This window comes from Barbus barbus, assembly GCF_936440315.1.
Source record: "Barbus barbus genome assembly, chromosome: 41".
NCBI lineage: Eukaryota > Metazoa > Chordata > Actinopteri > Cypriniformes > Cyprinidae > Barbus > Barbus barbus.
The window spans coordinates 960,131-1,104,309 of record NC_136719.1 but is presented as its reverse complement, the minus strand read 5'-3'; the positions used below and the strand labels follow the sequence as shown (position 1 = coordinate 1,104,309).

General features: G+C 38.9%; 4 protein-coding genes across 9 annotated transcripts; 1 reads left to right on the top strand and 3 right to left on the bottom strand.

The window, feature by feature from the left end:
* Positions 1 to 7,966: 7,966 nt before the first annotated feature.
* Positions 7,967 to 25,965, bottom strand: LOC306860443 (tafazzin). 4 transcript variants are annotated; one of them, XM_079402164.1, is made up of 11 exons: positions 25,912 to 25,949; positions 24,979 to 25,102; positions 24,766 to 24,894; positions 20,993 to 21,038; positions 20,821 to 20,906; positions 10,713 to 10,793; positions 10,582 to 10,623; positions 10,439 to 10,501; positions 10,283 to 10,335; positions 10,104 to 10,181; positions 7,967 to 9,343 (listed from the first exon to the last, which is right to left on the bottom strand). In XM_079402164.1, exons 2-11 carry the CDS (start codon positions 25,085 to 25,087, stop codon positions 9,242 to 9,244), a joined length of 789 nt encoding a protein of 262 aa, XP_079258290.1. In that variant the 5' UTR covers positions 25,088 to 25,102; positions 25,912 to 25,949; the 3' UTR covers positions 7,967 to 9,241. The 4 variants fall into 4 exon arrangements, with proteins under 4 accessions (XP_079258290.1, XP_079258291.1, XP_079258292.1 ...); XM_079402165.1 differs by having other exon boundaries at positions 8,186 to 9,343; positions 24,979 to 25,107; XM_079402166.1 differs by lacking the exon at positions 10,283 to 10,335 and having other exon boundaries at positions 8,186 to 9,343; positions 10,443 to 10,501; positions 25,912 to 25,965.
* Positions 25,966 to 39,349: 13,384 nt separating this feature from the next.
* Positions 39,350 to 47,952, top strand: LOC306860272 (non-structural maintenance of chromosomes element 3 homolog). The gene is made up of 11 exons (XM_079401887.1): positions 39,350 to 39,449; positions 39,670 to 39,731; positions 40,843 to 40,956; positions 45,242 to 45,305; positions 45,465 to 45,544; positions 45,629 to 45,723; positions 46,077 to 46,156; positions 46,236 to 46,278; positions 46,370 to 46,432; positions 46,787 to 46,901; positions 47,678 to 47,952. Exons 2-11 carry the CDS (start codon positions 39,681 to 39,683, stop codon positions 47,756 to 47,758), a joined length of 786 nt encoding a protein of 261 aa, XP_079258013.1. The 5' UTR covers positions 39,350 to 39,449; positions 39,670 to 39,680; the 3' UTR covers positions 47,759 to 47,952.
* Positions 47,953 to 49,400: 1,448 nt separating this feature from the next.
* On the bottom strand, positions 49,401 to 72,619 carry LOC306860971 (6-phosphofructo-2-kinase/fructose-2,6-bisphosphatase-like; the record flags this gene model as incomplete). 2 transcript variants are annotated; one of them, XM_079402998.1, is made up of 14 exons in its annotated part: positions 49,401 to 50,310; positions 53,139 to 53,203; positions 53,295 to 53,357; positions 56,196 to 56,325; positions 58,855 to 58,959; positions 59,112 to 59,258; positions 66,838 to 67,045; positions 67,147 to 67,268; positions 67,479 to 67,535; positions 68,157 to 68,231; positions 68,380 to 68,446; positions 68,909 to 69,005; positions 70,373 to 70,498; positions 72,377 to 72,431. In XM_079402998.1, the coding sequence occupies 14 exons, from the start codon at positions 72,429 to 72,431 to the stop codon at positions 50,251 to 50,253; spliced, it is 1,377 nt and encodes a 458-aa protein (XP_079259124.1). In that variant the 3' UTR covers positions 49,401 to 50,250. The 2 variants fall into 2 exon arrangements, with proteins under 2 accessions (XP_079259124.1, XP_079259123.1); XM_079402997.1 differs by having other exon boundaries at positions 49,402 to 50,310; positions 71,476 to 72,619.
* A 1,689-nt stretch (positions 72,620 to 74,308) lies between these two features.
* On the bottom strand, positions 74,309 to 131,524 carry LOC306860968 (structural maintenance of chromosomes protein 1A). 2 transcript variants are annotated; one of them, XM_079402991.1, is made up of 26 exons: positions 131,108 to 131,524; positions 107,307 to 107,495; positions 106,866 to 106,978; positions 99,423 to 99,626; positions 99,042 to 99,280; positions 92,699 to 92,957; positions 91,779 to 91,919; positions 91,607 to 91,689; positions 91,421 to 91,520; positions 90,614 to 90,721; positions 89,910 to 90,095; positions 89,653 to 89,832; positions 89,239 to 89,385; positions 89,006 to 89,143; positions 88,500 to 88,616; positions 88,302 to 88,408; positions 87,919 to 88,060; positions 87,679 to 87,824; positions 86,906 to 87,059; positions 85,792 to 85,905; positions 85,532 to 85,688; positions 84,458 to 84,612; positions 80,269 to 80,420; positions 80,129 to 80,198; positions 78,680 to 78,790; positions 74,309 to 76,823 (listed from the first exon to the last, which is right to left on the bottom strand). In XM_079402991.1, exons 1-26 carry the CDS (start codon positions 131,214 to 131,216, stop codon positions 76,743 to 76,745), a joined length of 3,702 nt encoding a protein of 1,233 aa, XP_079259117.1. In that variant the 5' UTR covers positions 131,217 to 131,524; the 3' UTR covers positions 74,309 to 76,742. The 2 variants fall into 2 exon arrangements, with proteins under 2 accessions (XP_079259117.1, XP_079259118.1); XM_079402992.1 differs by lacking the exon at positions 131,108 to 131,524 and adding an exon at positions 108,225 to 108,328.
* Between the last annotated feature and the right edge of the window lie 12,655 nt (positions 131,525 to 144,179).

The window sequence follows — 144,179 nt, the reverse complement described above, 5'->3', positions numbered from 1 at the left end:
ACTTTCAAACAAACGCAAAGTGATTTTCAAATACAAAACTTTTTGAGAGAAAATGCAGAGGTATGGACAAATATATGTATTGTGTGTTACTGTGAGACTCATTTGCCTTTTTATGAGGAAACTTGGCTTGATTTTCTCACAAATGCGTGCGGGCTGATTTTCTCACAAATGCAATTGAGCAACTTTCTTTTCTAAAAAAACAGCAGATGGCGCTGTCGGTCAATTTACGCCAGTCTCCTGAGACCTGAAACACCTCTTTACCTTTTCAGACCAATATGAGTGGGGAACAGGTGAGTTTCTGTCTTACTGTCTCTATAATTAACCATTTAGATGTTTTCACAAAGCGACCCTACTACAGAGTCAGGGAAATTCACAACAAGTGCTGTAAAGTTGTTAACATGACTGATTAGTTCAAAAATCAGAGGTGACCTGGATAAACATTTAACTAGGCAGGCTTTCCCTATAAAAACTGATCCATTCTCCATACCTCTTATCTCTGTTGGATCGCGGGATATAGAATATACATATATATTGATACAATTGTTCAACATTTAAAACAATGCAGGGGTATAACAATATATCGTGTCACAATATATTGTAATACTAAAATGCAAATGTATAGTGGATAGCGACAATATTGTGTACCAAAAATGAAAGCATTTTGAATTTTATTTTTACGTTAGGTCAAGTAAGATTTATTTTCTTTCTTCTACAGTATATATGTTGAAACATAGCCTACAGTGGAGAGAAATGCTGTAGCTACCTCTGCAGTAAAAGTTTAAACAAGTATAAAACTACACATAGACAACCTACTGAAAGGAGTAGGCTAATCTAATTATACAAATAGGCTACTATAATCAAACTAGTTTAAGTTCAGGTGAGCTTTATTGTGATTCTGCTATGTAAATGTACCAAAATATAATCTAAACATTAATATCCCTTATGAAAATTAGCCATGGTTTTACTAAATAAATACCATGGTATTTGTAGTAAAGCTGCCTATATTGAAATGGTAACCTGCAAAAAAAACATGGTTACCACACTTTTACTATAGTAAAAACTATTTTAATGTTCATAAGGGATATCATAGTTTATCATATTTATGTTTATATATAGTAATATACATGCCTTGTACAACATTTAAAACTAAAAGTGGCCTGTAAGGAGATATTTCCCATTTCAACCAATATACCAGCAGATTTTATTCTGACAATAGCCTATATAGCCAATAGTTTGGAAAAATTCAACTAAAATTATGTAGCTTTTTATATATGGCCGAGCAACATTTTAACTCGTGAAGTTATGAATAAAAGGCTACCGTCAGGAATTATATTAGTGGCTCTTTAAAATGCAAACATTGGTCATCTGAGTCACTCCTAGAAGAGTCCTCGCTGTCCAGAGTGTGTCTTCACCCGTGTAGCACGCTGTTTATTAAACCACTGGTTATTAAATACTGAATTTAGTATTATATCAGCGTGATCCTATCACTTGATCCTTCTCCCCAGTTGACAGGACAAGAGTGACACCAGAAAATAAATATTCATTATTTTGCTAAGCTAAAAAATACGTAATTATTTTAGACAAATGATTGCACAGTTACATCATTTAAAAAAAAAAGTTTTAGATATTGCACTAAATAATGTGATTTGTTTTCATTTTTTTATTAATAATTTAAATAAATAAGTTGTGAATTTCACTGACACTGTAGTAGGGTTGCTTTGTGAAAACATCTAAATGGTTAATTATAGATCTAGTTAGACAGAAACTCATCTGTTCCCCACTCATATTGGTCTGAAAAGGTAAACATTTACATTTACATTTATCAGACGCTTTTATCCAAAGCGACTTACATTGCATTCAAGTTACAGTTTTTACATTTTATCAGCTCTTGCTTTCCCTGGGAATCGAACCCATGACCTTGGCGTTGCTAGCGCCATGCTCTACTATTTGAGCTACAGGAAAGCCAGTGTAAAGAGGTGTTTCAGGTCTCGGGAGACTAGCGTAAATTGACTGACAGCACCATCTGCTGTTTTTGAAAAGAAAGTTGCTCAATTGCACATGTGAGAAAATCTGCCCGCACTCGTGTGAGAAAATCAGCCTGTCGCATTTGTGAGAAAATCAAGCCAAGTTTCCTCATAAAAAGGCAAATGAGTCTCACAGTTGTAACACACAATACATATATTTGTCCATACCTCTGCATTTTCTCTCAAAGAGTTTTGTATTTGAAAATCACTTTGCGTTTGTTTGAAAGTCGAGTTTTTCTTTGCAACGCAGATTGTGTTTATTTGCAAAACACTGGATTTGTTTGATAAATATTGGCACAAAAATCGCTCCATACTTTTGTACTGAATTATACTTCTGAAATAAAAAATAAAGAAAAGAAAATGACGTATATAAAGCTGTTCTGTACTATTTGTTGTGCTTTCGTTCTATAATGTCTTTATCGATTGGTTTACAGCAAAAATATATATTCCTTAAACAGCCTAAAACTGATTTTCATTTCTTTCAGGAATCTGTTATGTTCTATATCTGATTACTATGGGAAATTTTAAAGGTCACAAAGGTGTAGCTCTGACAGGTTTGCAGAGGTTCACCACAATTTTATTTTTGCATTGCTTTTTTTTTTATTTGTCCTATACAATAAAGCTTTAGCAAAATATTTCAGGTTTTATTAGGGCTAACATTGTATATTATAATATATTTTATTGTATAGTGTGCATTGTGCAAGAAGGATGTATGCTAAGCCTTTTAGATTGATCAGTTCCCTTTCAGTCGCTCACGTTCGACGTAACTTCGAGTATCTACAGAACAAGCCAATGAACGTTGGCGTGCGTGAACGCGTCATGCGCCCCCGCCCCGCCGCGCGGGTATAAACAGGAAGCGGGCTCACGCACACATTGTCTTTCACTTCGGAGCCGAGCTTTTGCTTTCACTTCCGAACTCTACAGGAAAAGACTGTTTCCGATTCAGTTCGCCCGGCGCCCCCCGGCTTTCAAGGGCATTCTGTTCACCCGTGTTCTGGCGGACAATGCCCCTGTGCTCAGGGCAGAGATCGCAGTCCTACTGGCGAAGAACGCGATCGAGCCTGTCCCTCCAGCCGATATGAAGACCGGCTTCTACAGCCCGTACTTCATTGTACCCAAGAAAGGTGGTGAGTTACGGCCAATCTTGGACCTGCGCGTCCTGAACCGGTCCCTTCACAGGCTACCGTTCAAGATGCTTACGCAGAAACGCATTTTCAAATGCATCCGTCCCCAAGATTGGTTTGCAGCGATCGACCTGAAGGACGCGTACTTTCATGTCTCGATTCTCCTTCGACACAGACCGTTTCTTCGCTTTGCGTTCGAGGGACGGGTATATCAGTACAAGGTCTTACCCTTCGGGCTGGCCCTGTCGCCCCGCGTCTTCACGAAAGTCGCAGAGGCGGCCATTGCTCCCATGTGCGAGCATGGTGTTCGCATCCTCAACTACCTCGACGACTGGCTTATTCTAGCCCAGTCGAGAGAGCAGTTGTGCGAACACAGGGACATGGTGCTCAGTCACCTCAGCCACCTAGGGCTTCGGGTCAACTGGGAAAAGAGCAAACTCACCCCCGGGCAGAGGATCTCTTTTCTCGGTATGGATTTGGACCCGATCAACATGACAGCGCGCCTCACAGAGGCCCGTGTCCAGTCGGTGTTGAACTGCGTGAGCACGCTCAGACGCAGAACAGCGGCACCACTGAAACTTTTTCAGAGGCTCCTGAGGCATATGGCATCTGTAGCCGCGGTTACGCCGCTCGGATTGCTTCATATGAGGCCGCTCCAACACTGGCTCCACAATCGAGTCCCGAGATGGGCGTGGCAGAGCGGCTCGTGCCAGGATCAAGTGACTCCGCACTGTCGCCAAACTCTCAGCTTGTGGTCGGACCCTTCGTTCCTGCGGGCAGGTGTTCCCCTGGAACAAGTGTCCAGGCACTCTGTGTCTCCACGGATGCCTCTGCCACCGGCTGGGGGGCCACGTTCGACAGGCATGCAGCTTCAGGTCTGTGGACGGGACCTCAACTGCATTGGCACATCAACTGCCTCGAGTTGTTAGCAGTACGTCTTGCGCTGAGCCGCTTCAAACCGCTGCTACTAGGCAAGCACGTACTGGTCCGTTCGGACAGCACTGCAACCGTTGCGTACATCAACCGCCAAGGTGGTCTACGCTCCCGCCGCATGTCACAACTCGCCCGCCAACTCCTCCTCTGGAGTCAGAAGCATCTGAGGTCGCTTCGTGCCGTTTTTATTCCGGGCTTGCTCAACCGTGCAGCCAACGAGCTCTCACGGCAGCAGGTGCTACCGGGAGAATGGCGACTCCATCCCCAGGTGGTCCAGCTGATTTTCAGGCACTTCGGGACCGCACAGGTAGATCTGTTTGCCGCCCCGGACACGTCTCATTGCCAGTTGTTCTATTCTCTGACCAAGGGGACCCTCGGCACGGATGCTCTGGCACACAGCTTGTCCCGGGGCCTACGCAAGTATGCGCTTCCCCCAGGATGTATGGATTTTCTCGGTCCCGTTCGCGCTCTGCGTCTGTACGTGGACAGAACGCAAAGCCTCAGGACCTCAGATCAGCTCTTCGTCTGTTACGAAGGCCAGCATAAAGGGAAGGCTGTCTCCAAGCAGAGGATGGCCCACTGGATAGTGGATGCCATCGCCTTGGCTTACGAAGTCCAAGGCGTGCCCTGCCCGCCTGGGTTGAAAGCCCACTCCACTAAAGTAAAGTAAAGTCGTGACGTATTGTCAAGTATGGTGACCCATACTCAAAATTGGTGCTCTGCGTTTAACCCATCCAAGTGCACACACACACAGCAGTGAGTAGTGAACAAATGCACACACACACACACACACACACACACCGTGAACACACACCCGGAGCAGTGGGCAGCCATGCTGCGGCGCCCGGGGAGCAGTTGGGGGTTCGGTGCCTTGCTCAAGGGCACCTCAGTCGTGGTATTGAGGGTGGAGAGAGCGCTGTACATTCACTCCCCCCACCTACAATCCCTGCCGGCCAGGGACTCGAACCCGCAACCTTTCGATTACGAGTCCGACTCTCTCGTTTGCCATGGGATCCCAATTACGTCGTCACGTCGACGTTACGTCGAACGTGAGCGACTGAAAGGGAAAGGGAAACTGATGTTACTGATGTAACGCTCGTTCCCTGAAGGAGGGAACGGGAGACGTAACGTCCCGTTGCCACTGTTGCTGACCATCGCTGCATGGCCGTCACAAATCTCTGCTCCTCAGCGAAAAACAATGTGTGCGTGCGCCCGCTTCCTGTTTATACCCGCGCGGTGGGGCGGGGGCGCGTGACGCGTTCACGCACGCCAACGTTCATTGGCTTGTTCTGTAGATACTCGAAGTTGATAGGGCTCTCTGAAGTGATCCCAATTACGTCGTCACGTCGACGTTACGTCTCCCGTTCCCTCCTTCAGGGAACGAGGGTTACATTAGTAACCGAGACGTTTTATCTAATAAATCTGATTCTGTTGCTTGCTAAATTCCACAATCACAGATCCAAATATTCAAATCTTAGACTTTTTTTTTTTTTTTTTTAAGAACTTGAGTAAAACTTAAAAAAAAAAAAAAAAAAAAAAAAAAATGAAAACAGTTTTATTTATATAAATTATATAAATCAAATAAATTTTCACCCCTGGCTCTTAATGCATGGTTTTTTCTTCTGGAGCATCAGTGAGTGTTTGAATCTTCTGTAATAGCTGCATATGAGTCCCTCAGTTGTCCTCAGTGTGAAAAGATGGATCTCAAAATCATACAGTCATTGTTGGAAAGGGTTCAAATACATGTGTAAATACAAAATGCTGGAAAACCAAAGAATTTGTGGGACCTGAAGGATTTTTCTGAAGAACAGCAGGCAGTTTAACTGTTCAGGACACACAAGGGACTCATGAACAACTATCACTAAATAAACAAACACAGCTGTGGATCATTCAGGCAACAACACAGTATTAAGAATCATGGGGATGTAAACTTTTGAACGGGCTCATTTTTATTAATTCAGCTATTATTTTGTCTTGTGGACTATATGTAAACATCTTTTATGTGAAATATCTTATTCAGGTCAGTACTAAATAAACAATAACATGCATTTTGTATGATCCCTCTTTATTTTGTAGATTCTGCAAGGTGTATGCAAACTTTTGACTTTTACTGTATTTGCAATAAATACTTTAAATACATATATAATGCAATAAATATATTTGCAATAAATACAGTGATTGGAAAATTACAATTCATTCTTATCAGATTCAAATAACTGTTGTCATGTTTTCTGTCTGTGCCTTATACAGAGCACAGCACAAATGAGTACACCCCCTCTGAATAAATATACAAATGTATTTTCTTATTGATCACTAATATCAATTAGAGTTGGCTGCCCACTGCTCCGGGTGTGTGTGTGTGTGTGTGTGTGTGTGTGTGTGTGTGTGTGTGTGTGTGTGTGTGTGTGTGTGTGTGTGTGTGTGTGTGTGTGTGTGTGTGTGTGTGTGTGTGTGTGTGTGTGTGTGTGTGTGTGTGTGTGTGTGTGTGTGTGTGTGTGTGTGTGTGTGTGTGTGTGTGCATTTGTTCACTACTCACTGCTGTGTGTGTGCACTTGGATGGGTTAAACGCAGAGCACCAATTTCGAGTATGGGTCACCATACTTGACAATACGTCACAACTTAACTTAACTTAATATAATTCATGGAAAGATGGCAAAATTGAAATGTATTAAACATATACTTAATAAAAACAACAAAATATGCCAATATGTTCTGTAAGATAAGTAAATTAGACAATTTTGTTTAAATTAAGGATTGCAGAAATGAGTACACCCAAGATTTAATTCAGCAAATGTATAATATTCTTGTACTTAGTATGTCCTCCAGAACTTTAGGTATACTGCTCTGACCCTCTTGGCACTAAGTGTACAAGTTCATGACAAATTTTCACATCTGTCCTGTTTAAATCCTGGAGGACGACCTCCTTAAATGCTCTGGTCTTTAATGGGGAGTTTTGCTCAGCTCGTCTCTACAGAATCCCCCACAGCTGCTCAAGAGTGTTAAGATTGAGTGAAATACATGTCCACTGAAGGATTTTCACCTTGGGAGAATGAATATCTTCATTGTCATGCTGTGTCAGTGAATGAGGGGAGGGTAGCATCTTCTGTTTTAAGTTTTTGTATTCCATCACACAGTAGTGTGTGAATTCATGACAGCATTGATAAAGCACAACTCCCTCACACCTTTAGCACTCATTCATCTCTATAGAAGAGCTTTACTACCACTGAACGTCACTGTGGGTGCCAAACACTTCTCAATGTACTCCTCCTCAAGCAACACCTAGGATGCTTTTGGATCTGAAATGATTGACTTGGTCTCTTATGGATTCCCAGAAGTCTCTATTTTGTAAATATATGGGCCTCAGAAGAGGTTAAATGATTTATTTAGCTTTGGCTTCAGTAGGTAATTCTAGTGGTGACAGCAACCATGCATGTCACTTCTGCAGGCTGCGTCACACTCTGTGAGATAAAGTCTCACTCTTTTCATAGCTTTTGCCGATTCTGAGACACTTGCATGTTATTACTCCTGCTCTTTTTCTAGCAAAAATTCACTCATAACTAAATGAAAACAAAGTGAAGACCCGATTATTTCAGGAGCCTTGTCACCAGTCCATTGTTTTTGAATGTCGGTGCTACTTCTGCTATATTTTCACACTTAAATCAATAATTTGGTATTCCTCTTGTAACATTGTCCTCTTTTATGCTAAGAAATAAGTCAGCTGGCAGTTCTCTCCCAAGTGCTTCCACTGCTGCCAGCATTACGTCTGAGTATGATTCAGCGCACATTTAATTGTCAGGAAATTACTGGTCTTTAAAAGTTTTGATTCAATATACTTACCTGTTGATCAAAAATAGGCTTAAACCTATACACATTTTATTTTTATTTAATAACTTTCAGGAGGGTGTACTAATTTTTGCAACACAACATTTTATCACTTTGATAAGAAAATCTAATTTTGCTGAATAATTTTGACATTCTTCTTTGCTAATTGATCAAGCAGGCTCATCTAAGTAAAGAGTAATTGCTGAATTTGTTCAGTTTTAGAGGGGTTGTACTCTTTTATGCTGTGCACTGTAGGTCACACAAGAGAGAGATCTTTTGTTTAAATCTTTAATATGTCCACTCGGATTTATCACTTTTCATTGTTTAAAATGTAGAAGTTGTTGTATGAAAATGCCTTCTAACAGATATCATGTTTTATAAAAATAACAGTTTAGCAAAAACTTTATGGATTTTTATATTGAACAGATCAAATTTCTATCTACCTCTAAAATGTATTTCATAAACATGTTCAACTTTCTTTCCATCATGTTGAGGATTTTGTTTAAAGATCAGCAGACTTTAAAATATTCTGTCTGTTTCATCAGTTGACATGGCAAACGAGAATAATTATATTCCGCAATAGGCACAAATGATCCATTTTGAAATAATTCTGTATTTACAGAATTTCTGTATTAATTATTTTGTATTTACCGTGTATTTACAGTCAAATACTGCATCAAATATAAAAAAATCTAACAGCTAGTATCTTCCATTAAAAATGTCCCAAACTGTAATTAAAAAAAATTACAAAACGCTTCAGCAGTCCCACTTTAAATCAAGAATTTGTCTATAATCGATAATCACTGAAGCTATGACAAGTGCGTATACAAATTTAACATGTTCATATGTTTAGGAAATTTCATACAAAGAACAAAAGGTAATGACTCACTGACACACTAGGATGTAAAAGAGTTACTTTCATAAATGCTAATGCTATTTTTGTTGTGTGAAGTATTCTGTACAATTACAATGAAAAAAAAAAGACTGTGGAACAGATTGTGTGTCACAGTCAACAAGGCATTTCCAGTCACTGATATGCACATAACATGTCTCCTGAGGTCCTACACATTGCTCAAAATTAATTTACTTTCTCTATAGAGGTGTAACTCCATTACAAAAACAAAAGATCTGTTCTGCTTAGCCCATGTCTGACTGTCCACACATAAATGAACAGACACCCATGGATATAATTTTACTTCAAAGGATGCCGTAAAGCTCTTTGGGTGCAGTCATCTATGATTGTTTCTCCTCGGTGTCTGTGCTGAGTTGTAAGGCCCGGGTTAGCTAATGGGTAACGTCCTGTATAGCCCTTAATCCTGTAATGCGTCCCTTCATGGGTCACGAGTGTTTCCGTATCCTGTGATGAAGCGCCTCCGCCTGGGCTTTCAAACTGCGAAACTCCCCTTGAATAAAGTCTGTCAGTGTTTTCCGCATCTCCATCTGTAGAGAAAAATAATGTCATACTCAGCTGTAAGGCTACTACTACTACAGTATTGAGTGTAACTAGTTACTAAGTAATTAGCTACTGTAGTTTAATTACTTTTCCCTTGAAAAAGTAAGGGATTACAGCTACTTCTTATGTAATTGAAACTAATACTGTGTATAGACTGTAGAACATTTATATACAATTCAATAGTCGATTTAACAAACATTTAAAATCTAACCTTAAAATGCATGCTTTTATGTTCCCTTCTCACTTTAAATACTGGGGTGAGTTAATAAGACTATTGGTTACACTTTAGTGTCCAATTCTCACTATTAACTAGTTGGTTATTAGCATGAATATTACTGGGATATTGGCTGTTTTTTATAACTTAAAACACATATTAAAGTCTTATTCTGCAAGACCTTATTCTAAATCCTTAACTCTACCCAATTCTTAAACTTAACAACTACTTTACTAAGCATTAATAAGCAGTAATTAGGAATATATTGAGGCAAAAGTCATAGTTAATAGCGAGACTTGAACTCTAATCTAAAGTGTGAGCAGAATAATTGATGTAGTTATCTGTTATTTATTTGAAAGAATTAAAAGAACCGTTTCATGTATATCCTTGTATAATTAATTAAATTCTTTTTGGAGAGAGTAATTTTTACAGTAATCTAATTACACTGTTGAAGATGTAATTAGTAACACTGTACTTACCCAACACTGTACTACTATTAATATTATTATCTTTATAAACACTTTATCACCTACCGGACTTGAGTTGTCAGCTCTCAGTGCATTTACCAGATGTCTGACAGTGAACGGCTTTCCAACTAAAACGGTTATTCGCTGCAAAAAAGACAAGTACACTCAGAATCAACACTGTTCTGTAGGTGTGACACTGAAAAAGATCAGGTATGACACATCACGCAAGCAAAATATGTATTAACCTGTCCTACTCGAGGAACGTATGGAGTTTGATTTGGTAAAACATCACTCATACCTGAAACAATACGGTACATAAACATGTGCTCAAATATGAATTCATAAAGTTATGCGCTACGATAACAGCTTATGTCATTTGAACGTGTGCGTGCATAACTTACCTACATGCCACATGGGTAAAATGATTGGGTGAAGAGAGCACTCCGCAATCAAACGCCCGATTCCTGTCACGGAAAAGAAGGATTTACTTGATTAACAAACAAACATATCAAGGTAAAACAAACTATTTGTTCATAAATCTTACCCCATTTTATCCTCATGAACTCTTCAGTCATGTTAACTTTACCTGGGAGGAGAAAAGTACCATATTTCCTTTAACTTGTACCACAAACAAATGTCAAGGTTAAAAATAAGAGTGTCGTCTGCTGTCTGTACCTTCTGGAAATATGTGCACCCATTCCCCTTGATTCAGCCTTTCCAAGAGGAAATCCATTCCTTTCTGATATACTCCATCTCCTAAAAACACAGGACAATTTAATGCATTCAATGGATTGTAACTTTAAAAAAGTATTTAAAAAACAACTTAAAAACCTTATCAACTCCAGTGTCTCCTCTTAAGTTTTTCATTCTTGTTTAATATATAAATTATATTTAAAAAAAAATGTATGCAATGTTTATGGTCTTTTTGGGCAGGATAAGCTATATATTTAAATCGTTACGGTGGGTGTGTCAGCGTTATTCCTCTGAATAACTTATGATGTGTATATTTTTAATGTCCTGATTGAACAACATCTATTTCAGACTCTCCAAAATCGTTCAAATATGGCGTTTTACTAGCATTACCGTTTCCATGTAAAATGTTATATATAGCTATATGTTAAATTAATAATTAATTTAACAAACATTTCAATTATTACCTGCTTCAAAATGAATGCCATTAACGAAATCACTGTTGAAACATTTACAGTTAGCCTACTGTACGAATTAAAACACTATAACAATAATAACGCCATAAACAATGAATAACTGTTAAAAGGCAAATGAAGGTATGTGTATACAAAGCTTAAATCTTTATTCAGATTTCAGAATGAGCATTTTGTCATTTGTAATACATATGTTGAGGATCTTGTCCATCTGATGTTTATCATGCTCGCTACTGCAATGTATATGATTATGAACGCAACTTTTTACAGTTTTTCTCGATTGCTAAAACACTATAACCAGGCTTCTGCACTAAAATTTCAAAACCATAACGCCATTTTTAAAAAAGCACACCCATTTTCCTAAACTATAAACACTATTCCCCTGCTATGACACGAGTCAGATTTGGTGAACTGTTACTGCAAAAGTAAGTATATTTTATTTATATAGCACATTTAAACATAGCAAAGCTATCCAAAGTGCTTAACAGTGTCAAATAAATTTAAAAGAGAAAAGAAAAACAGAAAAGAAGCAAACAAGACAGCCAATAAAATTTACTTTAAAGTAAATTACTTTAAATCACAAATAAAGAAATTACTTAAACAACAAAGTGAGATTAAAATGCTAAGGAAAAAATAGACATTTTCAATCTCATTTTAAAAGGTGCAAGGCGGCAGTCTAGAGGCAACTGGTTCCACAGATTGGTTCAGCATTGACTGAAAAGGCTCTGTCACCCTTGGTTTTCAAACGGGAACGAGGGACAGATAAAAGAGCCCTGTCAGTGGATCTTAAATGTCTGGTAGATGACAAACAGACGGAGATAAGATAAAAGATAAGACGGAGCTTGATTGTTAAGAGCTTTAAAGACAAACAACAGATTATAGTCCTTCACGTCTGCTGCGATCTCAAAATCCTTTTCCTATTTAGCGCCCAAACTCTGGAACAATCTACCTAACACTGTTCGGGAAGCAGACACACTCTGTCAGTTTAAATCTAGATTAGAGACCCATCTCTTTAACCTGGTTTACACATAATACACTATCACATTTCTATAATTCAGATCCGTTAAAGGATTGTTAGGCTGCATTAATTAGATCAACCGGAACCGGGAACACTTCCCAAAACACCTGATGTACTTGTTACATCGTTAGAAGAATGGCATCTACGCTAATATTAGTCTGTTTCTTTCTTATTCCGAGGTCACTGTAGCCACCCAGATCCAGACTGTATCCAGATCAGATGGTGGATCAGCACCTAGAGATGACCTCTACAGCCAGGACACCTAGATGAGCCCCAGAGACTGATCCCCAGTGAAGACCCTGTCTCCAAGACCACAGGAACCAGATGAGTCCTTTGCACAATCTGACTCTGCTTTAGTCTAGATTTAAACTGCTGATAAGCAGTGAAACCAGATTGAAAAGGTTCTAATAAATTAGCTGTATTTAAGAATGTGATTGTAGAAGATTTTTATTAGTCAAAATATGAATTAATCAAGTATAATTAATGTGAATCTAACCACTTGTGTATTAAGTTATATTTCCAATATAAGCATATGCCTGTGTGTTAAGGGCTCGCATGGAGGGCATGTTCTGACCCTTATGATGGAAAACATATGTGGAAATACAAAGGTAGGGCTGGGTATCGAGTTCGATACTTTTTAGGCACCGACCGAATTGCCTCGATACCACCGAGTATCGAAAAACGTCTTGTCGTTCGGTACCAAATTTCGATACCTAAGGGGTTAATCTCATCACCGTCAGTGAGCCAATAATCCTGCAGCACCAGGTGTGTTTGACTAGAAGCTGTGCTGATAGATCAGTGTTTGACCTCCGCAAGAGCGTTTCGAAAGCGCACGGAGCAGTCCGCTCTTTATATCGCGCAGTTTGTTTATTATACACAGACTGAAGCTTGCGTGACGCTCGCGGTGATTTCAGCGTCTGCCGCCTCACTAAATGAGGACATGAACAACATCTCCAGACCTGCTCTGAGAGTCACTTCATGAGCATTTTACCGTTTGATTCGACGAAAACTAGCGTCATATCATATACACACAGAACTGTAAAGGTATTTCAGACAACCCGTCAAAATAAAAGTTCGGTTTAACTTGGAAGACACTGCGGCAGAAATATATTAATATTGTTCAGCAGACAGTACATACTGCTACTACTTGGCTACTATTAAAATTATAATTTTTTTTTTTTTTTTTTTAGTAAAGATCACAAAACAGTTATTCCATGTTTTAATTTTAATAGTAACCCCCCTTTGTTTGCCAAAATAAATAAACTTTGATTTTCAATAATTTAAAGACAAATTAAATTAATGTTTTGTCTTCATTTGAAAACCAGATACAGAACACAGAATTTCTGAGGAAAAATAAAACATTTCATAAGGCTATTTTAAGAATAAATTTAAATAAACTTAGTTGTTTTTATGCATTCAAATAATTAGACATACTACACCAGAATTTAATAACAATAAAACATATGGTGAAAGAAAATAAAACACCCACTTATGAAAGTGGATGAAGATTTAAAATTTCTTGAAGTCTTTAACAACCTAGAAATGATGATTCTGTCTGAGCTATGCGTTTTAAAATGAACACGCACTAATGTAAACGTAGCCTAACAGATGTGTAAACCGAAAACAATTTGAACTTTATTAAAATTATTTATTTATTTATTGTGTTGGATATATTTTGTTCCTTTGTGCAGTGGCTCAGGAGATGAGGCTTTGAGTCTGTATAAATATCAACAAGCTAAAAAAAAATAGTTTTTTAAGATAATGTAATCTTATTAATGGTATCGAAAAAAGTATCGTTCAGGAACCGGTATCGAACTCAAGGTATCGGTATCGAAATTTTTTTGAACGATACCCAGCCCTATACAAAGGAGGCTTCTTTCCTTAAACACGTCTAGGAGCCCCTTCTCTCTAGGGAATCTCCAATATTTGGAATATTGCCAAAAAAGGAAAAATGCACATGTATGAAATGTTCTGAACACGCCTAGAAGAAAGACTATATAAAGAGAATCTCAGAGAACGTTTAGGAGGACTTTTCTGCAGAAAACTTCTCGGCTTCATTTTCTTGTTATAATAAAGTCTATTTTCTGGCATCAAAACCCCACAAGGCTCTGAGAGTGATTCTTCACAGAGAAGGGAAACCACCACATGATCAACTGTAATTGCACAAATTTTTCTAAAAGCTTTGACAAAAAGGATAACTTTGAGAAAGGCCGAAAATTGTTAACCGCATGCTTAAAGCAATTTGGAACAACACCAGTGTCCAAGGATGAGTTAATCAACACTTGGATACTGGGTCCAGTTACTGGAAAGGCTGCTTTTATGATCTCAGGGGGAACAATCAAAGAGAAACAAAGAGAAATCAAATCGTAAGGCCCATAGTACGTCTTTGCAGCATGCAAGATAGATTCTTCAACAGCATTAGCTAGATCAGGGATGGGCAACTTCGGTCCTGGAGGGCCACTGTCCTGCAGAGTTTAGCTCCAACCCTAATCAAACACACCTGAACCAGCTAATCAAGGTCTTCAAGATCACTAGAAAGCTACAAGCAGGTGTGTTTGATTAGGGTTGGAGCTAAACTCTGCAGGACAGTGGCCCTCCAGGACCGAAGTTGCCCATCCCTGAGCTAGATAATGTTCACTGAACTGAGAAACCGTCAGTGAGTTTATAAACCAAGAATAAAAACCAACAGGCCTATTCACAGTAGCAGAGCTCACAACAGAAACCTTAAAAACAATGGGTTTGTGATCGGAGAAGGAAGCATCATCAATGAAAACATCAACTACAGAAGAACCATATGACATAATAAGGTCAAGTGTGTGACCAAGGACATGAGTTGCTTGATTTATATGTTGAGAAAAACCAAACAAGTCCAAGATATTACAAAACTCAGCAAACAAAGGACACCCCAGGCAGCAAAGATGTATATTAAAATCACCCAGTAGCAACATACGATCATACAACGGAGCAACAGAAGTTAAAAATTCAGAAAACTCACTTCTAAAAGTACTTCCAAAATTAGGAGGCTTATAGATGAGAGCACAGAGCAGCACGGCTGAAGTAGACTGTAATGCCACACACTGCACTTTCACACTTTTCACACACTGAAAAAGTCCGAGCAGAAACTGATTGAATTTTAAGTGATTGCTTAAAAACCTTTGCAACCCCACCACCCCTACCAGCAGATCTTGGGGTACTTATAAAACGACAGTTCGATGTACAAAGTTCTTCAAAAACTGACAACTCACCAGCACCGGCCCAAATCTCAGTCAAAAACTAAATTTGAAAGTTTTATTGCATACAGACCAGGCGTCCACTAAGGCCATATTCAAAGGATTCTGTGATGACAAGTCCAGATCCAGATGTTGAACAAGGTCCAGTTGGCGAAGATTTGAACAGTTCACTCCTCTTTGACAAATCCGTAAAGGAGGAGCAGAGAAAATAGATGAGTGAAAATCCGGGAGATGAAAAATATATCTGTAATCCCACGAACGTCGCGACAATTGAAGACCCTCCAACCTCCTACTATCCAGAGGAAACTTCATTAAAGACTGTATGGAAGAAGCAGTTGCCCTTCTGATTCTCACACGAACACGATCACGATTACCTCTCTTCCTGCAGCGCTTTCTTAAGGTAGGGACACAGCACAGTAACCTGCGAGCGCATTCCAGTGTGGGTTGGCTGAACGAGGATTGAGAACGAGAATACCATCCACGGTAAACTCCCATACAACTTCTGATATTAAGTAAAGCTTGGCGATCGAAGGTGAGCACTGAAACTGCATGGAAGGAACCAGTGCAAAATCATGCATAAAACGAACAGCACAGATGTCAGTCGAACAGACACCACAGGTACACCAAACTGAGACAATCGAGAAACAGAGAGACGGCAAGCTGGGTACACTGGTGCCATCTTGGATCTATGTATGTCAATACGAAAGGGTATTCCATAGTCTTTAACTCGAATGCCCTGAGCATATCACACAAAACTCTACACACAAATCCCTACATTACTCAGTGCTTACACCATGTGGTCATTTAGAAAGCACTAGAATTCAATATTATTCACTCAAGTCTGCAGAGTTTGAGCTCAATTAGCGCACAATTACCAAAGTGGAAACACTAGGAGTCAAAACACTAGGGCTGATAGATAAAAGGGCCAAAGTCAGCTTACAGTTATTTAGTGTTTTTTACAGTCACTTTGGTGCAATTCTCAGATCAGTAATTAAATTCTGAAAACTACTTGTTCAAACTCCACCTCATCTAGTCACTTCATAAAAAGTTTCTCATTCTTTTGAACAAGTTGTGATTGCTTTGATACATTCATGCAACTGATTATGTACATTTGTCTACGGTTTCCTACATTATCAGTTGCTAATGTCATGTTGCTAAAAATGTATTATATAGTTCTCTGTGCAATAGTCTTACCCCTCAAAACATCTTGTCATTAATTCATCGTATAAGCAATTAAATGCAAAATGGTTGATCTAGCTGTCATAACATTTTCTACACATTTATATTACACTTTTTGTAAATTTGCCACGAATTGTGCAGGTGAATCTTGACTTTCACTAATGAAGAGTATGTAGATCAATGATAAACCAGTTCTCTGAAATAGCTCAAAGGTGCATCTCATGAACCTTCAATTGGAAAGCATATATAGACATATATAGACAACCTGAGGCAGGTTGAAGGGTGCCGCCAATTATTAGGAGATCGACGAATATCCTCAATAATTCAAACATTATGAAACAGTGTCTTTCAATCAATATCCCACATACAGTGCCTTGCGAAAGTATTCATACCCCTTAATTTTTTTCATGTTTTGTTATGTTGCTGCCTTATGCAAAACTGCTTTAAAATGATTTTTTTCCCACATAAATCTATACTCCATACACCATAATGGTAAGGAAAAAAACAGGTTTTTAACATCTTCGCAAATTTATTAAAAGTACAAAAATGGCAAGACTCAATCCTCTCTTCAGTGTAGACACATGAAAACACACTTAGAATTTACAAAAAGCGCACCTAAAAGACCCTCAGACTGTGAGAAATAATATTATCTGGTCTGATGAACCTCAATTCCAAGCATCATGTTTGAAGGAAAGCAGGCACTGCTCATCACATGCAGAGTACCATCCCAACAGTAAAGTGTGCTGGTAGCAGCCTCATGCTGTGGGGCTGTTTTTCAGCGGCAGGGACTGAGGAACTCGTCAGAGTAGAAGAAAAGCTCAATGCACCAAAATATTGAGATAGCCTTAAAGAAAACCCAGTCCAGAGCATTCAGAACCTCAGACTGTCAGGGAACTGTTGTGTGTCTGTCATGTGTTCCTGCCCCTTGTGCCCATATTTGGTTTGTTTCCTGTCCTTGTCATCTGTAATCATCAGTTAATTCTTGTCTAGCCGTGTTCGTCTCATTAGCGTGTGTATTTAAGTTCCTGCCTGTTGAGTTTCGTGCGGTCTGGTCGACTCGTTAACCCCGGTGTGTGATGTCCTTGTCTGCCTTGCCTTGTCCTGCCATGTCCTGTCCTGATCTTCAGTAAAGACTATTATTTGAGTTTATATCCTCGTCTGCGTGTTCCTGGTTCCTCCCTCGTGTGTGCACCGTGACAGAAGACCAGACCACAACAGTAAGCGGCGCCCCTTCACCTCGTTTTGTTTTCCGTTTTTTAAAAAGTCTTTTGTTTGTTCCTGTTTTTGGTCTGTCTCTCGTGGCATGGAAGTCGCCACTCGACATCCCGCCTTAGCCCACTGCAAGTCGGCGTGGGAGTTCGGCGGGATCGCCGCGAGTGTCGCGAGTCCGCTGGCCGCGAGCCCCAAGTCACGCCGCCGTTCGCGGGAGATCACGCCGCTTTCCGCGGCTCACCGACCCCGCCGTTCGCGGGAGATCACGCCGCTTTCCGCGGCTCACCGACCCCGCCGTTCGCGGGAGATCACGCCGCTTTCCGCGGCTCACCGACCCCGCCGTTCGCGGGAGATCACGTCGCCGTCCGTGGGGAAAGCCCACCCACCGTCGGCGGCTCCCCTGTTCACGCCGCCGTCCGCGGCTCCCCTGTGCACGCCGCCGGTCCGCCGCTGACTCAATGCCCGCCGGTCCGCCGCTGACTCAATGCCCGCCGGTCCGCCGCTGACTCAATGCCCGCCGGATTGCCGCTGACTCAAGCCCACCGGATTGCCGCTGACTCAAGCCTGCCGGCCGCCGCCTCTAACCCTCTCCGTGGATCAAGTCCACATGTCTCGGCCAGGAGAGCCGTGTTTGTTTGTTGTGCCCACAGGAACATTTTTAAAAAACCATGTCATGTCTTGTCCATGGAGACTCGTCTGGGGCAGGCGGCTTCTTGAGTTGTGGCCATGGAGGCCAGTCGCAGCCGCTTGCCCCCCCTGTCGCAGAAGTGGAGGAGGTTGCTGAGGGACCCTGTGAGGGCCCCTGACTCCTCGTCATGCCCAGAGGAAGCCTCAGCTTCCTAGCCAGCCCAGGAGGGCTTCTGGTTCCTGTGGGATGTCTTGTTGTGTTTGTCTGACCCTGGAGGGTTTCATGTCGTGTCTTGTACTGTTTTGTTTGTCTAGCCCCGGAGGGCTCCTGATACCCCCTGGATTCCCCATGGAAATTTTGGGGGGGGGTAGTAGAGCTCTGGGTGGAGTGGGTGGGCCGAAGAAGGATGTCATGGCCACAGTTACCACCTGCCATGGCCTCCTGAGCTCCCTGCTCCACCATGGGTCCTGTCTGTCTGTTCCGCTCTGGAGGTCCCCGTCCTGTGGTCCGTGTCTGTCCTGAGAGGCCTCCAGAGCGCCCACCCCCCCTCCCCGATGGAACTGTTAAGGCTCGGGACGAGCCTTTCGGGAGGGGGGAGTTATGTCAGGGAACTGTTGTGTGTCTGTCATGTGTTCCTGCCCCTTGTGCCCATATTTGGTTTGTTTCCTGTCCTTGTCATATGTAATCATCAGTTAATTCTTGTCTAGCCGTGTTCGTCTCATTAGCGTGTGTATTTAAGTTCCTGCCTGTTGAGTTTCGTGCGGTCTGGTCGACTCGTTAACCCCGGTGTGTGATGTCCTTGTCTGCCTTGCCTTGTCCTGCCATGTCCTGTCCTGATCTTCAGTAAAGACTATTATTTGAGTTTATATCCTCGTCTGCGTGTTCCTGGTTCCTCCCTCGTGTGTGCACCGTGACACAGACGGGAAAAAGGTTTACCTTCCAACAGGACAATGGACCTAAACACACAGCAAGAGTGGCTTATAGACAACTCTGTGAATGTCCTTGAGTGGCCCAGCCACAGCCTGAGCTTGAACCCAATCATATATTTCTGGAATAACCTGAAAATGTGAATCTGCCCCATCCAACCTGACAGAGCTTGAGAGGTGAAGCAGTGAGGAGAAGAATAGCAGATAATTGCCAAATGCTGATGAGGAAAGCTTGTCGCATCAAACAAAAAAGACTTGAGGCTGTAAAGGTGATTCACCTAAATATTTAGTTAAGGGTATGAATACTTATGCAATGTACTTATTTCAGTTTTTTTTTTTTATTTGTAATTCATTTACAAAGTTGTGACAATTCTGTTTTTGCTTTGTTAATATGGTGTATGGAGTGTAGACTGATGTAGAAAAAAAATAATAATTTTTAAAGCAGTTAGCATAAGGCAGCAACATAAAACGTGAAAAAAAAATGAAGGGGTATGAATACTTTCGCAAGGCACTGTACAATAATGTGTAAATTTGTACTTTTGAAAAGGATATATGGCATACATAAGAAGCACTGCCTTCTGCGTTTCAGTACAGTAAAACTGTTGGCATAGTTTACATCAGGTAACACTAACAGAGTGCACGGTTATATTGACAACATGACTAAGCATTTGGACTATCTTGTTTGTGAACAATGACACGTACGTTTCATTCTGATTGAACTGATATGTTCATTAACATAAATACTTACTTTTGAGAGATGAACTAAAGATTTTGAGTAAGTTACAGGCTTTTGCAGGTAACCTATTGTGTGGTGCTGTATTGTACTGTACTCTGCAGTACATTAAATTAAGGAATAAAACACTTGGGGAGTACCACAAGCAACACTTATTACCTGTTTTTGTAGTACTGTTTTTGTAGTACTTGAGTTTATCTCATCAGTGTGTAAGACTGTGTTGTAGTGTGTGTTTTTGACTGTTTGTGTGTCATGTCTGAGAGCAAAGTTTGGTTTTTCAGCAAGATTGAGTTGTTTTGAGTGGAGAGCTTCGTTTTGACCTGAATATAGGAAGTCTGGGGAATTGAGCTAGAAGTTATGGATTTGTGTTTAGAGTTTCGCAAAAACGAGGCATAATTTCAAGAAATGTGTTTAAGCAATCGTGATAAACTGTAATAAGCAGGGTCAATTCCTGGTATTAAACAAATAACCGTTTACATGCATAGGATGTTGTAAGAATGTACAGGGATACTTCAGATATAAAAACGCTGACTTGGTAGGTGATGTTTTCTCATTAGAATTGTATGATTTCCTATTAATTCAATAGAATGCATGGGAATAGGCAATACCAACATGGTGGCGCGGCGGCTTCACCTTCATGACGTCATGAGCGATCCAGTTCTCTATTCTAGATCAGTGGATTAGAGGAGTTTACCTCTAACAACAGGCACACATTTCCCTCTGCTGAAGAAGCTGGAGTGTAGTTCTCTTGTGAAACAGATGTCAGAGGCAGCAGGTGTCCTGAGCACACACAGATAACAAATTATATGATTTAAGCAACAAAACACTTTTACACGAGTCTCCAGATTCTGCTTTCATTCACTCACCATCTCATCCTGTTAAAGCTCCACAGATGCCGGAGCTTCAGGACTCCTGAGATCAGAACGTGCAAAAACACTTTAACGCATTTACATTTTCTACTGACAAATCTACTCTAAAATGTGTCACCTCAGTTATATTAAAAGGGTGGTTGATTGCAATTTCACTTTTTTAACGTTAGCGTGTAATGTTGCTGTTTGAGCATAAACAATATCTGCAAAGTTACGACACTAAAAGTTCAATGCAAACAGAGATATCGTATTTTAAAATTATGGCAGTTTAATTCCTACAAAAATGGCTCGTAGGGACTACAACAAGCTACTTCCTGGGTTTGTGACATCACAAACCCTGATAAACCCCGCCCCCGGGAACATGCAGCAAAGGGGGCTGAGCTGCTTTAGAGAAGAGGAAGAGTTGCTGCCATGCCGTCAAAACTAGGGGTGCACGAAAAAATCTATTCATACAGTGCCCTCCAAAAGTATTGAAACAGGAAAGACAAAATTCCTCTGTTGGCTGTGGAGTCAAGACATTTACAAATATGATTAAAATATGAATATGAGACAAAACTACAGAATGTCACATTTTATTATTAGCCGTTTCAACACATACATGTTTTACCAGCTAAGAAGTTCAGCACTTTTAGAGTTCATCCCTCTATCTGATGTGAGCATAAGTATTGGAGCAGTTGCCTCACAGGTCTTTCTAAGTGATCAGCTGTGTCCTGCTGCATTAATTCTTCAGATATTAAAAGCAGGGAATGTGTCGTATCAGTTATATCCATTACTTCTGTATTCTGAATCTTGCATTCGATGATGACACACACAAACCAGGATGAAGATGAGGGAGCTGACTTTGAGAGAAAAGCAAGTAATTTGGATGCTAAAAGAAAAGAGGAAGTCAGTTAGAGCTCTAGCAAAAACAAAGGGCATGGAGAAATCAAGAGTTTGGAAACCACCAGCGACACCAGCAACCAACAACGACCTGATCGGCTGAGAAACCAACAGTAGTTGATGACAGACAAATCATAAAAGCTGTGAAAATGAATCCTAAAAGACGTGTCTGTAAAATCAGCAACAGCTTCCAGAAAGCTGGGGTGATGCTCTGACAATCTACTGTCCTCAGGAGACTTTGACACAGAATTACAGATGCTACACAGCAAGATGCAAACCTCTGACCAGCACCAACAATAGAAAGACAAGAGTAGAGTTTGCAAAAAAGCACAAAGGTGAGCCAGAAGAGTTTTGGAACTGTGTTTATGGTCCGATGAGACAAAGATGAACCTTTATCTAAGTGATGGGAAAGCACTAATGTGGAGAAAAAAAGTGGAACTGCAATGATCCCAAGCATACAGCCTCATCTGTAAAGCATGGTGGAGGTGGTGTCATGGCATGGGGATGCATGGCTGTCTCTGGAACAGGCCCTCTCAACTTTACTGATAACTTAATGTATGATGACAGGAGCAGAATGAATTTGGAATGAGTCTGGTGATGTCTATGGGTCACAGACTCACTGCTGTGATTGTGCTCAAGGGATCTGCAACTAAATAATAGCTTTTAATCTTTTATATCTGCCTTATGTTCAACTGTCCCAATACTTATGCTCACATCAATGAGTGGGATGAACTCTAAAAGTGCTGTTCTTTTTATTTGGTAAAACATATATGAGTTGAAACGGCTAATAATAAAATGTGACATTCTGTAGTTTTGTCTCATATTCATATTTTAATCATATTTGCAAATGTTGTGACTCCACAGCCAACAGAGAAATGTAGTCTTTACTGTTCCAATACTTTTGGAGGCCGCTGTATATGAATCACGTTTCTGTCTAGCGATTTTAATGGATTCACAAGTTTCAAAATCAATGTTATAAAGCAGCGGTTCAGCGCATCTCTCTCTCTCTCTCATATTCAGATCATCAGCTCCATCAATAAACTGTGTTCCAATTATACACTTTATGTGTATAGTAGGGCTGTCAACTTTAGTCGTTTAGTCGACTAATCGGTCGATGCCGTCTTGGTCGACTGACATTCTCATTGGTCGACCAGTTGCATAATTTTTTTTTTTTTTTTTTTCCACCAATAAAGAAATTTTCATTGATTTACTCCTTGATATTTATTCCTTTTATTAGCAGTTATATATTACTGTATTCTAAATATAATTAGCCTATGTTTTATCCCCAACTTTAAATGGTTTAATTTAGGCTATTTTCTAACAGCGCCACAGTTTAGCGCACCACGAACACTCGGGAACCGCACCTGTGGCTGGCTGCACTGCTGCTTCGCGCTCAGTAAGGAATATAGGTAGTTTTGCTGTATTCATTCAGTTAGAACACTACTTGTTTTGGCTTTAGTCGACAAAATGTCCAAGAAATCTAAATATTTTGTCTGGCTGCATTTTACAAAATATTTGACCCGTTGGCAAAAAAACAGAAAACGGCAAAAGAGAAGGAGATAGCAATGCTTCTTTGTGGACATGGTGCAGAGGATGACCCTGCTGAGCCAAGCGCACAAAGATCCTCTTGCGATTTAATGAAAGATTATCTTCAGGACAGAAGTAAAGTGGACACTGCTGGGCCACTTGCGTGGTGGAAAAATAATGAGGAGAGATATCCACGACTTGCTCGGGCAGCCAAACGCCTGCTCTGCATCTCTGCAAACGCCTATAGATCGGCTGGACAAAAGTTAACCCATAGCTTTGAAAGTAAAGAAGAATATACAGCCTGTACAAACGAGAGCTTTTGTTAGGATTTTTCATTATTTGGCAGTTTTAGCAGTTATATTTTTTGTAGCGTGTGGTGTGGTCAGGTGCGTGATTATGACTGTCACTATAGACCTAGGACAGAGCTCCTCACTTTGCAGTTAAAAAAAAATCACTTAATTTTCAAAGAATTATATTATTATTATAGTTTTATGTATTGATGTTTTTTAGTTGTTGTTTTATAAATGCTCTATGAAAATTGTTTAAATGTTCAATCAAAATGCAAAACATCGCATCTTTTTTTTTTTTTTTTTTTTTTAGTCGACCGATCGTTGCGCAGGACAGGACTTTGGTCGACTAAGCATTTCTTTGGTTGACTACAGCCCTAGTGTATAGACACAGATATTTTTCACATAGCTATGAGAAGCGTTATACATGGACGATCGTGCGGTTGCCGTGCTGTATTAAGGCTTTAATTAGGATAAAACCGCATATTAAAAGCTAACAGAAGCCGTAGCATCTACAAATAACTGGCAACGTATCTAAAAGTACGAGACAACAACAAAAACAAAAACATACTATTAACAGCCGTGTGCTTGCACAGATTCAGCGCGATCCTCTTCACTAATATTCTCTGTGTCTCAATCAGGCTCAAATTGATAAGCAATATAGACAACGCCATTGTTTACAATACAACCAGAGCACATGCTGCTGAGCTGAGGGGCGGGACGTTTAGAGGCTCTAGAGGCGGTTCAGCCAATCACAACACACTGGACCAGCTAACCAATCAGAGCCCATCACGTATTTCTGAGGGAGGGGCTTCATAAAACCAGGAACTCATCAGAGCGTTTATCAGAGAAGGGACAGAGCGGTGTAGAATAAAGGTAAATTATGTGAAAAATAATGGGGTTTTTTTTACGAAGCATTAAGACATGTTAGACTGCACCTCATAAACACAATCAAGCCTAGAAACAAAACAAACAAAAAAAAGAGTCAACCACCCCTTTAAATGTTTTTTTTTTTTTTTTTTTTTGTTAAAGCCATGATTTTATTATTGAAAACCAGGTATCCGATGCTCCGCCTACCCCAGATGTGTGGATCATCCATACAGGACTGATGATTGCACACTGTGATAAGAGGCGTGTCCTGAGGACGCTCATCAACCAGGTCCAACAAAACATCCTGGTTGTGCACCACCACCGAGTTAAAATAATCTGCAGAACCAGATAAAGTAGGTGAATGTTACATCTTTCACAGTTCATGGTACACATCAGGATATGGAGAAACATCAGACTCACTGGTCCAAAGGTAACTGTAGGAGCCCACCATTCCCATGACCACTCTGCTGGATATTCTCCAGCCCAGCCGGGGGCATTGTGGGAAGGGCCATCTCACCTCCAAGGGCATCGCCACAGCGTTCACCTGCACTGAGATAACATTCATGAATGCAAGTTTACAAAGGGCAAACCTGTTTTTATAGTGCTTGAAAAAGATAGATGTGATGTCAAAATCTAAAAAGAGTAAAGCAATTAAAACGGTTACTATATGCTCCTCTTTTAACATTTAAACATAAAAAATTACTTTATGGTGCTTACTTACAAAGTACATTTTCTGTATTAAAACTGCTTTGTAACATCCTATGGAAATATGTGTAGTTTATATTTGTTTGTAAACTGATGCTTATGTGCCCACTCTCCCTTTCTCTCGCTCGCTCTTTCTTGTTCTGTCTCGTTGATGCATGTGAAAGGTTGTTATACTGTGGGATATGACATTATACATGCTATTTGTTGACAGTAACGCATTAAAAACGCACTGAGATATTAGAGCAGAGAATAAACGGATCTGTTAATAAGGCACATATCTACTGGCAGTGCTGCTCAGCTGCGGAGGATATATTTGCTCCAGATGAATCAGATTTAGCATGTAATCACTTTGGGATAGATCTGTTAAACATAAGCAAGAGCTTTATGTCCAAATAGAAACACTGCGAAAAACAAACATGACATATAAAATCTGCTGAATGCTCAAGAAGTCAAACAGTAAGAAACTTCCTCTTTTTAAACTTAAACTTATGTAAACACTAACAGCGTAATTGTACATGACTGAATTTACTAATGGATGTAGTTAATTGTTCTCTGCTTTTCTGTAATAGCACCGCTAAATTGTAATGTGAGTTTGATTCATTGAAAAAAAAAAAAAAATGTATAATTAAGAAAATGTAACCCTCCCACCTTCCGTCCCGTCAGCCGATGGCCGCAGAAATGCAGCGTGACCGGAAGTACTTTACCGCCGCGAGCGGTCATGGGAGATGTAGTTTTATAGTCGTCATTAGTTCCTTCGACCTTGACGTTTTCGCTTTAATATTAAAACCACATCAATCTTAAAACATAAAACAGTACTGATGATATAGCCTACTATTAGAAAGACGAAAAGTAGCGTGGAACTGCTGAAGCACATGCTGTTTATTTCACATTTTACATCACACGCGGAAGTGGCGAAAATTAACCATGGTTTTACTACAAATAAAACCCAAAAAACCATGGTTACTTCACTTTTACTATAATAAAACCATGGTTAATTTTCGTACGGGGGATACTAAGAAGTCACACTGAAGTCTGGCGAGAAGCATAAACAGTGTATTACAATGTGCTGTCATAACTGCAGAAACCATTTGTTATTTGTATTTTTGGTTTTGTTGTAGTAAAAGTGTTGTAAGCATGTTTTCTGGTATTGATTACCATTTGTAAAATCACATTTTTACTACAAATACCATGGTTAAACTGTGGTGAGTGTATCAAAACCTTGGTTAATTTGTGGCTATCAAGGCTGCCAACTCTCACGCATTCAGCCATGACGATTTTTTTTTTCTCACTGCTGCACGAGTCTGCGTGAGAAAAGGGGGGTGTGGCGTGAGAGCGTGAGAATTGGGTCAATTCTCACGCTCTCACGCCACACCCCCCTTTTCTCACGCAGACTCGTGCAGCAGTGAGAAAAAAAAAATCGCGTCGCATGATCTCGCAAAGCAAGGCGCAGAGAGACCAGACAGACAGTGTAGTGAGTTTTTTGTGACAATTGTGAGGGAAATACACAATTTATTCCCATAAACTGTGTAGTCAGCCGTTCTCCCTCCCATCTGCACCGTGTGAATTGTGAACGCACATAGGGCTGCCCCCGACTAAAGATATTCCTAGTCGACTAACACTCCTACATTTTAGCGATTAGTCGAATAATCGTTCATTTATGATATTAATATAATAACTTGCTTATATACAAGGAAAGGTACAGTCCAAGTTGAAGTTTAACACTTCCATATGACAGAAAATGCTAAAGCATGATATTAGCGCGTTCAAAATGAAAATTAAGCGCTTAAAACAGAATAGTAAAGGGTTTAAAGTATACAGCGCTTACAGACACAAAAATCAGTGGCCGGAATGTTATAGGCTAATTATAACATAAAAACAGCAATCAGACTGCCTGTGCATTTTAATAATGTATTATCAAAAATACAAACTGTAACAGATGTAAAAAAAAAAACAGTTTTGAATAAAATAAACTAAAATTCGTTCTTTAAAATAAATCAAATAAACTTATTAGTAACTTAGGCCTAGTACAAAACAAGGCAAAAAACAAAAACAAATAAATACTGTAGCAAAAACGCTGTTTGGTATAAAAATACAGTGGAAAATGTATATAATTTTTATATTGTTCAAAAGGAAAATTAACAAAAACGAACAATTTAATAAATGCACATGGCACATCGCACAACGCCAAAACTTAGAATAAAAATGAAGGCAAACAAATTAACAGCCTAAGTATTTGATTAAATTGTTTAGAACAACTATATTTAAGACAAAATGTGGAACAAATAATTTAAAGAACACTAATACAAATCAAAAATATCAGAGCAAAGCCGCAAACTGTCATTAAGACGACGGATGAGTCTTGACCTGAAACAACAAATTGCAAACATCAGACTAATTTTTCTAACAGAATAAAAAACAACTTCTGCATTATATAAAAACGAATAAATAAAAATATGTATTTATTTATTTGTATAGCCTACCCGTTATAAAAATACCCGTTTTTTTTTTTGGTTTTTTTTTTATAGCCTAACGGATAGCAAACAGAAACACTACAAAAAGGAAATTAAGCCTTTTTAGGGTCGTCCTTCGACTTGATCCCACACTTTGGACTTTTTTCCTGACATAATTATTAGCATCAGCCAGACACCTCTCCCACAAGTGCGCTTTGGTATACCGCGAGGCACGAGATCGCGTTGATCTCTCGTTGCTTTGATGTCATACACCAACTGCGCAGCCCCTGAATGCGTAATTTCACGTGATTTTTTTTGCGACTAACCGACTAATGAAAATGTATTCGACCAAGCCCTCTTCATATCGACTAACGTTTAGTCGACTATTTGGGGGCAGTCCTAGAACGCAGGCAGGTCAGTGAGTTACAGGGCGCCCTGTGTCTCCGTCCAGTTTAGGCTAGTAGCTAACGGGGGAAGTCGTGGCCTAATGGTTAGAGAGTCGGACTCGTAATCGAAAGGTTGCGAGTTCGAGCCCCCGGCCGGCAGGAATTGTAGGTGGGGGGAGTGAATGTCCAGCGCTCTCTCCACCCTCAATACTGAGGTGCCCTTGAGCAAGGCACCGAACCCCCAATTGCTCCCCGGGCGCTGCAGCATGGCTGCCCACTGCTCCGGGTGTGTGTTCACGGTGTGTGTGTGTGTGTGTGTGTGTGTGCATTTGTTCACTACTCACTGCTGTGTGTGTGCACTTGGATGGGTTAAACGCAGAGCACCAATTTCGAGTATGGGTCACCATACTTGACAATACGTCACGACTTATGACTTACTTACTTATAATATGCTGTTATAGTTTATATAGAATTAAGTTAGCATTAGCAGAGTTGTTTGTTTTGCAGCACTGGGCAGTTATTTTACATAACTTTATCATAAAAAAACATGACAAATATCTGGATATGCCTAGTAGTTAATGTTAATTATTGTTTTCTAAGAACAGAATGTCAAGTCAATGACAGCCCATATTTAAATGATTTTATTTATATATCAATCACAACTCATCAATCATGTCCAGATATTTGACTGGTGGTGGTGTCAGTATGGATAAATTAGAATTTTCTGTTATAGGATGTTATCTAAAGTGTCAGGGACAGGCAAGAAAAGAACGCTTGTATCAATGTGGGCAGCTTATCAGCCCTCCAAGAAGTCCTGTGACCCTGAGAAGCAGCAGGAAAAGACACAGGAGGAACATGAAAGTCTATCTGAGACTTTAGAGCAGGAGACAGTTGAGCCCTCAGAGAAAGAAGAGAGACCAGGCCAAAAGATTAAAGCCCAGAGATGATTAAGCCACCAGCATTTACAATAGAGCACATGTTAATCTGTGAACATGTTAATCACATGTAAATCCTATTTCTGTAAAATGTTTGTGAAAATTAAATGTAATGTAAATCTCCCAAGAAATTCTGTACAGATACCAAATACTTTGACAATCAATATATACCTAATACACTTCTGCTACTGCAATGATTGTTTGTATTTTTTCCACACCAAGCCACGCCCCTCCATAAGCCCCTCCCCCATAACCAAGCCCCGCCCCCAAAATCTCACTCTAAGATGAACTCAAAAGTTGGCAGCCCTGGTGGCTATCATGATTTAATAATGGTTTTTTTTTTCAGTTTTTTCTTTCTTTTTTGTAGTAAAACCATGGTTAATTTTCGTAAGGGTGTGTGTGTGTGTTTGTACTTGGTATTCCCTACATAGGGACCAAATGTCCTCACAAGGATAGTCCAATGAATTCTGACCTTGTGGGAACATTTTTAGTCCTTGTGAGGAAACAAGCTTATAATTCATAAAGAATTATCTTTTTTGAAAATCTATAAATGCAGAGTGTTTTGTGTTAGGTTTAAGTGTAGGGTTAGGGTAAAGGGATAGATTGGACAGTAGAAAAAACATTACGCCTAAGAAATGTCCCCATAAATCATAGAAACTAGTGTTTTCAAGAAGTCAGGTATATTCACCAAACAGTATATATTTTAACATATTGTTATTACAATGGACATTTCAAAACTGTTTTCTATTTCAAAGCATTTAAAAAAAAAAATTAATATAACTGTGATGGCAAAACTAAATTTTCAGCCTTCATTACATTCGCACAATCCTTCAGAAATGTTTGTTGTTTGTTTATTTGTTGGGGTGAAATTCATAAATGAAAAAATGCCAAAATATTAATTGCCACAGATTAATATTTACTGGGTCATCCGGTCAGTGGTTTTCCCCAGTAGACAGTGTATTGAAAAATAATGGCTTGTCAAGGCCTGGTATACTGATTTAAAAATTTAAACATGATTAAAAAAAAAAAAAAGTACAACAAATACTCCCTGTGTTCAATCACTAATTGCGATAACTAGGATCATATGTAGGTTTTTTATATTTGACAGTTGTGTTGTGTGCAGATACTGGCACTCCTGTCCAGGGCCGCTTTTTGACCATTTTGGCGCTATTGGTGGCCTCCATGCCTCACAACTTAAACACATAACATTGCAGAGCCATTGTTTTTGATTCAGAACTCCAGGTATGCAAAGCTTGACGCATCGCACCTAAAATAACAAAGAGTCTGAATACTTACATGGCCACAGCCATATCACCCTGCAGCCCAAGACTGGTTGCCCACTGAAGCTAAGCAGGGTTGAGCTGGTCAGTACCTGGATGGGAGACCTCCGGTCAAAACTAGGTTGTTGTTGGAAGAGGTGTTAGTGAGGCCAGCAGGGGGTGCTCACCCTGTGGTCTGTGTGGGTCCTAACGCCCCAGTATAGTGACGGGGACACTATACTGTAAAAAAGCACCGTCTTCCGGATGAGACGTTAAACCGAGGTCCTGACTCTCTGTGGTCATTAAAAATCCCAAGATGTCTTTCGAAAAGAGTAGAGGTGTGACCTCGGCATCCTGGCCAAATTTCCCCATTAGCCTCTGACCATCATGGCCTCCTAATCATCCCCATACACTGATTGGCTTCATCACTCTGTCTCCTCTCCACACATAGTAATTGGTCTACAATTACTATAATTATTTTTATACACAGAAGTAGAAGAAAATAATCTCACAATGCATGATTTTCAATGCATTATTTTTTTTCTTCTACCTTTTCATGACAGCTCCATTAATGCATTCAAAGCTATTTTAAAGATATGGTTTTAATGCAAAACCAATACATTTCAAACATCCAGAAATAAAAAATTACATATTATGAATTTTTATATTTGCTTTTATAATTTTATTATTATAATTATTCAATTGAAAATAATTCGCATAAGATAACAAGTAAGAGAGACATAGGTAAGAAAGCATCATACAAAAGTATGTTACTGTAAACTATCTTTGGATAAGGCACAGAATTCTGTCATCAGTTCAAAATTAAATGGTAAAGAAAAGAGAAAACAATACAAGTCCAAGTCTTTCTGCCCCTTACTGAGGACATGCAAATGAAAAATGTCTAAAATGACACCAAAAAGGGCTGTAAAACAATGTTACATAGAAAAAGAAAAGGTATTGAAATATCAGTTGTATAGTATCCCTCATCAGTCGTAACTGTGAAATCACCAGTCTGGAGCAATGTAGTTTAAGCACTTTAGTGCAACCTCAAAGCCTAGAAAACAAGCCTGCAAGCAGGACAAACAGAGAGAGAGTAACACTTATGAGAAGAACATTTCAAAACAAATTAACACTCATTTTAGCCTTCAGAATCTGTTGAATATCAAATGTAGAATGAAAAATGTATCATTGACCTGTTAAAAAATGCACAGTTGTAAGAAAATATTTGTGAATAATTTAGAATTGACAGTATTTCAATGTCAATGTCAGCTGTAGATGACAGAATAAGAGTAATGAGGCACACCAGATCTACTCTGGAGCCTCTAAGCACTGTTAGTTTTTGTGTCTGTTGTTCTACAGCGGTGTGTCTGCATCCTTCTGCAAGTACACAGCCATAATCTGGTTTGCCAGTGTTGACTAAAGGTTTGCAAAATGTGTTTGAATTGGATTACAAATATTACAATTGTTCTGAGTACATGAGTGTATCTAAATGTAAATGTGTGGTGGATGAGTTTTTATATGTTGCTCTGTAGAGCTAAGGCCAGCTAAGAGACTGATAGGGGCCTCACAGCAGCATTATTTATCTGAACTGCAGGAAGTTTGAGAATTAGTCAAAATATGATATTAATAAAAGTCTGTTTTATGTTGCTACATGTCCATACGCTTGTGCTCAAAGAGACTTGGTGACCAGATGATCAGATCTAACTCATGGAGCCTTTGATTTGTGTCAGCTTGGGCTGTCAAGCGATTCATTTTTTAATTTTCTTAATTAATTAATTAATTACATGATGTGCCGATTATTTTAATTCATCAATTTTGGCTGAGAAATTACCCCTCAAAAGATTAAAGTCATTATTGTGTTAAACGAGAAAAGCATTGAATAGACATACAAAAAGTAGCTTTAAAAAGAAATACTTTGATTGGGGAAAAATTGCACATTTGCTTTTGTGATATTACTAAACTATATCCTATCATATAAATACAAAATGCAAAAACTCAGAGCATTTTTTGCCCTCATATATTGAATTTTAGGGGCATATAACTGCATTTTCAAAGGCTACACCGTGCATCAAGTTCATGCATTATAAACTGCTCCAAATTAACGCGTTAAATCGACAGCTTTGGTATCAGCCCTTAAAGTGAACATTTTTCACTGATTCAGCTATAATTTTATGATAGTGTGGGCAAACCTATGGTAAAAGAGCAGATATACAATTAATTTATCAATTGAAAAGAAAGTAACAAATCAACATTTATAAAAAAAAAAATTATGACGATATAATCACTTAATAGCTGAAAAGGCAAATAGAGCTCTATTGTCAGTTCATAAGAATTTATGAGCAAAATAAAGATGACTTGACTATTGTAAATACAGTGATAAACTGTCCCACATCGTCGTGACGTATTGTCAAGTATGGTGACCCATACTCGAAATTGGTGCTCTGCGTTTAACCCATCCAAGTGCACACACACAGCAGTGAGTAGTGAACAAATGCACACACACACACACACACACACAGAGCAGTGGGCAGCCATGCTGCGGCGCCCGGGGAGCAGTTGGGGGTTCGGTGCCTTGCTCAAGGGCACCTCAGTCGTGGTATTGAGGGTGGAGAGAGCGCTGGACATTCACTCCCCCCACCTACAATCCCTGCCGGCCGGGGACTCGAACCCGCAACCTTTCGATTACGAGTCTGACTCTCTAACCATTAGGCCACGACTTCCCCATCAAAGACACTGGGGCATAAACTGAAATAAGCTCCATAATTCCTATTCTTATCGACAAAAAAGCACCTGAAAGCGGCAAACTCTTAATTATGACTGCCGAAGTGGGAATTTCTGAAAGCATGTGAAGGCAGAATATATAAATACTTTTATATGGCATTATAAGATTTTGTGTATTATAAGATGCTGTGATCAACTGAGCTATACTTAGTCAAAAATCCATAAAATCCTAAACGGCTCACCAAACCATTTTATACAACTTTACTAGAACTCTGTAATAAACGTTTTCATGACAACAGGCAAAAGAAAGTGCTGATACTGAAAAATGTATTGGTAGCATGAGTATGTTTTCCCACCGCATTAGCAGGAAATGCTCGTAACATGACTGCGCTCAAGCCTTTGTAGAGAGCATGGGCTCCTTCCTCCCGTAACAGTGTTTTTAACACATCTCTCAACCCCTGGTAACGCCCGTCTGTGGCTGCAGGACAGAGGACAGAGCATTGTCTGCATTTTCTGTCCTAATCACAGACTACTACAACTGCTACATGCTTTCGGTATTAAGTGCAACCCACTAAACTTGGCACTCTTGGTAATTTTGAACAAAACATACTGTGAAAAAAAATGTTACAACCTTTAATTGAAGTAACATTCTTTTTAAAAAATAATATGTGATAAATAAACATATTAATATATATATATATATATATATATATATATATATATATATATATATATATATATATATATATTTTTTTTTTTTATTATTCAAAAACGTGTCGCAATTACTGGCACCTCTATAAGTTCTTATGAATAAAATCTAACTGAAGTAAATTCCTCTTCATATAGTACCTTTTTAAGTTTACTTGAGTCAGTAAATCACTTAAGTGGCACTGGGTTTTACATATGAGGGGATATAAAGGGCAAAATCCTATTCTCATCCTGTGGGAAAGACCAGAGAATACAGCAATGAGTGACAAAAGATGTGGAGCCACACAAATAAGGAAATGGCTATTCTGTAAGATAATGGTTGAAATGCTCATTTAAAAGTGATTGATCCATGAAGTGAATGATTGCTTGAACAATTGATCCATGGCCGTAGCTTGTAGAAAGATGGTAACTGAAAGATGTTAAAAAGTTTTTTTAGATTAATTAATAAGTCAAACCAAACTTACTAATGCCTCCCCCATTTGCATTTGTCACATGACGAATCTGCATTTTGACAAATATACATGGAAATATACATGCCATACATGGAAATTCTGCCTTTACATCCAAATGTTATTTAATTTACATGGAACAAAACCCAAACATAAATTTTAAAATATAAACTGCTTAATCATCTATTTTTAGTAAGATTTACTCAATGTGTTACTTTATAAAAACATACTTTGAGATCATGTTGCTGACATGCATAACTTTCAACATGTTTATTGCTAAGCTTAGCACTACGGAAGTTCTAAGCAGCCATGCATTATTATCATTTTTCTCTCTTGTTTTCTCGTGATCTCGACATAACGAAAGTTGTTTTGTCGTTATCACGACTTAATTTTCTTGTGATCTCGACATAACGAAAGTCCGTATTTGGTTTGTTTCCTGTCCATTCAGTTTGATTTAGTCTGGTCTACTCGTTACTCCCCGGTGTTCCTGTCTGTGTCTGCCTTGCCTTGCCTTGTCTTGCCCGGCCTTGATGTCTGAAGTAAAGACTGTTATTTTGAAGTTACATCCTCGTCTGCGTGTTCCTCGTTCCTCCCTGCTGTGTGCACCGTGACAATAGTATAGTCACTTAAATATGATACATGGAGTCTGATTTTTAAAAGAACTAAAATGTGTTTAAAAGTGACTAATCAAGTTGATTGGCTAAGTTTGGCCACCCATGCTGAAATGTAAATTCATAAAGTAACTTAAAAGACGATGTGTATATATATATATATATATCTGCCAAAACCACAGCTTGTGGAATGTTCTACTCTACACTGATGTACAGTGGCGGCGCTTGATGGCTACAGCCCCATCAGAAGAAACTTGCTTAGCCCCAGCACAGCCCACCCCCAAGGATTTCCTAATGATGTTCCTGTTTTTTGGTGTCACTAACATTGAAACTAACCTTCATTAACATTGAAAAATAAACATTAAAAACCTAAAAAAGGTGCCTAATATGTGGCCAATAAACAATTGCTATAATGGGGAGGGGAGGGGTCAAGCAACACGCAAACTTTGCGCAAGAGTTATGCCGTTGAACGTCAGTCAATAGAGAAAGCAAACTGACAGAGCTTTCTAACGCGGCATTAACGGTGCATATTCTCTCAGAGACAATGAGAGACGAATCGAAAGTGCATGAAATAAAGCTGCTCTTAATTTTCATTGATGACTGCAGTGTTAATAATTTTAATTATAGGCCTATAATTCATTGTACAAATTAATAGACCTGTTTTCTTTTCTTTTAAAAACCTTTTTAAAAACATTTTCAATGAGGAGTAAGCTATAGCCTAATCTTTAATTATCCTCACAGCGCGTCATGTGCGGGGAAATAATTTCATGTATTTTAATAATTACATGAAATTATTAAAGTGTACCCATCCGCTATGCCACTGTCTGGAAATACATATGTGTAAAAAAATAAATAAAAAAATACCAACTTTCTCTCTTTTTTATGTGCAATCATAAATTGTATTAATTTGTAAGTGTCATATTTGGCATTTGGCTTTAGAAGTTATATTACAAATAACAGTGGCATATGAGAAGTTTAATGCCACAGGAAAAAAATTAAATATGCCTTTTTCGAAGCTGCTGTGTATAAAAAACACAAGGTGGCTGAATTTGCATGCTATTTAGATAGCTGAAGCTTAGGTGTTCATTACTTTCACTCAATTTAATTAGTTTTTTAGGACCCCATCTGTATTGAGTTATTTATATGTTTTTGACCTAAATCACAACAGCATCCATCTGTGAAGGATGTACACTGTGAACACACGCAACTATTAGCCAATCACAGCAGTGGACGTTTACTTTCGAGTCTACAGTACAGGCCTATTCACACAGAGCGTTCTGATGAAAGGATTAAAAACAGGACAGAAAATAGCCTATTACTTCTAAATTATGGTTTTTGATGTGAAAATGACTTGATATGTCATTGAGATGTAAAATAACCTGATAACATTATAAGTGGACCTCAGAGAACAGTACAAAATAATAATAAAAAAAACATCAGATCATGACCCTTTATACAGGCCAAATATTCCCTGCAGACATTAAACGTGATTGGGCAGAGAAAGAGAGAGTGTATGGTAATCAAATCAGTGCTTCTTAACCACTTGTCTGTTGTGATAACTTTGCGGACAGCAAGAAGGCAAAAGAAACATGCTTTTAAAATCACTTCTCATTTCTTTTGTAGTTGATTCAAAGTATTTTTGGGCAAATATCCAAATAGGTTTATCCCAAGAGTTGTTATGACTGGAATAAATGTATTGATCATTTAAGTTGAAGACCTTTTTGTTAAATTTGTGTGATAAACAAATGTGGTACAGTGTCTGGTTCCCAGCTGATGTGGAATATGAAACTTGACCAAAATCCTGTAGCAAGACCAGCTGAGAGTCACTGAACAAAATCAACAAAACTGCTCAAACTTGGGATCAAATGTCAGGAAAAGGTCTTTAAAGGTGCTGTTTTGTGAACTTTCACTGGGTTTATCTAATGAAGTAGATACATGCTCTCTCTTCCCAACACTGGCCATGAGACCAGTCCACCAATCTAATGTCAGTAAACCCTGAAGATGCCAGGTTTTTGTGTGCTTTTTTTGGGTAAAAAGCATGTGCTGCTCCCCTGACTCTTCTGAGATACTATTTACAGAGTCTAGGGGCGTCACAGCAACAGGAGTGATTGCCATGACACCTATTTCAGTAATAAACGGTATCTGTCATGTAGTGGGGACACTTTATGTGTGCTATAACAACAGCATTTGCTGACCGAAAGCTATTACCTCCTTGGACACAGTCTTTCGTAAGCAGTCATATGTTCCTCTGTAGACAACACATTCCTGTGTTTGCAGACGGACCTGCGGAAACATGAATATTCACATGGTATAACTCACAGCAATGACACATTGATCTTGAGGGTGTCTTAACAACAGTGTGAGATAATAAAGCATGGTCTAATAAATACTGATAAAGCACTCTCAGAAGAAGCAGCCGTCATCTGTGTCGTTTGCTCCCTCTGTCTTTAGATAACATATCACTATAGTCTCGAAAGGTCTTATTGCTGAAACTTCTGTGTGACCATAAAACTTCATTTGTCTTCAAAACATTAACCATCCCAAAAATGCTGTAAATTATTGAAAGCTTTGTGAAACAATACACATTTTAAGTCTATGGTGTAAATATTTGACAGCTGAGTGAATTCTGTCACATAAACTACAACAAAATTAAAGTTACACAATAATTATGATGTATTCAGATCTTGTAAGTGTTTTTCTATTTACATATTATAGTGACAAAAATAGTAATATTGTTTGTCTAGATGAATGTAAAACATTGAAAGTATCACCTCAATACACTCCTATTTAATCATGCTTAAGCAGATTAACAGAATAATTATAATGTTATAAATTACACCTTTGCCAACTCGTCCGTATTTTCATGACTCTTATCACGCAGCTTTCTCCTCTTGGGTGAAGTGTTACCTTGATAGTGTCCAGCGGGTGTCCAGCGACTAAGAGACAGACACCACCGACCCCTCCGGCCACAAAGTTCTTGAGAGGAGAACCCCTTCTGTCTGACTCTACTGCATCCATCATCACATCAAGAGCTGTTTGCGCGCGCTCTTTCACGATCATCTGCTTTGCCAAAAATCATTAGGATATTAAGTAAACATCATGTTCCATACAGATATTTTGTAAATGTCCTACCGTAAATACATAAAAACTTCATTTTTGATTAGTAATATGCATTGCTAAGGACTTCATTTGAACAACTTTAAAGGTGATTTTTTTTTTCACCCTCAGATTCCAGATTTTCTAATAGTTGTATCTCAGACAAATATTGTCTGATCCTAACAAACCATACATCAATGGAAAGATTATTTATTCAGCTTTCAGGTCTTGGAAAAAATCTTGGGCCCTTATGACTGGTTTTGTGAACTTTTACAAGCAAGCTTTGGATGCGTGGAAATTAGTCTATAAACATAATTTCTCTCCCCATTCATGTGTCGTTTGGAACAATCAATATATTATTGATTGTTCCAAATGACAATTTATTATTAATATATTATTCAAAAACAAGAACATTTTTTGGAGTGACTGGTTTAACAAACGTTTAATTTTTGTCACAGATTTATTAAACCAGTCAGGTGATCTATATATTCACACTGAATTTATTAGTAATAGCGGATTAAATGTATCTTCCAGTGAATATAGAAGATACATTTATTATTCACCTTATTAAAAATGAAAAAAATGTTCTTAAGTGGCTTAAATCTTAAGTGGCTTAAAATGTTCTTAAATCTCTTCCAGATCTTACAGTTGGGGGCCTTTCTATCAGGAATACAATAACCTTTATATTAGGAATATTTTAACCAAAGAAAACAGTATTCTTCTTAAGGCAATGGTGAAGTGGAGACAGGTTTATCCCTCGCTTTTACTTCAGAATAAATATGTAATTCCTAATAAAGTCAAAATAAGTCAAAGAAACTCATAGATATTGTAATGATTTATTAGTAAGTTCAAACAAGGGTTCTTGCCCTTATGCTGTTTTGTAAAGAGGAGTCGGGAACTATTTTTCATTTATTTTTCAGTTGTAATTATACTAAACTATTTTGGTCCCAAATTTCAATTTTTTTAGCTGTTTTACAAATTTGTCGATATAAATGATATAATGATCTTGTTTTTGGATTGTGATACTGGTCTAGTAGAAATGGACAATATAATTAAAATTCTTGTTTTATTTGGGAAATATCATATACATAAAGCAAAATGTATGTTAAATGTACCAAATGGTAGACTATTTTCCATTGATTTAAAGTTTTTTATGAATCTTTAACTTCAATACAGAACAATCGTAAAGCTGCTAAGACGTCTCAGCTACTAAAAAGGATACTTGATGTAATAGATTGATCTTTGATGAAAAAAAAAGTGTTATTCTTCTCTTTTTCTTTTTTGAAATTGTACTGATTTACAGACTCATGTATTTGTATACTGTTGTCGTATTGTACTTGTACTGTTCCCCTGTTATTGCAAATAAATAAAATAAATATATAAAAAAGACTGGTTTTGTGGTCCAGGGTCACATGTTGCTGTGAGGGCGGCTGTTGTCCGGCAGGGGGCGGTGCGGTGATGCTCAGCTCTCGGCGGAGCGCCGTTCATCAGCCGCAGAAGAAATCACCGGGAAACTGCGCTGTCGTGTTTACCGCCAGAGCTGTAAATAGAGAATTAAACTTCACTGACAGGTGAAAACTCTTTTAAACATCTCACCGTGTGTTGTTGTTGTTGTTGTAGTAATCGACATAATTCGCTCAGATAAATCATTAGCATTAGCTTTGTTTAACCCTGATGCTAATGTCTTGCGTTCGTAACACCCGAAGCGACAGAGAAACTAATCATTGATTCGTGTGTTATTATGTAACGTTATTCACTTTTTGTGTGTTTTGTATGTTTGTACTTCTCAAGGATCGCTCGCCATGTCTCAGAGGAAGAAAGCGGTTCCAGCTTCACAGAACAAAACTCAGAGAGTAAGAAAACATTTACAAACGTCTTAATATGTACTTGTTTTAAAGTTATGAATGTTGAAGCTATGTGATTAAGTGATTTTAAAAGTGTACACGTTCACCTTTGAATCGATGTATAATGGCAGTATATGATAATATATGTAGAAAATTAACGTTAAGTGAATGCAATATTTGAGTTCAAGATGTGTTTTCTTACATCAGGGGCGGTAGCTGGGGCCCGGGGGCCAGGCAGGGGCCACTTGTGCGTTTAAAATTCATCTTAACCTACTTTAATATTATTCATTCAGTCATTTTTCACCATGTCATGTATCACTGCAAACTCTAGAAGTAATCTATAGCAATTTAAATGAATGTAAAATGAACTAAAATGTTTCATCATGTTTAATTTATTTGACAAATAATTCTGTGTTGCAGTGTCAGGGGCATCATGCACTCATTATTGCTGCTCTCATCAGCCACAACACCACTGTATAACTGATACAGGCGTATGTCCCTACTGGGGAAAAAACAATAAAACCATCACAGAAAATTGTATTGGTTTTCACTACAAATACCATTACAAACATTACAAACCATCAACTTTTAACCATTAAAAAATGGTTTTGGAACATATTCTATTAGGATTATTATTGTTTTTAACAAGCCATCAATAGAACAATGGGACCAATTAGAGACCCAGAGTCATTACAGTTTCCAGTAAAACCAAGTCCCATTATAACCATTATAAATTTTATTACAAATTAATCATATTTATTTTATCAAGTCGTTTATTCATTTATTTATTTTCCTATTATCACATTTATTTATCTATTTATTCATTAATATATTTATTTATTCATATTTAATTTATGCAGGTTTGGTCTTCCATAGGGGCCAAGCTTGTTGACAGAGGGCCCCCCCCCTTAGAACCGCCCCTGCATTTCATTCAATACTTTCAACTGTATTTATACAAAATCTCAGTAAAATAAACAAAGAAAAAATGTTTTGGTAATAAGTCATCAGACTTTAACAAAGATATTAACAAGACAGTGTTAGTGAGATTGTGAGTTTGATTGTTTTGTGTGTGTGTGTGTGTGTGTGTGTGTGTGTGTGTATGCGCGTGTATGGACTGCAGCGCTCTCAGGTATCTCTGGATGAGGATGATGAGGATGCTAATTTTAGCCAGATAACCTCATCACAGGTCCAGCGAGCCCGAGAGAACTACACATCTGACCAGATCGACCGCAAGGTACCTGTGTTTCATTTGTGGTTTTATTCAGTTCTGTTTTATCATTGATGCAAACTACTCACTTTTAGGTGACAACTCACTTTTTTTTTTTTTAGATCAAAATAGGTCACCTATGAGATTTGCTTAGATCCAATGAGAAAGTGTTTTTATGAGGGAGGGGGGGGGTCTTACAAGGGTACTTGTGATCTTGCTAGGGTAAATAAAGAACTGGGGCTGGTTGCAGACTGGTCATAACTTTCTATTTTCAGTTATGAAAAGAAAGTCTGGTCTTATTTGTATTGGAAAAGTAAGACTGATAACCACTTGGCAACTGCTAGTAAGTTTTGTATAGTTTTTTCTTTACTCTTTAACAAACTATGTCTGAAAAGGGTAATATTTTATGTATTTGAGGTCTGAGATGTGGGAACAGTGAAGAGAGAGAGGGCAAACATTTTGCATTTTAGGTCAGCAGCATTGCCGTCTAATCAGCCAATCTTGGCTTAAATAGACTGCATATAGCACTTCATCTTTATAACGTGCGATTTTGACCAAATATATTCAATCTTGATTTTTGTAAAATATTTCAACAAGATGCTAATTTTGATTTATTTATTATTTATGTGAAAATGCCAGTTTTGGACATACAGTGCCCTCCAAAAGTATTGGAACAGGAAAGACAAAATTGCTCTGTTAGCTGTGGAGTCAAGACATTTGCAAATATGATTAAAAGATGAATATGAGACAAAACTACAGAATGTCACATTTTATTATTAGCCGTTTCAACACATACACTGAACAAAATTATAAATGCAACACTTTTGTTTTTGCCCCCATTTTTCATGAGCTGAACTCAAAAGTCTAAGACTTTTTCTATGTACACAAAAGGCCTATTTCTCTCAAATATTGTTCACAAATCTGTCTAAATCTGTGTTAGTGAGCACTTCTCCTTTGCCGAGATAATCCATCCACCTCACAGGTGTGGCATATCAAGATGCTGATTAGACAGCATGATTATTGCACAGGTGTGCTTAGGCTGGCCACAATAAAAGGCCACTCTAAAATGTGCAGTTTTATCACACAGCACAATGCCACAGATGTCGCAAGTTTTTAAGGGAGCGTGCAATTGGCATTCTGACTGCAGGAATGTCCACCAGAGCTGTTGCCCGTGAATTGAATGTTCATTTCTCTACTATAAGCCGTCTCCAAAGGCGTTTCAGAGAATTTGCGTTGTAAAAGTGTTGCATAAGCGTTTATAATTTTGTTCAGTGTAGATGTTTTACCAGCTAAGAAGTTCAGCACTTTTAGAGTTCATCCCTCTATCTGATGAGAGCATAAGTATTGGAGCAGTTGCCTCACAGGTCTTTCTAAGTGATCAGCTGTGTCCTGTTGCATTAATTCTTCAGATATTAAAAGCAGGGAATGTGTCGTATCAGTTATATCCATTACTCCTGTATTCTGAATCTTGCATTCGATGATGATACACACAAACCAGGATGAAGATGAGGGAGCTGACTTTGAGAGAAAAGCAAGTAATTTGGATGCTAAAAGAAAAGAGGAAGTCAGTTAGAGCTCTAGCAAAAACAAAGGGCATGGAGAAATCAAGAGTTTGGAAACCACCAGCAACCAACAACGACCTGATCGGCTGAGAAAACAACAGTAGTTGATGACAGACAAATCATAAAAGCTGTGAAAATGAACCCTAAAAGACATGTCTGTAAAATCAGCAACAACTTCCAGAAATCTGGGGTGATGCTCTGACAATCTACTGTCCTCAGGAGACTTTGACACAGAATTACAGATGCTACACAGCAAGATGCAAACCTCTGACCAGCACCAAACATAGAAAGACAAGATTAGAGTTTGCAAAAAAGCACAAAGGTGAGCCAGAAGAGTTTTGGAACTGTGTTTATGGACCGATGAGACTTTAGATAAAAAATTAACCTTTATCTAAGTGATGGGAAAGCACTAATGTGGAGAAAAAAAGGGGAACTGCAATGATCCCAAGCATACAGCCTCATCTGTAAAGCATGGTGGAGGTGGTGTCATGGCATGGGCATGCATGGCTGTCTCTGGAACAGGCCCTCTCAACTTTACTGATGACTTAATGTATGATGACAGTAGCAGAATGAATTTGGAAGGGTACAAAACCATCTTGCCTACCAGTATTCAAGATTTTTTATTCGTCACATACACAATTATACAGAGTATAACCAGCAGTGACGTGTCGGTCAGGTCCGCTCCAAGGACAGCGCAATTATAAAGTATACAAATATTAAGAAAAAGAAAAGTAGAAAAAATAAAAGAATGAAATAAAAAGATGAAAAATGTAAATATAAATATAAATGTACAGGTCAGTATGTTGTTGATTTAAATAGTAATAAGAGGAATGTGCAAAAAGTTGTACAGGGTATTTAAATAGCAGCAAAATGAGGTAGAAAAAATTATGAATAGCTTATTGATATGGTGATATTTACATGGAGTCAAGTGATGTTATGACACAGAGTTAGAGTTTAGGAGCCTGATGGCCTGGGGGAAGAAGCTCCTCCTAAGTCTCTCAGTTTTTGCCATCAGGCTACGGAAGCGCTTACCAGATGGAAGCAAAGTGAATAGATGGTTACCAGGGTGATTTGAGTCCTTGAAGATTTTAACAGCTCTATTTTTGCAGCGTTTGAGGTAGATGTCCTGCAGAGAGGGGAGAGCAGACCCTGAGATGCGCTCAGCTAAGCGCACAACTCTCTGTAGTGCTTTGCAGTCCTGATTGGAGCTGTTTCCATACCACACTGAGATGCACTGAGTCAATACACTCTCTATGGTCCCTGAATAGAAAGTTTTCAGGATTGCTGGTGAGACCCTGAATTTCCTCAGCTGTCGCTGTCGCATTCAAAGGATGAGAGCAAGAGTCTGGTGATGTCTATGGGTCACAGACTCACTGCTGTGATTGTGCGCAAGGGATCTGCAACTAAATAATAGCTTTTAATCTTTTATATCTGCCTTATGTTCAACTGTCCCAATACTTATGCTCTCATCAATGAGTGGGATGAACTCTAAAAGTGCTGTTCTTTTTATTTGTTAAAACATGTATGTGTTGAAACGGCTAATAATAAAATGTGACATTCTGTAGTTTTGTCTCATATTCATATTTTAATCATATTTGTAAATGTCTTGACTCCACAGCCAACAGAGCAATTTTGTCTTTCCTGTTCTAATACCTATGGAGGGCACTGTATAATGTAATAAAAAATATTTTTAAAAAAATACCTTAAAGTAACTACAAATGAGCACGTAAAACAAATATCCTTAAAAACAATCCATGTGGAGCATGCCCCCGGTTTCTTATCTTTTTTCCCCCTTACCTGTTTGCACCTCTGTTTATCATAAACTCTGCGTGGGAAAGCGTTGTCTGGTAATGACAGATCTGGGCTGGTGTAAAGGTGAGGCATACTAATAAATGGAGGGGTGGGGGCCACTGGCCGCACTCCTGAGGGTCTTTCACACTTTCTAAGTCTCAGTAATTTTTCTCTTTTCTCAGTATGTACAGTGGTGTGAAAACGTTTTTGCCCCCTTCCTGTTTTTTATTTTTATTTTTTGCGTATTTGTCACACTTGAATGATTCAGAGCAAACTAATTTTACATTTACATTTATTCATTTAGCTGACGCTTTTATCCAAAGCGACTTACAATTGCTATATATGTCAGAGGTCGCACGCCTCTGGAGCAACTAGGGGTTAAGTGTCTTGCTCAGGGACACATTGGTGTCTCACAGTGGATTCAAACCCAGGTCTCTCACACCAAAGGCATGTGTCTTATCCACTGCGCCATCACCACCCCGTGTAATTTAATATTACACACAAATAACCTGAGTAAATAAAAAATGCAGTTTTTGAATGATTTAATTTATTAAGGGAAAAAGCTGGCACTACGTGAAAAAGTAATTGACCCCCTAAATCTAATAACTGGTTGTGCCACCCTTTGCAGCAACAACTGCAAACAAGCGTTTGCGAGAACTGGCTTTCTTTCACATCGCTGTGGAGGAATTTTGGCCCACTCTTCTCTCAAAGATGATTTAATTTTACTTTCACAGACACAGTTTTGCGTAGGGCCCCCAGAAGTCTAGGATCGGCACTGGTTTTTATGAGGTTCTTTTATGAAATGCTGTGTTGGTTTTACGCCAGATGTAACGGGACACGCACCTTCTAAAAAGTTCAACTTTTGTCTCATTTTGTCTATTGTTGTATCTTATATTTATGTTTAACCCTCATGTTGTGTTTCAGGTCATTTTAACATATTTTTCTGCTTTTATGCCAAGGTGGCAGAGGTGGTCCAGTTCATCTTAATTAAAGACCAAAAAAAAATACCCATTCGAAGAGCAGGTTTGTCTTCTGTGGTCAATGAATTACTCTTCATTTGATCCTTATTATGTCACTGCTTTATTGCTAAATAATGATTCATAATAGAAAATTATATTTATATTGTATAAATATATTTAATACATTGTGTTTGTGTGCACTCTCTTTTGACTGATTCTGCAGACATTGGCAAACATGTGATAAAGGAATACAAAGCCATCTATACAGAAATCATGAACAGAGTTTGCCGCAAATTTGATCAGGTACAACAGATGGAGCATACGGTGACTAAACGGCTTTTTATAGATGTGAATCTGAACAGAGGTGAACTTCTGTGTTTGATGCAGGTGTTTGGATTAAAGCTGGTGGAGATTGATTCCAAAAATCACATTTATATCCTGATTAATAAGCTGGAGCCCATTCATGGAGAGCCAGTGAGCATGTAAGTAACACACAAGATCACTTTGTTTTTCAGTGTTGGGTAAGACTTCATGTGCTTCTGTAGTAATTCAGTACTTTATTTTGTCCATTCTGGGTCTGTTTAACAACAGTGTGCTGTTAAGAAGTTGTTTCTCTATTGCTTATACCTGTTTCATATATATTACTTGTGTATGTTCATTTTTGTTGCATGGGACAATTCTTAAACGGCTGTCCGTTGTCATGAAATGGAGATGATAGACTAACTGACTAACTTTGGGCTAAAACATGAATCAGAAATAGTTTTTTTGTGATTCACACGCACGGATCTGCACTAGTTTTGCTGTCTTGGGCATACGGTTTCTTCTGTTCACACAGGCGTCCTGGAAACCCAAAGACAGGCCTGCTGTTTGTCATCCTGAGTGTCATCTTCATGAAGGGCGGTGTTGTTAAAGAGAGTGAGTGATGCACCATTCACACCACTACTGATCGGTTTCTGTGGGTGGTTTGTTAATGTGTTTTCCATGAATGTTGTAGATCTGGTGTGGAATACACTCAAGAAGCTGCGGGTGGATCCAGGGTTTGTGCACTAGATCCTTTTGAAAAACTAAATTTACTTTTTGTTGTTTTCAGGGTTTTTTTTCACTTCTGATACCTCTGTCTTCTCACAGGGAAAAGCATGACGAGTTTGGTGATGTAAAAAAGGTGGTGACAGATGAGTTTGTACGGCAGAGGTAAGTGAAAGTGTCTTTCAGAAACAAAATGATGGGCTTTCTATAACCAGTGCAGTGTAACACCTGCTGTTTTGATCCATGCCCTGACTTTGAATACTCATTAATGGTTTACGATGTGGCTGTAAGAACAGCGACTGATGTACTCGGAGTCCCAGCAGATTTGGTGTGTTCAGAGCTGCTGTTCTTTAGACCATGGACAGGTGGTTTATATCACACCATAGACAATGAAGGGGTCTAGCAGAATGAAGACAGAAAGATATATGTCCTTCATCAAATGACTCCTGACATGATTCTTGGACCACTTAACTTTTTTTTTCCCTCCATTTCATTTCATTTTTCATGTGTCTGATTTAGATATTTAGAGTATGTGAAGATCCCTCACACAGAGCCGGTGGAGTATGAGTTTCGCTGGGGTCTGCGGGCAGAGAAGGAGGTGTCCAAACTCAAGCTACTGGAGTTTGTTGGAGAGGTTTGTGCATTTTTGTTTCACCAATACAATTAACCAACCTTTCAGTTACAATCAGTACAAATGTAATGAAATGTGCATTGATCAAGCACATTTGATAAAAACAAGCAAAACAGAGACATTATGTTCATAATATAGCCACAAGTAGCAATTGTCTGGGTCTAAACACAAACAACTCATGCAGACAATAGTTATACAGTGGCTCTTTTCAAGATACTTTCAGACTGCAGGAAAATGTGGCCCAAATCCGATCAGGTAGGGTTGTTTTTTTCATGACCGTGTGAACAGCACAAATCAAATGGAATCTGATCTTTTTGATTATGATTTTGCATGTGGTCCTGAATCTGATACAGGTCTGATGTTTTGCAAGTCAACGTCAGTCTGAACAGTCAGATAGGAATTCATTCAACTTTTGTGTTACTCTACATCAAGTAATGGTTTATTATAGTGACGGCTCTATACAAGCTAAACTTTAGGGTTGGCACCATAAATATTTAAAAACTATTCATTTTCTCCTAATCTTCGTCTTTATTATCCCTCCTTATGAATTCTCTGGCCTTTGCAGCACATAACTTTTTTTTTAATGAACTTACTTGAGTTTTACTTCAGCACATGCTGTCTTGTTTATTGTTCTTTTGCACATGCAGAGCAGTTCACAAAATTCTTTTGACAGCGTAGTAGTCTATAATTGCTATGTGCACAATTTGGTGAAGATTGGACAAACAACAAAATGCGTACGAACCCTGAATACGTGTTGGCATGCGTCTTTTCTCTCACAGCTTTTTGATCAGGATCCTCAGAGCTGGACGCAGCAGTTCAGAGAGGCCAGTGCCGCTGAGACCAGCAGCCAGAGATCATGAACACCTTGTGATGTGCATTTATTAGCCATATTTAAATAGACTTTCTTATTTAAACTGAGGTTGAAGAAAAACATGCTTTAATACGGAACCGTTTTTTGGAGCTCTCTTGTTTTGTCAAAACATTTTGTACACTTGTGAAATATTTTAATTACAATATTTCTTGTTTATAAATAAAGTTATTTTACAATTCTCTTTTTGGCAGTGCTCAGTGTTATTTTACAGAAGTTGGTGAAGAGGTAATGTGGTCAAAAGTATGTGGACACACCCTCTTATATTTAGCAAGTTTGACTATCCCAGCCATTTCTGTGACGACAATTCAATGCTACAAATTGAAAATGACATTCTAGAGAATTTTGTGCTTTTTTTTTCTCCCAAGGCTTGGTAACGATAATGTCTGTGTGCACAAAGCAAGGTCTGCACAGAAATACTTTTTCAAGTCTAGTGTGGAAGAACTTCCTGTCCTACACAAAGCCCAGACTTCAATGGTGCTCAGATCTGAGCTTTGGCCAGACCGGTAATGTTCTACCACGCTCCGTAATGCATTTCTACATGGTTTCTACACAGCAGCAACAGTGGATGAAACAAAGAGAGGCTACAAATCATTCATGACCTTAAAATTGATATTAACTACAACATATCCATTTCATACTTTTTCAGGAAAATAAGCATCCTCAGTGACAGCAGTTTAGTGCAACATCTAACATGAATTCAGCTGTTAATATAGTGGTGGCCAAAAGTATTTGAAAAATGGTTTTGATTGTTATTTCTATCTTTTGCTGTAGTGTGTCAGTAGAAACTATCAGTTTATATCTCCAAACATTCATTTAGTCATTAATTGTAATAATCCAGTGAGATTTTTTTTGTTTGCACAAAGAGTCTGACAACAGCCAGTGCTCCACACAGAGATCAGGAGTATTCAACAAGTGCCAAAAGCCTTATTTATAAAATATGGCCCTTTTTCACATTTCCAGGTTTCTCAGCAGCGGAAGGCGTCATAGATGGGTTAACTTCAAGAGCAGTGAAGGGGAGAGTACCACAAATAAAACGTTGACAAATTATTACCATAAATGTGACCCTGGACCACAAAACCAGTCATAAGGGTCAATTTTTTTTTTTATTGAGATCTATACATCATATGAAAGCTGAATAAGCTTTCCATGATGTATGGTTTGTTAGGATAGAACAATCTGGAATCTGAGGGTACAAAAATCACCTTTAAAGTTGTTCAAATGAAGTTCTTAGCAATGCCTATTACTAATCAAAAATTACGTTTTGATATTTACAGTAGGAAATTTACAAAATATTGTCATGGAACATGATCTTTACTTAATATCCTAATGATTTCTGGCATAAAAGAAAAATGGATAATTTTGACCTATATAATGTTTTTTTTTTGGCTATTGCTACAAATATACCTGTGTTACTCATGACTGCTTTTTGTGCTCCAGGGTCACAAATGACCCTGAGTGCTTTGTGGAGTGTATTGCTCCATTGTTTTGATGCACTTCTCATTTAAACAGCAGAAATGGTTAAATGGCGCTACTGTTGTCTTTAGGTTTCACAGTCCGGTTGGAACCAAGAACCAGAAGATGGTCTGGTATTTGAGGACCATGTAGACTCATATAGGACAATACAACACAAAATGACTGTCTTCACCTTTAATGAAGCGTGAGTTGCAGTTTGAGAGATGAAAGGATCTGGTCAGCTGTGATGTCTCTGGACTGACAGTCATTTGACAGGAACATCATAACAAATGCACAATTAGACCTTCTAATATTTCACTTTACACATACACCTTCCATAACATATACATTTTCATGACATCAATGTATAAATCTAAATAACTGAATCTAAAGTAGTTGGCATTTCTCGTTCAATTAACATGTAATTTTACACAATATCTGACACAAGATCTGAGTGACAATGTTGACAGTGAATAACACCACTCACCCCGAAATTACTGCAAATGTTACAAAATTATATCCAAGGTCAGAAGGCTCTACAAATAAGGAAAATAAATCATTTAGAGAACTGGGGCCTCATTTATAAAGCTTTGATCGTAGAGTGCGCGTACACTTATTCCACGCCAGCGCTCATATTTATAAAGACGGTCTTTGACGTGGAAAAGTGCTTAGCATCACGCCAGGGTCCGAGCAGACATACACACTTTTTACTGTCGGAGTATTGCAGATTTTTTCAAATATAAGCTGTTCTTGCAGCTCGCTGTTCTAAATGATGATGATTGGTGATGTGTTATGTTAATGATATTAACTAGGAGTCGTTTAAAAGGCAGAGAGCTGAAACCAGTCAATTGTGATTCATAGGTCTCACATCTATAAGAGAAGCGTACGCACGTTTTCTGCTCGTACGTTCATTCTATGAATCACACGTACGCATATTCGAAAGATGATCGTAAGATCAAATTTAGGCTGGTTTCTGCGCAACATTTTATAAATGAGGCCCTTGAACTGGTGTATTTCTTGTGGTCTTGTCTAGTTGTGTTCTGGTACGGTCAGTAAAGCGTCCTCTGGATCTCTGTCCACATCCACATTCTGAAACATCACAAGAAGATGATCAGTATCCCACAAATCCACATCTCAATCAAAGTCAGGAGGCTGATTAAAGTAGAGGATAAAATATGCTTAAATTAACATTTGTAAATGCATCTTTGCCATGCATTTGTAAGTTCACTTCTCTAATAACGAAGGATGTACCAAATAGGCTACTGTTGTTATATGTTCATGCAAGATTACACATCTGATGAATATAAACTGTATTTACTCAAACACATCATGATGGTGCACTTTAAGATGACCAGAGTCCATTCATGTGTTAAGATTGGACTCCCATGTTTTGGGAGTCACTACAGAACCATAGAACCTAATGTTGTTTGCGTTGCACACATACAGGCAATGACCTGTCTGATGCATCAACGACTCCTAGTCAGGGCATCAAAGTGTGCATCAGTGGGAGAGAACAAGAAATGCAGGGTCCAGCCCATGTTAAACCATCCCAGTGCTTCCTTCGCTCACACAACTCCTCGGTTCTTCAGAAGTCAGATATTGTGGAGGCTTCAAATTGGATGTTTTTGCAAAAAAAAAAAAAAACCTGACCCAGGAGCAAAGCATCTTGATATTTATACTAGTTGTAGGCAAAGACCCAACAATTCGGTGCAGCACAGTATCATGGCATGACTTTGTTCACAAGCGCTGACAAACTTGTTAAAAGCAAAATGCAAAGGATATAACTTCGTCTTGAATGTAGGCGAGAACAGGCAGCTGCGATGAAGGAGAGCAGTGAAAAAGAGCTGTCAAATCAGACAACTTCTCAACTTCTAGCCATTACCTACTGGCAGTTTTAGTATCATATTGATTATTTATGTAATGCTGAACTAAAATATTTCTTTCTAAAGCTACTTTTTGTAATGTCTATTCAATGCTTTTCTCATCTAACACAATAATGACTTTATATAATCATTTAGCCAAAACTGATGTGTGATTAATTTGATTAATTAATCTGCAAATCATAATGATTTACACAAAAAAATGTAATCTACATATAGACGTCTTCCCAATTCCAACTGTTCTGGGATCCTTTTATGTTCATACAGATATTTACAAATAATAATAAGAATTCTGATGAAAAAAAGCAAAGCGGGGGTCAATATTAAAAGTAGCAGTCAGTATGTGGTGTGTCCAGGCTTTATGTACTACTTTGCATCTCATCTTAATGAACTGAGAAAGATTTGCCAGTTGTTGCTGTGAGATGTTACTTCACTCTTCCACCAAAGCACTTGCAAGTCCTCAAACACATCTAGGGGTTTATATGGTCACATGTGGTCTGGCATTACAAGGACGACCAGCTGTCCTTCCCTTACTTTACATTACAGACAGTGCAGTTCTCATGCCTCCTGCAGCAGGACCAATGAATGTTCACACAGGTGAGTAGAAACACTGAATTTCTTTCCTCTGCTGTTTTTCATTGTCAGTAGAAAGATCTCTTTACTATCCTAAGTTATTGTACCTGTGACATCCATTTCCATTTGACTGTAATCCGTTAGTGTCTTAAGGACTGTTTTACAGGTATATGCTCAATAATTGTTTATGGTAACAAGCATGAAAAACATTGTTTAAACACTTTCTAATAAAGATCTGTAAAGCTTATTTGGATTTTACAAAATAATCTGCCCAAGTAAACCGCTTTGTCAAAAACCGATTGCGGTGCCCCTAAGTAAAAATGGTAAGGGCACAGTCAAAGTTCAGGCACTGAAAAACTGAATGAAGAATTGGACTGCACAAAGCCTGGACCTGAACCCCATTAAACACCTCTGGTAACACCTTCCTTTAGGGACCAATTCTCTCGATTAACTAGTTGCTTATTATTCACTGAGGTGTATTTAAAAACATATAACATGAATGGGAATATACAGTAAGAGTATAAACAGAAAATACATTAATGTTTAATCAATTTTGCTCATACTACACTGTATTATGAATACTGCCCATCATAGACTGCTATGGATTAAAACACACACTTTTTCCAGACACACAATTTCCCAAAACTTCTTAGATTTACAGTTTTTATTCTATTTTAGTACATTTCCAAACTGTTTTTGTAACATCAGGAGTTGATTTTTCAAAACTTGCTCTCATGCTTGTTATGGTTGTAATTATGGTTGTACATGTATATGGCTGAATCTATACTGTAGTTGACCTTACTATCCATAACCCTATCCCTAAACCTACCCATCACTAAATAAATAAATAAAATAAACCAACTGGTATTTTTAAGCCATCTGGTTTATAAACCATGTTTCTGTTGTAATAACCATGTAATTATACACCGTTGTGTTCGCGTAAACCATAAACATATTCAAGTACACACACGCATTGAACATTGGTGTTTGCATTTAAAATAAATAATACTGTAACAAGTATTCATTATATTTACTGTTGTGGAAAATTTCAAACCATTTGTATTTAATCTATATCTATATAAAGCTACACCAAATTATTATCTGATTAACCATTAAGATAAATTGGATTAATTCACAGTCAAATGTATTAAAATCAACCACAACAGGTGCAAATTAAAAGTTTAATGTTTGTGATATCATCAAAGGTATCAATATCATCTATTAAAATAGATGTAAATAAAGATGAAGCACTTATTAAATGTAGATGGAAAAGTTACTTTATGACTCTGTGCTTTGTAATAACTGAACTGAACGTGCTGAAATTTTGGAAAAAACGGCATTGTTGAAGATCCGTTGTAAAATTAGTACTAAGGGATTTAAAAATACCAATTACTGCAAAATATATAAATAAATAATTGACTGGCCTTTAGTTTATATAAACGTTACAGTATGAACTGTGCTCACCACAGGTCTGTCTCTGTGTGTGTTTACTGCTTCAACATTCAGGAAAATGCACTCAACTTCACAGCCTGCAAATACATAAGGAAAACAGATCATTTTATGATCTAACCGATCTATATGTAAACAGTTATATTTCAGAAGAGAGTAAGAGAGTCTGACCATAGGCAACAGGAGTGAGTTTCATCACCGTATGCAGAGGACACTTCAGATAAGGAAGCTCACCTGGAGGAACATCAGGACAGAGTGCTCATTAAAACAAATGTACATGTACAGTTTTCTATCCAAGCAATTTAAGAGTCAAATGTTGTAAATATCAGTGACACGCAAAATGTGTGTGAACTTCATACCTGGATTTATGTATTGATTAATCATACAATATGGTCTGACCTCAATTATATACAAACACAATATAACACACAAGCAGTTGTACCTTTACATTTTTTACTGAAGACACTGACTAAGCATTTACAGTGCATACTTGAAAATGTGAGTGAACCCCTGAATTTAACAACCTGTGGATCCTCTTTAGCAGAAGCACAACTTCTACCCATGTTTTTCTTGTAGCTGCTTATAAAACATACCCCACATTGAGGATACATTGGGGTAAAGGCACAGAGTGGGGTCAACGAGTGCAGGCGCAAAAGAGTGTGTAAAAAGTCACCAATGCAATCCAATGTTCAGTCACATCAATATGTAACTAGATGAGCAGATAGGTAGATTTTTACTCCCCAATGCTAAAACTAACTTTCTGAGACATACAGTACTATACAGGGCAATGAAATCATGGAATTTTTTACCAAGGTTATTAGTTAGGATAACACGGATAAAATATTTTAGAAGGCAGGTGAAGGCACACTGTATTATTGTATTTATAGTTGAGGCATAAGAAAGAATTAATTGAATGAGCAATCATTTTTATAGTAGGTGATTTATATATTAAAAGGTGGAAGAAATGTTTAAATTGTTGCTCATGGAATGTGAAAAATGTATTTAATATTTTTATATGTATGTAATAATGTATGATTTTTAAGTGTTGTGTGGACTCCAGGAAGACTAGCAATGCTCTTGGGCATAGCTAATGGGGATCCAAATAAATTAACAAATATCAGCAGAGGTGGACAAAGTACACAATTCCACTATTGAAAATACAGATACTGCTGGTCAAATATCACTCCATTACAAGAGAAAGTTGTATAGACAGACTTTTACAGAAGTGCTTGCTTTTAAAAGTACTTAAGTGCCAAAAGTAAATTTCTTTTTTATGTCAATACACTGCCTTAATATTGTTGTACGTAATACTTGCAATACCACCAATAATAATATAATAATACCTACAATTGTAATACTTACAATACATTACGCCTACTGAATGCATTGACTATAGCTTGTAGTATATCTGTGGAATAAAGACCTTTTAGAATGTTAAAAACCTATAGAAATGAAACAAGTGAGTTGACAAAAAAACAATCAAATGAATTTAACACCCCTTCCCACCCCCACAAAAGCAGCATGGTAGTGCTCTCACACAGCTCTGGCAGTGCACACATCTACGTGCAGCCATTCATCCACATTGGAACCGAGTGGACAGTGAAATTACTGTAAATGCAGACTGATAAGAACAAAATCTTGCTTTAACCTGCTTTAAAACCCAAAAACACAACTAGCTGTATAACTGTACAACACCAACACTGCTTTCACAAAAAAAAGCAAAACAGCAAGATTTATTTGACATCAAATGCTCTCTAATCTCTCGTGCGGTCTTTGATGTCCTGCACAGAACGGCCTGTGCAGTGCTGCTTCAAGTCAGACACACACTGTGTTTTGTTAGGAGATGCACAACAGTTCTTCGGTGGCTTTATAGGTAATATTTTCATTTACACAGTTTCGCTAAATCAGACAATATTGTCTGATATTAACAGACAATATTCACTTCTTAACGCTCGTCTTATTATTGAATTATTGTAAATAAATATCACATTTACAACTGGTCAGTGTTCAAAAAATGCTGGGAAATCACTTCATGTATCCCTACAAGAGTGATAACTGATAAACTCAAATTTTAGAAAAGAAAAAATTCACCCATCGACCTTCAAGGCTGCTACATAGTAACAACTTCCTACTTCGAGGACCTTGATAGAAATGTAGTGGAGTGAAAAGTATGATATTTGTCTTAGTCAAAGTAGTGAAGTTAAAGTCATAAGTTTTCAGAAAAAAATAATAATAACACATTCAAAAAGTGTACTTAAGTACAAGTACTCAAGTAAAATGTACTTCGTCCACCTCCAAATGTACTGTCCACCTCTGCATATCAGCATGTATAATGCCAAGCATTGGATGGAGTGGCGTAAAGCACACCACTAGACTCAGGAACGATGGAAATGTGTTCTGTGGAGTGACGAATTGTGCTTCTATTGGGCTAGTCTGGGCTTGTGCAGTTGAAGGAGTCCCATGGTGACTGAAGAGTTTGTAGTTTGACAAGAATCTGTGAATTTCCGGAAGGTCAGACATGTTTCAGTAACAGAACGACAGGATGCCAAAACAGCTGATGCCGGAGCAAGGTAAGCACTGCTCTGGTGGTTAATTCACATATTAAATAGGTTCAGTCCTCCCAAAAAGAGATTTATGAACTTCCCTGGTGGCAATTTTAAAAGGATGTATGTGGAATAGTTTAAACTGTGTCCCAAGTCTACTTCTTTTTTAATAAGGCTGTGGTAATTGTCACAACAAATTAGGCTGTAATTGGGTTGGCTTTCTAGGCTGGGGTTAAATCCTTCTTTCAAGCATGAATGAATGAGTGGAGTCTTTATTTCCTCAAGAGCAAACAACATAAAAAAAAAACAATCTAAATAATGATAGGCCTAATGATCAAACCTAAGTAACAAACACCAGAGTACGTGGATAGGAAAAGTGGCAGTGTGGACTTGAATAAAGATCACAACACTTTTTAATCAATACATAAATCCAGGTCGTTCCAAAGGGTTCACAAACTTTTGATTGCAACTGTACAGCTCAAGTATTGGAGTAATGTTCCAGTAGTATGTTCTGAAAGATTTTCTCTACCTGAGGTTTTGTCTAGGAAGTACGCCAGCAGACAGCGCATGACAGCCTGATGACATATGACCAGAACATTCTCCTGGCGCTCAAGCTCCATGATTACAGGCTCTAAACGCTGAACCAGATCCTCATAGGACTGAACACACACACAAATACACAAGCAATACAAATAAAACAAGGATAAAAACACCTTACTGTCATTTCAGATCAACTGTCTACCTGGCCTCAAAAAAAATAAAAAAAATAAATTCACCCCAAATTTGAAGACAAAATATTTTGATTGCCTCCTGGTGGCTGGCTGCAGTACAGCTCATAAACTACACCCTCACCATGTAAACGAATGGGACGTGAGCCAAACTAAAAAATCTAATTACTTCAGACTACTTTTGATGATTTCTGTCATTTTATGTATTTCTAATCATGCTGAGATACAACCCCAATTCCAGAGAAGTTGGGATGTTTTGTAAAAATGCAATAAAATCAAGAATCTGGGATTTACTTTTATTTAATTGACAAAAGTACAAAGAAAAGTTTTCCAATGTTTTCACTGACCAACGTAAATGTTTTTTGTAAATATGAACAAATTTTGATTTTGATGCCTGCAACACATTCTTAAAAAGTTGTGACAGAGACAAAATAAAAGTGAAAAGGTTATAGAATATCCACTTTAAAATGTTTTGAAACAGTTCTCAGTAAGCAGGTGAATTGGTAATAGGTCAAGGTATCATGTTTGGGTATAAAAGGAGCATCTCAGGCTTTGCAAGCAAAGCTGGATCATGGCTCATCACTTTGTGCCAAATTTCACGAGAGAAGTGTCAAATCAAAAATCACATTTCGCAAGGCAAAATCGCAGAGAATTTACGTCTTTCACCAACTACCATACATAATATTGTGAAAAGATTCAGGGAATCCAGAGAAATCACAGTACATGCATGGCAGGACACCTCAGATGAATGTGTGTTACCTTTGAGCCCTCAGATGGCATTGCATAAGAAACCGTCATGCTGCGGTGTTAAATATAGCCACATGTGCTCAGGATTACTTCAGAAAACTGCTGTCACTTAACTGCTGCATCAAGAAATGCAACTTGAATATCTGTTACTCTAGGAGAAAGCTATACATCAATTCTATGCAGTGATGCCGCCGGGATCTCTGGGCCGGAGCTCACCTCAGATAGTCAAAAACACAGTGGAAATGTGTGCTGTGCTCAGATGAGTCCACATTTCAACTTGTTTCTGGGAAAAATGAATTTTGAGTTCTCAGTCCCAAAGACTAAAGGGACTTTCATCAGTGACAGATGCAAAAGCAAACATCTGTCATGGTATATGAGTACATCAGTGCAAACGGCATGGGTGACTTCCATATGTGTGAGGGTACCACTGACAGGAGGCATATATTGGAGTTGTACAGAGAAATATACTACTGTCAAGATAATGTCTTTCATGGGAAGTCCATGGATATTAGATCAAGACATTGCCAGCTCTCATTCTGCATGTACTACAACAGCGTGGTTTCTTAGAGGCAAAGTGAATGTGTTAGACTGGCCTGCCTGCACTCCAGATCTGACTCCTATTGAAAATGTATGACCAGTCATGAAAAGGAGAATCAGACAACGACAATCACAAACTACTGAGCATTTGAAGCCTTGTTTTAGGAGAGACTGGACAAAAATATTGCTTGCAAAACTGTAACAATTAGTATCCTTAATTCCCAAACAATGAAACATTGTAATTAAAAGGAAAGTTGATGTGACACAGTGTTAAACGTGCCTCTGTCCCAACTTTTTTAGAGTGTGTTGCAGCCATCAAAATCAAAATTTGTTCAAATTTACAAAATACATTTACATTGATCAGTGAAAACTTTGAAAATGTTTTCTTTGTACTTTTGTCAATTAAATAAAAGTTAAAGAGAATGAACAAATCACAGATTCTTGATTTTACTGCATTTTTACAAAACGTCCCACCTTCTCTGGAATTGGGGTTATATGTTCAAGTGTTCATTTTTGTATTAAGTTACTTTCGTGCTGCATGTTTTGTCTTTCGTTGTGAGTGCATGAGTTGAGTGTTCATTCCTTCACTGTGAGCTCATCTTGTTTGTTTTTGTCAAGCACCAGGCATTCTTGTGTGTAGCTCATGGCTAGTGTGGCTTTTCATTAGCCATGTGCTTTTGTGTTGTGTTGTTTTGGGACGTCATGTTTTGTGTGAATACTTTCAAATTTAGCCAAAATATACATAAAACCTGAATTGCACAAAAACAAGTGAGACTGAACGACAAGGCCATACATAAATTTGAAGTGGAGGATGGAGTTCCTCTACACATCTTTATTCATGTATAAACGTAATAGCCTAATGATCATAGTCTGTTGATTTACATTATTAACAAGTTATTGTTGATGATCAGAGAGATAATAATATGTCACTAATTAAAGACTATTTTAAGATAACGGAGGTATAATTTGTATTCTGGAGCATAATTATCATAATTAATAAAAACTAAACCCAGAGTCATTTGCATTATTTGTCGTTGAAATTTATGCATCATCAAAGTTCAACAAATTACCCACAGGAGATAACAAAAATGCAAACTCCAGCAGTGAACTTAGTGAATTTACTACTGGCGCGTAACCTATAAATTCGTAATTATACTTGCCACAACATATACTCACTTCACCCTTTGGATAGCGGTAGCGGTATTTGTCTTGGTCTCTGAGAGCAAACTCCTCAGTAAAGTGATCCTGAATCTCTTCGTAAGTCATCTCCTCACACACACCCTGCACACATGAACACAGGACAAATATCTCTCATGCAAGAAGACACAAACACACTCTGCAAAAGAACCAAAACAAAGGGCTACTGCCTGGGGTTGCAGATCAGCAACTGCTGACAATGTCATATGTGTGACTAGAAACAGGACTAGACTCACAGCATCAATCTCGTTCAGTGCTTTCCACTGTTCATAAGGCACTCCGATTGCCTCTGCGGTCTGGATCGTTCTCCTCATGTGACTGGTCCAGATCTTCAAATCCAGGATGCACTGACCCCTGATGTATGTGCCTAGAGCTGCAGCAAACTGACACAAATAGGTCTTCTGGTTTCAGCTTGTTGCTGTGCAGAGGTTATGGGAGGTTTCTAGGGCATTGTCATGTAATTTTTTTATGGGTGACATGGGAGGGGACCAGCAAGGTGGTTTACTGTTCCAGTCAAATGAGTTCACCGCAAATCTCTATACTATTATGGGTAGGGTTTAGGGCAGTCAAATTAAAATTCAAACATTCATCAAATTTAAGATAAATATGCACAAACAAATGTAAAAACTTGCATTCAATGTTATGATGTGATGCTCCGAAACTATGGGAATTGAGACTTTTCTTACAGCTCACAATTCAAACGTGCCTTTAACATACTCTTTAACTTCAGCCCTAATTAAACACACCTGATCCAGCTAATCAAATCCTTCAGACCTTTTTGAAAACTATATGGTTTATGTGTTGGAGCAGGGCTGTGGCTCTCCAGGAACTGCATTCTGTACCCCTGCTTTATGCAGATTTGTGGTTATCAATTACATAGCCATAACCCACTGACAGCGTACAACTCAAGGATCCCAACTTTGCACATCTTTTGTGCAATTTGACTTAAACAGATGTAAAGTTCGCACTGTGTGAGAAAATAGCGAAGTTATGGGAACGCCTCTGCATGATTGCACTTGTAAAATCACAAAGCACGTGTAAAATCAGGCCAATGGCATGGTGCAACATCACGGTGACATCAGGACCAGGAAACTTAAAAGTGCATCCAGAACAAACAGTGTCGGGCCAAAAGCGGGTGTGCTAGTCGCGTTTCTACTGTCACTTCCGTGGCTTGATCATGTCTCGATCATAATCAGGCTTTCTCAGGGCCAAAGCAGGCCAACTGGGGCTAGAGGAGTGGTCATGTTCAAAGGCGGAGTTTATCCGAGTTGGAAGATGGTCGGAACTGGTTCTCATTTCCCATGTTTTCATATCAAGCTACCAGCTAAAATCAGCATTTAAAACCTTTAAAACTATTTTAAACTACTTTAAAATTCACCTTCAGACACCAGCGAGTGTCTGAAATAACTTACAATTGCGATCCGATGGGAATTTTGTTCACTGTGTGAGGCAGAAATGAATAATATGTGATGCTAAATACGCTACCCGATCGGTATAATAATAAATACAATTTATGCTTAAAAATACCAGAGACGAATGGAAGAGCTTAGACAAATCATATATGATTATAATCGTGTATTTATTTGGATTCTTATTTAATCTCTGTCCTGTGTCTTTGTTGATACTGGACTTCTGCATCCTGTTTAATAATAACTCCGGTTTTCTGTCTGTCAGCTTCCTCTGTTGCTTTGGCTGAAAGGATAACAGTAGCATATAGTGAGACAGGATAGTGGCCAAACATCCTCATATTATATAACTTCTTTCTAAAGAAGATTGATGCAAACATATGAGGGTTTGTCAATGTTTTTTTTCTATTGTTATATTTGTATGCATTTGGACTTAAATGGACTGAATTGTTATGTGCATTTCTGTGATTACAAATAAACGGAGCAGCTGTACTGAACAAGTAAGATTTAGCATCACTGATGTGCACTTCTGACACAAATTAATAAATTACTGTCACTGTAACATTTTTTTATCATAAATCATTGGTACATTAAATATTGATGCTGGAGTCTTTTTACGTTTTTATGTAATGACGAAGCGTCCGCTTCTGTCAAATGCGTTTTGCGTTATTCATTTTTCCTCTTGCTGGTGAAATGGTGATGTTGTGTGATGTTTGCTTCAGAGAGGCGTGTTATGGGCTGGATTTTAAAGTAGCTCTGGTCCAACAGTGGAAACACAGCATGATTTTGGCCTCGTGGCTTGAGATGCGAGGCTATTGGCCCTACCCGGCTTGTTGTTAGCACTGGCTTGCTCTGGCCTGATAGTGGAAATGTGGCTATTGTGTGTCAAGTTTATGTTGTTTGTCCTGTGTCAGTGCACAATTCAGTTACAAACAAGTTATGGTGTGAAAACGTACTCGGTTACTAACGTAACCTCGGTTCCCTTAGATACGGGAACGAGTACTGCGTCGCTAGACGCTATGGGAAAAACTCCTTTTTCTCCGAGGACTGAAGACTTTTTCAATCACGCAGTGTGACTGCACGGCCATTGGTTCGTGCAGTAATAAAAAACGAACCAATGGCTCGTCAGTGGTACTGCACGAGCCTATGGCGGCAAAGCCCGCCAGAGCCCGCCAGAAGGGGCGGGGTCATCTGGCTATATAAGCGGGCGCTTCGCCATAGGAAAACAGGCCAATTCGACTGAAGCGACGACCTGAGTCGTGCAGCTGCATGGCATGGCATAGTACGCAGTACTCGTTCCCGTATCTAAGGGAACCGAGGTTACATTAGTAACCGAGTACGTTCCCTGTCGATACTACACTCGTACTGTGTCGCTAGACGCTATGGGGAACAAATACAATCCCGCCATGCCATGAAGAGAAACGACAATCATAAAACTGGCCTTGAGCAATAAGGCTCAGAGGGACCAATTATGAGCAGGAAGAATCCTGCAGGAGGCATGAGGACCGAACTCTTTAGAGGTCTGTCCAGCCTAGAAATCGTTTCAACGGTCATAAGTACAGCCTCAGCACCAGGAATGGGGCCAAGAGCGTTCTTGGAGAATCAGGCAATGCCTGAGGGGACCGCTTAAGACAGGCGTGTGCCATCTAAGCAGAGAGAACCCTAGCCTGTAAGGCTGGGACATCCAAGTTATAGAACCTGGCAAATGTGGACGGCGTGGCCCAGCCGGCCGCCGCACAAATGTCTGCCATAGACACACCACTAGACCACGCCCAAAAAGAGGCCACGCCTCTCGTGGAATGGGCTCTCACTCCAATGGGGCTCAGGAAGCCCAGGGAGGAGTATGCTAGTGTGATAGCGTCAAGTAACCATCGAGATATTCTGTGCTTTGTGACCGGAGACCATGAATCAGAGCAATCGGGGGAAAAGCTTATAGAAGGAGGTTGGGCCATTCGTGGGCCAACGCGTCCTCGCTCTTCCAAAAATAAATCTGGCAGTGAGAGTTGTCTTTGGGGGCGAAGAGGTCGACCTGTGCCCTGCCAAAGATTTGCCAGATTTCCTGAACTGTCTGTGGGTGGAGCATCCACTCCTCTGAGGGGACGTTGTTCCGAGAGAGCATGTTTGCTCCTTGTTCAGAACACCGGGCACATGAGCTGCTCTCAGTGAGCGCAGGTTGAGATGTGCCCATACCAAGAGGCGCTCTGCCATCTCGAAAAGGCGTTTCGAGGTGAGCCCGCCCTGGCGATTTATTTATGACACCACTGTCATGTTGTCCGAGCGGACTAGCACGTGGTGTCCCTTCAGGACTGGCAGGAAGAACTGAAGAGCTCGACATACTGCTTTCATTTCAAGGCAGTTGATGTGCATCTGTCCTTCTGCGTTCGTCCAGGAGCCGAAGGTCGGTTTGCCATTGCACAGAGCTCCCCAACCTATGTTGGAAGCATCTGTTGTAACAACCTTCCTTCTGTAAACCAAACCCATTGTCACGCCTTGTTTATTTTTCCTCACTATAGTAGTGATCGGCTGTGTGGGCGCTATATAAATGGGCCCAGTTCACAACAGTATGTACACAAACACATTGCCGTCGACACACCGAGCTAAACGGGGTGTTCAGAGGCGTGACAGAGGCCGTTTCACGGCGCTAGACTCAATGCTTCCATCAGGAGAGCAGTTAACTCCCCCGTGGGTGGGGTCTAGAGTCTGAACCTGACAGAGATAATCATAATGACAGCCCTTTCTATCAATCTGCCTAAAAAGATCAAACCACTCATTAGAAGAGGGGTGCTGATGATCTTTGTGTGTTAACACCCTGGCAGATCAAAAACTGATGCACGCATCCCATCAGATCCGTTCGTAGCGGACGAGGGGAGGCAGGGCAAGACACAGACTGTCAGCTGTCAGATCAAAGCTGTATGGAGAGTGAAACACGGGGCTTTGGCCAGCGTAAATTCACTCAAGCTTGAACGCTCAAACCCGCGATTTGATATTTCTTCTCCGAGGTAACTGGGAGAGGAGAAACACGAGAGCAGGGGAGGCGGGGCCTACTTTGTTGAAGTAGGATAACCGCGAGCGCAGCAAGGACAGCTTAATAGTGAAAATAGCGCGAGCAGATCAAAGAGCTGCTAGAGGCGCTAATCCTTAGTGCAAACACACCGGCAGATCAAAGCGCTGTGTGCAGAGTGAAACACGTGGGGCTATGCCAGCGCGCAAAAATCACTCGAGCCTGCCCGCTCAGCCCCGCGATCTCTCAGTTTCCAGAGAGTGAGAGCGGGGAAGGCGGGGCCAACCAGCGCAGTGTTGTAAGATCTGTATAAATGGATTGTGCCACTCAGTGCGATGAGGAGCGCTGATCCTCACGTGTTTAACACACTCCGGCAGATTAAAGTGAGCACACGAGACAAACTGGCGTGCAATCACTCAAGCCTGATCGCTTCGCTCTACTCCGCGAGTTAAGTGTTCCTTCCTCCGAGGTGTCTGGGAGAAGAGGAACATGAAAGCGGGGAAGGCAGTGGCGCCTTATAGTGAGCGAATCAGTGGCGACTTTCGACGAAAGCAGTCTGTTTGTGAGGGAGCAGCTTTAGCGACGCACACGCAAAGCTGTCAAAGATAGCTTTCTACTCCGGTCCGCCCAAGAGGATATAGCCGCTCATGTAACGAGGGGCGGTGATTCTCACGTGTAAAAACACTGGCGGATCAGAGCGCTGCGGTAAGAGTGAGCACGCGGGCTCTTGAGCCAGCGTGGGATCACTCAAAACCGGTTACTTAGCCCCGTGGCCCTATCGTTTCATTCTCCGAGCTTGCTGAGAGAGGAGAAACGGAAGAGCGGAGCTGCCTTGCTAGAAGGCCAGCGAGTGGAGAAGAGCGAGACTCATACTCGAGTGAGCATTCTGTCTCAATGAACGCGCAGTCTGTGTGGGCGTTGCCCACAGAGGCGAAGCGCTCACTGCCCTTCTGCATCGTGCAGAATTCTCTGCGCGAGCCACACTCGCAGTGCGACATTTGCAACAACGTCGCTTGAAATTTGCTCTTTCAGAGAAATTTGATTTTAGACTCACCGGATGGCCGCAGGGGACGAGGCTGGCATCTGCACAGGTCGCTGGAGCAGCTCGAAGAGCAGGCAGAGCAGCGAGAGGGTGCAGAGGAAAAGGCAGCTTCTATCCGCAGCGAGGCGTTTCTACGGCGAGCGTCTTCCAGTCTCGAGTGTCAGCGAAGGGATGATCGTCGTCGCTGAAGGAGAATTGATCTGTTTTCCTATGGCGAAGCGCCCGCTTATATAGCCAGATGACCCCGCTCCTTCTGGCCGGCTCTGGCGTGCTTTGCCGCTCCACTGTGCAGTGCAGTACCACTGACGAGCCATTGGTTCGTTTTTTATTACTGCACGAACCAATGGCCGTGCAGTCACACTGGTGATTGAAAAAGTCTTCAGTCCTCGGAGAAAAAGGAGTTTTTCCCATAGCGTCTAGCGACGCAGTACGAGTGTAGTATCGACAGGGAACAGTAATTTATGTGTTATTCACTGTCTGCACTATATTATGAGTGGGGACACACATGATTTATGTGTTGTTTGGTTCTCCTGTGACCAAGCAAACTTTAAGCAAGTGGATATTAGGTCACACTTTATATTAGGTGGCCTTAACTACTATGTACTTACATCAAAAAATAAGTACAATGTACTTATTGTGTTCATATTGTATTGCAAAACACTTTTGATGCTATTGAGGTGGGATATGAGTAAGGTTAGGGACAGGTTTGGTGGCATGGGTAGGTTTAAGGGTGGGTTAAGGTGTAAGGGATGGGTTAAAAGTGTAATTATAAATGTGATTACAGAAATTAATTACAGATGTAATTGCATATAGGTATTTAAAAAAAATATATAAGTACAATGTAAAAACATGTATGTACAGAATCATTGCATTGTACTAAATGATTAATTTAAATGTAAGTCATAGTAGTTAAGGCCACCTAATATAAAGTGGGACCTTTGAGGTTATATCTCTTGCTGTCCCTCTGGCCAACCTTTACCAATGGTTGTCAGAGCTCTCTCAACTAGGAGTATGGTGGCTTCTAAAGCTTTGTTGTCAAGTGTATCCCTTCAAGATGTTTGTGATGTGGCAGGCTAGTCCTTTCCGCTGATATTTGTAAAATTTTATAACTTAGACCTGGGCTCTGCTCAAGGTTCTCAGGTGCTGCTGTCTTAGATGTGCATGCGTGATATCACATTAGACAGTTGTAAGTATGGTAAAGTAGGTATTATCATTCCCATAGCATCGTTATTTTCAGATGCAACACAAGTATCGGGTTACAACTGTAACCATGGTTCCCTGAGAAGGGAACGAGACTCTGTGTTGTTCTGCCATACTTTCTGCATTCCTGTGATCGACCTGCTTCAACCTATCAGAAGCTAACACTGTTTGTTCCGGATGTGCTTTTAAGCTTCCTGGTCCTGCTTTTGTGTTTTGTTTTTGGAAAGAAAGAAAGGCTTTGTTTTGGTTATCACCAAAACTGTTTTGTTTCGAATTATTAGACCTTTATGCCTTCTCAGAAGGCTGTCTGAAATTGGCTTCTGGAGGTAACATTGTAAACAAACTCTGAAGTCACTGGCTGATAGAGTAACAAGTATACTATCTGTACTAAATAGTATTTTGAATTAGTGTGCTCTGAGTAATATAGCCAATTTGAATCAAAGTAAAAAAAAGTATAGCATACAATAGCCTTCAAGAATATCTTTAAAAATATTTGTATCATGACAAACTCTCTGAAAATTTTAGCATGGTAAAGGATATGACAATGTTAATGTATTTGGTCTTTGCTGTTGTTGTACTGTAGATTATTGCTGCTGCTAGTGCTACACAGCAACTACAGGAACTTGCTATTGCCAATACATACGCCTATACGTTGCTGTGAGTATTTAAAACATACTGCTGCTGCACAAATAGCATATATAATAACCCGTAGCAGATCTATACGTGGAGCTGGGGAAGGTGGAGGGCTTCAGAGGAACTCTGAAAGCACGCTGTGAAATGCTCTAGTGAATGCTAACCAGTATTTAAATGTAAAGCAGCAAGCCCTTTGGCTGTGTATTCAACTTGAATCAATCAGCTTGTGCCAAGTAGTATAACGCTGTGAATATCATCAGTTTGCCTTAATGACCCGTCAGTCTGCGCCATCTAGAGTTTCATGACAGAACTTGGCTATTATTCAGAGGCCATTCATTTATTTGAAGAGTTTTGTTTGTATTTACCAGAATTTTTGGCCTTAAATTTTTTCAGTTTTTTTTTTACCTTAACATTGTGTGATGTTACATTTCTTTTTGTAATCATAGTATAGAACTTACAGGTAATTATTTAACTGACAAAATATTTATTTATTTATTTGCTGCCTCAAGAAGCATTAAGACAAAGGAAAGTAGTAGAGCATCTCTCCTCAATAAAGGTATTAGTTGTAACATTAGTAGGAACAATAAACAAAATAATTCATTAAAACGTTCCAGTCAACAATTCAGCCTAAAAGCCCTGCTCAACACTATTTGCATTATTTTAATCAGATTTACGCTGACCTTCATTCCTCGTGGTGAGAGGCCGGAATCACCTCCGATACGCCCCAAAAGGTTGAGTTCACTCTCTCCATGACGACAGAGGTAGATAGTGCGAGGTGTGACATGGATGTTCATCAGATAGTAGACGATCCTGCTCTGAATATGATCTTGAACCTGATTAACCAGGTACCTGCTGCCCACGTTAAAGATCTTAATGTATGACAGGTTCCTGTGGAACAAAGAGAGAGGACAGTAATGGTGGGGACTTCCACTACAATCACGTCAAACAACAGATGTTTGTCAAATTCACTCAGGGTGACAATGTTTCACCTGTCTTTGTCATCATCTAAAGGAACGTATGTGAGTTTGTAGCAGTCTATTCTCTTAAGGAAGTCAGTCACAGCCTCCTCTTTGTCACAGTTAACATAATCAGGACTGCTCAGCTTCACTTGCTGCAGATAAACAAAGGTATTTTACAGGAAGCAGAGCATGTATGTTTTTAAAGACTTGCCTATAAAACAAATACATACTCCATTACAGACAACTGACCAGGGAATATTTAAAATGATGCACCTCATTACAAAGCAACTCACACATACAGCCACAATAATACACACAGATCAATAATTAAAACATGTTATGATATACTCATATTTATTCACCTTGATGTTTTCTGCAATGATTTCTGGGTCATCACAAAGAGACTCAACAAAAAACACCTACAAGAAAGACAACCCTACTTTAAAAGTTATACATTGTAGAAATATTTTCTAAATATATTCTAGAAATGAGGTCTTAATTTGGTAACACTTTAGATTAGTAAACATTATTCACTATTAACTAGTTGCTTCTTAGCCTGCGTATTACTAGCATACTGGCTGTTTATTAGTACTTATAAATAACATCTTAATGCATGACCATATTCTAAATTCCTTAACATAACTACTACAATGGTAACACTTTAGAATAGGGTACACTTATTCGCTATTAACTACGACTTTTCCCTCAATAAAATTCCTAATTTGCTGCTTATTAATAGCTAGTAAGGTAGTTGTTATGTTTAGGTATTGGGTAGGATTAGGGATGTAAAATAAGGTCGTGTAGAATAAGGCATTAATATGTGCTTAATTACTACTAATAAATGACTAATATTCTAGTAATATTCATGCTAATAAGCAACTAGTTAAGAGACCTTAAAATAAAGTGTTACCACTACAACTACCTTACTTACTACCAACAAGCAGCAAATTATAAGTTTATTTAGGGAAAACTCTTAGCTAACAAGTGAACACGTGTTCCCTAATCTAAAGTGTTGCCATTAAATAACCTTTTTCACTCACTTTATAGCCGTTCTCTTTAGCAAAGGTGAGAATCACCTCTCTGCGCTCTCGTGTTGTGTTGGTCGCATCAAACACCTAAAGATAAATGTGCTGAATTAATCATACAATCATTAAAAACATTTCACATACACTACCGATCAGAAAATATGATATATAGCAGTATATAAAATATAAGTAAGTAAAATATAGCAGTGAGCATGTGTGTGTGTATGCAGTCACTTACTGCCACTTGTCCATGATCCTGAGTGAAGTAACAAAAGACGTCCTTCAACGCCGCCAGAGCACAAGCTCTAAAGCACACAGTTTACAAAAAAACTAAAACACCAAAAATGCGTACAATCGTACAATACAGTTGATACAACAGTTAGTTCTGCTGCCCATATCTGATTGGGTGAATGGTATACTGATATAAGATGAATTCCGGTTGCAAGTGAGCATCCCTATGACCTACTCACTACAAAAGACAGAGCCCCTTAAGCGGGAAATCAAAAGGAAGTCAATGGAAGTCCAGAGCAACCTTAGCGCTCTTAGTGGTGGAGATTGTTGAAAGTAACCATCTTTATTAGAGACTCACAGTATCATTCACTCAACGTATGGATTCAGGAACAAATACTGCCACAGTGTATTGACTCAGAGGTAAACTTTGGCCGAATCATAGCCTTGCTGATATTCAGACAAATAGCTTAATAGCACTCTTGTTTAGGTGATACAGCTTGAATAAAACACTGATGTATAAAGTGTGAGTTTCTCACTTGCGAATTTTCATGGCCTCTTCGTTGTCTGGGCGGAAGAATTCAAAACTCTTATAGGTGCGTACAGCATCCCTGCGGTACTGTCCAACGTTAAACACTGTTAAAATAGTTTCACATCAGTGATAATGTATAGTGCAAGAAATAATGCTCTATGATTTGATTCAACAACCGAGGCAGTTAGAGATTCATCTTTTAAGACTTCTTGAAAAACAACCAAACATTTTGCCAAATTTGCCCAATTAACAGTGAAAATTCCAGAAATAACCATATTGTTGCCAACAAAAACATATATTTCTAAAATCTGCTAATATATTAGCCAGAAATTACATGTATCGGCCATTAACTGTGCTATTTGGCCAGTTAACAGAAACAGATTTCCAAAGTTTTCACTGACCAGCTTAAATATATTTTGTATATAAATACATTTTGATTTTGATGACTGCAACACAATCCAAAAAAGTTGGAACAGAGGCAAAATAAAAGTAAAAAGGTCATCCACCTTATTTTTCCCGTAAGAGGAGGCGTGGCCATTTGTAAATTTACTGTCTGGCTATTTTTAGCTGTACAAAACACCTTGATATTTCAAACTATTATTATTTTTATTTTAAATTGGTATTATTTTAATGTATTATCCTAATTATGAACACACTGTTTTGTAGTGCAAACCGTTTTACCCTTTACTGCACTTTGTTATTCTTCTCATTATTTCCCTACAGCGGTTGATGAACTGGAAGTCTCACACATTGACAGAAAACCACTTCCACACTGAAAAATAAGGTGGATAGAATATACAAGTTAATCTGTTGAATCAGTCCATAAGAAGGTGAAATGGTAATAGGTAAGGGGATCATATTTGTGTGTAAAAGGTGCATCTCAGTCTTTGCCAGCAAAGCCACTTTGTGCCATATTTCATGAGATGAGTGTCAAACAAACAAAAAACGAACACATTTCTCAATGCAAAATCGCAAAGAATTTAGGTCTTTCACCAACTGCCATACATAATACTGTGAAAAGGTTCAGGGAATCCAGAGAAATCTCAGTACATGCAGGGCAAGGCAGGAAACCTCAGGTGAATGTGTGTGACCTTTGAGCCCTCAGACGGCATTGCATAAGAAACCGTCATGTGTTAAATATAGCCACATGTGCTATATATAGCTTAATATAGCCCAACTTCTTTAGACTATGTTGCAGCCATCAACATTAAAATTAATTTAGATTTACAAAATACAATTAAGTTGGTCAGTGAAAACACTGGAAATCTTTTCTTTGTATGTTTGTCAATTTAATAAAGGTTTAAGAGAATGAACAAATCACAGATTCTTCATTTTTATTGCATTTTACAAAATGTCCCAACATTTTTTGAATTGAGGTTGTATTGTGCGAGAATATATTGTTCTTTACCTGTTAACCTGATTAACTGATTCGTTCATATAATGTTTCTACAGTATGCATAATAATTCTCACCCCTGGTGGGAACTCCAATCCAGTTGAGGTAGCGTGTGAGCTTCTTTGAGATGTAGGTCTTTCCACGGGCAGGCAGACCAATCATCACAATCATGGTGGGAGAGTTGGTGAACTGTGGTACTGATGCTGAAATAAACACACACAACATGTGTAAACAAAAACAAATCATCAGTTTTATACACTAATCTAACATTTCATACATTCATACAGAAACATATTCATCATTTGATATAGTTTAATAATGGATTTCTTAAACTGATCTCAATGGACACAGAAGCCTTGTTTACACTTATTTAATTGTAATTTACATCAGTGAAAATATTGTACTAGTGCCTCTTGTATCAGTGGTCTCTGTGTTTGTTTGTGTGTGTGCAAAGGGCAGTGAACTGGACTTCAGTGAGGTGAACAACCCCGAGGACACAAACCGTCACACACTGCATCAAACACACACAAAAACTGACATTTTATTACAAATAATTGCAACCGAATTTTATTAGGAAATATCCTCTGCATATATGATTCATTTTAAAGCAGTTTCACTATGCAATATACTTTCTTTGTGATCAACTTTTTATAGTCTTTTACTTATAACATCATAACATGATAAAAAAAAGTCCAGTCAAAGACGAGAGGAAAAAAAAAAGGGGGGGGGGGGGGGGGATCATTATTTTATACAGTATAATCAAGTATGTTAGAGGAAAAATATTGCCAAGCATCAATAGTACTTTGGCCTTATTAATTTGTGATGTTGTATATTCACAAGTCACTATTTTAAGGAGGATATGGATCCAGTATGTTTTTCCACATGTGCGGTGTAAACCAGTTCTGAAACTATGCAATATATTACTTTCTTAGCTCTCTATTTACATATGACTCTCACTTATTGAGTCCCTTAAATATAAAGGTTTTAGTAAAAATTGTTTACGATGGTCTAAAAAAAAAAGTTTATACAAATGTTTAACAAAGAAGCATTTAAAAGGTTCACTTGGCAAGATACATTTCTAACCGTGTAATTAACTGATAGCCTACTTTTAAAACTTGATAAGACCACAGAAATAGAGTGAGGGATAAGACAGAGATGTTTCTTTAGACGAATGACTTACAGCCTCTTCTCTGTCTCAACCTGCTGCTCATCCATGGCACCCAGATCTTCTCCAGAGGATTTTGTGTCAGTTCAATTTGTGAGTGATACATATTCACCAATGTGTGTGAGACAGCTGTGTCTGAGTATGGTGCGTGCACAAAGTGACCAGTAGCGCTGTAGCCTTGTCCAAGGAGATGTGTATTTAAACCCCGATGAAGGAGGTGCATCAAGCACCTGATACAATGTTACGCAAAAACAGCCTATCAACATTCACCACAAAACAGGCCAGATCTGAATACAGGGTATGCCACTGATAATAACCATTAAAAACAAGGCACTCTTTCCATCGTCTAATTTTAAACACAATAATAATAAAACAAAGTATTAAAAAAAATTAAAATACTAGTGTATCCTACACGAAGGTTTTTAATGCATGACTATTTTTCTGTAGTTGTAACTCAAACAGCAGACAGATGCTCTCTGTCCAGAAGTCTGTTTATCCAGAACACATTTGACACATCGGTAAGAAGACACCACAGCCCTGCCAGCACAGATACCTATTTATGTGTGTACAGGTTTGACTATGCTTGTGAGGTCCAACATGTCCTCACTAATACAGTGAAATCTGTTAAACACCAACTAGAAAGCAGAACCTCACTAGTCAAAAAGTTTCACAGATAGGCCAGATATAGTGTTATGCAAAGGTTTCTGTGAGGGTTATTTTAAAGGGCAGGGGCTGGGTTAGGCAATAGAAAATATCACTAACTTGATATAAAAACGATGGAAGTCTTTTAGATGTCCTCATACTAGTGAAACCAGTGTGTGTGAGTGTGAGTGTGAGTGTGTGTGTGTGTGTGTGTATTGACAAACGCAGTTTTCATGCAGTATCTCATGCTCATTGATATTTATTTCAGTCTAACCTGTGCTCTCGCAGCGCGTTCTCTGTCTCATGGCGGCTTTCTCACGACGCTCCATTAATAACACACATTAACACAAACACCGCACAAACAGCCAACATACCAACCATACTGCGCGAGGACTGCTGACTTATAGTCACGATATTCACGAGTCATGATTACGTCTTCTGTCTCCTTCCAATAGAGAAGGGTTGACTCGCCATAGTAGCGCTTGTAGCCCGCGGTCATGTGTCTTTATAAGCTCTCACGAGAATTAGGTCTCTTCACACTTGTTCTGTATCTGAAAAACAAAACTTCGACGCGTTTTCAACATAATGCATAAAATGATGCTGCCTGGTGCTGGATATTATGAAATTCAATTTTAACAGATTTCTAAAACATAATGTAGGGTGACCATTGCTGAACATTATCCATAATAATCAGCCTACTTTCTGGTTTTCAACTTGATATGCTTCCACCTCTAACTAAGAAATAATGCACATTAAATGACTTGTTTTTTAATAACACTGTTATAAAAAAAAAATCCAGACTGAATCGCGGAATCAGTCGCAGAAACCGAACATGGAATTGGCAAATGTTCAGTAAATAAATCCAAAGGAGGGATGTACACAATCAAAATTATTGCGATATGGACTAGTGTCTGTGAATATTAAACTGCGAGAAAGATATGAAATCTGTATGTTCTGCGTGTCTCTGTGTGAATGAATGGTGCAGGTCTGCTTCTAATGTACTCATGAGCAGAGATGATAAGCAACTTAAAGGGATAGTTCACCCAAAAATGAGAATTCTGTCATCATTTACTCATATTCAAGTGGTTCTAAACCTGTTTGAATTTCTTTGTTCTGCCGAACTCAAAGGAAGATATTTTGAAGAAAGTTTGTAACCAGGCTGTTTTGGGGCACCATTGACTTCCATAGTAGGAAAAAAAAAATACTATTGAAGTCAATGGTGCCCTAGAACTGCTCTGTTCCCCACATTCTTCAGAATATCTTCCTTTGTGTTCAGCAGAACAAAGACATTCATACAGGTGTGGAACTACTTGAGGGTGAGTAAATGATGACAGAATTAAAATTTTTGGGTAAACTATCCCTTTAACTAGCACAGGTGAACATAAATCAGCCACTATGGCAAGCAGCGTTGGGTGCAATGCATTTCAAGAGATGCCAGTTATTTAATCTGATTACTTTTTTTTTTTCAAGTAACTGGTAAAATAATGCATTACTTCTATTATTTTAATAGAAAATATATGAGTAATTTTTCAAATAAGTAAGTTACTGTTTTCCCATTTACTGACTGACAGCTCTGGTGTTTCGATGTTGATAGAAATCAGGAGTAAGTGCAGAGGTGTTGTGTGTGCTGTGTGAAAAAGATGTGACTGTAGTTCTAAACTAAATGAACATTACTCATCTCACTTGCACAAAAACAGATTTAGTATTCTTCAAAATTAATAAAAGCAGTGAAAAGCAAACTTTTTGAATTTGCATTTCCTTCAGCCTGAGGCTTATTAATTTCACTTTTGGTGTGAAAGGGATTTTACATTTGCTAAAAATAGTACTTTTTATATTAAAAACAAACAAGCAAACCCAGGCCAGATAAGAAAAAGTAATGCAAAAGCAAGGCATAAAAATAATGCATTACTTTCCATAAAAAGTAACGCAATTAGTTACTTTTTAGGGAGTAATGGAATATTGTAATGCATCACTTTAAAAAGTAACTTTCTTCAACACTGATGCCAACCAAGGAAAACAGAAATGAAACACAAGGTAGGAGAAGGCAGGTACATCAGAATGAAAAAGACCATCAAAATAAAAGTCTCTGGAACAGACACACAGGAATTACATTACAGCCACACTCTCTGTCCAATACCCCCTGCACACACAAATCACATCTTTAAAATAGATTAAACAGAATTCAGGAGTCAGAGAAACAGGTTTTAAAACTAGTCGTGTGTATTTGTTTACACAATTAAAAAATATTAAATAAAAACAACTTTACACAGTAATGTCACACATTTTAGGCAATGGCGAGAAATACCAAATAGTTTATAACCATAAACAACAAACACCATGCAATGCTGTGGCAAGAATACTTAAATACAGAAAACAAAGCTCCTGAGTAAAATCGGGAGTAGCTGGAGAATGCACAATTTAAGTCACTCCATCCAGGGCACAGGAAACCAAAACAGAATTCTACAGACGGAGTTGCTCTACTAGTGTGACATGCTACTGGAGGCAGTGGCTTGCACACTGCACAGACCTTTGCTAAAGCAGAGGTGACAGCATAACATGGCACTGAAAAAAGAAAAAATACTGTATACAAGTTACACATCATAACTAAAATGAGTTTACAGAGTTTAGAGTTTTTACAATTTTTAAATAAGATAACTTTCAGATATTGTTAAAAGTCTTCTTAAAGACAACGTCAAATGACCTTCAGATACAAGCAAGGCGCGCACACACATTTTCACTTCACATTTTTAACACCATGTATCTTGGAAATTCTCTTTCAATTTTTTTCAAAATTGTAAAGTGTTCCATTCTTTGACACAATTTATCACTTTAAAAATAGTGAACAGTAGAAAAAAGTTTACATAATTGTTTCAACAAATAGTGTAATGTTTCTAAAGCAGGATATGCAATGCATAAATTACACTGATGAATCAAAACATTTACTTAACTTGAGGCTTACTGTGTTATGTAGTATTATTACTACTCACATATTAAAGCAAAATGAATACTAAATGCATGCAGGTTATAAATACGAATGTCTTGATATTTTATATTTTGTTTGTATAACATCTGTATGGAGTGGCTTGACAGGCATAAGCTAAGATTGATAATTATCCATCAGTCAAGTACAGGTGTCAGGTGCTCCTGTAGTTTTAAAAAGCAGCGCCAAGGTCATGTGACTTACAAAAAGAGGAGCAAAGCAATTTATCAAAGAGTGCAAGGTTTATTAAACATTTAGAAGCAAGCTAGTGCATGCTTGTGGGCTTGTGTGCGTTTTTAGAGTGTGGTGGTTAAGTGCTTGTGGAATAAATGTGCCTTCAGCTGCTTCCTGAAGGATGTGATGGTCTTAGCTGTCTGGTTGGCGACAGTAATGGTGTAAGGTTTTGGAGAGTGACTTTGTGCCCTGTGAAGAAACAAGGCATTGCTCATTTAGGAGCATACACTAGTAGTGATTTGAAAGGCAGCGTATAAACAACCGGGAGCCCGTTAAGTAAGATCAGGATAGATCAAGGCCTTGCAAAGGTGTAGGTTTGGTTTGAAAGGTGGTGAGGACAGAAATTATTGTTGGCCTTTTTTGTTTAACAATTTCACACTGGCAAGAGTAGTTTTTTTAAATATCTGCATGATTAGCAATGAGATACTGATTTTATACAACAGTTCAATAAACAATAAGTTAATATTCTGTTCCATTTTTGCCAACAATTCAAAGAAAGCCACAGCAGAACGTTTTTAAACAAATCAAGTGAACATTCATAAAGATTTTACTTGCTTAGTTTCTCTTAGTTGAATGAACGACACACTCATTAAGACTATCACCTACTGGCAGTTTTAGTTATTTAAAGTATAATTTGATTTACAAAATATTTCAATATTCATTTTTTAAACCCATTAATGCCCATTTAAAACCCAATTAATCTTATAGCATTTTTTTATGCAATTCATCCATGCCACCTCTGAATAGTCTGTAAAAATATACTTCAGATGAAGCTTTTGATACATTCAAAGTTTGTGTGTAATTCTGTTGAATCCAATATATGTTTTTCCACACATGTGCGGTATATATAGCATGTGTTTACGTGTGATCTTCTACATATGATCAGTAAGTTGCTGCATGGATCCATTACAACCACAGTGAAACTTAAGTTACAGAAAGCCATTACAACCACAAAACAAGTTAAGATGAATTCAAACAAGACATTCATGTGTAATCAAATATTACCGGGAAGCAATGTTTATTTTCCAAGAGAAAATTACTTAAAAATTAACATACTAAAAAGGACAAATACAGCCAATACAAAAGTGGTGATAAAACCTTTACCAATCAACAAAAACCAATCAGTTACCTGCAGGTCTTAGTCATTACATAACCTCTACTGTGAAGTTTTACATTCTAAAGCTTCAAAGCCAATTATGCGGAGTTAAAAATGTTAGAAAAGTCAGACTAATCTAGTTTCAATAGATTCATCAAAATTACATGATTGCCAAAAAGCACTAAACAAAAAAACATTTTGACCTAAGCAAAAAAAAAAAAAGCACAAATCATAATGAACTATATTCAAATCTAGCAAGAGACTATGATGCGTAAATACAGAGAACATAAAAAGCCACAGACAAATGTTTCTAGGTATGTGAGTAATGTCTCATTCATTGGGATTGGGGTTGGCATCAGGATACTGGGAGAGGTCAAAGGTCAGGACTTTACTGATGACGCAGTCTCCTTGCTGTCGAGGAAGGGCAGACGATGAGTGACATGCATAGTAAGTCAAGTCATTTTTATTCATACAGCACTTTAACAATGCATACTGTTTCATAAAGAGCTTTAGAGAATCCCATACTGTTCGTGTTCATAACTTCTTAAGAGCTTTTAGTTCACATTAAGCAGTTTTGAAGTGGTGATAGTTAGGGTTGGGTACCGAAATCCGGTTCCATTTTAGAACCGGTTCCAAATTTCCAAGAACCGGGTATTCGATAAGGCTATGTTCACACTTGGCGTCTTTTTTGAAGCTACCAGCGTCTGTTTTACATTATAATCCTGTGGAGTAAACAGTGTTTTCAAAAAAGTCCAGAGCGCTTTTGAAAACTACACCGCCGGCGTCTTTTTCTGCAGCTCAGAGCGTCTTTTCAAGTTGAAAAAAGTTGAACTCTTCTGGAAAAAAAAGCCCTGTCAAGCGCCTTTTTGACAGCTAACAAGCGAGTGGCGAGTCGTTTCCATAACAAAAACAACAAGAAAAAAGGAGAAGATAACCGGTAGATAGATCGTACTAGTTTCAGAGCACAAGGAGTTGTATGATATTAGCACAAAACTCTATCTAGTCTAAAATATGCCGCAAACCGTGCATCATCCAACCGGAGCTCCTGGACTAAATTGTTGTAAGCACCACACTGTTTCCTTCCCTGTATAATGTCACGCACTCACAAATGTTGTTGTTACCCTCCCCGTTAACTTCAAAAGACAACGCAAAAGCCAACCTCTTTCTCAACATTTCTGCAGCACACAGCGCTAGGCTACCGTTGCAGCTGCTGTTTTAGCAACAAAGTACGCCCTCGGCTACTATTTGTAACCAAAACGCTGCCAGCTTTTTATTTTACTAAAAAAGCGCTCGTCAACTTCTTGTCCAAAAAGACGGCAAGTGTGAACGTGTGCATTTCGATTAGGGCTGGGCGATATTTCGAACACGATGACGCATCTCGTCAGTAAAGCTGGTTCCGTGATTAGCGGTAAATATCCATCACCTGCTTTCAAATGGAGCCGCATTTAATACACATTGCATAGCTTGTCAGTGAACTACCGCTCTATCACGTTCATTATCGCAGATGAATCGCCTTCGATAAAGAACGCAATATTGCGTAGCTTTAACTATTCCAGCGTTCGCATTTTAATGTGATTTAAAATGATTTAAGTGCAAGAACGGAAAGAACTTTGTCTTGTTTGCGTGCAGCGCACATGAAGAGCGAGCACAGAGAACAGCGGCCTCGTTTTGTGTCCGTTCCCAAACCGTTCTGTGCATTTCCACTGCAGAAAAGGTTGTTCCGGGCCGGAACGGACTTCTTTCATATTTATCGACCAGTATGCAGAAAAGTATGTCAGTATATCATAAACAGTTGTCTTAACGTCCCCTTGTAGTCAAAAATGTTATCCCTTAAAACTCATCTTTGATCATCAAAATTACATATTTAAAATAAAATAGCTTAAAACAGCTTGAATGTAACACCCTTGCCTCATTTACTAATACTGTAAAGCTGCTTTGACAATATGTATTGTATAAAGCGCTAAATAAAAATAAAAGTTTATTAAAATTTATGTAAAATAGTTGTCAACTGAAGTTAGCCATAATATTATGTCAATTTGAGTATTATGAAATCTGTATGTGGTTTCTCAATTGCAAGATTTAGTGTATATTTAATCCAGAATTATTGTTAGGTGATGTGCATCACTGCAAAGAGTTTAATTTTTTTATTGTCATACCGCCCACCCCTAAGCATTTTCATTGAGAAGTTGATTTGAAGTCGTGCCACATTATTATATTATATATATGTATATATAGCGCACAGTAATGAACATAAGTGAGAATCGTACCTCTGGATAAACTCCGATCAGGGAGTCTGCTTTAGTGTAAAACTCCTCTTTGAGGGAGATCACTATAGCCTGGAAGTTCTGCACTGACTGATCCTTGATGTAGTTTGCAACCTACACAACACACATAAGGGTTAGTGAAGGATGACAATTTGTAATTTTTTGGGTTATAACAAGATACAATATGATCTATAACACTGCCTATAATTTATGACACTTACAGAGTATACAAAAGTTATGTATATAAAAATACAAAAAAAGAAAAAGAATCTCTCATTTAAACAAACAGCACAAGCACTCGCTTGTATTGCTTTGCTTTTTGGCATGAGATTGCGACTTTATACACACAACTAACATATTATTACTTAATTGACTGCTGCATTTCCCATTACTGTATCTTTTTCAATCTTAATGCCTACATAAGCATTACTTAAAGTAAAATTAAGACAATTGCCATTCGAAGAATGTCTGACAATTACTTGTCAAAAGACAACTTGATTTTACAAACCTGAATAACCATCTCATTATTAAAAAGGCCATTAAAAAGATCAATTGAAAATAACGTTGAGTTCAAATGTTTACAACTACAGACCATCATAAATATTCAAGAAATAAGACAAAATTTATATCACCCAAATCAATGCACTTGAATTATCAGGGTAATACTTCAGTGGACTGAATTGATCTCGTTTAAACAAATCTCAAATAAGTGAGAGCATAATGAAGTGCACATTTAGAAAGCACATGAAACAAAGATCTACCGCATTACACTTGTGTTCCCTGCTCCACCTGGATATAGTGTGAAGCACCGCAAAATTGCCTGAAAAAGTCGCATCTGAACACCATTTAACATTACAATAGTAATTACAACAGAAATGTATTAATTGCTAATATTTATAATTAGAAGTTCTGTACTGTTTTATTGTAATATTGTAGCTATTGTAATTATTAATATTTCTATTAAAAATATTCACATTGATTAAAAGTGGACTAAAAGTCTATTTTGAGTGCACCAGGTCAATGTGAACGCAATTAAACGTTTGTTTGTTTTAAGCTCACTTGGGTCACTGAAAGAGATCAGAGTTTGTTCTTTTAAAGGGTTGCTGCACAAATTTTAACATCAAATGTAATTAAGACCTGAAAAATTCTACAGAAGAAACAAAATCCTGCGAGTCTGTGAACGACAAAGGAGAGTATATGATTTACAATTTTCATTATAAGGTCAACTATTCCATCACAACTTTAAGATTTAGAAATTAAGGATTTTGACGTGCCATTTTTGCTGCTTTGATATTTAAGCAGCAGCAATACAATATCTTAAATGTTCATCATATTGCAGATGCAATATCTGACAAATATACACCTCAATGACTGTGTGTGTGTAGATGTGTGTGTAGATGTGTGTGTGTGAAACTAAGTAGTTTCTGGTATAAACCTTGGTGTGAAACAAACCTTGCCAATGTTGGTATTGTCCAGGGCTGCGTCAATCTCATCCAGCACAAAGAAGGGAGCAGGCTTATAGCTGTAGAGGTAAAGATATTTTGTCAAGTACTGTCTGATGAAGTATTAGGGTAAATATGTGCTGTACATACCTGTGAATGGCAAACAGTAAGGCTAGAGCTGCCACAGTCTTTTCTCCTCCAGACAGGTTGTCCATGGGCCTGAAACGTTTGCCTGGGGCTACACAGTTATAGTTGATACCATCCAGATATGGCTCCTCTGGGTTCTCAGGCCCCAGAAACGCCTGGCAAAAAACACAAACATGAACACCAGTGGAAAAAATTACTTGTCTTATATACCTGAAATACCTGAAAATGACTTCAATTAGTAATTAGTTTGATCTTTGCATTGTGTGCTTTTGCACTGTGTAAGCATAAGCGTAGTAAGCAACATTTGTTGAAAAAATAAATATAATAATAATTATATATATATATATATATATATATATATATATATATATATATATATATATATATATATATATATATATATATATATATATATAAAAACATTCCAGAGACCACCATTGCAGAAAGAAATACAAGTTTACAAAAGCACAAGAGCCCTTTATACACATAGGTTGTGAGTATATCATTCCATGTGGATGTTATATAGTGTTACTTTTGTTTGTTTTATACACAAAAACACACTTGTTTTGCTGTCACTGTTTGTGGGTCTAAAACCTTTGCTTGCAAGTTACAAATTTTGAATGCAAGTGAAGCTACATCTCATTGGAAGACCTGTTATTATACCACTTGCGCTCAGAACATTTGTTTTAACACACTCACTCTTCTTCATCTGTTAGGAACCTAGGTGTGCTGTTTGATAGCAATCTTTCATTTGAAAGCCATGTTTCTAGCATCTGTAAAACTGTTTTTCCATCTCAAAAGCATATCTAAATATCTAAAATATCAAAAACCTATGCTCTCAACGTCAAATGCAGAAATACTAATTCATGCGTTTATGAAGGTTAGACTATTGTAATGCTTTATTGGGTGGTTGTTCTGCATGCTTGATCAACAAACTACAGCTGGTCCAAAATGCAGCAGCTAGAGTTCTTACTAGAACCAGGAAGTATGACCATATTAGCCTGGTTCTGTAAACACTGCATTGGCTCCCTATCAAACATCGTATAGATTTTAAAATCTTGTTAATTACTTATAAGGCCCTGAATGGCTTAGCTCCTCAGTACCTGAGCGAGCTCTTATCACATTATAGTCCTCCACGTCCGCTGTAATCTCAAAACTCTGGCCGTTTGATAATACCTAGAATATCAAAATCGACTGCGGGCGGCAGATCCTTTTCCTATTTAGCACCCAAACTCTGGAACAATCTACCAAATACTGTTCGGGAGGCAGACACACTCTGTCAGTTTAAATCTAGATTAAAGACACATTTCTTTAACCTGGCTTACACATAACACACTAATACACTTCTATTATTCAGATCCGTTAAAGGATTGTTAGGCTGCATTAATTAGATCAACCGGAACCGGGAACACTCCCCATAACACATGATGTACTCGTTACATCGTACGAAGAATGGCATCTACGCTAATATTTGGCATCCGGGAGATGATGCATGTGATCGTCGGCGGAGGCCGGGACATCTGGATGAGCCACGGGGACATATCCCCAGTGAAGACCTCGACTTAAATGCAATAAAAAGAAAAAAGAAAATATAATAAAATACCTAACTACATAATACTATTATCGTTAGAAATTGCAACAATATAAAATAGAAATGAATACATTTATACATTTAAAATTTTAATTAAAACAATAAGTCAACAATAAATAAACATTTAACTGGCCCCCCGACTGAGCCTGGTTTCTCCCAAGGTTTTTTTTCCTCCATTCTGTCACAGATGGAGTTTTGGTTCCTTGTCCCTGTTGCCTCTGGCCTGCTCAGTTGGGGACACTTAATTTCTAGTGATTATCGAAATCCAAAGTTCGACCAGATTTCACAGTTTTTAAACAACCCTTGAGCTGTGCACATTGATCAATATAAATAGCCGCTTTTTCGCTTTCTGCCCATTTAGGTCCTGCCTTTTTATACACAGAGTAATGCCCTAAACAATCTCAAGTTTTAACATGTTTCTTAGTCAAATGGTCTAATGAAATCCCCATTTTGAACATGTTTTGTGTATATAACTCCCATAATAGATTGAACATCCTTAAACATGACAGAGAATTGGGGATTCACTCATGAAGCGTTGTCATGTAAGATTTTGGCAGCATGCATGAGTAGCAAAGCCCAGTGATCACAAATAAGCTGGAGCAGACACGATTGAATTAATGTGTTATTCATTTAAAATATCAATAACATATCAGGTCTCATTCTAGTGCACAGACACAGCTTCACTTGCATTTAAAACGATTCAACTCGAGCAAAATCTGCAAAATGACAGTACAGTTTAGCATACGCACAATGTGTTCTGTTTTGCTAAGACATATAAAGATGTGCTTGCATTGGAAAGTGGTTTGGGTAACACTATTTCACAGCATCCTTGTTACATTTACTAACTGTAGTGATTACAGTAATTATAAATATTTACCAAGCCCTATCGTTACCACAAAAGTAGGTACATATTTATATTATTCAGTACTAGGGCTGAAATTGTTAGTCAACAACAACAACAACAAAAACTGTCAACAAATATATTTCAGTTGTATAATAGATGTTTGATATTACATGACCTAATGTAAGAGCCTGCAATAACGAGGTTTGGCCAGTGTGTCGCCGAAGCACAAGACTAATTCAGCCCTCCATTCAATCCAATAGGAGACACACTTACAGAGGTGCCAACAAAGCCGTTAAGAGTGTGGGAAAGTTTTACAAATCTTCAAATAAAAATATGCTTAGGGGTAAAAAAAGAGGTTTGATAACCACAAGCAGAGGTTTACTATTAGTGGACATCCCGATGCTACTGAGAGTGACGTTTAGATGAATGTGTGCTGCTCACAGCCGCTGAGAAAACAGCAGTTCAGAAAGCATCTGATCATAGCAATGTGGATATGTTTGCACAAGCTCTGCAATCAGGACTCAGTAGTCACATTTCTGTATATAATCACTTATGCAATAGATTGATTTAAAGTAAACAGCTTTACAGTATTAAACATGAAAATACAGTGTCACTTTTAGTAAGAATTACAACTTATTTTTCTGCTATAAAGCGGCTCTAAATTTATATGAATATGTATAACTCAATATTTCAACAAATTGCAAGAGCAAAGCCTACTGATTAATCAGTGAAATGAACAACGTTTAGTTGATTGTTTTAGTTTTCGTTAGATTAATCAATTATCAAAATAATCAATTGGTGCAGCCCTACTCAGCATTTAAATCTATAACTGCACTGTAACAAGGGCTCCTTAAAAGAGTGGAACCATGGTTTTTTTTCAAATACTTATTGTAATTAAAAACAACACTTTCTATTTGCATATTTCTATTTTTTTTTTTTTTTTTTTAATTCTGCTCTCAAACCTATTGTTTTATTGCATAAAAAAGACAAAAAAGTAACTCCATAGATTGCTGTGTCAAGACTGTGCTTATCAATGCACTCAAGAGATGTTTTTCCCCGAAGCAAATAACTTTTTGTAAAATTTTGTAGCTATCTGTAAATTATTTGTTTCTTATTTGTATCACCTCATGGTCAAGGCAAGTATTTTCATTGTGCATACTGCCTGTTCTAACAGGTAAGGTGCTGCCATTAGAACTGAGAACTTTGTTTGCGGCTATCCATAATTTAGTAGACTATATAATAAGAATCATACAGTAAACAAAGGTGAAATTCAAAGAAGAGAATAATTTTTGTGTGTGCAAAGGTATTGGTTTAAAGAGACAGTTCACCCAAAAATCTAAATTCTGTCATCATTACTCTCCCTCAAGTAGTTCCACACCTGTATGAATGTCTTTGTTCTGCTGAACACAAAAGGAAGATATTCTGAAGAATGTGGGAAACAGAGCAGTTACAGAGTTTGTAACCAGGCTGTTTTGGGGCACGATTGACTTCCTTAGTAGGAAAAAAAAATACTATGGAAGTCAATAGTGCCCCAAAACAGCCTGGTTACAAATTTTCTTCTAAATATCTTCATTTTTGTTCGGCAGAACAAATAAATTCATACAGGTTTGGAACTACTTAAGGGTGAATAAATGACGACAATTACAATTTTTGGGTGAACTATCCCTTTAAGGCTGTGTAGTGCTTGTGGAAGAAGTGTGTCCTTAGCAACCTTTTTAAAGTTGTGATTGTTTGTTGACGTGTCATTGTTTAAGTACCTGAGCACTGCTGTTGCGGGACAGAGCTTTATATATCTCATCGATGTTGGTGGCCACAGACTCAAAGCACGCGTTGAAACGGTCAAATCTCTCCTTCTTTATCTGTTCAAATGCCTGCTTGGCTTTCTTCGCCCTCTTCCTGGCAGCTTCAAACTCTATCATGTTCAAACATACAAAAAAGACAGTAAATGCATGTTAGGAATACTGCAAACAAGGTTCCTACCCATTTTCCATGTTAAAATTCCACACTTTTCCAGACTCAAATTTCCAAGGTTTTTGGACTATATTTATCATAAATGGTTAATAGAGCATTATTTTCAGCTTTATATTTGGTAAATAGTACAGTCATTTGTAAATATTTTAATTTTCTCAGGGTTTTTGTCATTTATTTTCTCGAAAAGTGACAACCTACAGAGCCCCTAAAATAAAATAAAAAAAAATTTATAAAAAATATAGACATTAACATGCACACAAGAAACTTTTTTGTGCCCTCGAGAAACCTATTTCCTTTGTGCATCACTGTGAATAAAATGAGAGCATGGATGCACATGAATTAACAGATTTACTTGCTCAAAATTTTTTTTTTTTGTATTACAACACAGACAAGCTGAGCGAGACAGAGGGAAGAAGTCCCACTCTGCAAGGCTTAACTGTTTAAAGGGATACCCAAAAATGAAAACTGTACATGTCTTAATTCGATTTGTGCTTACATCGAGTATGACTTTAGTCGGATTAAGGTAATCAAGAATCTCTGTTTCCATGATAGTTTCTTAATCAGAGTATTGTCTTATAATTGTGTTAAAATCTGAATATTGTTGTCCATGTAAATGTACTCAGTGATGACGGTAAGTTTTGCAACGAGATCTCACAAGAAATCTCAAAACTCCAACAGATGCATTCTACATTCTCCAGTGTTTATATGCTTGTTCTTTCGAGGTCGACGAGACATTGACAAGAACGCAAGTTTGTTTTTTGCAGATGTATTTAAACTGCAGTCTTTTGTGCTTTATCACCGTAACAGCAGTTTTACTTTTATTTGGATCAATTTAACAGCATAAACTCGGAATGACTGACCGTCACTGGTCTCCTGGAATTTGTCTCTAACACTTTCTAGTTTCTCCATGGCTTTCATGTTGGGAGCACTGATCCTCTGCAGGATGCTCTGCTGCTCATTGAGTCTCTGTTGTAATGTGTTCATCTCCGCCTTGATCTCCTCCTCTGACAGCGAGTCCTGCAAAGCATCAGTCACATCACAATCTCAACACACCATAACACTCATGATAGTGTAAAAACAGTAGTGTAATGATAGTGTAAAGATGCAAGCATTGATGTACTTTTAGGTCCTCTGACAAGCTGCTGTAGTCAATCTCGATAAGAGCTTCCTTGGCTAGGACAGTGCTAGATGTCTTCTGACTGCTGCTGAGGCTCTCCTCAGCCTGAGAACTGCCCTACAGCACAAACACAAGCAAGATGTTCGGTGGGCTTATGCAATACACTGGTAAGAAGCTTTAATACACCTACTTGTTCTTTAACAGGATTATTTTTCACTTTGTAGAATGAAGCTTTATTTTAAAATACTTATATGTAGGGGTGTAACCAACAAGTCCTGGCCAAATTCCCTCTACTACTGGCCCTTGTCTATCATGGCCTCCTAATAATCCCTATACACTTGATTGGCTCTATGACTCTCTCTCCTCTCCACCTGTAGCTGGTGTGTGGTGAGCGTACTGGCGCCGTTGTGCTGTGGCTGCCGTCGCATCATCCAAGTGGATGCTGCACACTGGTGGTGATTGAGGAGAGACCCCCCACATGATTGTAAAGCGCTTTGGGTGTACAGCAATACACAAAGCGCTATATAAATGCATCATTCATTCATTCATAAAAACGGTCAAATGTGGAACATTACAAGAATGAGAATTGTGTAGGGAAAAAACTAAAACATGAATCTTTTATATTTGAGATTTTTTGTCTGGGTTATATTTTTTAACAGTAATGAAGTTCCAGTTCATTCTGGACATTTATTGAATTAGGTTCTTCTTTGTCTACTCCACATAAGGCACAACATATTTTTTAAAGTTCACATTTAAGATAAATCACACAGAATATCTAACACAACTAATTTCAAGCATACACCTCTAGATCAAAATTCGGTTGCACTTTATTTTACAGTACGTGTACTTACATGTAATTAACTAAGAAGTACCGGTATTACAAGGTAACTACATGGGATAGGGTTAGGTTTAGGGGTAAGTTCAGGGTTAGAACCTAGTTATTGTAATTATTATAATAAGTACATAGTATGTTCATGAGGAACAGGACTGTAAATAAAGTGCTACCCAAAAATCTTTTAAGATCATAAAACAAATTGATAGATCAAGTGTCCAAACTTCAGATTGGTAGTTCATAATTTTGAGAGTTTATATTGTCATGGATTAGCCTGGCACACACCTCTTCCTGGCTGATGTCATCCATAGTTCCTGATCGGAGGGGAAGTCTGATGTCCTGCATCTTACAAGCCTGCAGAAGATTGTGTCTGTCACTGCGTTTTTGCTCCAGCTTGGTCTCAATGGCCGTCACCTCCTTCTGCAGCTGCGTCAACTCCCTAGAAAAACACAAACGTTTTTCCTTACATCATCATACCCATTTTCTTGAAAATATCTATGCATGTTTGTTTTTTGTTTCTTTGTGTTTAACGCCATTTCAGCTTCTGGGGCTATTTTCATGGCGAGAAATATTATGGCAGAAGTGAGTACACCCCTCACATTTTTGTAAATATTTTATTCTATTTATTATATATATACTTATATTATATATAAGTGTACTCACTTTTGTGGTCAGCAGTTTAGACATTAATGGCTGTGTGTTGAGTTATTTTGTGGGGACAGTAAATTTACACTGTTATACAAGCTGTACACTGACTACTTTACATTGTAGCAAAGTGTCATTTCATCAGTGTTGTCACATGAAAAGATATAATAAAATATTGAGAAAAATGTGAGGGATGTACTCACTTCTGTGAAATAATGTATATCATGTTTTTATCATTTATTTTTGTTAGAAACTCTTTTGTTTTCTTTGCTAGAAAACTGTATTTGGCTTAACACTTCAAAAGAGTTAACTGAATAAAACAAATTCTCAATGAGTTAAAGCAGCACAATCTAATAAAACATGCTTAATGGATCATCTATGCATGTCTAGAATAAAACAGTGAAAGGGCTCACTTGTTGGCACCCCCCAGTTTCTTGCGGATCTCCTCCATTTCATGATTTTTATCATTAACCTCAGATTTCTTGGCCAGGTGCTGGTTTTTCAGATCCTGCAGCTGTGCCATGGTTTCATCAATGATCTTCATATTCCTTTGCTCTTCCTGTTGGGAAATATTAAATGAATTAGATTCAATGAGATCAAACATCATTTCCATGCTTAAAGGAGTATCATGCGAGTATCTGAATGTTCTCTACCTTCTTGAGTCTCTCTATCTCATTCTCATCTTTCTTGACCGTTTGTTCCCACATGATCACCTTCTCCTGGTCTTCCTTCAGCTGGTTCTTCTCATAGTCCAGCTGGATAGCCAGACGTGTCTTCTGAGTCTCAAATTCCAGGCTACCAGAGAGTTTGAGGAAAGGATTTATCAGAAGATACATCAACTATTTGCATCTGAGGGAGAACTACAACTGTTAAGTACTGCCCACAAATTCTAAATGATTTAGATGTAAAAAAAGAAAAAACATTCAGCTGCATTATAGTGATGGAAATTTGGGTGGAAAATGTGCAAAAATATGTATATTTTTGAAATGCACAAAAAAACCTTTTCAAAGATCAATGATTTTTTCAATGATCTCACCGTTTCTTTGCAATCTCATTTTGTCTCTTGACTTTTTCTTCTTCAAATTCACGAATGTTACGAACTCCAATCTCTTTACAGAACTCTATAAACACCTCATCCTCCACCTGGAATAAAAGACAAACACCAACAAGACTGAAGACAGGAGATAAATTAACCATGGGAAAGTTGTTTTTAGATAACCGCACTGTGTCCTACCAGGTTCATGCGGTCTTTCAGGTCTTTCATATCTCTCTCTCGTGACTGGACGATTCTCTTAATGTCATTAATGCGTGGAGCGAAGTTAGCAAGTTCACTCTCCAGCTTGGACTTTTCCTGAAATCACCCCAATAACAAAATGTGACAAATATCTCTACTGTAGTAAGTCACTTCTGATGAGAAAAGAAAAGCAGAAAAACAGAATAGTTCTGACTCCAGTTTTTGACTGGATGGGCCACATTCAAAGCTGCTATAAAATGCCGTTAAATACACACCTGTGGCCAAACACCAGGTAAACTTAATATTAATGTGTTAAGTGGCAATGCAGCTTCACAACCGTAAATGGTTTGTAATTAGGACAATAAACTATTACATCACAAAATAATGTTTTTTGATTATTATTATTGAACATCAGTGTCTTATTTTATCCACTTTTTATAAAAGCAATAAGCAGCATTTTTCTGGCAGCAGTTTGGAACAACACAAGCTGAATAAGTGGTGGGTACCTGCATGTTAAGGGACAGGTGTCTGGTCTTGGTTTGCTCCAGATCACTCTGAGAGTATTTGAGTCTCATCTGCAAACCATGAGCTTGAGACTGCACCTGACGCAGCTCTGCCTCCTTTCTCTTTGCCTTCATTTGCTCCTGATATTCACACACAAACACTCAATCCAGTCAGTCAACGGCAAATCTCCTTTCCCACATCACATTAAACATCATTCTGATTCAGAATTACTTACTTTGAGCTCATCTGTGAGTTTTTCCTTTCTGTCTTTCAGTTTATCAACAGCTTTCTCATCCCAGCGCCGAGCTTTGGCCTTCAGATCACTGGCACCTCCGGAGATCACTCCAGACTTCTGGAATAATGTCCCATCCAGAGCCACAGTCTAAAAAATAACAACACATGACCCAGAACCAATAAACTACCAAATACAAACCAAACAAAACATTTTTGAAAAAAGTCAGTAATGTCTAAGAAAGAGTCATCATAATAATGTTTTGGGTTTCTAGGGTGTTTGGAGTAGTCACTGTGGTGTTACAGGCCTTGGACGGCACACCTATGGACTCTTTGTAGTCCAGTCACCAACAATCTAATGCACTCAAAACCCATCCAATAGCTGGATTTTTGACAACAAATTTTTTTTTCTTTGTACCTTGTGTCTGTATGGTCCTCCAAAGGCAATCCTGCGAGCATCCTCCACGTTTTCACAGACCAGGGCATTTCCACAGGCGTATTGCAGGGCTTTCTTAATATGTGGCGGCTCGTATCGAATTACATCAATCACCAATTTAGCACCACGCAGCTCACGCAGTTTCTCATCTGTGGGCTTGACCTGTTGAGGACATTATAATACATGAGCCAGCTTGCTCAAGCACAACATTCAGTGAAATAAAAATCCAGTGACACCACCTCCAGGTAGTCCAGGGGCAGGAAGGTCTCGGGTTCCCCACGCTGCTCTTTAATGTACTGGATACAGTCACGACCGGTCTTCTCAGAGTCTACAATGATGGCATCCATGTTTTTGCCCAGAACTTTAGTAACAGCAATCTGAAATTTCTTCTGTGTGGGCTGGCACAGGTCAATCAGTCTCCCATACTGAAAAATGAGATGACCATATGTGAGCATACAGCTATATAAGACACATCTGTGACCAGTCATAAGGGTCAATTTTCAGAAATTGAGATTTATGCATCATCTGAAAGCTGAATAAATAATCTTTCCATTAATGTATGGTTTGTTATGACAATATTTGTCCGAGATATAACTATTTGAAAATCTGGAATCTGAGGGTGCAAAAAAAAGAAAATAATCGAAATATTGAGAAAATCAGCTTTAAAGTTGTCCAAATGAAGTTCTTAGCAATGCATATTACTAATCAAAAAATAAGTTGATATATTTACAGTAGGAAATTTACAAAATATCTTCATGGAACATGATCTTTTCTGAATGTCCTAATGATTTTTGGCATAAAAGAAAAATCTATAATTTTGACCCATGCAATGTATTTTTGGCTATTACTACAAATATACCCCAGCGACTGAAGACTTAAGGTTTTGTGCTCCAGGGTCACATATATGCAATGACACTGTGAACAGTAAGAAGTCGCTTCTCACCACTGATCCAGGATACAGCCTCTTGATGCTCTCCAGAATCTCAGCCTTGCGCTGCTGTCTGCTGTTCTCCTGTCTGTCGATACGAGCATCACCCAGCTGCTCCATCACCTGCATGAAATATAGCATAGAGTTGAGCAAATGTCAGCTTTATTTCCATTGAATAAGCCTTCATTTCTTTCCTCTAAAAGCTTTTCTGCCCCTGTGAGTTTCCATCAGTTATAGAGTGATTAATGCACATCTCATCAAAAGTGTCATTCTTGGCAAGGCTGTGGATACTCCAGAGACTATCAATTAGGTTAGGAGATTAATCAGGTTTCTAAAAAAAATAAAAATAAATTCATTCTGAATTTCATGAAGCAGCACTAAAAAACTAACTACTTTATTCAGAATTATAGAAAAGGGTATGATGAAGAGCAAATGCTTTCAAAACTTTTCAGAAGACAACCAGTTCCTTTCAGAGATACATTCATATAAAGCCACCCCACAAAAACTCTTCATTTGAATGAACCATGAAGTGCAATATATATTTTTTTTGTTTTTTGTTAAAGAGGCCTTACATTACATTTATTACTTACATTTATTCATGTAAGTACAGTTTATTTTGTCCATTGTGACATCTTATTTTCTCAATTTATTTGAGGAAAAAAATGGTAACAAATCACTCCCTCCATTTAAAACACCCGAGAAGCACACCATTTGGTTTACTCTGGAGACTGAGAGTTAAACCACAGTCTCACAATGATATGACTGCATACTTGACAATGTATATGATGAAGTATTTTAGCGCTTGCCTTTCTGAACTCTTACCTGGTTCAGCTCAGTATTGATCTCATCTATTCTTCGTTTGGCCAGTTCCACCTCTTCTGTGAGCTCCTCCTCCATCCTCTTCTGCTCGTCCAGAGACTGTCTGGAAACAGGAGGAGAAAAGGAGAAATGACACAAACAATAACAGCTGTTGGCCAAATCAGATGTGGCTTTGTGAAGTGTTTGTACCTGCTGGTGGTGATGTAGTCCTCCAGCTTCTCAATGCGCTTTTGGTTCTCCTCGATCTCTCTGATCTTCTGCTTGATCTTGGCCTATCGATAACCACAAATCTCAACAAATCAAGCTGCTGTGTTTTGTTTATTTCCACTGTATCAATTAAGCCCACAGAAACTCTTTGCACCTCTGTTTCTATTTTCTTCCTCTCCTCCAGGTCCAGACGATCCTGGTCAGCTTTTTGGTCTCTGTTGAATTTCTCTAGCTCCTGAGCCAGTGTAGCAGCTCGCTTGCTCGCCTCCTCCTTCAGACGGTGATATGCCTTAACCTAAACACAAACAAAGACAACAGTCATATTTAACTTAGCATTCTTAATGGTGCTGTCAAACGATTAAATCGCATCCAAAACAAAAGTTTTTGTTTACATAATATATGTATGTGTATATTTATTATGTTTATATAAATACACACACATACAGCATATATTCTGAAAATATTTACCTTTATACATTTATATATTCATATTATATCTAAATATATTTAATATAAACATAACATTTTTCTTAAATATTATACATGCATGCGTTTGTATTTATATATACATAATAAATATACACAGTATACACATATTATGCAAACAAAAATTTATTTTAGATGAGATTAATCGTTTGACAGCACTAATTCTTAACAGCAAAGACTTAAAGAAGCTGTTATTAAAATCTTTTCAGGAGGCCTTTACTGATTGTGCACTTATATTTGTGTGGCTTAATCTTTAAAATAAGCTAATTACTGGCAGGATTAAACAGGTTATTTTTCCACTAATATTCAAATTAAATGGTACCAAGTGACAAACATTTGTTTTTCACACTAAATGTCCTTTTATGAAAGCACATAAAATTATTTTTTTCATTAAAAATGAAATGAAACATCTGAACAATACTTGAGGTGAAGAAACTGTGCGGACAACAGAAAACTGTAGCACATAATCAAAGGCAGTTGGCAAACTCTGTACCCAACTCTGTTGCACCACAGCGGTCTAACAAAATTCACTTGCACAGGCAATAAATATGTTGCATTTTTCAGTATAGAACCCGAAGTCAGCTGTACCTGGTTCTCTTCCAGCTGTAGATCTTGTCCCTGACTTTGAGCCTCCTCCTCCATTCGCTCCTCAAACTCCTGTCTGGCCATTTCCACCGCCCCCTGTTCACGGTCTAGCTCATCCATGTCTGCCTTGCGTTTTTTGTAGCACTTCTGGGCATTCTGCAGTGATTTACGGGCAGCCTCCAGTTTCTTGATCTTGTGAGAGGTGTTCTCCTTGGCTTTAATGTACAGAGGCCTCTTCTGATTAAGCTCCGCATCCTTCTCCCTGTCAACATGTCAGACAAAATTAATTACCATCTATTAGCTGGGCCAGGGACGGACTCGGGCCAAAAAGTGGCCCTGGACTTTTTGGCACAGAGCGGCCCACCAAACATTAAACTAACCGCACCACTCAATAAAGGACTGGCATACTTCTTTATATTACAATTTGACTTGGTGTATATGGCAAATAGTAAATCAGTTTTTAAAGAATTTTTACGAGAGACAGTTTAATATTACTAAAGTTAAATACCAATATTATCCATATGATAATGCTCTGGTATCGTCTAGAAGGCTTGAATAGTGTAGAATGCGGACTGTTTTTATGGTGCCTTTCTATTGGTCATATACAGTATTTGTCCTTTTGCAGGAGCTTGACATCTATCATTTTAAGGAACAGAGCTCCAATTGTGGAAAAGTATACAAATTATTTTGATAATGAAAAATACAGTAAACAGTACTGTGAAATATATGATGTTACAATTTAAAACAATAAAAAGCTGTCTTTTATGTGAATATATAGTAAAATAATTAATTGCTGTGATCTGCAGCTGTATTCGCGCCGACCAAGATGGCGGCGCGAACACATCGCGAGGCTCAGCGTCTCACCAGTTTTTGCAATTTTGCAGTATTTTTCCTGCTCATCTCGGGTCTGTTCTCACTGAACAGCTTTGCCTTAACATCATACACCCGACAGGAGCTTTTGGATATCGGTCTGCTCTTTTCCAACAATCTTATAACCAATCATCGACTCATCCCGGAGATCTCCAGAACACCCGAGGCAACGCACTCTGCTCGGCCGGGCGGAAGTGCTCACAGGCGGCGCCGAGATCGTAAACAAAGGCGGGGGAAGCGTGGAGGACTAAGAGCTAAGCTAAAGCTAACACCGCACCGGCTCTCTTTACCCAGCATTTTCCTCGCTAATGTGCGGTCATTGGTGAACAAAATGGATGAGATACGACTTCGCATCACCCATAGTAAGAAACTTTTGGACTGCAATGTCATGGTTTTCACTGAAACATGGCTACATAGCAACATACCCAATAATGCTATTGATCTAACCGGACGCTACACGCTCCGAGCAGATAGAACGGCAGATGACTCCGGCAAGACCAGAGGCGGAGGATTGTGCATTTATGTAAACAAAGCTTGGTGTACGAACTCTGACATTGTTGGAAAACACTGCTCACCTAACCTAGAGTTTCTCATGGTGAAGTGTAGACCTTTCTATCTGCCGCGGGAGTTCACTTCCACCATCATAACTGCAGCCTATATTCCCCCGGATGCTAATGCCAAGCTTGCTATGAACGAACTGCATGCGGCCATTAGTAAACAACAGACTGTACACCCGGAAGCTGCATTTATTGTTGCGGGTGATTTTAAATCACTCCAACTTAAAGACAGTGCTCCCCAAATTCCATCAGCATGTCTCCTGCCACACTAGAGGAGAAAAAACTTTGGATCATGTTTACACAAACATCGCAGGAGCTTACATCGCGACTCCCCTCCCCCACCTCGGACAGTCTGATCACCTTTCTTTGTTTCTCACCCCCAAGTATTCACCCCTCATCAACCGTGTGAAGCCATCAGTGAAGACCATCAAAGTGTGGCCAATGGGAGCAGAGTCTGTACTTCAGGACAAGTTTCAACACACAGACTGGAGTATGTTTGCTTCTCAGGCTGCCAGTGGCTCTCACACGGACATTGACATCTATACCACCTCTGTACTGGACTACATCAATACCTCCATTGACAGTGTCACAACAGAGAAACAGATCACAACGTACCCTAATCAGAAGCCATGGATGAACAAGGAAGTGCGGCTCTTGCTGAAAGCCCGCAACACTGCTTTCAGATCAGATGACGCTCAGGCCTACAGCATATCCAGGGCTAACCTGAAGAGGGGCATCAAGAAGGCCAAGCACTGCTACAAGCTAAAGGTAGAGGAGCATTTTTCCAACTCTGACCCCCGGCGCATGTGGCAGGGCATCCAGGTCATCAGTGACTACAAGCCATGCAACTCCACTCCAACGGTCACAGACGTCTCCTTCCTTAACGAGCTAAATGACTTTTATGCTCGCTTTGACAACAACAACAAGGAGACAGCCACCAAGATCACACTCTCAGGAGACCATCAGACCCTCAAACTCACCTCCACAGATGTCTGCACAGCATTGAGCCGGATCAACGCATACAAGGCTGCTGGCCCCGACGGCATTCCTGGACGTGTGCTCAGGACATGTGCAGAGCAGCTCGCAGGGGTCTTCACAGACATTTTCAACCTGTCACTCACCCAAGCAATGGTGCCAACATGCTTTAAGTCGACATCCATTGTGCCAGTGCCGAAACACTCCTCCCCAACGTGCCTGAATGACTACCGCCCCGTAGCACTCACACCCATTGTTATGAAGTGCTTTGAGCGACTGGTCCTGGCACACCTCAAGAACTGCCTCCCACCCACACTGGACCCACACCAATTTGCCTATAGAAGCAATAGAAGCACTGAGGATGCAGTAGGCACAGTACTGCACTCGGTACTCACACACCTGGAAAACAACAACACATATGCACGGATATTATTTGTTGATTTCAGCTCAGCATTCAACACCGTCATTCCCTCCAAGCTGACCACTAAACTTGGAGACTTGGGTGTTAACACCTCCCTTTGCAGCTGGATTATGGACTTTCTGACCAACAGACCTCAGCATGTTAGGTCAGGCCTCACCTGCTCCACCACCATCACACTCAACACCGGCGTACCACAGGGCTGTGTGCTGAGCCCATTTCTCTACTCCCTCTACACCCATGACTGCAGGCCTGTGCATGGATCCAACTCCATCATCAAGTTTGCTGACGACACCACAGTGATTGGCCTCATCAGAGACAACGATGAGACTGCCTACAGGGAGGAGGTACAGCACCTGGCTGCATGGTGTGCTGACAATAGCCTGCTCCTCAACACCAGCAAGACAAAGGAACTCATTGTGGACTTCAGGAAGAAGAAAAGTGGAACGCATGACCCCATCCACATTAACGGGATGGTTGTTGAACGTGTCTCCAGCTTCAAGTTCCTGGGAACCCACATCTCGGAGGACCTGACCTGGACCACCAACACATCCAACCTAGTCAAGAAGGCTCACCAACGCCTCTTCTTCCTTAGGACACTGAAGAAGAACCACCTGTCTCCAATCATCCAGCGGAACTTCTACCGGTGTGCAATTGAAAGCATCCTGACCAACTGCATCACAGTCTGGTATGGGAACTGCTCAGCTGCTGACCGCAAGGCACTACAGAGGGTGGTGAAAACCGCCCAACGCATCACAGGGACACCACTCCCTGCCATTGAGGACGTCCAGAGAAAACGCTGTTTACGTCGAGCTCGCGGCATTCTTAAGGACTCCTCTCACCCTGACCATAGACTGTTTAACTTGCTGCCCTCTGGGAGGCGCTTCAGGAGCCTCCGATCAAGGACAAGCAGACTCAGGAACAGCTTTTTCCCTACAGCTGTTTCCCTACTAAACTCTGCCCAATGATACCCCCCTCACACACCACTACAAACTCTTCACCCCTCCCCATCATTAAATCGATTAAAAAAACGAAACAAAAAAACAACCAATCTACACTGATTACTATGTACTGTAAATTTTTATTTCTATGCACTTTCAATGTTCATTGCACTAGTGTTTATATATCTTAATTTATAGCTTATTCATATCCATTTGTAATTATTTTCATAGTTTTTGCTCATAGTGTACATACATTTACTGCACAACCCATCTGTATAGTATGTTCATATCACCCATCTGTATATCATACTGATAGTATTTAAAAACTTGTAAATTATGTCCATAGTACTACTGCCTTATCTGTATATTTCTGTACATATGTAACATATTGTAGGCACTGTATATCCTGTACCTCTGCTTATTGCACTTCTGGTTAGATGCTAACTGCATTTCGTTGCCTTGTACCTTACATGTGCAATGACAATAAAGTTGAATCTAATCTAATCTAATCTAATCTAAATTTTCAGCATCATTACTCCAGTCTTCAGTGTCACATGACCCTTCAGAAATTATTCTAATATGCTGATTTGCTGCTCAAGAAACATTTCTGATTATTATGAATGTTGAAAACTGTTTTGCTGCACAATATTTTTGTGGAAAATGTGATACCATTCAGTCTTGGGTAAGATTAAAAAATAAATATTTTTCTTCAACTAAGTTGCATTAAATTGATTTAAGTGACTAAAGATATTTACACTTATTAAGAAGTACCTATATTTCAAATAAATGCTATTCTTTAACTGAGAACCATTATATCAATAATAAAAAACATTATTAATAATTGATCACAAATAATAACTGATAATAATTAAGCAGCTAATTAAGCAACATTAAAATGATTTCTGAAGGTACACTGAAGACTGGAGTACTGATGATGAAAATTCAGCTTTGATCACAGAAATAAATGACATTTGAAAATATCCTAAATAGAAAACCACTATTTTAAGTGTAATATTTCATAATATTTTTACTGTATTTTTGATCAAATAAATTAAATCTTTCAAATAAATAAATAAATAGCCTTCATTATTTCATACTTTTAACCACCTAAAATAATGCATGTGTGAATTAATAAGCAAATTATATTTTTATTAAGCCTATAATATATATCACTTTCCAATGCACAACACTAGAAAACAAAAGTCTTCAGATTTACAATGTTCTAGAGTAAGATTGAGAATAAATTTTATAGATTTTTAAACATTTTCTTAGACACGTGAAATCACGGAAGAAACCCTATTATAGAGATATACATTAACTCTTATTTCATGTCTGCTGAAAACTGCTATATTATGTAGGCTAGATTGTGATGAATAACGAAAATGGCATTAAAATCTGAGAAATTTGAAAAGGCTAGTAGTAGTATTCCTGAAAATTAGCGTCTTTCGGTTTAAGATCATTTTTTATTTTTTTAATCGTAAGCGGTTGGCAAATATTGCTGAATTGTCTCGTCATGTTTAGCTGCTTACATCTTACCTCTCAGCTCACATTCAAGTCGCGCACAGCTCAGTGTCTATGAACGGTAAATCCCGCCTTCTACACTTTGATTGGCTATTTCAAACATTTTGACATTGACGAGCGCTTTTGAGCCAATGCACTGAGCTGGAGCACGCTAAATTAATTCAAATTTTTCAATCAAGTGGGCCACGCAGGCCATTCGTCTGGGCCGATGGAAGGATAGCCTATATGAACATTTACTACAATTCATTTTTTATGTATATTTACGCAACGGGCCGGCCCACATTGTACAGCGGCCCACTGGGAAAACTCCTGGTGCTCCAGATGGCCAGTCCACCACTGAGCTGGGCTCTAATCATATTATATAATATCAGATGTGATCAATTAGAGAATAATTTTCATCTTCTTAGCCTGCCCTGATCAATTCTGCAAGAGCTCAGGGCTCTACATTATTGTTCGTCTTTTAAGCAATTTTTATGTATAGTTTTCAGGGCATATTAGAATTTAAGCATGCTCTGCTTGGTCAGGTAATGACTATAATCTGCCAATAATCATGTCCTATGACTCAGCTGGTGGTTTCTCAATTTCACCGATTACATTTTGATTACACAAAAGATGTGGGACTACATTTACATTTAGCAGACGCTTTTATCTTCAAGACTTCAGCAAAGACAAATATGCAATGTAAAATAAATATAAAATAGTAAATTTAAAAAGTAGGGAAGCAGTAAAATAACGATAACCTTGAAAATAAGGAATTCAGTATCAGTTAACTTGTTTAGTATGGTTCAAATCATCTTGAGCCAAGGAATCAAATAAATTGTTTATAGCCCTTATGGTTAAAAAGGTATTAGCTTAAACGTGAGTGCAACTTTAAGCTGTTGTTTTGAATTACAGACTCCACATTTGCTGTGGTTAATGTTAAGACTCCTCAATCTGTGAGCCAAATTTCATACTTTTCCTGCAAACGGTTCCATGGACTGCCTTGGCTAAAGACAGTCTTTGTTGTTGTGTGTCATAAAAAAACAATTAATTGACAGACATTTGATCCTCTGTTTCAGACTCACTTGATCTCTTTCTCAATCATCTGCTGGTCTCTCATCATTCTGCCCAGCTCTTTCTTCTTCTCTTTCAGCTCCTCCTCCACACGGTCCATGCGTTTTCTGTCCTTATCAATCTCTTTGTTGCGGTGGGCCAGCTCTCGGTTCAGTTTCTCAATCTCTGATTCATTGTGGTACAGTTTAAAGAGCTGCAACTGTACATGAGCACGCACCACCTCGTCTTTAAGCCGTTGGTAGCGCTCCGCCTGGGCATAACACATGGAGAACCCAGCTAAGATTATGAACTTATAATTGCATATGTGCCTTTGGGGTTTTCAACACCCAAATAAATCTATTACTACACTAATGAAAAAATAATTTACTAGTATGACTACATTAGGAGCCCACCTCTTCTTTCTCTTGTTTGGCTTCCTTCCGCTCAGCAGCGATGTTTTTCTTGCGATGGTAGTTAAACTGCGTGTCCTCCTCAGCCTTAACCATTTCTTTCTTGCATCTGTCATACTCTTGAGCAAGCTCTCCAGAACGAGAAATCTCTTCAAACAGAGCAGTTCTCTCTTTGGGGTTCTTCATGGCAATTGACTCGACCGCACCCTGGGGGGTAAAAAAAACACCATAAACACTGTATTTCGCTACACTAAGATCACATGTGAAACTCGAGGCTTGCAATTTTATGTGGCCACTGAGAGCATATGATTGTCTTAAAATAAAAATCTATGCTGCTTTATTTCGTAAATGACAAAAGTCCGTATCAATACCACAAGTTTCTGTTTCTATTTGGCGTTCTATTTATACCCAGAAATTGACTTTGGTGTGCACATGATATGCAATGGTTAGGATTAGGGGTGTGGGGTTTAATTACTAATTTGAATCAGTAAATTTTTATGAAAACAAGACATTATAAAAATGAAAAAGCAGGTTTTTCTTGCGATCAGATCAACTGGTAAACTCCTGGAATGCCTAAGGATCCAGTAAGCGAATGCATTCAAACAAGTAAGTTCAAAACAGCAGCCAATTTAATCAGAGATGGCAGAGATAATAGTACTCACATACAAATGTCGGTATAAAAAAAAATCAGCAAGCTATTTGGCTTAAAGGCACAAGTGTTTTATACTGGATGCTGGCTGAAGGTGTTTTAGATTACGCAGTCAGTTAAGTCAGTGGTTTAGTAATTCTGGATCAGTCAGGTCTAGGGCTGGACCAGCATATTCGATTATTTGAATATATTCGAATATATATGGGTTGGCATTCGATTATCAAGTTTGCTTTTTTTTTTTTTTCCTCGAACACCTGACATCCCCCGCGAAACGGTTCTCAACTTGTCCGCCTGGCTGAACATCTGCACCAGCAACAGACCGTTCGCCAATGAAAGATGTTCGTACTGATATATAGCATGCATATATTGCATGAAAAATCTTCTATTATGAGCACACTTGCCGCACATCTACATTTGAAATAATGACGCAACATGTGAACGAACCCTCTGCTATCACAAAACCGAATGCGATGCATGCGTTTTCTTTCTGTCAACTGTCCCGAGATGCGAGCGAAAGTCTTGGGTCAGCATGCAGTAGCTCTTGTAGTGCAGACGAGATGTGCCGATGTGAAGCCGCTTTGAGAGAGTGAAAGAGAGAAGATGCGGTACAGCTGAATCACTCACACTGTTTTCAAATGACTGATTTAATCTGATATTTTGTGTGGATTTATTTACTCATCTAACCTACATGCTATATTCAATAAATGTTTGCAGGAATTCCCCTCATTATAAAGTCGAAAGCTGCGGGAATGAGTAAAACTATGCGATATACACACAAATTCAGGACCTGATTAAATATAACTCTATTATACAGAGATTTGTGGAATAAAATTCCATGACTTTTACAAAACTTTTCCAGGCCTAGAAATTGCCGTTTTAAAATTTCATAGCTTTTCCAGGTTTTTCATAACCGTACGAACCCTATAAAAGCAACTGATGCACGCTTTCAATCACTAAAGATTGGTCCTCTCCCTCCTCTAATCACATGCCGGATCCGTTACCCTGCTTTATTCCGGGACCTCTCAATTTACAAATTAAGCACTGGGCTACCTTATTAAAAGTATTGCTCTTAACAGACTTGTGTGTTTTGTATCACTAGTGCAGTGTCCGTTCGGAGCATATAAGCCCTGTCCGCGTGAAGCGTGCCGCTTTCGGCTTGCGCTGTTCTGAAGTTTATTAAAGGTTTATTTATTCGGAACGTGTCCATATTGCACCAAAATGCGACACTTCACTCCCTTAGGTCCGAAGCAACACACCCGAAGCTACTAAGCAACTACTACCGAAGCTTCGAAGCTCAAAAAATGGTATTCGGACCAGCCCTAGTCAGGTCAAGGTAGCTCGTTTAGAGGTCTTTTGGCATCCCCCTGTGTCTCCCTCCCTGTTTGGTAGCGCAGATTGACTTGTGCAATTTTTTTATTAAAAGTGCTGTAAACTACTAAATGTATTGTAGAAATGTTCATTTTCTGTGAAGCTGCTTTGCAACAGTGCATCATGAAAAGTGCTATACAAATAAATGTGACTGAATTGCAAACAAATATTAATTGATTTACTTATTTGTGGCGCTATATACATTCATTGTGAATTATGAAAATTAAAAAGCACTTTTTTAGTACTATAGTTTGTATTTATTTTTGGGTGGGGGTTGAGTACCGCCATCTTTTTTTTTACTTCAAGCATTGATTGTGTATCATATGCACGCTAAAGTCCATTTCTGCGTATAAATTGCACACCAAATAGAAACAGAAAATTGTGCTATTGATACGCATTTTCATTCAGACTGGGCTCTTTTTTTTTAAATGCCATATCTGCCGCATTTTATTAGCAGCTCACAATTATTTGTTGTACCATCAAATGTAACAAAAAGGTAATGACTTGTGTTTGATGATATTTGACTTTATTTACTTTGATTTATGGAGTAATGTGGATTTCTTAAGCTGATAAATTAAAAGTATTTATGTTAAACTAACACAGAGCAATACTATTATTAATTAATAATATTAATTAATATTTAGTGTCCCAATTCTTAGGGGAATATTTTCACCCCAACCCTTGGCACTCTGTTTCAAGGGACAAAGGAAAGGGGTAGGGAGAGTGGTATGAATTAGAATTGGGATTGGGCCATATAGGCCTATTTTTCCATCTATGCAAATGCATATACAATATTTGTAACTTAAGTAATGATAAAATAAAGAGACAGTTAATTAACAATAAGGAGCAGTAACATTTGTATAGTCTTACAGTTACATAAGTCAGTCATAATGTTGAAGTGGCCATCGGTGAAAATGAGTTTGACACCCCTGACTTAGATACTTTCTGACTGTATGCTACTGTATGTTTATGCATTGCATCTTTTTTAGGGTGTCAATTAATCTGACCACTGTATCTATGGTAATAAAACTACTTCAAGAGACTACCATCCGAGTAGTCTCTTGAAGAAGGAATGATAGAGAGTTCTCACTAGGGGTGTGCGATATACATCATCTGTGATCATATTGTAATTGTTGTTTTAACGATGTGCGATTTGTCTTTATCGAGTATTTTGCAAATACCTTTCAAAACATTCCTATAAAGTGCACGCATACATTACTTGAAGACGTGCATTTAGAGTGCGTTCTTTCACTGCATGATTAAGTCTAAAAAATGCATTTAGAATGATCAATAAATTCAAGATATGGGGACAGAAAATTTATATATTCATATTTCATATAGTTCTATTAATATCACGGAAAGAGTGCCGTTTTTCCCCTCCAAAAATTACCATGATTACAAATGTAAAACAGATTTTTTTTATTTATTTTTTACAACAGTTCAAAAGAAGAAATTAAAGAGACTTACTTTTTAGACACCATATTTCCTGTTTTTGCTCTATTTCGACAACAAAAATAATTCCAAACACAGCCACAGCACCTTTTTGCATCTCTGATCAACATGATGGATAAATGCCACTTCAGATTAGGGCTGTATACCTTGGAGAACCTGGCGATACGATACATACCTCGATACACAGGTCACGATTCGATACGTACCTCGATACAGAGCTGTCTCGATACGATTTGATACAATGTGACACGATTCGATACGATTCAATAAAAATACATGGGCCAGAGCCAATTAGTTAATGCTGAACACATTTACTCAACAAACAGAACTCTGCATTTTTCTTCAATTTATTGAAGACAAAAGTGCATTATAACAAAGTGCATTTTGCTTAAATATTTGCAACTTTAAGTGCTCTGATTAATTGTACACAAATTGTATTAATCTGGAAATTACCACAAGTCAACATTTAACTTTCCAAGGGTACAGTCTGAGCTCACACAAGCACAAAATCTTCTTATTATTCTTAACTTCTTATTAAATCTTCTTATAATTCTTTTTTGTGACACTACTGCCATAACATATTTCACTATGGCTGTGTCCAAATTCAGGGTCTGCATCCTTCGGAGTACTCATTTGAAGGATGTTACGTCACAGCGCCGCGACGAAGGCTGTCCAAATTCGTAGGATCCTTCAAATGCGGCCCACAAATACGTCCTCCTTTTCCCCGAATTTGAAGGATGGGTGTGGTGGATCCTTTCCCGTCCTACCTATCCCATAATTCTTTTCGGCAGAGCGTAATGGCGGACGAAGCGAGCGGTAGCGGAGTGGGAGAGGAGTTTCTCTGACAAAACAAGCTAAAGTTTATGCTTCGGCTCAATGAATTTGTAGGAGAAATTAGTAGAATACTTAAAAACAAATAAAAATAGGCTATAATGGCTTACCTGGATGTGACTGTCTTGTAGTCTGATTTAAAAAACTCTCCGACAACGAGCAAAGAAAGTATTTAATTTATTTAATTGCTTTATTTCTTCCAAAAGAATTAAAATGAGGAGAATAACTCTTTGTTTGTCCATTTTCCCGCTTCTTGCTTGGCGCTGTCACGGTTGCTAGGCGACAGGATATGAGCAACGGGTAAGGGAGGGAACTGAAAGAAGGGTAGGCTGTCCAAATTCACAAACACCGACTTCCGGGTTTTGCGGACGTCGGAGGATCCCTCCTCCTTCTACCGGGTAGGAAGGATCCTAAGGAGGATGCAGACCCTGAATTTGGACACAGCCTATGAAATCACTTAAATGCTACATCTTGCTTTAACATTTTCCATGAGTTTTTTTGAAACTCGCGGGCGCCGCTGCGCCCCCTAATGGCTGGGCGGAGTATCGATACTAAGAGCTAGAATATCGATACTGTATCTTTTTTTATTATATCGGTATGTATAAAAGAATCAATATTTTGAGCACACCCCTACTTCAGATGCAGCTTCTGTTTTCTCTGCATTGCAAAGACGAATTTGATGGATACTGATTTAATTTGCTTGGTAACAGCCCATATGTCTTCTTATTCTAATTAACTGATTAAATATAAGAATTTGACTCAAAAGATAATGCACACTTTTAGAAAAATGGCTTTATAAAGGGAAAAATCCCCATAACAGGTAAAAACCCATTTAAACTTATTGGAAAAGATTCATTTCTATACGTGTGAACTGACCACCACACAGAATATGAAGAATATAAAAACTTTAGGAGTCAGCTGTCCACAGTAGTCCGTAAGATACCAGCATAATAACACACTCAGCAAAATATTGTCTAATTATTGTCGATAAAATCCAAGAAAATAGAGATATAATTTTTTGTCAATATCGCACACCCCTAGTTCTCACCCAATACTATTTAATCATAGTTGGGTCTGTTTTGAGTATGTAGTTCACAATGACAAGTTTTCTGTGATTGTTTACACCCACCCCAAAGTGCAGAACATTCTGACTTTGTGAAAAGGAATTATCTATTAATCTTACATTTCTTCATTATATAATTGCCTGACTTGTTAATATTTAAAGGAAAGCTCGCCATGGGCCACCACAGCCAAGGTAATTAATGAAAAAGCTGGTCAACAATATTTGATCATACTTCATAAAAACATTTTTTTATTCAATAATTATTGAAGCTTATGCCTATGGTTACAATCAAATCACAAGTCCTATAAATGTCAACCCCCCACACCATTATCTGACCGGCAATGAGGAAAACTGACAATTACACATTTTATAGCATATAATTTCTGTTCCACTAACCTTATCAAACAGAACTGCTTGCCAAACAAACAGATAATCAATTCAGTTCGGTGCACAGAAATTACGATTTACCTTTAACCTGTTAACCTGCACCCCCATTTGTGGCCTCGCAGGTGAAAATAACCTACCTAAATTAAAATGGTAACAGTTTGTGACAAAGTGTGCTTACACAAACAAATTGGGTATCTTTGGAAAGAAGAGACTCTGGGCTTTACTATCTATCATCCAGAGTTGAGAATGCTCAAAAAGATAAAAAGTTATAGGCACTGACGTGCCTTGAAAAATATTTTTCCACACTGAATGTTTTTTTATTTCATATACAAATACATGAAATAAGTCCTGGAGCAATCCAGAAAAGTAATGGATCGAAAGCCATGTGTCTCATGTGTGCATATTTCAAATTTGAAGAAGATATCATGAAAAATTAGATTCCTGCAATATTTTTTCTGAAACTATTTATAGTCCCCCCACCCCCCTGTTTGAGGAAAAATAACCACCAAATGGATTGCAGAATTATACAAGCTATTTTAGTCATTATACATGTTCCTGCATAGTTTTTCAATTATAAAATAATAGACAGATTTATTTGAGCACTAAAAAATACAAAAATAATTATTTGAGTAATAAAAAAGGAAAAAAAAATAGAAAAAAATGCTTTGTATATAGTATGTATACTGAAGTATTCTTCGTTATTCGTTATTACAATGATAAATATCACTGCCAGACGTGAAGTGATATTGCCAGACATGGTCATAGAGTCAGTAAACACACGCTGATGTGCTTCCATTCAGATTATAATCAAACAGATGGGCCATATAATCAATAATAGCTGATCAATGAATCACAATGATAGCCGTCATAGAGTCGCTAATAAACACGCTGATGTGCGTCCATACATATTATAATCATGCAGACACGGCCACATTCCCCACACAATACACACACACACATATAAAAAATGTAGAAGAAAAAAAAAAACTGTTTTTTATGGATAAAGCAGATCGCTAAGTTACGCCCCGCTCAGATGACAGTTGCGTCACTGCCGGCAGGAGGGAGCGCCAAATTCAAATAATCTATATTCCGCTTTTCTGAGACTTTTTTTTTCCGTAGACGGTCTCATTATGTTTGTAAAACCGTATGCTGTAACATCGTTTTGTTTTTTTTACCACCAAGACGCTGTTTTTGAGCGTAATTTATTCCATAACGGACGCGAACAATAACTCTCTGAAGAAATGAAACGTAAACAAAGGAATATTCATCCTTATTACAACGTTATTGTTTCGCTGGACTAAAAGTGCTCGCTGGGATGTTGTTCTGTGGAGCCTTACCTCTCTAACTAAACTGGGATTTCAGCAGTGGACGCGTTTGTGGCTCGTTATTACAATGATAAAGGTACGTACTGCTTTTTTATTCTGCGTGTTTGGATGTGTACTGCTTACACAAATGTAGCAAATTTGTGCCACTCATTCCTTATAAGCTTTCCATCGAAAAACAGCGATCTGTCGTCGATGCTTGAGGCTTAGACCCTCAGAATGATATATAGTTTGACAAGATTAACTTTGTCCCGTTTCATTTATTCTATTAGAAAACAATGACACATGCAAACAAAGAGCGTTCAGTGCGAGGTCGCTCTGGTGAACGCTAACAGGTTAAAATTGAAAAATTACAAAGCAGCAGCTCTAATTACCTGAAAGACAAGGAAGTTTCTGGCCTTGATGAGGATTCCCAGTTTCTCCAGTTCCTCACTGTATTCAGACAGACCCACCACTTTATTATTGATGCGGTACTCTGATGAGGAACCTACACAAGACATCAATAGAAAGCACGAAAATTAATTATTAAGAGACAAGAGAGCATTCTGAACACTCCATTCTATGGCTGCACAATTAATCAGAAAATCGTCTACTCCTGTGGTCTCAAATTACCTACTTGTAGCATGTTTTAGAATCAACTGAACATTGCAGTCAATCACAGACATGTCAACTGTGCGTAGGGCTATGCTATTATTTTAATTTCACTTTTGATTTTGATTTGCAATGATTATGAAAACACGATAATCAAGATAAACTGTGCTGCTTTCTGTTTTTTTTCCTTTAAAAACATAATGCTTCCAAAGTGTGTTAAATACCTATGATGATTCTGGAAAATGAAAGCTCCTGTCCATTGTCCTGCTGGTACATCATGGTTACAAATGCTCGGTTAGCTGCAGGTTTACCCACTGGAGCTCCATGAATCAAATCCTTCAATGTCTTTACACGCAAGTTACTGGTCTTCTCTGCCAGAACAAAGCTGATGGCATCCATGAGATTTGATTTGCCTAGGAATAAAAAGTTTGCATTAAACAAAAGAATAAAATCTCAGAAAGCTTAGAATGCAAAATACAACACTATTACAGACAAATTCAGCACAGAATAAAGATTAAACACTGGGGAAAAAAAATTAAAATCATTCTGGAAAATGATCAAAATTATGAGGCAGATAAGATTTTGAGATGAGATTAAGATTTGAGGCAGACTTTGCTTTTAACATTGTGATGTGGCTATAGGCCTGTCACGATAACAAATTTTGCTGGACGATAAATTGTCCAAGAAATTATCGCGATAAACGATAATATTGTCGATCTGAGACCATTTTCATCTAGAATAATGATAATGGCATAATAATGCACATACACCTTTCAAAATTCAATAAACGTTTATTTCCAAAGACTATTTAACACTGAAAATGGAAAATATTTTAAATATCCACAATAACAATGAACAAAACAACCAAAAACAATAAAAGCAATGGACTCTCAGTCGCTGTTAACAAAAAATGCACTTGAATAAATACCAAAAACAATAAATAAAATGGATGTAAACAAAATTGCACTTCAAAAAATATTAAACAATAGGCGCAACATGCATTCCATAACAGGCAAAACTGTTGTAGCTTTTTTATTTCCCATCTGGGAAAACTGCAACGGATGATTGTGTTTTAGGTGCATGTGCATGTTTGTTGTGTTACCGGTTTTAGTCGATACGGTTTTAAAACAAATGCGACATACCGGCTCGCTCAGGTTAAGTGGTTCACCACGGTCATTCGGTTTGAATCCGAAGTGCTCCCACACTGCAGCGGTCGCGTTTGGCTTTGAAACCAATTCCATGTCACAACTTGCGTCTCGTCTTTTCGCTCTTCTCTGCAGTCGCCTCAAGCACTCCCGCCTTCCCACACAAAGTCCATGTGACTGACAAGCGCCGCCTCCCCACACAAAAGACAATGCAACTGACAAGAGGGTTCACTTCTCCTACGCTAAGGAAACGAGAGTTGTCATTCAGTCGCGGATAACAAACAAGTATGCAAATGAAATTATCGAGGTCATTTTTTTTTATCGTGCGATTAATCGATTTATCGACTATCGCGACAGGACTATGTGGCTACTACTATTATAGGGTGTAACGATACAAGTCATGGTCAATCATTTCTTTTTGAACCTTGCCTTATACAGAGGCACTGTCATGTTAGAATAGAAAAATTAGTTCAGCTCATTTTTCATGAGCTGAACTCAAACCTGTTCATTAGAAGAGGGTGACCCAATACTTTTGGCAATATAGTGTATATAGGTGCATCAGCCACAAAGTGTGAAATCCACAAACCAATCGATAACCAAGCAAACAGGTATTACAAATTCAACGCAAAAAGTAAAAAAATTATATTTATATATAGTTCATTTTAACCAGGGTATGGAAAACAAGCTAACGTGTATTCTAAACATCTCAACACTTTGGATAATACGGTATCATATGTTTATGGAGCCTATAAAATCAAATGCCTATAATTAATTATTTAAAGGCTGAAATGTAACGTTTATAATTTTGTAAAAACTTTTTTTGTCAACTTTATTTGAACATGTAGTACATGTTAGTAGATAACATTATGTAAATCACCCAAAAATATATTTTGGCCATCATTCTTATTATTTTAATGCTTATAAAAACAAAAAAGTGCTACTTATTTTATTTGTTGTTTGTTGGTTTTCAACATAAAACTCTCAATTATTTCAGTGTGTATGAACAATTTTTGAACATTTCCAACATTTTAACAATACTGTGATAATACTGATAACCATGATCATTTTGTGATAATAATTGTGATAAGAAATGTTCACACTGTTTCAACTCTAAATTCGATCATAAAAAGCTGGATTAAAAGTGTTTCTCTTTATAAACTGTGCCATTTTACAAAGACAAGCTGATTTGGTGAAATCTACCCCAGGTGTGCATAGAGTGTTGAATTACAGTTAACTGAAGCAGAATATAAATAAAGCTCGCATTATGCAACAATGCTACATAGGATCTCAGTTAGAAATTAGGTATTTGGGACAGGCAAAGATTTCTTCCCTGAGTATTCTTACAAATTGATTTGCCTTGCCATCTTTAATGACTAGATGATGTTATTTTTTTACCAAATGGGAATGGCCCCATTAGGTCAGTCTCCAATGAGTCCCAGTTCCCCTGTGTGCTTTGCAATCATCCACTGGGTGTTTGGTGTTGTCCGGTTTGTATTTTTGATAGATGTCACAGCATTTGATGTACTTCCAGACATCTATACAGACTAACAACTACCAGGCTACTTCAACAGCCTCAGCAGAACCTTAAGCATCCCTAGATGTCCTACCGGAGGACTGTCATAGTACTAGACTAGTGCAGAAAGCCTTGTATTAATGACTGAGGTACAAGTAATTGGATTTTTTTCCTGTTATTCCTCAAGCATCCATGTCCATGAAGCATATGTCACCACTCATTCCCCTTCAGCTGACTGTTGGGTGAGAATGGCCTCACTGGCATCTGTATGGACATCTGTTGGTTGACGTCAAGCTGCACCAGGACAGATGGGTCTTACAGTGCGCTCATTTGATGGCATCCATGCTGGCATTTGAGGGTTCATTCCTTTTTGACTCTTTTCTTCTTTAGCCGGTTTAACTGAGTGATGAAGTCTGCAAAAGGGGAATGAATTTGTGACACCAGCCGACCAGACCAAGAAAACACTGCAGGGCTTTGAGGTCGTTGGGTGGAGGATACTCTGCAATGGCATGGGTGTCTCTTTGAATCTCAAATCCATTGTCTAGGGCCAATAATTTGCAGCTGCCGTTTTGAAGAAATTACATTTCTTCACATTTACAAATTACATACACTTCATGCTCAGTGTGAGATTGGCTTGGGTAAGTCTTAAAAAAGATCATAATAAAATAGCAGTACAGTATAAAGTTTAGAATCATCTTCTAAAATATGACACAAATGAACTTTCCCACTATGGGGTAATATTTGCCCCCTTAAATTAACTGAATTAAATTAAGAGCTATTTTCACCTTTGTAAGGGCAGGGCTCGACATTAACGCCTGATTAATGTCGAGCCCTCGACATTAATAAAGAAATTTACTTGCCCAATCGGACAAGTAACTTGAAAAATTCAATACCTGCCTTTATTTATGATATAGCCTTTGTTATAGGAGTGTGCGATATATATCGTTTGCTATAATTTCGTAATTGTTTTAACGAGTATATTGCAAGAATCAAACAACACACCTACAGTGCGCACGCATACACTACGTAAAGAAGTCTAGTAACGTAGGTTAGACTAGCGCAAGTGCGAGTGTGTTCTTTCACTGCATGTTTCAGTATTAAAATGCATGGAGAATGATCAGAAAATTCAAGATATGGGGGCAGAAAATGTATATTTTTATATCATTTCATATAGTTAAACATTATCAGACGAAGATCGAGCGCCGCTTTTCTTTGCTTCAAAAATCATCATGATTACAAATATGAGAAGTTCAATAAACAAGAAGTTAATATTAAGAGCAACCCTCTATGGACACCTTGGCAATTGAATCGCCATTGGCTAGTAGATATTTTAGTTTACTCGCCAGACTAATATACTATAATATATATACACGTACACGCAGCGCGCTCCAAAAGTATTGGAACAGTAAGGCTAATTCCTTTATTTTTGCTGTAGACTGTAAACATTTGGGTTTGACATCAAAAGATGAATATGAGATGAGAGATTAACATTTCAGCTTTTATTTACAGGTATTTTCATCTGGATCTGATACACGACTTAGAAGATAGCACCTTTTGTTTGAACCCACCCATTTTTCATGTTACCAAAAGTATTGGAACATGTGACTGACAGGTGTGTTTTGTTGCCCTGGTGTGTCCTATTAACTGATTATTCAAACAATAAATAGCACTGAATGTCTGCGCTCAGTTTCAGATCCGTGCAGACTGCATTTATAGTTAGTTAGAAGTGTAACCAACATGAAAACCAGAGAGGTGTCTATGGGTGAAAAACGAGCAATTGTGAAGCTGAGAGAAGATGAAAAATCAAACCATTGCACAAACACTGGTAATAGCAAGTACAACCATTTGGAATCCTGAGGAAGAAAGAAACCACTGGTGTACTAAGTAACACCTCAAACGGGTAGATCAAGGAAAACATCTGCAGTTGATGACAGAAACATTGTGACAGCTGTAAAGAAAGACCCTAAAACAACTGTTAGTGACATCAGCAACAACCTCCAGAGGGCAGGAGTGAAGGAATCACAATCTACTGTTCGCAGAAGACTTCATGATCACAAGCACAGAGGCTACACCAGAAGATGCAAACCACTCATTAGCAAGAAGAATAGGAGACGAGCCTCAAAAATTCTGGGACAAGATTTTATGGACTGATTTTATGGATCAAAGTGATGGAAAGGCTAAAGTTTGAAGAAAGGATCTGCTCATGATCCCAAACATACAAACTCATCTGAAACACAGTGTACACAGGTGTACATTATAGCACACATTACACAAGTAATGTAATGGCTTGGGCTTTCATCGATTCTTCTGGGACAGGCTCATTAATCTTGATTAATGATGTAACACATGATGGTAGCAGCAAAATTAACTCAGAAGTCTACAGAAATATTTTGTCTGACAATTTACAGAAAGATGCAACCAAACTGATTGGGAGATCCTTCATCATGCAGCAAGATAATGACCCAAAACATAGTGTCAAAACAACAAAGGAGTTCATCAGGGGCAAGAAGTGGAAGGTTTTAGACTGGCCAAGTCAATCTCCACACTTAAACCCTGTAGAGTATGCATTTTACCTGCTAAAGAAGAGACTGAAGGGAATAACTCCCCAAAACTGAAAGAGGCTGCGGTGAAAGCATCACAAAAGAAGAATGCAAAAGTTTGGTGATGTCAATGGGTCACAGGCTTGATGCAGTTATTGAAAGCAAAGGATTTGCAACTAAATATTAAGTCTTTTTCACTTTAATCTATGTTAATTCTATCTGTTCCAATACTTTTGGTAACATGAAAAATGGGTGAGTTCAAACAAAAGGTGCTATCTTCTAAGTTGTGTATCAGATCCAGATGAAAATACCTGTAAATAAAAGCTGATGAATGTTAATCTCTCATCTCATATTCATCTTATGATGTCAAACCCAAATGTTTTCAGTCTACAGCAAAAATAAAGGAATTGGCCTTACTGTTGCAATACTTTTGGAGGGCACTGTACTAGAGGTGTGCGATATGACGATTTTAGATCATGGACGATAAAAATGTCTCCACGATCTGCTTTTGAATAAATATCGTAGTATCGTGTTACAGCGCACATTTTGTCAAATACAGTTCTATATACTGTACAACACGACATACAGCAGTAGAGTTACTCTGACAGGGCACTGCACTTATTTGCGATCGCAAAAGTACATTATTTGCATACAAGCCTTGCTGGTTAAATGTTTAATTTGCGCGCTGGTCTGACGTGCTCTTTTTCCGAGCGCATACACCTGAAGCATGCGCACTAAAAAGCCTGTCTAACAGCGCCTGATTACTCAACTAAGTTATCTTTTGCGCTAATACTGTCAAAACACACAAGGTTTACATACAGACTCAGTTTGGTTATCTCTAAAATGAAAGTCAATAGTTAAGAAAGAAACGGATGGGTGCCTGTATATTAGATGCGTGCAGGTCTTAAAGGGACAGGAAAGTAAACATGCTGCCGACTGTCATTAAAGGGATAGTTCACCCTAACATTTCTGTCATTATTTACTCACATGTTGTCCCAAACCTCTATTAATTTCTTGTGCTGAACCCAAAATAAGATATTTTGAAGAATGAGGGTAACTAAACAGTTGCTGGTCCACACTGAATCAGCAGAAGAAAGAAACTCATTCAGGTTTAAAAAAACTTTTGAGTAAAGGATGGTATAAAAATAAAACATGACAGAATTGACAAGACAGATGACAGAAAATTTATTTTTGGGGGAACTATTCATTTAACATTAACAAAACAAAACGCAAAGAGAAAAATCACTCACTATTCTTGACTGAAAAACTTTAATACAGTTGCAGACCTGCCAACCTTTGAAAGTTTTTTGGGATTACCACTTGTGTGATGGCACCGTGGGGGGGGGGGGGGGGGGGGGGGGGGTGAATATATCATATCAGGATATTTTGTGAGGAACTGCTGTGGGGCATGGACTCTTTTTGGTTTCTTTTTAGGTCTGCTGCTCTCTCTCCCTCTCCCTGTAAGTGTCAGAATCAGAATCAGAATGAGCTTTATTCGCCAAGTATGTTTACACATACGAGGAATTTGTTTTAGAGTGAGGAAGAGATACAGCATGACATGAGGAAAGCGGGAAGAAAAAAAAATTATTCATAGACTATGCTCCTTTGGGAGTACAGTGTGAGAACAGGAAAAACACCCCAGCAACAAAAAGCACATAGTCAATCAACAACATAGCCACACGACTGCAACAGGTAATCCAGTTCCGGCAAGCAGCCATCCTGTCCTGCAGCCATTCTCGGCGCCGGTCGGACCCGCTTGTCAGGCTGGCGGTACAAAGCGGCGAAGGTGATGGATCGGGGGTGGGGAGGTGAATGCATATCTTTATATGTGCGTATGTGTCTGTGTATTTATGTATTTGTATGCCTGGAGAGTCGCCACGCTGGCATTCAAATCAAGTTGTCTCAGTCCGCAGAATGTGATAGCGACAGCACGTTGCTATGGAGTAGGGGTGGGCGATATGGGAAAAATATCATATCACGATTTTTTATAGAAATATCACGATTCACGATTTTTATCCCGATTCTTTGTTAGTTTTACTATTTTGGTTTTACAAGTTGTCTGAGCATTACAGCCAAACTAGAAAGACAAAGATGCATGGCAGATATTTAGGCCAAAGTGGGTGAAGATAAAAAATCTTTGTCATTATTTTATTTTTCTTATTAAAAAATAAGAACAAAGATACACATTACAAATACACATAATATACAAATAAAACAAACAGTGCTTTATTTCCAGGTACAATAGGTGTATTTAGCAGAGCATTCAATGAAATTGAATGAACAAATATAAAAATAAAACACTAGATAGACTGATTCCTAAAGCAACTGTATTAAAGTTTTTCAGTCAAGAATAGTGAGTGATTTTTCTCTTTTGCGTTTTGTTGTTTTGTTAACGTTAAATGAATAGTTCCCCCACAAATTAATATTCTGTCATCTGTCTGTCAATTCTGTCATAATGTTGTATTTTTATATCATCATTTACTCAAAAGTTGTTTTAAACCGGAATGAGTTTCTTTCTTCTGCTGAACATTTATAAATGCTATTTTGAAGAAGGTGGAAAACCAAACAGTTGCTGGTCCTCAGTGACTTCCATAGGATTTTTCTTTCCTACTATCAAAGTCAATGTAGACCAGCAACTGTTTGGTTTTCCACTGAGTAAATAATGACAGAAATTCAATTTTAGGGTGAACTATCCCTTTAATGACAGTCGACAGCATGTTTAGTGTCCTGTCCCTTTAAGAGCTGCACGCATCTAATAAACAGGCACGCATCCGTTTCTCTCTTAACTATTTACTTTCATTTTAGAGATAACCAACTCAGTCTGTATGTAAACCTTGTGTGTTTTGACAGTATTAGCGCAAAATATAACTTAGTTGAGTAATCAGGCGCTGTTAGACAGGCGTTTTAGTGCGTGCTTCAGGTGTATGTGCTCAGAACAAGCGCACGTCAGACCAGCGCGCGAATTAAACATTTAACCAGCAAGGCTTGTATGCAAATAATGTACTTTTGCGATCGCGAATAAGTGCAGTGTCCTGTCAGAGTAACTCTACTGCTGTATGTCGTGTTGTACAGTATATAGAGACGGCGGCGCCAGAACTGTATTTGACAATGTGCGCGGTAGCGCGATACTACGATATTTCTTCAAAAGCAGATCGTGGAGACATTTTTATCGTCCACGATCAAAAATCGTCATATCGCACACCCCTACTATGGAGACAGCCTTGATCAGGACCCAGACAGAGTCAACAATCCCCAGGTGTCTGTACAAGGGGGGAGGAATGCAAGAGCGTCTCACTGCAGTGCTCTTCCCGGAATTGTTTTCGAACAGCGACCTTGGCCGGCAGTGCTGGTGTGATAGAGCCGAAAGAAGATAAGATTGTTTGGTCTTGGGGCGAGTAGCCGTATTCCAATTTTCACGGCAACTCTCTTTGTCCATTCTGGTCTCCAAAACCATAAATTTTTCTTTTCAAATCCGAAAGCTTCTCCGTGATGGTATCCATATTGCGGTTAATAGTCTCAGTCCTGACCGCTCTGCCCACTGCTTCAATTATGACGGGCAGCCTTGTGAGGCTTTTGACAGCTATACCCGTTTCCTGAATTTTACGATAACCCAGGGCAAAGCCTAATCCAATCAGCAGAAGACCTGTTATCATGGTTCTGAATAGGTAGATATCTTCAATGTCCTCCACGGAAATAGCCGCCAGACACACGTCCCGCCACCTTTCACATGCGACCATTGTATATCCAGCTGCGAATGTCCCGCTGGGACAATCAGGTTCCCCCGAACCTAAACTTCTCGTTGAGAAGATGGTGTCAATTGCGTTGAGAGACCAGTTGATCAAATCCATCATTTTTCAGTCTGGAGAGCAGTGCAGAGAGAGTCTCTCAAGTATTAGACAATAGACGAGACGAGACGAGAGAGCAAAAGCAGGGAAGGGAAGGTAAGGGGAGGAGAGGGAAAGAAAAATGCGACGCCTTCGTTGAGAGCCAAACGAGAAAGCTCCCAAACAAGAAGTCCTCATCTGATGTCATGGTTTTTTTTTTTTTTAGCTGCAAGGCATGAACACACATTTTTCTGTCACCGAGCACATAACTTTACACTACTTTGCCAACTTAAATGCCTGGTGAATAGGCAAACTAGTGTTGTCACGATACTGGAATTTCTAACTTCGATACGATACCTTAAAATATCGATACTCGATACCATGGTGAAAAAAACTGCCACAATATTAAGGGGGTAATTTTTTTAATTTAAAGATAAATGTAACAAGTCGAGAACATGCGGTATATTTTACATGAACAAAAAAAATGTCTTGAGGTACTGCATTTGTTGATTTATTTATTAATCTCTTATTAATCTTAGTTAAATGTTAATTGAAACTAACGTTTACTAATACATGTACTAATTAAAATCCAAGTTCTATCTGTTGATATTCTCATTTGCTTCATAACCAAAATATTTCCAGATATAGGGCCCTATGAAGTCCGTTTTATTTTTCCCCAAATTCCGTTTTATTTTTTTCTACATTCAATTTTTTCCATTTTAATTTTTCTGGATTCCGTTTTTTTCCGTTTGAATTTTTCTGGACTCTTTTTTTTTTAATGGTCAAATTAATTGCTATTAATCTAAAAACATGTCTAATTCATTAAAATCATGAAAATTATACAATTTAACATTTAATTTATTAAAACTGTAACAAAAATGACACGTTTAGGGCCGTATGAAATTTTTCTCACCTTATGTTTTATTGTTACCAAATTCTGTGTGTTAGCATGTCTATTATTTGAATGCATACAAACCATTTTTATTTATTCTTACAGTAGCCTTATGAAATGTGTTTTCCCCCTCAGAAATTCTGTGTTGTGTATTTAAATTTGACTGGATATCAGATGAAGGCATAAAACAATTTTTATTAATTTATATTTGAATTGAAATGAATGAAATGAAATTTAAACTTTTTTAATTTTTGAATGAAAATTAAACATTTACATTTTTGGCAAATGAAGGAGATTTACTATTAAAATTAAAATATTTTGTGATTATTTCTTTAAAAAAAAATGTACAGTAGTAGTAAGTAGTAGTTTTATGTACATTCTACTAAATAATAGTAATATAGCCTATTTCTGGCACACGGTCTTTAATAGGCTAAGTTAAACCGAACTTTTATTTTGACGGGTTGCCGTGAATACTTCTAAAGTTCTGTGTGTGTATGATATGATGCTAGTTTTACTCAAATTAAATGGTAAAATGCTCGTAAAGTGCCTTTCGGATCAGTTCTGGAGATATTGATGTATTTATGTCCTCATTGAGACGGCAGACGCTGAAATCACCGCGAGCGCCACATTAGTAAACAAAACCGCACGTGCAGCACATTCACACAGAGACGCGCAGAACATGCAGGATTCATATTTAAATCGACTTTTGCAGCTTAATATTTAGATACTAGTCCATATCGTGATTTGATTTAAGTGTAATGACCTACTTTTGATTAATTCATCCAAACTTTGACAAATTCCGTGACATTCCGCCTTAAACTGTAAATTCCGTTTTTATGACTGGATTCCGTGGCGTTCTCTGCATCGCGGAGATCATAGATCCCTACAGATAGCGCTCCTGCTGTGTTCTTTAACAACCAGAGCAGTCATCTTTCTATTCACTTCACTTTTGCTATTTAACCAGAGCGAAGAAGACGAGTGCGGTCACGTGTGGTGCTTGTCCACGCGCCTTTGGAGAGAAGTGAAAGTGACAGCTCGGCTAGTATCGGTGTATCGATATTTCGGGAAATTAATCTTGGTACCGTTCAGATATTTCAGTATCGATATTTATCGAACTATCGATATTTTTGACAACACTAAGGCAAACTAGCTTGAAAATTATGTAGTGTTAGGATAACGTTATTCATGTTAGATATTTACCAAAGGTCTGCATTCAGTCACATACGACAGCTGCACGATTCTGGATAAATTGAGAATCACAATTTTTTTTGTCTCAAACAGAGATCACGATTCTCCCACGAAACAATATTGTGACAAAATATCATTGCTGCAGTCTATTTAAAAGTGTTTAATTTGAACGAATTATTAAACATTTAAGTTAATATGTATTTATAATATATTTAGTTCATATTAAAATCATGAAAAAGTGGTTTGAATGAATGATTTAATGTCTCACTCATAAATACTTCACTTGTTTCTTTACTGGATGAATCAGCGTTTTTAAACGAATCCATTGATTCAATCACAAATACATTTTTTAGATCACTTTTCGCCACCTAGTGGTGAAACAATGCAATCGACACAAACGTTATTTGAAGCGCCAGTTAACTTTCAAAAGGTCTATTTTGATCGCTACCATAAACATCAGTGTTTATATCTGAACTATTAACTTATGAATGACTGTAATACAGAAATAATACTGTGTAGTTGAAAAGACTGTTTGTGAAGCTGTTACCCAAACACGGTAACTGTCTGCTCTGTCAGCAGCTGCGCGAACGCAGATTTGAATGTTCCGGTAAGACTTTTTTAAAGGTTTATTAGACACGGGCGAAGCTCTAGTGCAAATATATCAGTATTTATCCAAGTACACTTTTTTGGACTAAAAGCCCTAATATTAGGACGCTATTCAGTGAGTGCAGCTATATGAACACAAATAAATCGCAACAGATCTGGCTGAATATGAATGTGTGCTTTTATTCTATTCACAGTTTGTCTAGAATATCAATGCGATCACGTCGACTCCAGAGGATTAAGTTAACTCAACTCAATATTTTAACTTTCCACATCCACCCCAACCCGTTTACCTTAGTTGTAAGTACCGTGTGTACTGTCCTCTTTTAAGAAATCAGACGGCGGGAGTAAAAAAAGGTACGAGACCGAACGGGATTTTGTTTTGCTGTCTATTTGTAGTCCCTTTTTAATGATAGGTCTACATATTTGTCAATCATCCCACTTGCTAGATGAGGAATGAACCCAGCGCTCTGATTGGTCGAAGTTCTCCTTCATTGCTGTTGCTTGATTGCTTTGTGCATGCACAAAGGCGTCACCAGGTTTTTGCGTAGTTTAAAGTGACAAATCGTACCTGCATACTTTGAGGTCAAAATGCGTGCCCGCTACGCAAAATGCATACAGGTTGGCAGGTCTGCAGTTGCTTTAGGAATCAGTCTATGTAGTGTTTTATTTTTATATTTGTTCATTCAATTTCATTGAATGCTCCTGCTAAATACACCTATTGTAGCTGAAAATAAAGCACTGTTTTTTTTTTTTTTTTGTATGTGTATTTGTAATGTGCATCTTTGTTCTTATTTTTTAATAAAAAAGATAAAATAATGACAGATTTTTTATCTTCGCCCACTTTGGCCTAAATATCTGCCATGTCTTTTTTTGTTGTTTTTTGTTACCTTGAAAGGCTTTGTCTTTCTAGTTTGGCTGTAATGCTCAGACAACTTGTAAAACCAAAATAGTAAAACCAATATACGTACGTATACACACACACGACAAAAAGGAGGAACGCACCGGTGAGCTCAGCAACACCAAAAGACCCGGAAGACCATGGAAAACAACTGTGGTGGATGACCGAAGAATTCTTTCTCTGGTGAAGAAAACACCCTTCACAACAGTTGGCCAGATCAAGAACACTCTCCAGGAGATATAGGTGTATGTGTGTCAAAGTCAACAATCAAGAGAAGACTTCACCAGAGTGAATACAGAGGGTTCACCACAAGATGTAAACCATTGGTGAGCCTCAAAAACAGGAAGGCCAGATTAGAGTTTGCCAAACGACATCTAAAAAAGCCTTCACAGTTCTGCAACAACATCCTATGGACAGATGAGACCAAGATCAACTTGTACCAGAGTGATGGGAAGAGAAGAGTATGGAGAAGGAAAGGAACTGCTCATGATCCTAAGCATACCACCTCATCAGTGAAGCATGGTGGTGGTAGTGTCATGGCGTGGGCATGTATGGCTGCCAGTGGAACTGGTTCTCTTGTATTCATTGATGATGTGACTGCTGACAAAAGCAGCAGGATGAATTCTGAAGTGTTTCGGGCAATATTATCTGCTCATATTCAGCCAAATGCTTCAGAACTCACTGGACGGCGCTTCACAGTGCAGATGGACAATGACCAAAAGCATACTGCAAAAGCAACAAAAGAGTTTTTGAAGGGAAAGAAGTGGACTGTTATGCAATGGCCAAGTCAATCACCTGACCTGAATCCGATTGAGCATGTATTTCATTTGCTGAAGATAAAACTGAAGGGAAAATGCCCCAAGAACAAGCAGGAACTGAAGACGGTTGCAGTAGAGGCCTGGCAGAGCATCACCAGGGATGAAACCCAGCATCTGGTGATGTCTATGCGTTCCAGACTTCAGGCTGTAATTGACTGCAAAGGATTTGCAATCAAGTATTAAAAAGTGAAAGTTTGATTTATGATTATTATTCTGTCCCATTACTTTGGTCCCTTAACAAGTGGGAGGCACATATGCAAGCTGCTGTAATTCCTACACCGTTTACCTGATTTGGATGTAAATACCCTCAAATTAAAGCTGACAGTCTGCAGTTAAAGCACATCTTGTTCGTTTCATTTGAAATCCATTGTGGTGGTGAAAATGTTAGAATTGTGTCGATGTCCCAATATTTATGGACCTGACTGTATGTATATATATATTTTATACACTGAACAAAATTATAAACAACACTTTTGTTTTTGCCCCCATTTTTCATGAGCTGAACTCAAAGATCTAAGACTTTTTCTATGTACTCAAAAGGCCTATTTCTCTCAAATATTGTTCACAAATCTGTCTAAATCTGTGTTAGTGAGCACTTCTTTGCCGAGATAATCCATCCACCTCACAGGTGTGGCATATCAACATGCTGATTAGACAGCATGATTATTGCACAGGTGTGCCTTAGGCTGGCCACAATAAAAGATAACTCTAAAATGTGCAGTTTTACTGTATTGGGGGGAGGGGGGGTTCCGAAACCCAGTCAGTATCTGGTGTGACCACCATTTTCCTCACGCAGTGCAACACATCTCCTTCGCATAGAGTTGATCAGGTTGTCCACTAGTGGTGGGAATCGCAGGGTACCTCACGATGCGCTATAAATCACAATACATGGCTCACGATAACAATAATATCACGATACAGCGATTCTGTGATAATCAATATATTGCTAGACAATCATATAATGATACATCAAGATATCTAACTATGAAAACAAAATGCCTGTGAAAAGGTTGAGTGCAAGTTCTTTTTCTTTATTCAAGTCCAAACTGTTAGAAAACAGCAAAGAAAGTTCTGTAAATCTATTTTAACATGTTAAGTAAATGAATCATTTTATTCTTGAACTTCTTAAAAGCTTACAATTTTCTCTGTGTGTAAACCAACACATTTAACTGCTTATCAACTTAGGGTGTTTTCACACTTGGTCCTTTTCAGGGGTCTGAGCGCGGTTCGCCTGATTTTTGGCCCATATGTGAACACTCCAAACGATCTCAGACGCCTCAGAAACTAACCGAACCGAGACCATCTCAGGAGGTGGTCTGAGCATGGTTCGCTTTGAAATATTGGCACGGTTCGCTAAAAACGTGCGCTGTGAACACAAATCGCTCCCGGTCCACTTGTTTTTTGTTTTTTTTTCCATTCGCGAAATTTCTTTAATTTGGTCTTTACGCGTCTCCGTACAAATCGCGCTATTCAAAACATGGCAGGAGCTGCTGCTGGGAGAGGGATATTATGGACAGACGAGGAAACGGAAAAACTACAAATTTGGAAGGAGGACTATATAAAAAAACAACTGTCAACAACCCACAGAAATTCAAAAGTGTTCTGCAATTTTCAGCAAAACTGAAAGACAGAGGATTTAACAGAGGATTTAACCGGACCGCTCTGCAATGCCGGGTTAAAGTGAAGAAATTGCGCCAGAAATATATTACAATCATATTTATTTGATTACGCTGCTTTTCCATAGTTTTTTCTATGTAAACATGGACGCGTTTGACTGTTGCGCTCGCGTCTCTTGCAGTGTCTCGTGCATGAAACGGCTTTCTAAAAACGCGGTGCTCTAGTTATTAAAAGATGTTTAACTCCAATCTCCTTGCATGTTTTCCTATTCCACTGCCCGCGTCGCATCTTTGTCAACACAAAAGCACATTCTGTGTGAATGGCATAGGGAGCATCACAAGAGAGCGGATAATCATGTGCGCTGATATGAGGTGAAAGTAAATTGCGCGTGGGCATTTATAAGCTATATAAAAGTGAAGGAAAGTCAGGTGGAAGAGAGGGAAAACTCCAACGAACTTTGTAAAACCAAACTGTATTATGCAACTCGCCGACATTGTGTCTGTGGCCAAAATAAAAATGAATTATGTCTCTGTGCAGCGCGCACTCGGAGCCAGGCATATGACGCAGCCGTGCATTTACCAGGCGACCAATGGCAATGCCCGTTCTAGATGGATTGTAATTGTATTTAATATATATTATTATGTTCTCTATTTCTCTTTTGTAATTTTAAAAACATGTCATACAGGAAAATGAGCACATGCTTAAGGTCAGCCATCTTGCATATTATTGATCTACCCATAATGCATAGCACTGCAAGAAACCTGGGTCCCAAAAAGAAACATTATGAACACAAAGAGGTCTAAGACCCCATTAGTGCTGAAGTGGACCAACAAAGGATCCGAGTCCTCTCTGAGGAACAGGGATAGTGTGAACATGAAGAGAACTGGTTCCTTTTTCACTTGGTCCACCTCTTGGTCCACTTAAAGGGGTCTGGGTTCGGTTCTTTTAAAGAGGACACCAAGTGTGAAAACACCTTTATACAGTGGGGCAAATAAGTATTTGATACACTGCCGATTTTTTAAGTTTTCCCACTTACAAAGAATGGAGAGATCTGTAATTTTCATCATAGATACACCTCAGCTGTGAGAGACCGAATATAAAAAAAATCCAGAAAATCACATTGTATGATTTTTAAATAATTAACTTCCATTTTATTGCATGAAATATTATTTGATCACCTACCAACCAGCAAGAATTCTGGCTTTCACAGACCCGTTAGTTTGTCTTTAAGAAGCCCTCCTATCCTCCACACATTACCTGTATTAATTGCACCAGTTTGAACTCGTTACCTGTATAAAAGACACCTGTTCACTAGGGATGGGTATCGTTAAGGTTTTAACGGTATTACTACTCTTACCGATACTGCTTATCGATCCGGTACTTTAACGGTATTCTTATCGGTACTTTTTGTTTTACTTTGTTCATATTCTTACAGTATCTTATCTTATGTATATAAAACACTAAAAATGCCTGCACTTCATCAATTTGTAAATGCACCAGTGTGCAGGTATTTTTTAGTGTTTTATATACATAAGATAAGATACAGTAACAAAATGAACAAAGAAACAAAGTAAAACAAACTGACAAATACAATAAAAAAAACACAAACGAAATGAAATAAACAGTGCTTTCATTTTTCCATGAAGGTCTACTAATATTAATGTTCAGGTAAGTAATAACTACAAAATAAATCTAAAAGTAATCAGATGTAAATGAGCACTGCATAGTTTTCACTGTATGTACTGATAGATTTATGTTTATTAAAGCTATAACGTTGTTCAGATTAAGAGCTGTGGGTGATTTTCTCTTTGCATTTTGTTCTTTGATTAACATTGATGGCTCAAGCTCCAGTCTGACACTTTAAGACAATATACTGACACGCATCGGATTTTCTCCCAGCTGTTCTCGTCCACTTAAAACATAAAAGTGAAGACTCTCGTAACCGGCCATTTTGACACATTTTGTGTGTATTTTCTGGCATATTTTTGTGTGTTATTTCGACGCGCCCGAAGCTCAAAGTGTACTTTGCTTGTCCGTTTTGGAGCACGCCGCCGCGCAGGCACACGCGCGCACACACATTTCAGCCTGAACAGCATCACTTGTGTAGATTCTCAACGTTTTACTATCAAATATGTCCTGCAATGTAGCAACAGTAGACGGCATTTTACAACAATCACCGATTGAGCTGATTCAGATGTTAAGTTTTGGTTCAGAGGAACGAATCCGCGCTATGAAGGGAAGGGAGTTGTGCTAGAAGAAATGCGGCTATAATCCTTGGAAGCCAAAATCAAAAAAAAAAAAAAAAAACTTAGCTTAATATAACAGCCACAGGCCTAAAGTGTGAGCAGATGTTTGAATAGTTAGTTATCTCTTCTATCATAATTAAACAGGACTTTCATGTTGCGTGTGCTGAAGCTCCTCCGCGTGAGCGCGATCTGGCTTCTGAATTGCGAATAGCAAAAATGCATCATAGACAAATGTTTGAATATTATTGCACATAAAAACAGCTGGCGACATTATATATAGAGAGAGAGAGAGAGAGATAGAGAGCAACAATAAATGTATGTGTTTTCTTAATTTCTCCAATACCGACAGAAGTACCGAATAACGTCAGAGTTTATCGATACTCCGGTCTTTCATAATTTAGCCCCGAGACCGATTTAATACTGAGTTTCGGTACCCATCCCTACTGTTCACACACTCAATCAATCAGACTCCAACCTCTCCACTATGGGCAAGACCAAAGAGCTGTCTAAGGACACTAGGGACAAAATTGTAGACCTGCACAAGTCTGGTATGGCTACAGGACAATAGGCAAACAGCTTGGTGAGAAGGCAACAACTGTTGGCGTAATTATTAGAAAATGGAAGAAATTCAAGATGACTGTCAATCTCCCCCGGACTGGGGCTCCATGCAAGATCTCGCCTCGTGAAGTATCAATGATTTTGAGAAAGGTGAGGGATCAGCCTAGAACTACACGGGAGGACCTGGTCAATGACCTGAAGAGAGCTGGGACCACAGTCTCAACGGTTACCATTAGTAACAAACTACACCGTCATGGATTAAAATCCTGCAGCATGCGCAAGGTCCCCCTGCTCAAGTCAGCACATGTCCAGGCCCATCTGAAGTTTGTCAAAGACCATCTGGATGATCCAGAGGCATGGGAGAAGGTCATGTGGTCAGATGAGACCAAAATAGAACTTTTTGGTATAAACTCCACTCGCCCGTGTTTGGTGGAAGGAGGAGGAGTACAATCCCAAGAACACTATTCCAACCGTGAAGCATGTGGAAACATTATGCTTTGGGGGTGCTTTTCTGCAAAGGGGACAGGAGAACTGCACCGTATTGAGGGGAGGATGGATGGGGCCATGTATCGTGAGATTTTGGGCAACAACCTCCTTCTTTCAGTAAGAGCATTGAAGATGGGTTGTGGCTTGGTCTTCCAACATGAAAATGACCCCAAACACACAGCAAGGGCAACTAAGGAGTGGCTCCATAAGAAGCATTTCAAGGTCCTGGAGTGGCCTAGCCAGTCTCCAGACCTTAACCCAATAGAAAATCTATGGAGGGAGCTGAAACTCCGTGTTGCCCAGCGACAGCCCCAAAACCTGAAAGATCTGGAGAAGACCTGTATGGAGGAGTGGGCCAAAATCCCTGCTGCAGTGTGTGCAAACCTGGTCAAGAACTACAGGAAACATCTGACCTCTGTACCAAATATTAAAGTTCTATATTTCTATTGTATCAAATACTTATTTCATGCAATAAAATGGAAGTTAATTATTTAAAAATCATACAATGTGATTTTCTGGATTTTTTTTTATATTCTGTCTCTCACAGCTGAGGTGTACCTAAAATGAAAATTACAGATCTCTCCATTCTTTGTAAGTGGGAAAACTTGAAAAATCCACATTATTTGCCCCACTGTATATAAACTTGGTACATTTCAAAATTTACCTGAAATGCTTTCTCAGCTTTTCCTCTCCTCTCATCATAAAAACGGTGCCCTGCACATATGGCATGCAGTGAAAAAAATAGCCGTTCACATCACATCTTTTCCACGCTCCGGTTCGTTATTTCAAATGGAGATGCGTGACAAGCACACATACTTCTGTGCCACATGAAGGCTCTGACAAGTTTTTGTTTCGCCATCCATGTCATAGGTGCAGATTTATGTTTCTACCAGTCGGTGCCCACTGCATAACACGCACTTGTAATATCTGAGAGAGAAGGGAAAACTGGACGCACTGGCAGCAGTCTCGCCAACACATACAGTGAGGGAATCCACCTGCGATTCGAGCGGAGAGGCTACCCACGGACTGACTATGCGCTCTGCAATAACAACATGATCAGTGCCTATGGTCCACGCTGATAGCTGTTCTGGCACTTCCGGGGCAGTTATCTCCATAAACATATATAATGAATGCATGAATGAATGAATGATGCATTTATATAGCGCTTTGTGTATTGCTGTACACCCAAAGCACTTTACAATCATGTGGGGGGGGTCTCTCCTCAACCACCAGATATCGATCAAGCATGTGATTGGCTAAGGACAAAAAAGCAGGAAAGTATACTAAGACAACCCCCCCACGCCGATCAAACTGGTGGCGGATCTATATGGATAGTAAAGTAGGACCCATAACAACTTCTTTGAACAAAAAAATACATTTTAATTTATTTAACATGCAACTTTTTTTGTACAGTATGACACATAACTTATTTGGTGGATGTGTAACAGTGGGAATCAAAAGCAAGTGTCTTGTCCACTGCTCCATCACCACCTCTCTCTATAACAACAACCATGAGGCACACACACGCGGTCTCTTGCTCTCTCTCACCTTTGTCATTCACGCGCTACGCGGTTTGGAGAACAGTCTCTGTCTCGCGGGCGCACTCACTCCCTCGCTCTAGGGGGGAGTGAATGTCCAGCGCTCTCTCCACCCTCAATACCACGACTGAGGTGCCCTTGAGCAAGGCACCGAACCCCCAACTGCTCCCCGGGCGCCGCAGCATAAATGGCTGCCCACTGCTCCGGGTGTGTGTGTGTGTGTTCACTGCTGTGTGTGTGCATGTTGGATGGGTTAAATGCAGAGCACAAATTCCGAGTATGGGTCACCATACTTGGCAGTATGTCACTTCACTTCACTTCTAATTCTTAAAAAACAAAAACAAAACTAGCTTTTCTAATCTTTTTGCATTTCATCTGTTTTCTTTTTATTCATTATAAAATTAACAAAGGCAAAAAAGGCCTCTAACACTAGCTTGCTCTATTCTTTTTCTAAAAAAAAACAAAAAACAAAAAAAACCTTGCTACATGTACTGCGTTAAGCTAACTGAGACTTCTCATAGCACTTGCATATCATTGCTCTTTTGTTGATTTTGATTGCTTCCATTGTCCTCATTTGTAAGTCACTTTGGATAAATGACTAAATGTAAATATATCAAAGCAAAATAAAAGAGCTATACAAACTGTTAATACGTTGTAGTGCTGGGTGGTAGGATGACCCCCACAAAGCCCCCACCCCCCTGTATATTCTTCTTTACTTGACAGGGCTTAATATTATAAACATAAAATATAACCATTGCATAAAAACAAATGTACTATTTATAAAAATTTACTGATGAAACATTAACAATTTTCTTGGTTTTGTGGTGCACAACAGATGCTTAGGCTGGTTAAATTTTAAACATGGATGCAAAAATTGAGAAATTGTTTGATATTCCTTATTAATATTACTTTGAGAAGTTCATTCTACCACACAATATAGCAATATATTTCTGTCATAATTTCTGTCAAAGTTAAAACGAACTTTTATTTTGGCGGATTGTAGTGAAGAGCTTTGAGTTTGCGTGTGTATCTGACGATAGTTTTCTCAGTGAAATGGAGATATCCATAGTTCATGTCCTCATATAGTGAGAGGGCCGAGCGTCATGCGTACTTGAGTATGTGTAGTAGTTGACACTGCGGCGCTCATTCACAGAGACGTGCAGAACACACAGATGTCAAGATAAAGGTTTTTTTCGCTTTACAGACAATCGTGACTTTATCGTGACTTGATACTTTGTTGGCCTTTGATTTTTTTTTTTTTTCTCCATCTCTGCACCTCTATGTCACGGCATTTGAAAAATACACCACCCAGCACTAATACGTTCTCATTTAGGATGTATTAAGAGAAAACAGTTTTCCTAACTTTACAACACAATAAGTAAATATTACTTTAAATAAAACTTAGCAACAGAACTTTGCTTTCGATTCTTGTGGCGAGCGGATTTGAGATGTTCCAGTGCCGTCTGTCGCCTCAAGTAATCGACGGAGTGCTGACAGGATTTACAGAACATCATTCCCCATCCTCATAAAAGTCATTACCAAATTCTTTTGCTCTGTCCCGTGCCGTAATTTTTGCAGACAGGTGATGTTTTTTCAACTCTTCCGCGGTTAGTTTTATTTTGGACATTTTATATGTGATATTGTTCATACGCTGCACTCTCACATACGTCACGTCAAACAGCGCAACTTCAAACGCGCACGCGCGCATTGTGTATACTTGACGGTTACCATGGTGACGGCTGTGAGATGCCCCCCCCCCCCCTTTTTCTTTTCTTTTTTTTTTTACAGATCTGCATGATTCACATAGGTCACATTTTCAGGTCGGAAAATCCGGAATTCCGGATTAATCCGGAAAAATCACATCCCTGATCGATTCTCGTATCGCATTGAGAAGGATTGCGATATATCGCCATATCGATTTACTGTCCCACCCCTACTGTCCAATCCTCTTCAATGGCTGTGCGAAGTTGCTGGATATTGGTAGGAACTGGAACACGCTGTTGTATCAGGCATTCTCCCGGCTTCTGGACCAGGAGCTTATCCAGATTATCCTCAAAAGGTAGTCGTATAAAAGAAAAGCAGTAATGAATGACTCTTCGAAAGATTTCCTGTCCATAACCTTTTCATCCTACCACCAGCTCAGAACAGACCCTGTCAGCACCGTACTCATGGCTCCAACAAGCTCCAAACTGGAAAGCGGCCTGATCTTTTGCATTTAAAGGAACATGCAACAAAACGGCTTGCTGTAAACAGAGCTGTCTTTGGCAGGGTAAAAGGTGTGTTGTTTTACACTACCACTGAGAAATTTAAACCAAAGTATGTTATAGACTTTTCATTAAGTCCCTAAATAATCATATCAAACTGTGGAAAATGGGCATCAGATGACCCCTTTAACAATGCAGCTGCTTCACAGAGATAAACATCTTCTGCTAACCTTTGTTGCTTTAGTCAACATCGCCATTTAGCATTTTGGTTGTGAACTTACAGAACGACACACAAACACAAGACAGACAACAAAGCCTGCGCTGTGCATTAACAGAAGCTGCACTCCAATTGTCTATATGATGCTTTGTTATCATTGCCAAAACAGACCATCCATACGATTTGTTAGAACTGAGATTAATCACGGTACAAACGCAGATCACACAGAGAGTGAAGAACAACAGACCTAGGTTAAAAATATAGATTTCTCGATTTCAATTGATTCCCATTTTGATTAACTGATATCGATTGAAAAGAAAAAAAAGATTATAAAGTATAATTACAGAGCAGATACATTTTTCTTTTGTTTATAGTGCTGCTAATTTTTATTGTTTGTTTGTTTGATTTTGGTATTAAACTATTTGTTTTATTTGTTTTTACATTCCCAGGACAATACCATAATAATGATGATAACCGTTACGATTTTAGTCACAATAATGTGATATGATATTTTCATACCATCTGATCTTAATTAAAGGCACACTATGTAGCTTTTGGTGCTCTAGCAGTTAATAAACAACACTGTTTGCATCTTGGAAGAATACTGTAGCCGGAGCAACTTCTCTCCGTTTATGGATATGACGAGTCATGCAAGTACTGGGACATGTCTAAAGCAGTTTTAATATAACTAATTATAGCATATTGTAGTGATTCAGAATAAAATAAAAACAGTTTGGAAGATATATTGGCTCATTATATACGTAAGAGTTTTCCCTCAGTAAGCTCCTAATTTGCTGTTTATTGATAGTAAGGTAGCTGTTTTAGTAGTTATCTTTAGACATAGGGTAGGGTTCAGGGATCCAGAATATCGTCATGCAAAATAAGGCATTAATATGTACTTTATAATCAGCCAAAAATACCCTAGTGATGTATGCATGCTAATAGACAACTAGTTAATAGTGAATACTGTTCCCTAATCTAAAGTGTTACCGAAATTACTTTTTACTTCATTCGCTTTTACTTTCTTAATGCTTAAGTATTTTCAAAATCAGATATATTGTACCTTTACTTTGGTATTTTATTGGACAACTTTTACTTAAGAATGGAATTTGTGTACTTTTTCCCCCACTAATGTTAATAATAATAATTGTATTTATCTGCGCCTTACATGACACTCAAGGTCACCTTACATGCAAACAAAAAACTTGGGTAAAGTTGGTTTTATATTGGCACATTCGGACTTCTGCATTCAATTAGTTTGTTAACCACACTACATTGGACATTCAGCGGACATTCGCAAGTAAATATGACATTAAAACAATACTTGCCCAATTTGATCGATTGTGAAAAAAAAATGAGTAGAAATTAGTAGGTTGACAATGATGTCGCTGATTAGAATTTGTAAAAAATAACTTTATTGCACATATAATTAGAAAGTTATTGAACGCGGAAATGTGTGAATGTTGTGAATGTGCCAATATAAAACCAACTTTACCCAAGTAAATAAAAACACATAAAACAAGCAACAATAAAATAATGTTGAAGAAATTTAAGAATTTGACACAGCATAACACATAACGTTACATAAACACAAACACTTACCTGGCTCTTATTCGAATGTTAAATACCGAATATTAATGAGTGCGTTATTGTGTCGTTATTATGATTAAAAATGTGATTATCGTTCACAACGTTTGTTAAAAGTGTTGTTATTATTATAAGCGAACACACTTACCTGATCCATTCGGCCCAATAATCGCTGTAAACTTGTGGAAAGGCCCGATTATCTGTCTGCCTTTGTAAGACTTAAAGTTTTCTATCTCTATTAACTTTAAGTAGCCCATGATGAATAATTTATTCCGGCGAGTTTGATAAAAATGAAATCGTCAAAATGTCCAGTCCGTCGACTGCTAACGTTAGCATGAAAAAAGAGAGCGGGCTAACATTAATCTTAACTCGGCGCACGACAAAGACAGACTAATGTTTCTCTAGAATGGCCTAGCCTGCACTTCAAAGCATAAAACATCTAATTAAACTATTAATATATAATTGTGTTTTCGTTATAATATAAGTAAAACAAGCAGACATAGAAACCTGCTACAGCGCGCGCGCGCGATAGCTGTTCCATAAACACTACACATATCGCGAGAACATGTCGTCTTCTTCTGTGTGTTTTTTTTTTTGGCGGATCGCATACCGACTTTTTAGGTGTATTCCGCCTCCAACTGTACTGGAGAGTGAAGTGACTTCAGTCTAAGCGTATGTGTTTTTAAACATAATGAACTAAATACACATCTATAATGGCATTGATAAATGCAAAATAACTAATATTAAGTAAGGCACGCAAGCAAATAAATCATATTAAAATGACATAGCCTATATTTCAAGAAATAGGAGACACTTTATTGTAATGTCACTTTATTGTTCCAACAAAAAATTAAATTTTCATTTATTCCAATAGTGGAAAGTAGTTACAAATAAAGTATCTTTCTTAAACTTCTGAATACAGAAAAAGATTTGTCTTTTTTGTCTTCATACATTTGCATTTATGAATATAAATAAATAAATATGTTTTCTAGTAAAGGTGGGCAGCAACTGAATCTTCTCCAACCAATAATACATTTTCCCAGACAATACTTGAGTACACACACAGTCTAGGTGTACATGACAATATCTAGATTCAATACTCAAGTTCACTGTTCTTAATAAACTTTAAAACTTTACATTTTGACCAGATCCTTGTTTCCTGTTCAACCCTTATGCTCTGTTGGAGGCCATTTGACACCCAAATTGGCATTTGCTGAAAAAAAGTACCCTTTATGAACATGACATTTCATGACTTTATCAACACTTGCTATCTCTAAATAAATGAATAATTAAATACAGGAAGAAAGGAAAAAGATATCTGCTTGTATGTTTAGTGAAAAAAGTCCCACCAAATCATTCATAATAAATGAAAATTGAGATAACACAAGCTGCTCTCTCTTTTTTATTTATTTTTTTTAATAAAAAATCAGCACTGTGACACAGCAATGTTGACAATGTCCTCGATGGAGAACAAATGCAAACACACATACATACACATATAGCACCATGTTCAGGTTGGATTGTAATAATGTGTCATAAGTTTATAAAAAAAAGATACTTCAGTACAAAAAACAGCTAAATTTTGATAATCATTAATGTTACAATAATAATTGTATAATGTCTTAACATAAATCTAAATTTAAAAAACAAAACAAAAAAAACTTAAGCTACATCTTTTACTATATTATACATTGCACAAAAAATATATATATTTACTATAAACTTCAAAAATAACATAAATCCTCTCAGAACTGCACAAATGTATAGGAAAAACATTAGTAAAGTGAATGATATTACATTACAAAATTATATTATCATGTTACAAAATCACATTTTAGTGTCTGGGGAGTGTAAACCCTAAACGAACAGCACATAAATGGTAATAAGTTGCTCATTGTAAATTTTGCATCTCATATTCTGTAGTTCTTTTTGTAGTTCATTCCTTTCCTGTTTGTAGGACAGAATAACAGCGCATGATCAAACTGTTTCCTTTTCTTGGCACAGCTCGCATAATCCTGTACTGTGTTTTTATATTATACGATGTGTAGAATAAAGGTTTGTATGAGCCATCCTTATTCTTGTTAAAAATGATCTTCTTTGCTTAAATTGTGAATAATTTTACTTTGTCTTATGCTGTTTTGTGTATTATAAAAATGTTTTCCTGTTCTATTGTCCTTCCAATTTTCTTGCAAGCTGCCTCGACTATACTTTTCTCTTCCATTCTGCTTAACAAATCTGTAACAGTAGGACTATTCGGTTTAAGTGCCTCTTTAGCCATTTTATCATATTTTTCATTTCTTGGTATATTACAGTTTTTTTTTTTCAATTGCTAACAAGCATTTGCTTTCAGACAAAATGCATGCAATGACCACATTTTTCAAAATCCCCCAACACTTTTGTTATTCATACTCCACAACCTGCAAAACACTATACATTTTCAGCATATTTTTCAGATGCCAACACAATGCTTTCAAAACTGATAAAACCACATTCAATTCAGAATGATGGCAAACTGTCCATTTCTGCAGGAATATATATATATTGAAATATAAAATCTTAGTCCTATTTTTACTGTAATCGTCTTCTTCTTCTTTCTTTCTTTCTTTCTTTCATTCTTTCATTCTTTTTTGGTTATCTTTTGATAAATGGATGGCTTTGGAATGATTTGGCTTGGAAGCATGGATCAGGGAAGACACATTGGTGGGTGATAAAAGAGTGGCAGAGAGAGGGAGGAGTACAAACGTCACAGTACTGTACATTAATCCATCCATCCATCTATTCCATACTTTTTTCCTAGCGCTTGTCCTATGTAGGGTCATGAGGCTGGAGGCTTTCCTGGGTCATAAGCAGAAACCCCCTAGACAGATGGCCAGTCCATCACACACATTCATATTCACACTCAGTTACAGTCTCCAGTTAACCTGTCCTGTATGTCTCTGGATTGTGGGAGAACAACATCAACACAGAGAGAACATACAAACTCCACATAGAAAGACTCCTGCAGCAGCTGGGGCTCAAATACTGCACATACGGTATGGCAACTGTACATCATTATACTAGACGAGTATACTAGATGAGTTTTTTTTGTTTGTTTTTTTTTTAATTATTGCTTCAGAATTTATTTATTTTTATTATACATATATTTTTCTTAACTTTTTAAGTAAACTTTGTAAATGCTGTTGGGTTTTGTTTTTGGTATATAAAGAAATAGGATGGAAATGCTGCTTTTTACATTAATTATTTGTGCTGTAATACAGTTAGTAAAATGAAAAAAATTTATTCTTATCCAATAATGAAACACTTATGTGATAAATCATTCAAACTTCAAAGATAAAAGTTAATCGATTATGTAATGATCCCGGTTTTTAGTGTTTTTTTTTTTTTTAAATCAGTGTGTTATTGTCACAGACCTGCCAGGCTCTACATCCACCCAATCACAAAGGTCCCTCTCCCCTGAGTACTAATCATACGCACATGTCCCTCGTCAACCTCTCATCACCGATCCCCCATAAAGACACACACCGCCCAGCACCCGATGTCCGGTCTCGTTCATTCGAAGTTGGACTGCTGAAGCCACCACAGCCTCAGTACAACTTGACATTCTGTATACTTACCTGTTAACCTGCTTACCTGGATACCTGCTCCGTCTGCTCCTGGAATCCCGAGTGTCTGCTCCAAGTCTGCGGTGTGTGTCTCCTCTGGTTTCCTATGGTCCCCGCTCCTCCTGTGAACGGAAAAGTTACAAGTTCAAGTTCCGAAGAGTAACTCTGAGATCGCTACAGTTATTGCACTCACCTGCCATCCCGTTCCTTGCTCACCTGTTGGTCAATAAATCACCTTTGTACCATCTCTCTCTGCCTCCAGTCCTCTTACGTAACAGTTATGAATGAAATGTATGTTTTTTGAGAATTGTTCCCAGCGTTATGAAGAAACAAGCTTATTTTGAGACATATATGAAGTGTTTTGTTGGTCTGAGTGAGTTTTGGAGGTGAGATCAACTGTTTGGCTCAAGTTGGTAATGAACAGACTGTATGAACAGTTTTGAAAATATGGTTGCAGTATTGAACAATGCTTGTTAGAAATTGAAAAAAAACTGTAAATGCAAAATGGTTGATCTAGCTATCATAAACTGTCAAGCACATATTCTACACATTTCTATTAGACTTTTTGTAAATTTGCCATGAATTGTGCACAGGGGCGTCATGTACTCATTATTTTTGAGGGGGCACGAGTTGGGGGGGGGGGGCAATGGGCATGTGTGACACACAGCAGCCACAACAGCACTTATGTTTTATTTATTTTTTCATTTTTATTCGAAACATTCTATATTAACTATATCATGAAATATCTTGATTCTCACCTTTATAGATTATGTTAGTTGGTCTAGTGGGCGATGGTCAAAGCAACCTAAAAATGTAATCTATTAAATAAGGATGTCATGCCATAACATTTTAATACGTCTGATTTATATTGAATGTGAATTTAACATTGAAAGTTCATGTGAATAAAAACATTAAAAAGAGTAAGAGTAAATTAGGCTACTAATCATAACACTTCCACTGTACAGAAAGAGAGCTAAGAACATTTACATTATCAAATAATATTATTACTGACAGTCTAGAGTTCAAGCACTCTCAAAAATACCCACTGAAAAAAATCACTGAAGCTTACACTATGAAATGAATATCTTACTTACATATTCGTACACACATTTGCACTTTGTTGTTTCTGATGAGAGAATTCGCCAGAAAGAGTTATTCAGTCAGCGAGCAAGTGAAAAAAACACCGGAATTTTAGCGATGACTCATCTGAACGCCTTTGATTGGTCATTGCATTCATCAGCTCAACAGAATCATATGTGATTGGTTATAATGCACAGTGCTGTGAAAACACGTCTGTTTCTGGCTCAGAGCCAGCCATGGAACACAGATTTGAAAGTATCAGCTGATGATAGACACACTGAAATAATCACGCTGGTGTCATTGCATTAAATATAGAAAATATGAATCGCCTATTTTTTGTCTTTTGGAAGCTGCATTCAAAATCCACTTGGCTCACAAATCTGGCTTCAAATCACTTTGAATGGGCATGACGCCTCTGATTGTGCAAGTGAATCTTGACTTTCACTAATGAAGATAGATCAACCAATTATAAACCAGTTCTCTGAAATAGCTCAAAGGTGCATCTCATGAACCTTCAATTGAAACGCATATAGACAGAGGACAACACAAGAGTTACGAATTCTGACAATGGATGAACATCCAGAAAACCATCAGGGTCAACAGCCGAGAGGAAGAAGAGGAGTAAGGATGCATGGAAGTGTACAGAGGCAAAACAGAGGAAGAAGCACAAGAGGCCAAATTGGACTGTGTTGTCAATCATGGCCTTACAATGGCTGAAGGGTGCAGCTAAATATTGGGAGATCGATCATATCCTCAATAATTCAAACATTTCAAAACAGTCTCTTTCAGTCAATATCCCACATACAGTAATGTGTAAATTTGTACTTTTGAAAGGATATATGGCATACATAAGAAGCACTGCCTTCTGCGTTTCAGTACAGTAAAACTGTTGCCATAGTTTACATCAGGTAACACTAACAGAGTGCACTGTTATATTGACAACATGACTAAGCATTTGGACTATCTTGTTTGTGAACAATGACACAAGTACTTTTCATTCTGATTGCACTGATATGTTTATTGACATAAATACTTACTTTTGAGAGATGAACTAAAGATTTTGAGTAAGTTACAGGCTTGTGCAGGTAACCTATTGTGTGGAGATGCTTGTACGAATTGTTTTGAGATTATTTATATTAAGGATGATTCGAGAAGTGCACCAAAGCGACTGAGAAAAACTGTAAGAAGGTTGTTGAAATAATTACAGTAATACACACACACAGGTATTCCTATCATTATTGTGACATTCCATTTAGGAGTAATGGGTTTTATCTACGGATCTACGGTCAATGTTGAATCCAACATTTATATTTTTTATACGAAATTTTGAGTTGACATGCACTAAACATGAGTGGAATGAATTTGCACCGCAGCGCCCCTACACCTTGATGCTCATGACAAGAATAACATGTAAAGTTATCTTTATTGAAGTGAATTAGGTTTAAATCGCCGTCATGCATGAATGAATGATATTTTTGCAATTTTACACATAATAATCCACGATGATCACATTACACAAAACTCAAATTGCACGTCAAAATAACACACTGTCAATATTTTTTGAGACCCCCCCAAAATTTCACAAATCACTTTGTCAGGGGAGCCCATGTCTTATTAAGGGGAGCCGCCGAGCTCCCCCTAGCTGCCCTGTAGTTCGCACCCTGCCTATACTAACCCTACTCCAATACCCTTACAATTTTTTTTTTCTCATAGAAAAAAAAAAAGTCTCCCACGAGGACAAGGATTTCAGATATTGCCATCTTTGTGGGGACATTTTGCTCCCATAACATAGGGTTTACCTGAACCACACACAGGGGCGTCGCTAGTGGGGGGAAAAGGGTGACAGATTGCATAGGGCCCAGAGGTCTGGGGGGGTGCGAGAGATCGAGGGACATTCTATTCGAGTAGTGGGCCGATCGCTGAAACGAGGGAAACCTCCCCGATATTAGGCGCTGTTTTTTAATGACAGCGCATGCGAAACCGCAAAGTAGCGCTCCCCGATGCATCCGCTTCGGCCACGATTTATAAGAGATAAACAGTGCAAGTTGCTTGATCCATTCAGATGTGACACAGAATTCTTATTCAGTCGTGTGATATGAGAACATTAAAGGTTCTGTAGTGATGCTGGCACTAGAATTGTCAATTCAGCACCATAGTAATTTAACAATATTTATAATTTACAATAATACAAATAAAACAATATATTATAAATGTTACTGTTATTACATTTTGGGGAATATTTTAATTTTAAAGAAGGTGTTTTGTAGTTTCTTCATGTTTAGTTTTTTAACTACAAATTGTATAGTTTATTATTACTTATTATTTATTTTAAAAACCATATGGTAATGAGGACCATGGTTTTACTTCTTGGGACCACCATCCTACTAAAACTAGTCAGGTAAATTTTGGATTCTAAGCAATAACTTTCTTTTTAGATGCTTAGCAGTAATTAATTTTAATTGAAGTAAAATGTTAATTCAATAATGGCCTGATTAAAGTTTATCAGTGTCTTATATAATTTAGGTGTTTATTATTTACAAATAACAAAGTTCTTAAAGGGAGATTCACCTAAAAATGAACATGATTCTGAGGGGGCCCCATAGCAAATTTAGTGCACAGGGCCCAGAATTCCTAGCGACGGCCCTGACCACACACACATACAAAATAGTGCTTAATATCTAAGATAAATCACTTATAGTGCAAAAAAATAATTTATTGCATTTGGTTATCCCTAAATTGCAAACAAGTTCTTTAGAAACTATATCTATTGAATCTATATCTAGATATCGTCTCGGTTACGTACGTAACCCTCGTTCCCTGATGGAGGGAACGGAGACGTTATGTCGTGACGACATTAGGGGATTTACTTGGAAGCCCCGACTGCCTCTGATAAGAGAAAACGCCAATGAAATTTGGCTAGTGGATTTTGCATACCTGAGCCACTCCCCGTGCATACGGGTATAAAAGGGCGACAGGTGCATCCACTCATCAGGTTTTCCGCTGAGGAGCCGAGAACGTGTCCCTGGCAACCAGCGATGGTTCGAGATTGTGGCATGGGGACATAACGTCTCCGTTCCCTCCATCAGGGAACGAGGGTTACGTACGTAACCGAGACGTTCCCTATCTGTCGGTCACTACGAGTTATGTCGTGAAGACATTAGGGGTCTATGGAAAGCGCCACAACCTGAACCCCGTCACGACCTTGTGGCATGCAGATGTTGACAAGCTAGCGCGTGACAGACAAATGCGATGCGAAGGTCGCAACCTTCCCGTCGCCCCAGCGCAAATTCGCTAACCTTGGTGCCCGCAGGGACCACTGAGTACATTGCTGCTGGAGATAGCCAAGCCGCTGTTCCTTTCCCCAGAAATCGGAAGGGATTTCGACCTTCTATGAAAGACTGCTTCAAGTCTTTCCTGTTTGTTGTTACAGCCCGGCAGTAACGACGGGGAAGCGAGCCTTCCGGAGAAGGGCGCTACGGAGGCCACACCCTGCCCGAAGGGAGGTAACGTGTGGAGACACTGGTATGGACTGGCCCAAGACTGGGGCAGTGCTACATACGCCTGGACCCTGGGGCAGATCCTACCTAGGAGAAGGGAGGAAGGCTGCCAGCAGGGCCTGACAGAGCTCTGTCAAAGGGAAGACACGGGTTTACCATGAGGGAAACCGTACCGTGGATGAATACACGTGTGGGATCACCCGAAGGGAATCAGGCCGCACGGGCACCTAGCCGAGTACAGGGGCTGACCGGAGACCCGGGCAAGCTAACACCGGTACTGGGCCTGGCGTCAGACTGCTCCGCCCAGCCTGACTGCCGGGGGTGCTGGAGGAACTCCGCCAGGGTTCGCCGTTCGGGGAACTAACTGGAGGAGAGAATAGGCGCTCGTATCCCCGGGTAAGGGGGAATGGCGCAGCAAGCGTGACACCGGCCAACTCTTCCCGCCACTTACCTGTTACCCAACACACGGGAAGAGACTGGCTCAACGCGGAGACTGTAAAATCTCGCGAAGGTGTTCGGTGTCGCCCAGCCCGCAGCTCTACAGATGTCTGCCAAAGAGGCGCCGTGCGCCAGCGCATAGGAGGAGGCAACACTCCGTGTGGAGTGAGCCCTCACTCCGAGGGGGCACGGCTCGCCTTGGGATTGGTACGTCAAGGCGATGGCATCCACTATCCAGTGGGCCAACCTCTGCTTGGAGACAGCCTTCCCTTTCTGCTGACCTCCGTGGCAGACAAAGAGCTGCTCAGAGCTTCTGAAGCTCCGGGTGCGGTCCACGTATATGCGCAGCGCTCTTACGGGACACAGCAACGCCAAGGCTGGGTCTGCCTCCTCCGAGGGCAGTGCTTGCAGGTTCACCACCTGATCGCGGAAGGGCGTGGTGGGAACCTTAGGCACGTATCCAGGCCGGGGTCTCAGGACAACGTGAGAGTAGGCCGGCCCAAACACAAGGCACTCTTCGCTTACCGAAAATGCTTGGAGGTCCCCGACCCTCTTGATGGAAGTGAGCGCGGTCAGGAGCGCTGTCTTGGCCGACAGGAATTTCAGCTCGACTGAGTCCAGCGGCTCAAAGGGACCCCTCTGAAGTCCAGCCAGGACAATAGAGAGATCCCAGGAGGGCATCAGGGGTGGCCTAGGAGGATTTAACCTTCTGGCACCCCTCAGGAACCTCACGATGAGATCGTGCTTCCCCAGGGACCGGCCGTCCACTGCATCGTGATGGGCCGCAATAGCAGCCACGTACACTTTCAAGGTGGAGGGCGACAGCCTGCGCTCCAACCTCTCTTGCAGGAAAGAAAGCACCACTCCAATCGTGCATCTTCGGGGGTCCTCCCGACGAGAAGAACACCAGTCCGCGAACAGACTCCACTTCAGTGCATAGGCTTGCCTAGTTGAAGGGGCCCTAGCCTGAGTGATGGTGTCCACTTCAGCCTGTGGCAGGCCACTCAAGTCTGCCGCGTCCCATCCAGGAGCCGCACATGGCGGTTCCACAGAGCCGGACGCGGGTGCCGTATGGTGCCGAGCCCCTGAGAAAGAAGGTCCTTCCTCAGAGGGATGCGCCAGGGAGGGGCTGTCGCGAGGAGGGTGAGTTCCGGAAATCAGGTCCGGGTGGGCCAATATGGCGCAACCAACAAGACCTGCTCCTCGTCCTCCCTGACCTTGCACAGTGTCTGTGCGATCAGGCTCACTGGGGGAAACGCATACTTGCGCAGAGCCCGAGGCCAGCTGTGTGCCAGTGCGTCCGTGCCGGGGGGGGCCTCGGCCAGGGGGAAATACAGCTGGCAGTGGGAGGACTTGCGGGAAGCAAACAGGTCTACCTGAGCTTCCCCGAATCGACTCCAATCAGCCGGATCGTCTCGGGATGGAGTCGCCATTCTCCGGGGAACGTGAGCTGTCGTGAGAGCGCGTCGGCTGCACGATTGAGCTCCCCCGGAATGTGGACGGCGCGCAGCGATTTGAGCTGTGACTGACTCCAGAGGAGGAGATGGCGGGCGAGCTGTGACATGCGGCGTGATCGTAGACCTCCCTGCCGGTTGATGTACGAAACAGCCGCAGTGTTGTCCGTGCGGACCAACACGTGCTGGCCTGGGAGCAGCGGCGACACGATAGCGAGAAAGGGGCCGTCCACGACTTCGTCAGCTCCTCATGCACCTCCGGGAAGAAAGGCACCGGGGCAAAGTGCGGCCGCTGGTCGCGTTTTGCGCCGATGAACCAATCATCCAGCCGCGAGGGCTCGGGACTGGGCGGTCTGTTGACCTCCAGCCCGATACTCACGGCTGCCCGGGCAAGCATGGCCGTCAGCTCTGGGTCCGGATCGGCAGTGGCGACAACACCCGAGGGGGGCGGCCCCGCCGATCGTTCATCCTCAGAGGACGAAAGCCCATCCCCCGATGCCGCGATCGACATCTGATCCTCGGGCGGCGCACCGAATGAAATGCTGGCGGCCCCGTGAGGCGAACCAGCGAAATCACTCGGGAACCGGACGGAACAAGCGCTGCGGGAGGAGTAAGAGGTCCGCGGGGACGTGCCCGGCGGAGAAGCTCTTACCGTCACCCTCAGATCTCCCAGAGCGCCAGCCGGCGGTCCTCTGCTCGAGCCAGAGAGACCGGGACGGGTGGCGGCAGAGGGTGCCAATCCTTTCAGAAAGGAAAGGCGAGAACGCAGCGTTGCCATGTTCATACGCCCACAACAGGCGCATGACTCATCCACAAACGCATCTTCAGCGTGCTGGATGCCCAGACACTGAAGACAACGCTCGTGACCGTCATCCGAGGACAGGAAGCGACCGCAACCAAGAGAACACGGACGGAACGGCATCTTTAAAAAGACGCGAACCGCCCAGTGTTTTAGAAATTTGCTCTTTCAGGTGAAGTGCCCAGGGGAATCGCTGCTGCAGGGACACCGCTGTCTGCACCGTAACGCCACCCAGGAACAAACTTCGAGGCAGACGGCTTTGTGGAGATCTGATCTGTTTTGAAGATTTCTCATCCACTCGGCTCCGAAGCAAAAATCTGATGAGTGGATGCACCTGTCGCCCTTTTATACCCGTATGCACGGGGAGTGGCTCAGGTATGCAAAATCCACTAGCCAAATTTCATTGGCGTTTTCTCTTATCAGAGGCAGTCGGGGCTCTCAAGTAAATCCCCTAATGTCGTCACGACATAACTCGTAGTGACCGACTTCCGGTTGGAGCGGCGCCATGTAAAGACGTAGAATTGCTGAGCTCCTCACGAGGAACTTCAAATTTCGTTTATATCGCTCTTATTTCTATGCATTAGTGAGAGAAAGCTGCCCTCACTTTATATTAAGTACCTAACAGTCGGGATCCTGCTGTTTTGAATATAGTTTGACTTTTGAAGCAAGATGAACAAGAGCCGGAGCAACCGCAGAGATGTAGAATCGGCTGCTAGCCAACAGGCTAATGCTAGCTCCGAATTGCAAACGGCTTCGAAGAAAGAAACTGTCTCAGCTAGTGACAACTACGTGGTCCTTCAAGCAATTAATTCACTCAAAGAGGACTTGATTGCAAAAATCGAAGAAAAGGCCGCTGCTCAATCAGATGTACTCTGCAACCAAATCGACCAGCTCCGGACGGAGTTACGCAGTGCCGTTGAGCAGGTTAATTCCAGAGTGGAAGCAGTGGAAGAACGGGTGACCGGATTGGAGTCTGCATTGGGAGGTTATTCGGACTCCATTACTACCCTGGAAAAGGAGTTTAATATCATGAAAAAGGAACTGTCCCTGTTGAGAGAACGGAGTGAAGATCTCGAAGCGAGGTCTCACCGCTCAAATCTTCGTATTACAGGAATTAAAGAGGGACGAGAGCACGGTAAACGTATAACCGAGTTCGTAGCCGGTCTTTTGAAAGATGCTTTGAACCTCGAGAAGACTCCACTTTTGGACCGGGCTCATCGCACCCTTCGCAGCAAACCAACTGACGACAGCGAACCGCCGCGCGCCTTTGTGGTGAGATGCCATTATTTCTCTGAAAAAGAGGACATCTTGAAGAAGGCCATAGAAATGAAGATAATTACCACAAGCCATGGAGATCGCATACGGGTCCTTCCCGATTTCACCCAGGCAGTGAGCAAGCAGCGAGCAGCTTTCAACGAGGTGAGGAATTTACTCCGCAGCTGTGAGGGAGTTCGCTTCGGGCTGAGATACCCCGCAACCTTGCGAATCACGACACAGGACGGACGGGAGACCAGTTTTAAGGACGCAGTGAAAGCTAAGGATTTCATTCTGAGATACCTCGTGTGCAAAGATAAGTGACGAATATACGCGTTCCAGTGATGGGCGGATAGCAGGACAATGATTATGTAATGCAAATTTAAGAGCACATTATGTAAGCTCGTCACCTGACTGCAAAATTTAAGTTTAATGTTTGCACATTGTTTTTGTTACGTTAACACCTAGTCCCAAGATTTCTGTCAGTGCTTGGGTTAGTGGATAATTCATACAAAATGAAACTATGAATGGACGCGTGCTTGAACTGAACTGATAAACAGCGTTTCAACGTGAGCTGAAGATTTTAATGTAAATGCCTGGCCAGCAGATGGCCACTCGGCAGCTAAAGTCTGAATGAGAAAGTTCGGTATGAATAACGTTTAGTATTATGTGATTTTTCTGCTCGCCCTTTAATTATTATTGTAGTATACGTTCATTATTGTTATTTCTGAGGTTCAGTTTGTGTCTACTGTGGGGGCAGCTTTGTAATTTAATAATTGCAAGAGCTCTGTAAAATGTTTTCCAAATGAGGGCTCACATGGTAAGCTATTTAACGGTCGGAATAGCTGGAAGAGCTTGCGGGTTCATACGCAAGGATCTAATATTAGGTTGATTAGTTTGAACCTTTTTCTTGTAGTATTGTTTGTTGTTCTATACTGTGTGCGTTCATAAATGTTAAGTTCTTGTATGTTACAACCCCCTCCCCCCCTTTTTTTTTTTTTTTTTTCTTCTCTTCTTCTCCCTCCTTCTCCTCTCTATCTCCTCAAAGGGCCCCTTTAATGATACTGTTGAGAAGATCTTACGATGGCCTTCAGTA

Coding starts and splice junctions, on each gene's coding strand:
- LOC306860443 (XM_079402164.1), bottom strand. CDS start 25,087: ATGCCCTTGGAGGTGAGATGGCCCTTCCCACAATGCCCCCGGCTGGGC. Junction 24,895..24,978: donor CTACAGTTACCTTTGGACCA/GTGAGTCTGATG, acceptor CTGGTTCTGCAG/ATTATTTTAACTCGGTGGTG. Junction 10,794..20,820: donor ATGTGTGCCTGTTGTTAGAG/GTAAACTCCTCT, acceptor CTGTGTTTTTAG/GAGATGGAGTATATCAGAAA.
- LOC306860272 (XM_079401887.1), top strand. CDS start 39,681: ATGTCTCAGAGGAAGAAAGCGGTTCCAGCTTCACAGAACAAAACTCAG. Junction 45,724..46,076: donor CATGGAGAGCCAGTGAGCAT/GTAAGTAACACA, acceptor CTGTTCACACAG/GCGTCCTGGAAACCCAAAGA. Junction 46,433..46,786: donor GATGAGTTTGTACGGCAGAG/GTAAGTGAAAGT, acceptor TGTCTGATTTAG/ATATTTAGAGTATGTGAAGA.
- LOC306860968 (XM_079402991.1), bottom strand. CDS start 131,216: ATGGGCTACTTAAAGTTAATAGAGATAGAAAACTTTAAGTCTTACAAA. Junction 107,496..131,107: donor TATTGGGCCGAATGGATCAG/GTAAGTGTGTTC, acceptor TTTTATTCCTAG/GCAAATCAAATCTCATGGAT. Junction 106,979..107,306: donor ATTTTCCAGAATCATCATAG/GTATTTAACACA, acceptor TGTCTTGTGTAG/GTTCCTCATCAGAGTACCGC.